The following is a 139,860-nucleotide window of genomic DNA, read 5'->3' on the forward strand; positions in this document are numbered from 1 at the left end:
AATAAGGCAGGAAACCAAAGTGCATCACGAATTCATGCTCAATCAGTGGGATGTATTAATATGTTGATCAAATAATCTTGGTCAATGGTCAATACGATCTCTTAAAATAGCACTACCCTATTCTAATTGCTACGGCCTATGGCCTACTCTTTGTTAAAGTTCTACCCCCAACATAGCCCAATAAAAGGAAGAATAAATGTTAATTAAGGACTTGTGTGCAGATTCAACAAGGGCTCTTTAATATATGGGAAATGTTATGTTTTTTTTTTTTTTTTTTTTTTTTTTGGTGTCCTCTCAATTGTGATATGGTTTTTAAAATCATCAATAGATTAAAAGTTAATAATGATAATCTCAAACTCAATGATAATTTTAAAAACCACATTACAGTTGAGAGAATACTATGAAAACACTAGAAGAATACCTAGCATTTCTCTCTTTATATATATATATATATATAAATTTCCATGCAAATCTGTTGGAGATGCTGCCTCACATCTTGAAAGAAGAACTCAACAGAACCAAAAAAGATTTTTTTTAAAAAAAAAGAAAAACAAAAAAGAAGCAAAATTGATTGCATCAATTTGTAATAAATTTGCAATAAACTCTCTAGGATTTAAAAAGTAACTTAAAACTTCTGATGATAAGTATAAATAACAAATAACTCTTCATTCTAAACTTCCGTTGGAAATTTTGACCGAAAGGTCCTAAACCGTCACCGAACAACTCTCAAATCCTTGGGGATAGTTTAGCTACACCCTCTTGCCAATTTGTGGTGGTCCAACCACCAATTAGAGTGTTTTTTTTTTTAGTATTTATATTTATATATTTTTTATTATAGACGTATCGTATTATTATGGGAATTATTTGTCATCTATGCTTACTACAAAGAGTTTAAAGTCACATTTTAAATCCTAAGGAACTTATTATAATGGTATTCCGTGCTGATTAATTTAACAATGAAAATAAAAGGAGGGTAATCTTGGAATTGGATTTAAAATTGCTGAACTCCAAAAGGGAAAATAACGAATTTCCTTTTTTTTTCCCCGATTGGGCTTTAGAGCAAGAGGAAACCATATCTTACGTGTCTGCCTTCAAACATCCCAAACGGCCCGAAAGCAAGGCAGGCCAGAACCCATGGCGGCTTGTCAGTTTGCAAGCCTCGAATATGGGCCTGGCCTGGGCAGTACCTCGGGCGGCCTTTTTTGTTCCATGAATCATAATGGATCCGGCTCATAATAGCTTTATGCAATGACTTCTTAGGTGGGCCTAGATAAAGCCTGTCAAGTGGTGACAAGGTGTGGCTGATCTGAGCCCATGCATGAGAAGCTCTAGGCCTGTAATAATTGGCATCTACGGATTTTTATAGCCGTAAAAGCTGGACCAAAACTTCAATCGCAACTTATATACATGTGATAGCCTTCTTTGTAGTATTTATTTCCCCAAATTATTTGATGATAAATTACCAAGTCTTGCTGGCTTCTGTTTGTAGCGTTTGGGAGATTTATGCCTGAGGAAAACAATCATATAGTATATGTTAGGATGTTATTCAATTTTTCAGCTTAAGTTTATAGGTTTAGATTCAATTACATTATTGAAGATTCAGTTGATCACACACTAAATCATGAATCAAGAGACCATGTATAGAAGAAGAAAGTCAATTATCTTGCCAGATTTTGACGGGTACGTACACCATTTATATTAACCATGCACTTGCACTAGTTTTTTTTATGCTTACAATCGCAAGTGTATACTCAACAAATAAAAATTCAAACTTTACTAAGACATTAATCACAATTGCTGGATAAGCACCATTGTGGTCTGGTAATTGCAAACATCTCTCTCAGTGTGAAAACAAGATTTTGTCGTCGAGTAATATCTGAACTGTAGGTTCTTGTCCTGGTCAACAATGATGCTAGAGAGAGTTTCACGTCAGATTTGAGATTGGAAATAGAGAAGTGTAATACTTTTGGTACACCATAAAACCCTTTTGCGGAGTAATTTGCTTTTTTTTTTTTTTTTTGTTTATTATTATTATTTTTACTGAAACTATATATATATATATATATAAAACTAAACAAATGGAGAGAATTTGAAGTGATCGAGAAATGCCCAAGAATTGACTGTTGAAAAGAGCTTTGCTAGTGGAGGCTTTCAAGTTGGACAACGAAGTTAAACCCCCCCAGAGAGAGAGAGGTCCATCCAAAAACTCAAAAAGTGTTTTTGTAGTCTCTTAGGCCCCAACCCACATGAGACCCACGTCGCAAGGATACAAGAGGTGGTCCTCAAACCCACCTTAATTTACCCTGTACATGCAGAATTTTGTTGTTCAGATAGTAAATATCAAGGAGTTTTTATGAATGGTTTCAAACCCTTAAATAAGTTTTTTGGACAAATACGATATCAAAGTCAGAGGTCTTAAGTTTGAACTCCGACTCCGACAAGTCACTCTCACGTGAAAGTGTTAAAGTATATGATTAAATTTAATCACAGTTAAACTTTAAAAAAAATTAATAATTTTACAAATACCAATTCGGCCATGAAAAATCAGTCTCTGAGGCTGATGCTGAGGTTCAGGGTGAGTGTCGCCCATGCTCTTGCTCAACAGCCTGGCATGCACCTCCCTTTTGTAGACAAGTGTTGGAGTTTCCAACACCGCTCGATCGATGGGATCCCTTTGGACCACTTTCTCCCCTCGTGGCCGTGGCCACCCCTTGCCGGAAGTGCCACGTGGACCCCCTTATACGAAGAGAGGTGAGAGGACCACCTTATAGATATACCCTTCATATGACAGTACCCCCATTTTTGTTACAGAGAAGTGGTATGCTTTCAATAATTTCAGGTCGTTTTCCGCATGGGGCCATGCCCAAAAGGCCGCCAAACCCGAGACTGTTGCACCCACAAGTTTTAATGCTTTAATTTCACCGGCTCTTTTCTTTTCCTATATTAATTATTTGCCTCCTCCTTTTTTCTTTTTTTTCTTTTTTCTTTTAATTTCCAACTTCGTTAACATAAAAGGTGAAAATGGGAAGGAAAAAAAAAAAAGAAAGTAAAAACACGAACAAGAAAGTAAATAATTATCTCGAAAAGGGTGGAGCCATACCATGAGAATGTTGGTCCCTTGGTTAATGTAATCATCTCAGAGGAAAGTGACCCACTTGAGAAGGACATGCCTGTTTCCTTCTCTAGTCCCAAGAATAACAACCCCTTGGATTAAGATTCGGCCATGGTGGCTCTAATTGACTAATTAATTTATATAATCTTACTCCGTATGATCTTATTTTCAACAGCCTAGAGGGGTGCTTTTGGCGTTTTACCACTAGCTAGGGTTCTATCAATATGGTCACAGACCTTTAAATCTTAGGTTTTTGTTTTCTTTAATTATGATGAAGTTGATTGAGATTCTAGATCCATTGGGAGCAGGACAAAGGATTGTATTCATTAATTTTATGGTCCAAATTGGATTTCACACACATTTAACAGTGTATATATATATAAAATATGTTGTTACGTCATTTAAAAATAAATAATGTTATTTAGTAAACTACTATATGAGTATTGATCTAAAGATTATATGGCAATCATATAACAGTTTACTAAATAACTATATCCTTTTAAAAATATGTGTATACTATATATATTAGACGTACAACAAAATAAAATTTGAACATGATCCTGTCCATTTCACTGCCTGATGAAGGGCATCATATTTATTGACATCCAAAGTTAAATCATCCTGCTGAACATCTTGGATTCAATTGGATTCTCGCACATTTGATTAGGAAAGAAATGAAGTAAGGGTGTGTAAATTCTCAAACGTTTCTTTCCCTTGTGACTAGGAAAGTGGAAAAAGAGGCTTCAAAAAACGTGTTCCCATCGCCATCCACAATATTATAATCCATTCTAAAACTAATTGTTTTACTTCGTCAACAGTCACAATGATAAACTAATTATTATTATTATTATAATACATAATACAATATAACATAACATATATAATAAATTAAATCTAATATGACAGATTTTCATATACATCAGAAAGCTTCTTGGACTTTAAAAGGGGTGACGAATATCTTTAACACTTAGCCCCACACAAGAGCATTTGTATATTGTTTTCTTCTTTTTCTCTAAATACTAGTATATAAAAAGCTTGTTTTTTTCTTTAAAACAAACACAATGGCTCTTGTGTGACATGAATGGCACATTTGAATAGGATTTTTCTCATTATATATTCGTCCCAACCTCAATAGATTTCAACTTTTTGGACCAATAGAAATAAGAAACCAATTAACGACGACTAAAATACTAGGGTTTGGTGGTGAGAGTCACAACTCACAAGGCTTGATTTTTAAGCAAAAAATATGCCAGGTTTCTTGCTTGCTTACCATCATTCTTGAGTATCTAGAGATACCTCATTGAAGGGAAGTTGTTGGTTAGAGCTTAACATCATTAGGTATATGGCTTACCTTTTTTTTTAAAAAAAAAGAAAAATTAAAAAATATATATATTTTTTGTTGATTTTATGTACGAACTAGCGATTAGGATATAATTGGATTATGATTATACATTTTGTGGAAAGATTAGCTTCACCTGAATATTTAAATCTCATTTGTTTATGATGGATTGTTTGGTAAGTTTATATCGTGACGAGTGGGGGCATGGAATCCCTAAGCCAATGGAGGGACGTAAGTGACACGTTGAAAATTAAACGAAAATGTTTATAATATATAAATGTCTATTATCGTCACATATACAAGACTTTAGTCAAACGGCCATCCTTTAATAATATTGTATGCAATTTGACCTTGGTTGCATGAAACTTTCTTACACTCTCTCCCTAATCCGGCTAATCGTGTCAGCATTAACCTCATTTTATAAGGTCAACATGCACAAAAATGGCCAGCCAATATATATGAGATTTGAAAACCACCGATTATCAGCTGATCAATTTTAGTTGAAAGACCAACACAATTTTTTTTTTTAATCCTTTCTCAAAAGGTTGATTTTGGCTACATTATAGCTTACAAATAAGATATATGCTTTATAGATTCATCAACCCCTCCCCCCTCCCAAAAAAAAAGATGCTCTATTTGAACAAAATCATTCTCATCATGACATGGCTATACGTGCCATATGAATCCCAATCACATTATAGCTCAAGAAAAAAAAAAAAAAGAAGAAAAATCACAATCACTTTGAACATGAGAGCCTATGAGATCCAAAACCTGGGCAGCTAGCTAGCTAGCTCTTGCTAAGCTGAAAAGGGCCTGCATGACCAGTATGTATATCGTTGACCCAGTTAAGACATGCACCAATTTGTCCTTTTTATCAGAAGAATTTCAGGGATTAGAGAAAGAGAAGCATTATAAACAAACTTGTTAAATTACACGTGTATTAATATGAGAGGTTAAGTTTCATATACACATTAATTGTAAAGCAGATAGCATCTACCTAGCTATCGGATCAACCCTGGACACCTTCCAAAGGGAATATATAAGATCCGATCTCAAGTAAAATGGAGGGAGGGAATCTATTTTACGGTCAAGATTTTGTTTTATTATATCTTACATTATCTATGTTACACGTCATTTATCTATTCATCATGTGATAACGTACATATAAACTATAGCTATTAGATTTGTATGTAAAATTTACTCCGGACCATGAAAGATCCAATTTTCAGCGTTCAAGAATTAGGCAGTACTTGTTCGTCGGGTACTCTGTTATAACGTTGCCACATCAAAATAATGATGTAATTAGGCACAAAGAAAAGCAAAGTGTTGTAAATGTAAGTGTGTGGAAAAGTGAGGAGAAAAAGTTGGAGGCATCCGGAAAAGGAAAAGAAGAATGTGAGTGATAAAAAAGGACAAAGCAGAGGGTGAGGGACCATTCATTTTTATTAGACTGTCGTTACATATTACCGCACAGTTTTGTCTGTCTTAACCTTTCGCTTTGCATCATTTCCTTTTCCAACTCTCCATTGGGCAAAAGAGACAGTTACAAAATTGGCGTTGACGCCTCCTCGTACATCAATTTACCTCTGTACGATCTTTTTTTTTTCTTTCTTTTTTTTCTATGCTTTTCTTTTCCCATATATGCTAATTCCCCTTTTTCTTACTTCCTTTCTCTTTTTCTTTTTCTAATTTTATTTTTTACTCATAAAACTACACTAGTTAAGGCAATTTTCCGGCCATTAATTACTGTAGAATTTGTCTAGAAATTTCAAGCTTCCATTTAAAAAGAAGAAGAAGAAGAAAAAAAAACAAGGAAGAGGGTCCCATACATGCTTGTCAAGTTATCTATCTTTAATTAATTACAACTATATATATCCTCATATTTGTAAGAAATGGCATTTAGTGTCATGTGCTGCTTCATATATAGTTTCTTTTTTGGTCTCTTCTGAGATTGTGAACTGATAAATTTTGAAGGACAATGACTCATCACCATTGAATCTGTCAAATGCGATAAAATATTATAGAATCTTTCAAATAAATGTTAAAAAAAGAAGATATGATTAAACCATATGAGAGATATCTCATAGTAGATAAAGTGCATTAGAATATTAATTAACTAAATGATTGAACATGGTATTAGAACAAATGTCATGAATTTGAACTTTAACTCTATTGTTTTTTCTCATTTTGGCTAAATATTATATGATTAAATTTACCTATTTTTATCATCAATTTGATCTTTTGAGATAAATGTTTATTTAACAAAGTGTATAAGCAACAAGTTTAAATAATTATTTTAGCACTCCCTCCCAAATGTGAACTCAAACAAATCATATACATATAAATATGCATTCTAATTTTATTGCTATATAATAATAATAATAATAATAATAAATATGAACAAATTGTAATACTCATCTTATCATATTCATGTGAATTATTTGAAAAGTATTTATAATTGCATGATATGCTTGAATCTTTTATTGATGTTGATATAGTAAGATTGTCTTATTTTTTAGCAGCACAAAGAGAGCATAGAAGAGTGGGGGAGGGAGTTACGACTCCCTCCTTCCCTCCCCCTTTCTCTTTCCTCCTTCCATCTCCCTTTTCCCGTCTCCACCGTAGATGGATTAGTGTGTGTGTGTCAATAGTCATCGGGGTGCATTTTAGCAACATGTGGCTGGCCGACGATGGTGTGTAGAATGCGTGAGGGTGTGTTGAATTTTTGTTATTATATTTTTGTTGTTTTTAAATAGAGAAATACTAGAATCTAATAAAAACTCTACATTTTGCTCATAAAAGTCCATATGGCAAGATGCAACATCATTTTTTTTTTTTGTGTGTGTGTGTGTGTGGAGGGAAAGACAAAACAAAAAGAAGATGATGTAGCATCTTGCCACATCGAATTTTATGGGCAAAATATCGAATTTTTATTAAATTCTAACATATTTCTTTTAAATAAGAATGTATTCTCTCAAGATCTGCTTTTAGTAGCGATATATGGGGTGAAGTTTTGTTTATTTTCTTAGGTTTTATTTTCACAAATCCTTAAGAATAATGGAATTAGTTTTCGGTCGGTCTTTTGTTTTCTTATGATTAATTTTTTATGAGCAAACTATAAACCAATGACGGAGTAGTTATGAAGCATAAAGAAGAATTGTCACTATGATAAAGGCAGTGAAGGGAATTGCGATTGATAAAGCACTAGTAGAGGATATAAAAAGCCAGGGAATCAAGGACCTGACAATGGATAGAAACGTGATTTTCCAGAATTTGCTGTAGATCTGAAACTGTAGCTATAAAAAGCCATTCGATCTCTCTGGCAGTTTCTTTTCTTTTCTTTCCTTATATATTTATATATATCTCATGCATAAAATTATGTATCACAATTAGTAAGTAAAATTTGAGAGTGTATATGAAAAGTAGGTGGAAATAATTTATAGCACATATTATGTAGCTATAAAGATTGTGCAAAGCACTACGTTCTTGGAAAATGACAGTTTATTTTTTTCTTCAAATTAATTATATTGATTTTTTTTAACTCAGTTTATTAAATTAACACATGTCGTTAGAGTGCGTAATTCTCACATACATTTTTAATAGAATAAACAAATATCTCAAAAAAGCACTAGCCATATATGTCCCAGTCAATTTGAGACATTTCCTACAATCACTTATAAACCTAATGCCTTTCTTTGAGTCGTTACAAATTTCCTAGAGAAAGCTCGTGCATGTGTCTTTGTTAGGGCCACGTTATGCAGTGCTCTGATACGTACAATTTGTAACGACGCAGAAAAAGCGCTAATCATATGTATCTGTGTTATTACTCTAAAGGGATCGGACTAGCTAGTTAATTTGAAAATTCTTTAGAATTACTTATAAAGATTTAGTCTTACAATAAAGAACCTTTGCGAGACTTATCATCCATAAATATCTTTATAATTCTCTAAGCTACTCAATTTCCCTACGTGAGAGATTGTGGGGTTACACCATTACACATAACCAACTCCAACTCCCAACGAATGTTTTTTTTTTAAGGAAAAGAAAAAGGAAAAAGCAAACAAAGCAAAGGAAACAAAAAATGGCATCTAGAATAAGGTGCGGGCATTAAAGTCTCCGCTTCCCTTGCTAGGCGACGAATATAGAATTTGAAGTGTTATTAGTTAGTTACACATGTAGACGTGAATCTCCTTTTTTGTCTGCTACTGTTGTTTAACTATTTTATGCACCATGTATCATATCTGGGCTGCTCAAAACAAAATGGTTGACATATTTTTAATTTATTATCTCAAATATCGATCGTCTTGATATTAAATGGAAGTACACTCACGCAGTTACAAAAAAAAAAAAAAAAAAACTAAATAGATTAATGGTTATATTAATAGAGACATGAGGTCTGTAGAAAATGAAGAAGCAAAATATTTGTAGTTGTAATTTCAGATCTGAGACGTACCGCTCGTGGGGCACAAAGTCACCATCTACATCTGCAAGTCGCAATGATATAAAAAATAGTGACAGACAATAGCTTTCTCAAAAATGGGACATATTTTAGTTGTTGCAAATAAGGGATGAGAGGGAATTTTAAAGAAAATAATTTAGTGCCAAAATTGTTGCTGTCTTTGATTGATCAGTTTTGCACTTATGCTATTAAATGTGTACAGATATATATTAGCATGCACAAAATTCCGAATTATGATTTTGGGGCATCTTTTTCTTTTTGAAATGACAATTGCTCTCTTTGGTTTGGGGGTTATATCGACAGCTGCAGGCACATGTCCTTTCCCCTCTAGGGTTGCCCTCTTTAAAGTGTACGTTGGTCTTTAATTTGAACCAAAATAAAAAATAAAAAAATGACCCTAGCTAGTAGGAAAATGAAATAAGATTTAAGAGTTACCTATCTATACATGCTACGTAGACATGTACCTGAATGTCAGCAAGCCTACCAAAACTGGGAGGGCAAAAAGTAGAAAATAAAGATAAACCTAATTTCCGATCCATCAACATCTGAACACACCATGCACCATGAGCTACCTGTATGTACTACCACCGATACCACCACTCTCCTATCTACTACGTACCACCAGTATCATTGAAGCACCAATGCCCGATAGAGGGTGTGAGCTTTTTCCTTCATCTTTCTTATTTCTATCTTCTCCTATATATATATATATATATATATATGCAGCTAGCCGGCCACCATTTTTGGGCGAGTGTGAAGCTTGGATATTCAAGATTAAATGGATTTATTTATGGCTGGTGAGTACAGGAAGTGAGTGATATTGCTTGAATTAAGAGTAGTTGTTCATGGCATCAAACGAAGAAAGATATATGAGCAATGGGGTCGATCTGCGATATAAAATTAAACTTGAAAAAAAACCGTTAAGCTTTATCCAAGTAAGCGATTGATTGATGACTGACTTCGACTCCCACATGTTAAGCGTTGTACTGGCGCGCAGTCTGCCACTAATTAACATGTATGTGCCACGTACATGCAACCGATCGTGATCATGCATGCTAGTACATGCTAGTACCGGAAGAGCTCAATTGGGGTTTAAGTAACTTTTTAGCCTTTTAAAAAAAAAAATGGTTTTAAGTCTCTAAAATTGAAAGTTACTTAAAACACGCTATATTAATTGATCTAAAATGAATGTGATAGATAGGTGTGAGGAATATCATTATTCTTTTCATAAACATTGCTGAACATGGAGCAACAATTCTAACTTCATGACACATATTATAGTTGGAGAGTGTTATATTATTAACTATGTTGATTTAATCTGATACCAGAACAAAGGCTTTGAGCTTGAACATTGTCTTCGTTATTCTCCTCATATTTTAATTAAATATTACACGTATTGGACTTCACTTATTAAGGAAAATTGCTAAAATATTAACTAAATGATTAAATAAACAATTTTCTATCAACTTAAACTTTTGGGTACGTACAAGTGGAGATTTAATATGGTTAATTTTCATTAATTAGCATATATAACAAGATCCACTGTTATAATGAAAATACTGAAATTAGACCAAGAAGAGCATTATCAAATTTAGAGGGACTTGTTAGAAATATTAGTGACTGATCATATTCATAAATCATAATGTGTGTTGTACTATTTAATTCGTTAGGTCCAAAGGAAGAGGGGCCCTAATTGAGTCTTAATGCCAAACCACCTAGCTAATTTGTGTGTATTATTGTCTCTTTCTAATTTCTCTTGATTTTCATCATGTTTTAATAGTTTCAACAAAATCCGAACACATTATAGAGAGAAGACAAGTTTTGTTTCAAATTCAAGCGATGCTCACATATAATTAAACTAAAATCCTTCAAGGGTGTTTGTGATTCTTCTCGTTAGGTACATATATAATTGGGTACTATTAGAGTTGGTTTTTTTTTTTTTTTCCTGACGTAATTAATCTTGCAACTTTATTTACCCTCTTTACCTTCCTTCCTTGTAAGCCCTTGTTTGGGTAAAGCCCCATTTAGCTTTTAGGCCATGGAACAAATGCGGCAAAATCTGTCGCCACGTAGAACAAAATTAGATCGATCAATGACGAAAACCACGCTTTCTTGCAAGACAAACTAGTTAATGTGATGCATATTGGCCATCGCAATAAAGAAAATGTGAGCACAAAAGATTGTTGGAGACAATTGAGAGATGATGCCATCACTATAGATATATATGTGTGTGTGTATTATTATCACATTATAATTAATAATATTGATGTGTGCATGATCAAGTTGCATGATATAATTAACAGACACACCCATCAGGCCATGATCACTCTGAGAACAATATATATATATAATCAAAAATAAATTCCTCCATGCATGCATGACGAACATGTGGGATAATTCAGAGACGAGGGAGGCCATCAGAATGTGCTCCAACATTTGAAGCACACATCATTTTTTGGTCCCATCTAAGTAGATAGAAATTTAAATAAGAGAACATGGTAGTGTCTGGTGGAGATTGTCTTCTTCATGCTGCTGTCTCTTTTACATCAAATGAACCAGAACTTAGGTTGTTGATGTTTGTGTCTGCGCCGAACGAGAAAAAAAAAAAAAAAAGGTGGGGAGGTGATGTTTAGAGGTTGTTGCTTGAAATAAACTCGATCGAATTAGCCATGCCCTTTTAAACACAACCACCAGTGTAAAGGGTTGGCTTTTCTTTCTTTCTCATACAAGCTTGAACGTGAACTTTGAAAATATATGTACGCAAAGGAGAGGACAAAAACTGTAGACGCATGGGAAAATAATTTAAGAGGATCGGAGGAGATGGGGGTAATAAATATGGAGGCAAACGTGCATACTGGCATAGCCGACTTTGGCACGTGAGGGGAGGATGAGATAATTAGGTTTTGTCAATCATGTAGTGGGGCTGTCAAGCGTGTGAGAAGAGGGTGAGAATCACGTGACATCACCCGAAAGACGACAGATGGGGAGAAAGAGAGGGTTGCGCTGTCAATTGTCGATCCGGTTTGCAGTTGAGACGAAAGTGTTTTAATCTCCCTCCCAATTGAGTGTTGAGCGGCTATAATTCTAGTACGTACGTAAGCAAGACAATTCCCACTTTTTTCCTTTTTTCCCTTCTTGCATTTTAAGTAAACAAAAAGCTTATAACTTATTGGTAAGAGTATTAATTCAATGGTGTTAATTCAACTCAAACATTAAATTCAAATCAAATACGAACCTAAAATTAATTTGATTTAATTGGTTTATCCTAATATATATCTGGAAAGGTCAACACATGAAGATAACACAAGTTTGGGTTTCCAATTTTGGCAACTAGCTAGCTAGGTAGTATCTCAGGTAGTGGTAGCTATTTTAGCTACTCAAAATATAATTTTTTTTTCCTTATAATTTAACTACTAATTTTTTAATACAAACTCTAACAAATTAAATTATTTATCTCTCTGCTTACTTTAAATATTATTTTTTAATGTGAAAAGTTTAGGAAGACGAAGAGAGAAGAGAGAGAGAGAGGGGGGAGAGAAAATAATAAGAAAAGACTTTAATGTGTTACAATTAACTTTTATATACGAAAGTTTACTGTAATAAAATAGATGGAAGTACTCCATTTTGAAGTATCTGTTAGATGAGTAAAATGGCTCATAATATCTAAATATAGCTATTATGAATCATATGAAGGGTATCCTAGAGATGCTCTAAATGTTTCCAAAAATTAGTGAGTTGCTACAATGCGCACCAACCGTTAAAAGGAAAAAAAAAAAAAAAAAAATTGATAAGACATGCACATAGCTTTGAAAACAAAGATTAAATAAAATAATTAAGGAAAGTGGATAGCTAAAATAAAATGTGAGATATAGGTGCTTTGAAAAAAGTGAGTAATTAAAATAGAAAAAGCTAACATAGAGAGAAAATGTATAACTTTTTTACCACTTTCTGACATGTGTCAGCATGTAATTAGACAATTAATGTTAATTTTTTTTAGTGGCTAACATGGTTCCGATCACATGTTGACACGTATTAGCAAATTGTAAAATAACTATAGAAATATATAAAAAGAGTATACGTACGTACACATATGTATTAAAAACTATAGGTATGCTGATTAAACATGGTTAGCTACATATAAAGCCAAAAAGAAGAAACAAAAACTTGGCTTGCCCTATTGACAAGGATATTATAGGCTTGCTAATGCTACATATTCAATCCCCGGGAAGTCAAACATACTTCATACTTGCGTGCATTTTACGTCGATTGACTTCAAGTTGCATTCATCAAGGGATTACTGCATATATATATACTATTGGTTCATTAAAAATGAATCAAATTTCATCTTTGCTAACTTTCTTTGGTTAATTTTTTCTGCCTTCAATCGGTTAAAGTCTTCATATATATATATATATATATATATATATATAAACTGAGTTAATAGGAATTTCTCTAAGTTTTTAAAAGTGTCATGCATTTCTTGAATATGTGAGAAGAAGCATTTTTTTTTTTTTATTAGCATGTGCTTCTTACATGAAAAGAAACATGTCATAAATTTTTAGAAATTGGGTTGGAAACTTTTTTTTTTTTTTTTTTTTTCATCTCATGACCTTATAAAAAATTTATGCCCTTTTATATATATGTCTACAATTGATATTAATTACTATATTAGATTGGAATCTAATTGTTAGATTCTGAAAGGGTTTAGTAGCCTTCAAATATTTAATACGGGCTAATTCAAGGGCTATTAAACTTTAGCATGCATGCTGGCTTTATGAAAATATTTATAAGATATGGTTTGCACAATATTAAATAATGCATCGGTCTCACCTGTTAATTAAGAATTTGAGAATTACATTGGGTTATGGTTTAAGGTTGTTTGGGAAAAAAAGAAAAGAAAAAAAGGAAAAAGAAAGTAGACATTTAACAAGAGGAGGGATTAAGAACTGAAGCTGCAATAAAAAATTAGAAAAAAACTGAAGCTCATTCAATATTTGGTTACAGAAAAATCGGCGCAATTACGAACGTCTTGGATGGCAACATCAATGAAGCATATCAGCTCTCACGTGGCAAGACAATGTGCATATATCAACATGCATTCATTTGCAATCAAGGCAAATTAATGGTTATGAAAACATTCACCCCAAAAATAATATGTTACGTTATTGCTCAGATAGAAATTTGTTACAGACGTTTGTAGATAATTTATATAAACTCATCTAATAAAGTGGCATGTGTTTCTTTGTAGTAAAATATTTTAAGAATATAAATTTCATGCAAATTAATCTATAAATCTGTCATTTATCATGTGAAAAATACATTGTTTTTTTAACATAATTATTAAATTCTCACATGCTCAAGAGAAACATGGCAATATTATAAACTAGGTATATATGTAAGAAATTATTCCAATGGAGTTTAGAGAAAATTTAAATTCATAGTTTAGCATATCTATTCATATACTTCCGCTTAATAAATGAGACCCAAATACATGAAATACTTGACCTGAAGTTAATATTATTGCTCTGATAACGCCCCACTAGACTGATTTGAGAAGTGCTTATATATACATAAACAGATGAGATGAGAGTATAGTAAATAGCATTATTACTGCATCACCACTAGTGACATGCAAGAACAATAAATCAAGAAAGCTAAAAAGGAAAAAGCACAAAAAGCACCTGTAAAAATGAGAGGCTAGGAGGCCGAAAAGGGTGATGGACATGCCTATCTCGACATTGGCAAACCGTAAAGCGGTTAAGTGTGGCTTTCAGGCCATGTCTCATCCACACAAACCTAATTACTGTGGTCTCAACCCAAACCCATGGCGCCACCAAGCCACCTCCTTTCGGTACGGCAGTTTTGCTTCATATTTAATAAATCTTCTCAAATGACTCTCCCTGTCCCTCTCTTTCGCCTATATCACTAAGTTAGGTTAGTGATGCACAACATGGCGGGGTATCTTAAAATGACCGAAATCTCATATCCAACAAACACTGTCGCCAATTTATGACAATCATTAGCCGGGGCATCCTCGTCATTCCTCACACATAGAAGGATGGTGGTAGTTTTGGATCATTGAGGTGACTTTGGACAGACCTTATCTTTATTTTATTCCGTAGTTTGCGTTGGTTTCCAAAGGACGTTTGGAAAATGACAATAATAGCCGACATTCCGAATGGCATGTTCGTCTTTTCATACATTTCTAATACCCAATTAAATGATTTAGAAAAAACCTTTATTGTGAATTGCTTAATTTGGCTAATTACCTTTCCTCCAATCAAATTTGTTTTCACCGTAAAAAATAAACAGTAAATGTTCATTTTTTGCTTATTGAATAAAAAAAATTACCCGATTACAAATTGCTTAATATATGGTTAAGAGATGATATACGTAATTTTGAGGATAATTTGGTGAAGTAAACAAGTAAAAAAATGTAGGAGTGACAGTACTGTGCTATAGATAAAGGCTATTTTGGTCATAGGAGCAAACAACTAATAAAATGGAAGTAGTTTCCTTTGTGTTTTGGTCTACATGTTATAAGATTCCATTTTCAATTTTCTTTGACAAAAGGAGAAATAAATAAAAATAAATAGAAGCTAATATTGTTGGTGAGTAAAAAGGAGGTAAGAAGGAAGAAAAGCGACTGCTTCTCTCTTTCTCTCTCTCTCTCTCTTTCTGGCCTGAGTTTGTTTGAGAGAGATATCAGTACTCCCAAAGCCTCCATTTTTATTTTATATAGTATGAAGTTCCATCTCTCTCTTTCCAGAGGGTGATTGCAAAAACACTTGCTGCAACGAGCAACCAAAGAGAGATAAAAGGAGAGAAAGAGAAAGAAAGAGACGAGAGAAGGAGCGACAACACAAAGAGAGAGAAAAGAGGAGGAATTCGAGAAGCTTTCAATACCACAGAAGGGAAAACGATGTCTGAGAGCTTTACTTCCTTTCACACTGTGCAACTCTAAGAGGTACATACACTCAGTACTCATATATATATATATGTGTGTGTGTGTGTGTATATATATATATATGCGTGTGTGTGATGAACAAAGCTGAAAATGATAAAAAGGGGAATAAAAAAATCAACAACAAAGACCCATCTTGTTCTCTCCCTCGTTTCTTCTTTTATTTATTTTTTTTGAAATTTTGTTTTGGTTATTGTAGATGAATGACTCGAAAACTGAGAGATGAATATTTGTATTCTTCCATTTGCTTGTCTGTGACTGATCCGTAATTCAGGAATTGAGAAGAGCCTGAAGAAAGCAAAGAAAGAGATGATGAAGCAGAAGATTGTGATATGGGACTAGCAACACCACCAATTTTCTCCCACCCAAAAACCCACCACTCAATTTCAATCCCAGAAAAGTCCAATTCTATGTCCCAAGACTACCACCACGGCATCTTCAGCTTCTCCAATGGGTTTGACAGATCGGCCGTGTCACACCAAGAGCAACAACAACAACAACAACATCATCAACACCACATAGCCCAGCAGATCCGCAGGGACAAGCTGAGAGTGCAGCAAGGCTTCGAACCGCCACCACCACAACTGGTGGGGATAGATGAAGAAGAATCCGGAGGCCTACCCGCGTATGAGACAGCCGGGATGTTATCAGAGATGTTCAATTTCCCTCACGGGGGTGCCACATCAGCAGACTTGTTGGACCAGCCGATGGCACCCAACTATCGTTCCCCGCGGCCGCACCCGGCGGTGGTGACGAATGAGTGGTACGGAAACAGGCAAGGGATGGTGGTGGGGTTGGGGCCGTTGGGAGATGCAAAGAATCAGAATAGTGTGAATAGCCGTGACAGTCTTCATCATCACCACCATCATCATCATCAGATTTCAAGCATTAATGCTGCGGACTCAGCGGCTGCCATGCAGCTTTTCTTAATGAATCCACAGCCAAGATCTCCCTCCCCTCCACCACCACCACCACCTCCTCCTCCTCCAACTTCTTCCACTCTACACATGCTGCTTCCAAACCCATCCACTTCTCTTCAAGGCTTCGCACCCTCGGGAGCCGCAGGAGGGGGGTTTGGTCAATTCACTTGGGTAAATTCCGACAGCGGCCACGATCAAGGAGGAACCGCCGCCGAAATTGGAGGGGTTGTGGAGGGCCAAGGCCTTTCACTGTCTTTGTCGTCTTCCTTGCAACATCTGGAAGCGGCTAAAGCGGAGGAATTGCGGATGGGGGATGGCGGGATATTGTATTACAACCAACCAGGTGGGGGGTCATCGTCCGGTCAATATTACAAGAATCCATTGCATTTTCAAGGAGTGGCGGCTCATCAGAACCACCAGGTTCCGGTGGGGTTTGGGTCGTCATTAGGCGTGGTGAACGTGCTGAGGAATTCAAAGTATGTTAAAGCCGCCCAAGAATTATTGGAAGAGTTTTGCAGCGTGGGTAGGGGTCAATTCAAGAAGAACAAATTTGGAAGGCACAACGCCAACAACCCTAGCTCCAATCCAGGTAATAGTGGCGCCGGTTCTTCATCGACATCCAAGGATCTCCCTCCATTGTCAGCAGCTGACAGGATTGAGCATCAGAGAAGGAAGGTCAAACTTCTTTCCATGCTTGATGAGGCATGTAATCTTACTCCTTCTCTCTCTCTCTCTCTCTCACACCTTCTCTCTCCCCTCAAGAGTCGCAGGAGTCAATCATTTGGCCTATTTATTTACTCCATTATTTTTTTCAGAAAAACCACCGGGACAAACACAAAAGTTCCGGCAAGTTTTCATTATATAATATATATTTGCTTATTATTTTATAAACCTACATTACATATCCGTAGAGAAAAGCCGGCTGGTGAAATAGGGTTCAACAGGATCAAGTCAGTAGTGTGTGATTATGTATTTTATATTATTGATTGGGATTGGTGGGGGGTGTGTTACAACTTATACAAGATATATATACTCTTGGGTTTTGGTTAGGTGAAAACGTAAGAGACTAATAAGGTGATTGTGAGAGATGCCCCATTTACGTAGGAAGTTGTCATGAGTGGCATTGCAGGGAAAGCCATTGATATATATATATATATATATATCACCATAGTTGGTTGACTGTGGGAATGGAAGGGGATGTTTTTCCTTTCTTCTTTATTACTGTGTTTCTTTAAGCACCCCAAGTCTGTCATGAATCGGCTGTATTTGGGGAAGAGAGAAGACAAGGATATTCTTTCTTCCCATAAACCCATCATTTCACTGTACCGAGCATTTATTTGTCAGCTTTGGGGTTTATTTCCTTTAGGAGCTAGCCACAAAGTCCTCCTATATACCAACTTTTTCAATTTCTCTATCTCTACTATGATATTCCAAGTTGGTTTAATTAATTATAAACTTTTGTATATATAATGAGTAAAGAGTATACAATTTATGAGAGAAAATTAAATGACAATATTGTTATTTGTAAATATTTACGAGCAGGTGGATCGAAGATACAACCACTACTGTGAACAGATGCAAATGGTAGTGAACTCGTTCGATCTGGTAATGGGATTTGGATCGGCAGTGCCTTATACTGCCCTTGCGCAGAAGGCAATGTCTAGGCATTTCCGGTGTTTAAAGGATGCGATATCAGCACAATTGAAGCACAGCTGCGAGCTTCTAGGAGAAAAAGATGGTGCAGGGAGCTCAGGAATAACCAAGGGAGAGACTCCGAGGCTTAAACTGCTAGAGCAAAGCCTAAGACAGCAAAGAGCCTTTCATCAAATGGGGATGATTGAGCAAGAAGCTTGGAGACCCCAACGAGGATTGCCTGAACGTTCGGTCAACATCCTCAGAGCCTGGCTTTTTGAGCATTTTCTTCATCCGTACGTACCCTTTTTTACCCCCCCCCCATTCCCCCCCCCCCCCCCCCCCATTTTCCACATTCCTAATAAATTAATGAATTATATCTATGATATCAATTTTAAGAAAATCATCTACTTTTTTATTTTATTTATGATGATGAGTTAACTAGAAATATGCATAAACTTTTTGATTAGTGTGTCGCAGTGTCCTTAGATATTGTCTCGTCAGCAAAAAGCTGTAAAAAGAGTCCCATTAATTAAACTCTATGCATAGATCTTTCTCTTTCTTGGTCTGATGGTCTCCCTCCTCATCTTACAAACTCATTGTGCTGCTGGTCTCCCTTTCTTTCTCTTAGATTCTCACGCCCATGCAGGCAAAGATGGAAAGGTTTCAATACCGTCTAGGGGAGCAGAAAGCTCGGTTTCTCTTTATACACAACTGATGTCATTTTCTGGTCTCTTTCTCAGGTACCCAAGCGATGCAGATAAACATCTGTTGGCACGACAGACTGGTTTATCGAGAAATCAGGTTTGGTTCTCTCCCTCTCCTTTCTCATCTTAAATTATACACTAGAATCAAAGTACAAACACACACAGAGATAGAGAATCTTTTTCTGGGTGTTTTCTTTCTTTTCTTTTTTTCTTTTTAAGTCTATTAACAAAGATGAAAGAATAGGAAACCCATGGAAAGGAAGGGACCAGCAGTAAGTTCAGTCGGACTTGCATGGATTTGGGTTTTTTTGTTAGAGAAAGACAACTATTTTCTTCGTTTATTTTTCTTTTACTTTGGATTCTTTCCATCATGACATAAATTCTGAAAATAAAAGACCAGACTAAAGTACATTAGAGATGAGACATGAGAGTTTGCAGCTTTGGTTCTCTCTCTCTCTCTCTCTCTCTCATATCCAATGACAGCATCCAACCACACGATAAAGCCATAAAGACAGACAATAAATACGGCTACTTGACAAAGAGTGAACTTTTAATTTGCCCTCCAATGTCATGTTATTTTATTTTTACCATTTTTAATTTACATTATTGTAGTTATGTCATTCATTTTAATTTAAAACGACAATAGTAGGCCTTAAGGGATAGTTCAATCAGATAGAGATCATACCTTATAAAGTGAAAATCATTAGTTTAAATCTCTTATTTTTCTCTTGTGTGAATATGTCAAAAAGAAAAAAAAAAAAAAAAAAACAACATTAGTGTAAATAAGAAGGTGTGTACAAAAATGAATAAATTGTCTTTATATCATGAATATATAATGGTTATTGTCATGTAGCAGCTAAATTCTCCTGGTCAATTGGATTCTTTTTTAGCATAATTCACTAGACAAATAAAGAGAATTATTATTATTATAGTTATTTATGATCATTATCATACATCTAAGTAGTTTGTCTTATTAAATGTTTTGGTTTCATATGAAAAGCCAAAACACGACATAAATATGCCCTATTATTGGCTAAGAAAGAAATACTTACCCATACGTCTTATGTAATACGACTCATTAATAGAAGTTAGTGATTTGGGTTCATAATTAAATGCAGTGACCTTTCTAATAAGCAATGTTGATTGTCGTGTTTTACCAACTTGTTAGGGTTGTCATTTCTAATAAGCCAAAACATCTTAGCTAGGGTACTAATTCACTGTTTACACAATTGAATAATATTGCTGCAAAGCTTTGGGAAACAAGTCAAAATATTTACGTAATTGATATGGCCATACTGATCGTTAGGTATACGGAACACGCTGGCAGAATTCTTCTTGATTAATTGCAATGATTAATCACTTAATCACACAAGAAAATGGTTAATTAAGCACTTTCTTTTGGGTGACATGCAGGTTACTTATTTTGCGTGGAAAGTTTTCCTTTTGTCAAAAAATGAGTGGAAAAATTCAGTTAATATGTATTAAATCGACATGCATGCGTGGTATTGATGAATTATTTCATCACTTCTTTAGTGTAATTGTCCAATGATGTAAATAATGGTTTTAAAAGGAGAGAAATAAGATTTAAATATATATATTGACGATGATGAGGAGGATTTGAAATGTGTGTTCTTTTCAGGTCTCAAACTGGTTCATTAATGCCAGGGTTCGATTGTGGAAACCCATGGTGGAAGAGATGTACCAACAAGAAACGAAAGAAGAGGATGGAACAGAGGAGAGAGAAGGAGAAAGGAACCCAAATAACAGTGGCCTCGCACAAACTCCAACGCCCACAGCGTCAGCTGCCACACCAGCATCAACGACAGGACCAGCAACAGCAACAACAACAACAGCAACTACTACGCCAACAGGCAAAAGATCCGATGTCAATGCGTCCGAAAGCGACCCTTCACTTATCGCAATCAATAGACAGTGCTTCTCGGAAAACCAAGCCAACTCCACCACCGCGACCTCTGAGGTGGCACCTCCTGCTTCCCATTGCTTCCCGCCGGCCCATGACAGCTCGGACATGCACCAACACAGATCAATGGCTGCCGATGACACGTGTCGCCGTGGCAGCGTTGTTGCAGCTGATCACTTTGGGACCATCTCTGGTAATGCTGACATCGGGTCCACGCTCATTAGGTTTGGGACCACGGCTGGCGATGTGTCACTCACTCTAGGGCTACGCCATGCCGGAAACATGCCCGAGAAAAGTTCTTCTTTCTCAGTTAGAGACTTCGGGGGATGTTAAAGTCATTCTATAGTAGCTTAAAGAGAGAGAGAGAGAGAGAGAGAGAGAGAGAAAAAACAAAACACCATTTTAGTTTCTTCATCCTTTTATTTCTTTTTTTTTTTTTTTTTTTTTGGTTCCCCACCATTAAGAAAACACATTATCAGAAACGTAGCATTAAGCTAGTTAGCTGTATGAGGGTCTATTATAATTGTATAGTAGATTGTTTTTACGTACTTCCTTTTATGTACTTAAGGTTTGTACCTTAATAGGAGTATTTACTAGAATAACATGGAACCATATTTTGAGAGACAGAAAGCTAGAGAGAGGGCTATATATATATATATATATATATATATATATATAAGCACTAGATTTCAATGGGTAATATATATATATATCTGATGATATTGTCTTATTTATATATCTGTCTATGATATTTTGAATAATGACACAATTAAAACCCTACACATGGGCTATTTATATATAATCTCCCACCTTTGTGAACATGATCATTCTGTATATATTGAAAGCTAATTAAAAATTCAATGCATGAGTGATAATTGTAGACAGATGGTGCAACATTGGAATTGAGGGCTTGTCTGTTTTGTCTCTTTCATTACGTATTGAAGTACATGATGTGTTTTCATGGTTTCAAATGTTATATTTAGTGATGACTACTTTTGTAGTCTAGCTTTCCCTTTCAAAAGGACTGTACAAAATTGTTACTCAGAAATGCCTGCTTTGTTGGTGGAGTCATTTTCTACTTTTATCAACTACGTACATGCAAAAATTAACCACGAAGAACAAGAAAAAAAACAAATTAAACTCATCATATTTTTTTTGTTAATTGCTACAATAAGCATTTTGCTTAAAACACTTAATTAATAAACATTATGTATGTAGAACCCAAAACATGCCGATAAATTATGTTCCGTCTTTTTAAAGATTATTTGTACACTATTATGGAATATTGCTGATCAGTAGGAAATCATGCAAGTATGGTTGTTGTTCGGGTTAAGTTGAGAATAAAAGGCTTAATTAGATGAGTTGATCAGCTGTTAATTGACACAATTAACTAATATTGATCCGTATGCCATTGCTAGCCTAGGTATATATAACTTAATTTCCACAATGTATAGATATATTTAACATAATTATTTAGTAGTTTTGAGTCAAGCTCAAGAGAAGAGAATGAAACTTGGTGCCTTAATTGTTCTTTATATAGCAACATTTTAGACACGAGAAATGCTCTATTTCCATTTTTTTTTTCAATAAAAAAAAATATGATGTATCATCGTCTCATGACATTATGCCTCTAATTACTAAAACAATAAGTACACATGAGAGGATAATGCATCATTTGGGAAGGAAATTATTTTTGGGCCATGACAAGCTAATTCAATTGTGCCATAACAAGCACATTTTTTTTTTTTTTTTTTGGGAACAAATACATCCTTTATTGATGAAAATCAATGATCAAACAGGGGCAATTTGCTCCCTGACTACAATACTATAGATACAGTTTGAAATTTTTTCAAGCCAAATATTATCTATGATACACTTAATAGCTTTCTAGCTAAAACATGAGCGGCTGAATTTGCATAACTTTTTACATGTTCAATTCTACATAATCGCAACATTCGCATTCTCTCTTTAATACCATCTACCATATGGCTAACTTTGCTCCAAATTTTGTCCTCCACTTTGACCGCATTTACTATTGCAAGGTCATAACAAGCCCTTAATGAAAATTGAAATGTGGTACTCTTCAAACGAAGGACACTTCCTTTTTTTTTCTTCTTTTTTTTTTTTAATAAAAAAAAATGTCAAAAGAATTTTCTTCAATCCAACTTATATATATTACGCTGGCACGTTATAAAAATGCATATATGTAAAAATTAATTACATGGAGTAATATTGATGCTTTGGTTGATTATTGAGAAGAAGAAAAATGCATGAATCTTGCTACCTAACATAAATGGTCTGTTGAGGCAGTACTGGATGGTATAAACACGAAATAGGTTGTCAATCTTGTGTCTTTATTATGTCACGAAATAGGTAGCTAGAGCAGTAGGTTTTGTTGTCTGTTACGTGCTAACCAATGCCACGAAGGTTCCTTAGAATCCCAAACAACAATCTGCAAAGCAACAAGTACTCTTTACCTAATACATTGCTTTTCCTTTGAGTAACTCCATAACTAATTAACCGAAAACAATGCGTCCTTTAGGATTTACCAAGTTGGTCCCCTGCAACCATCAACAAAACGTTCTATCGTGTGTGTAGGTATATATATATATATATATATATATATATATATCAAAAGATGTAGCTAGCTAGCAGCGATAAAATAAACAATGCCTATATAATTCCAGCCATCCAGGTATCATGCAATGTCACTTTCAGTCGTATTCTATTCTTTGAAGTGGGGATATGCTAATTAAAAGTTAATTAAAAACACTACAGACGCTAACTATTAGGATTAAGATCGATGTTCAAATGGACCGTTCTCGGTTCTTGTTCTTCAAGGTTTTTTTTTTTTTTTTTTTTTTCTTCTTTATTTGTATATCCTATTCATGTACGATGTTAGAGTACCCAGGATGTATGTAGACATCGACATTAAAGTTTAAACCCTTAATGGGGTGCTGAAAACCACATGCAATATTATATGTAATCACTGAGCTGTCTGGTTGTAAAGTTAAAAAGCAGCATGGCTAGGGTAACTATAGGGTAGCTAGGCATCATCATGCGGAAGAGGAAGGCAAGGCAAATTAATTACCCCATTTCGGATTTTCAGCAATTTACCCATTTGAATTGCCAAGCTAAAACTTAAGAATAAATTTAATATATGAAAAACTTTTTCATATTTATTATCTGATCTGGAAACCGAACAACAAAATTGATGGTTTGTATACGATGAATCAGAGATTTATGTTCTGTTTGTTTGTTTTAAATGTATTTTTAAGCTTTTCATTGAATGCGTGGGGGCCGCCATAGCCTGTGATACTGTTCAATGTCATCCGGGCCAAGTGATAGGCTCAAAGATGAAAGACCTACTTAATTTACTATACTCAATCAATAGTGGTTTCCCACTCAGAATGGTTTCTTTGTCTTGTTTGGTGCCATAAATTACACAAATTAAATGTGAACAAACAGACGAAAAAATCTTATAGGAGATTCTTAAATTTCTCATTTATAAAAAGGCCCCCACCTTCCTCTCTGCCCACAATACATAATTGATAATACAATTGCAGGAGGAGAAGATCAACTTGGCGTGGTGCCCACCTAAATTGCTATATAGAAAGCTACCTGTCGGATACAATCTTCTTTCTAGGGTCAAGGCGACCCAAGGGCTGTCCACCAACCAGATAACCTTTACGTGGGCCCTAAAAATTTGGAAATATAGGAGGTGGGACACGTTGTGAAATTGTTGGGCTTGGGCCCATCTCTGGCCTGTAAATTTGCTTAAGCAATGGAGCTGATTGGTTGCAGAGGCAGGACAGGGTCACCTGTCCATAGCCAGTGTTACGCCAGCCCACGTGGGTTGGCGTATGATATTAATGAAACCTAAAGCTTGAATACAGGTAGATATGCCACTGCTTCATAGCTGTGATTGATTATTTTGGTAAATAAAACCTAAGAAATATTGATTCATGATAAAGATAGACAAGGCCCATCACTGCCATATATAGATGCTGGCAAGGGATATTGATTAATGATGTACTGAGTGTACCAAATTGATTACCTAGAATATCCAGTTTCTTCATAAAAAGAGATCGAAGGCCCATCTCTGCCCCAGGTGATGGCATGATAGTTGTTAACTATTCATTTTTAACCATGTCACTAATTATAAATTGATGGGTTAGTTTGTAATAAAGTTGTACACAAAGAATACTAATTTCTAGTTAATTGGGATATAGAGGACTCGGTTAATGACAAGAAATATTCGTATAAAAACTTAACATAAATAGACTTGAAAGTGAATGTACTCAACGATAATCCTGTCAAAACAGCTTGTAAGGACACTCCAATGCTGATGATAGTAAGGTATTTGAAAGAGAAACTAGAGAATAAAAGAGTGAGAAGGAAAGAGTATGCAACGTCAAAATAGGGTTTGTCATATTTTCTTATAGCACTGTTGTTGTTTGTGTTAAATGGGTTTGATATGGCAAGGCACCGAGGTCAAAGATTTGATATGGAATGTAGCATATATATGATCATGAATGAGTCATGACTAGCTTTCTTATTAGGAAGTGTTCTCTCAAATCATTTGCTTATCGAGCCAAGTCTAAATAGATAAGCTCGTTAATAAGAGAATACCTTTTTTTCTATGGTTCTTTTGCCATAAATCGGCAATCAGGTTACCATCAGTCAATGATGCCGGGCACGGTTTGTCCCGAAGGCGGATCAACCATCTTCCTAGACCTGTGGAGAAACATGCGTTTTGGGTGGGCTTAGGGACATCCCACTAACCGTATCACCATAAAGCAAGCACCGAAAGCGGACACCCAAGGCAGAAATCTTGGTCAATAGTAAAAATTACTACTCTCAGCATCATGGTAATAAGTAAGCTTTAATGCCATATATAGCCTGAAGCCCCTGATTGCCACATTTATGTTCAAAGCCTTATTTATTTACCATTTTCGGATCTATTCAATACGACGAAGGGGAGAACAGTTGATCTATAATACCTAGTAGTAGTTGTACGAATTACAGGAAATGAATAAAGGTTTGTACATTCATACTATTTAGTCCATAAATGCTAAAAACATTGATGATTAGTGCCCCTGTTTTCGAAAGTTGCTGCATTTGAAGAGTCAATTTGAACATCTACCGACACAATAAATATGTACCTCAACACTCGCATACATTATATATATATAGTTTTTTGTCTAGCTGTTTTTGGTATGGTGTGAACTGCGTGTTCTTTGGGGTGTTCTTAATCTTCAATACGTCTTTTGTGTTCCCACAGTCGCTCTATGCAGGAGAAACTCCAATGCATAAGTCAGTTTCCGGGAGAATGATTGTGCTTCAACGCACAATAATTCAATCTACGCATTCTCACAATCGCTTTATGCATGTAGGGGAAACTCCGATACCTAAGTCAGTTTTCTGGAGAAAGATTATGCTTCAACACATAATAATTCAATCTACGTGTTCTTACAATCGCTGCTTAAGTCAGTTTTCGGGAGAAATATTATGGTTCAACACACAATAATTCAATCTACAAACTAATTGAGCTCTATTTTGTATTCTCGTTTGAGAGAGTATGAGAAGATCCTTTTGTACCTTGCATAGGAGCCTATTTTATAGGTTGAAGAGTTGAGGTAGACTTGGACTAGTTTTCTTATTTGAGTTGATTTGGGAGTCCTGAGACATGGAATTAGACTTGGGCTCATACTTCAATTTAGACTTTAAGTAGGACTTATTTCAATAGAACTCCATTTGGATTATATCTCCTACTATTTAATTAATAGCTATGTGGGCCTGTCATTGATTATAAGGCCCAAAATCTGATGAACTTGTACTGTAATTTTATTCTGAACACACACACTAGATATATCATCATCATCATCTTTAAGATTAGCACGTTGCGATCAGGCAGCTGGTACCTCTTAAAGATCGCATGTTTCTGAATGCATGCGCACATGATTTACAATGACAAGTTATATGCAACAGTTCAGAATCACGTGTTGATGTAGAAATTTTTGGGCTGATTTCTTGGACATGAATCATGATGGGAACTCATCAGTAGAGCGATGAACATCCATAAAATCAAACGTAGGATTCTTATATATATATATATATATATATATATATATATATATATATATATAGGATCGCATATGCATGCCTTGCGGACAAAATGAACATTAATTATTGTCCCGAGTCGACTTACTGTTAACGAAACTTATTGCATGTTTGAGGAGTCAATTGTGTATGTTTGAAATCGTGCAGACACAATAAATAATGCAAGTACGTAGAGGCTCTTACATTTTATAATTTTTCCTTCATATTTTTCATTTCATAATCTATTTACGGCTGTAAAACATAAATATACATAAATGTGAGCACTTTTATTTCTTTCCATGGATGCCCACTTAATCAGTCCGCCAGTAAGCCAGAGAAGTTGCATTGCATCTGTGTTGAATGAAGGACATGAATGAGCTAGAGGGACTGCAGGAGAGTGAGTGAGGCACAGCAAGAAAACATTAAGCACAGGTATCTCTTAAAGATTGGATGCGTGGGATGCGCAAATGAATTAAAGATGACACAGCAAAGCAGCACATGTTGGTGTCCAACTTACCCATCATCTTGGACTTACCATTATTTTAGTGTACTACCTTATCATAAACATATTCTTCTTCATCTCCGATGTGCAATATCCATACATTTTTTTTTTTTTAATGCATGACTGGATACATTTTTTGTTAATGGCGTACAATACTATACTACACATTCAACATGAGCCACCGTCAATAGACCCGATGGTAGCCATCTTTCTTTTGGCGGCTTTACTTATACATATATATTAATACAAAGACATTTTAATCTAGGCTATAAGTCGCCCCCTTTGTGACATCTCAACTACAAAGCTACAATCCGTTCGATCGGGATTTTCCTTTAAACAATCCACCAAATAAAATCCTCCTAGAAGGCTAGAACAGTCACTCCGCTATTTGGAAGAGTTTGAACTCACATGTAAAAGAGAGATTGTTAGAACATTAATTAAATTATTAAATTAATCTACTTAAACTTTTGAGATAATTGTGGTCGAGTACAAGGCTTAGAAATTCGAAATATAACCAAATCGGGCCAAATCCGTCAAAGGCTTCGCATGTCAACTTTCAAGCCTTTGCCCCATACAAGGCTTTCGAACTAACCAAAATTGTAAGCAAAGGGTCCTTTCCAAACGAAGATGTGAAGGTATATCGAAGCCTAAGACCATCAATTTTGACTTATTTAGACTATGAGAACTCCCTTATGTGAAGTTAAACAATATTTACAAGTGACAAGGAATTTCTAACATGAATAATTATTATAAGGGGGCACTGACAAAGAGAGTTAGAGCATTCAAACATGAACTGAACTTTGAACCAAAAATTGAACAAATCATATGTATGGCCCATAAGGATGATTTCATATGGCCTTGTCTGAGGAAGTGCCATGTGGACTAGCAACTAAAGTGATAAGTATAAAGTGAACTGCCACATAAATCTTTAACGAACTTGAAATTAAAACTGTAATACCTCTAATAACACTCTTTACAAAGGAGTTGAGCAGTCTCCTAGATCAAATGAGGATTTATTGGTTATAAGAGTGTTCCCACAAGAAAAATTAGGAGTAAATGAGCATTAAAACCAAACAACACAAAGACAGTATGGGAATCAGTTTCATGGCTGTAACTACAAACAACATATATGTAGTGGTCATGTCACCATTGATGATTTCAATCTTATCCATTCAGATAAAAAAAAAACTCACAAGAAGCAACGACTTATCAATCACATTCCTTTTCAGGATTTCCTACATCAAGCGATCAACCCACATCCACCAAACCAAAAGGAACTTCTTGCAATCCCTATAAGCATTAATCAAAAGATTATGCATGAAGCTCAGTACACAAGTCACCACGCCAGTGTCACTCCTAAGGGGATCTGCCACATCTGCCTTTGCTAAAGAGAGACAATCATCATCTTTTGTTCTTATAAACCTTAAGTTCAGCAGATTGTGAAAGATAATCCCTGTATAGTCAACTGTACAATCACTCATGTGGATATTTCTTCAGCTCTACTACTGGTGATGCCATTGAGCTATCTGACTGCAAAAGAGTACCTTGTGCTTCCATGTAAGGCCTAATGAATGTCCTCCGCCACCAGACCTCAAAGGCTCTCTGAAGATTTGGGCAGTTATCACCAGCCTTCAAAAAACTGCCCAACCAAGAAAGCAAAATACTCTGCTGCTCCTCTAGAGGCAGGGTGAGGATTGTCCTACCAATTCCTTCCTCTACAACCTTTCTATCAAAGGACCTGCACCCATGTTGTAACCAGCTGTAGTCATTAATCAATGGCTCTAACCAGGTTTGTAATAGCAATTGACGGGTGTCCTTTGAAGGCAGGAGCTCGCCTCTTCCAATGCCAACAAATAGCCTTGCTGTGATGCAGCTAACATGATAGCGAGACACAATAGGCAGCTTTGAATGCAGGGTAGCCAACTCTTGCTGGCCAGCCCACAATAGAGCAACTTCATCTGCTGCCTGCCTATCAGCTAAAATCTCAACCAACCAGGAAAGGTTATCAGCCTCTAGAGCTATTTGCTTCACTACAGGTTCTTTTCTGTCCATAGGTTTATCAGCAAACCCTGGTTCAGCAGCCTGTCTAAACCAAGACAAAAGCGAATTCAAGCAGCTTTTACATGAGCTGTAAAGTGTTTCATTGCAGATGTCAGCTGAACCTGCATAACTTGGGAGGCTGTTATTCTCCCTAAGGAGCTTCAGCACTATTGATTTCATTTCCCGTCGGCCTCGCTCCTCATTGCTTTTGAGAACAAGGTCAATTATTTGTGAAAGTGTGTCTTTAGGGGATCTGGAGATGTCAGAAGAAACTCGTTTCAATACAGGGGTGACTCCAACACCCTCACCCTGGAGTCGTAGAACTGACGAAACCACCTTTTCTTCTTCTTCCCCAACCCAAGGGACTGCTTCCAAGTATTCTAAACATGACTGCATGCAGGAGTTGAAACCAAGTAGTTCTGCGACCTTCATATAAAAGCTCCATCAGGTGAGGTTCTCATGTAACTATAGATATTTTATAGACTTTTGCACATATCTTAATCCCAAAATCTAATGTGAAATCCAATGACTGGACAAGTATACAAGAAAAGAAATAATTAACCAGTACAAGGAAGAAACACTTATTACACAAGAAGTTTCAATCAGCTTACAATAAATCCACTCGGGAAAAACAGTCCAAATTGGTAATTGATTAAAACAGAACAATGGCCAGAGATAACAATCAGGATTAGTTATGTTAGAGAGAGAGAGAGAGAAGAAGAAGTAAGAATTTATAACAAGTTTCCCTGCGTTCTTATTCTTCATAATGCTTTCTTAGCCCATAAAAAAAAAATCTTAATAGTACAAAGCAAACGGATTGCTACAAATTTGGATTTTTTTGCTTTTTTTTTTCTTTCTATGATGAGATATATATGGCCATACAAAATAAGTATATTCATAAAAAGAGCATACAATGACACGTCTAAATGATTGAAGGGCAACACATGGAAGTGCACCTTCATGCATTTAGAAGGTGGAAGCATTAATGAGGAGAGGTTAATTACTGCTATTTAGTAATGTGCCAAATAGTTGTTAGTACACATATCATGCAATGAGCCAATATCACATGGAAAAGGAGTATAATGGTGTACTGATTAGGTTACTTTATGTCAGAATGTAAGCACAGTGTGCTCCAGTAGACAATGAATGAAGCAATATCAATGCCAGAGCCACAAAAATGATGGGCTTGAACATAAGTCATCCGTAGCCCTACTAACTCCTTTTAGGGAGAAATAAATGAATATTTATGCTCTCCAAGACCTTGCTTTTAATGTCCTGGAACCTTTCGAGATTTCTATACAATAATTTTAAAAATATAGTGAAAAGAAAAGGTTTATGAGGATAATTTTAGCAAAGAATGTTTTGAACAAGAAGACTATCATGAAATTGGTTATGTTTATAGATCAATTTATGTATCATATTGCAATATATAGGGGTAGTTACATTATTACCTAAACCTTTCTATATGAATTGCAATACAAAATACTGCAAATAAATAATAATGAATGGAAAAACTATTCACAATTTGAGAACTGCTTGCAACAAAAACTAATAAATATACTTTTGCATGATATATTCATGTTGAACAACCTGAAATTAGAAAAAGATCCAAATAGAACAAAACTAAGGTCGCAAAATAGAAACATTTTGAACCAGTGGATATATGGCCCTAGACGAGCCCAACTGTGAAAGACATATAAACAAGCAGTAAGCCAAGTCTTGTGCAACATATGCTAAACATCTTGCAATTTGTCAGAGATCCCAAAGGTTTTCGCACACAGGCCAAAATGAAGACTGGCTACAGAAGAGGTTTTCGCACACTAAAACAAACAGTTTAAATCATTTTTTCTTCTAAAAATAGTTTATGGTCTGATTTCTCCAATAAGCACACATGCATCATGCATAAACTACAATTTCAACACAATAGACAATATTAATAGTACTTTTAATAACATAAAATTGGATAAATGCCATTTTCTATACATATTATGCCAGAATAATCAAAATTATGAGATTGCTAATTAACCCTGTCATCCATATCTAGTGCCTCATCCACCTGGACCACGAGTATCATGTTTCAGGTAAAGATACCACCAAAAATGCAGTTGCTCCCAACAACTCAATATTCATGATAGTATATAAGATCTCCCAGAAAAATTTGACTGAGCACTAAATGTTTTTTTATATACTCAAGTTTCCACCCTAGATAACCTTGGAAGTTTATAGTAGCTATCGTCATTTATTGCTCCTAAGACACCATAAACAGCGGTCAAACATTTAGTATGTGCTAGTAGGAAAATCATAGCTTGAGGTCCTACATAAACATCTGCATACATGAGGACCACATGGGGATAATTTTCTATATTATTGAGTTAAACATTTGTTTCAAACAGGAGGGATTTGCTTGTCCATTACAAGGCTAACCATCCTTATATCCAGAAAGGCGGGAATGACAAATTACATATACAAACAACAATAGAACAATCAAGACAGTAAACCCTTAATGGTTTATTTAGATGGAACTATTTGAACAGAAAGATTCGGATTTCAGTTTTTAGTTTGTATGGCTTGAATAAGGTATGAAAAGTACAAGTTTTTTCTATTTATGAACTTCCTGGATGGATTTAGCCTTTCTTTGATATTGATTTGAAATGATTAGTCATAAGATGTTATTTTAAATTCATAACACAACGTGTTTTCAATAGAGCAGAACCCTCAGAGCTCAAATTTATCATGTGTTGTTAAAACTCATATCAAGCAATTTATAGTAGCAATTGCTCTTCAACTCGATGACACAGACAGAGAGGGGACTCTATCATACCAGCTAACTCATACGATGAGAAGTAGGTCCCTTGTTTTTGGTAGGAATACAAATTCCTTGATTATAAATCCTAAAATCTAAATGCAACCTAAGATTATTGCTTTACACTGGAACAAACTTTTACCAACAAGATAACTTATAGATCAAATCAATCAATGCGGGTGAAAAGGAGAAATCCATTTCATGGGCATGCAAATTACTTACCTTGAGAATGCGGAGTACACGCGAAACACTTTGCTTGATCAGCCTTTGCTTAATTTCTTTGCAATACATTAGTCCCACAGTTTCAACATATATCTCAACATCCTCACAATCGTCGATTTCCAGAAAGGACAAACCAGACTGTTCAGAAAGCTTATCAGCAATATAGCGGCTATTCTCCACTAGAATATTCTTGTGAACGCTCAACTTCACACAAAATCCCTGCTTTCCGAGTAAAATCACCTTCATATCACTGGTTCCAGGCTCACCAAACTCAATTGCCACTTTCCTCGGCAAATTTTCAATTTTGGGTCTCGGTGCTCTCTCAGCAGCCACAGGCACACTAAAGCCGGGTGTATCAGAGCCAAAAGTTCGTTGATCATCAGAAATAATTCCAGGCCTTGATGGAGTTAGAGTTGGTTTTCTTTCAGTCACTGGGGTCTGTTTCTTCTGGACATTGATCTTGGGTGGCGATGAGGAGGGTTTTGGTTTGTTTAGAGGGTTTTGAGCTTTGAGGGTCTTTTGAAACACAACAGGAGAAGGACAACACCAAAAACCTTCTGGGGTCACGGCAATTGGAACATTTCTGATCTTGGTTTGGCCTTGTTCTACCCTTGTAAGTCTAATTTCAGCCATATTTAACAAGAATTTACAGGAATATTCACTCAAGATGTGGCATTTACAACGAAAACATCACTGTGGACCCCTAAAGGATTACTACAATTACTCAACCTTTCCAGAAGGAAATAAAAATTCCAAGAATGGGGGCCTGCTGCTTTGAAAACAAAACTCTTCTTCTCAAACACAGCTTTGGTACCCTATTACACAAAAATAGGAAAACCGGAAAGCTGGGCTTTTAAGGTGAGCCTAGGAACCTCAAACTCACATAGTACTTCCTCCACCGAAGGAGCTGCCTTTCCTACAAAACAATATGAAAGAATGAGTAAAGTTTTGTACGAAAACCACCGCTGATAAAATTCAAAATAAACTAAATCGTAGTTTCTCTAAAACAGAAAGAAAAAATTGCAATCTAAAGGTAGCAAAATAGCAGAACGGTAAGGACACACAGTACCAAAGAGAGCAAAAATTACTTTTAAAAAACTTGTCTTTGCAGAGAAGCAATTTACTATCAAAGCAAACCACATAAAGTATTCACAAAGCACTATCACGGGGCAACTACAGATCCACTCCCAGAACAGACACAGAAACAAGCACAAAATGAGTCTTTTCTATACTCAACAGAAGGAATCTTAAAACCCCAAAATAGCGAAAAAAAAAAAAAAAAAAATCAGAAACTCACCAAGGAAGTGATAATCTGTGAGCTCACTGAAAACCCACCTCTTTATCTCATATACTTTTTAAGCCCACAAGTGCGTAAAATGATTGAAAGGTAGCTCCTTGTGTCAAGCATCAAGGGAACCACTAAACAGAGATATTCAGGGTGGAATAATAATTAGTCCAGTAGTGGCTCTTTAATTTGTAAAGTTTAAAGAATTACCGAAATCATCCCAGAAAAACTAGAAAGTGAAAAACGAATTTAAAGAGGTGATGGCTCATGGGTTGTGTTTCCTACTTTTGCAGTTGCTGTCTACCTTTGCTTTTGATGATTGCAATGTGTGTGGGTCTCAGAATGTGCATGCCTCTGCCTCTGCAAATTACACTTTATCTTTTTTCCTTGGGGTATTTTTATAATACAATCTTCTGTGTTTTTTAGTGGGCTTTGCTGGATTCCCTATAGCTAAAAGAGACCATCGCTGTCATGTAGAATGATGTTCAAATATGAAGTCATTCAATCACTGAAATGCCCTTATGGTATTGCCAAATTGGCCTTAAGAAGTTAGACTATGGAGGGTGGGCAGTTGGGCATTATAGGAAAAATGATGAATGAGCGTTACTTGAGAGTCTAGATCAAGATACGGCAGATGAGACTACTAGATGGTACAAACCACCAGGATAGGATCTATTTATTTATGTATTTTTGGGGGTTTTATGTTTTTATGTTTTTATTTTTTTAAAAGTGTTCTAATGTGATGGAAATATGAAAATTATTTTTATGTTTAAATTATTTGTTGATTTTTTTGTTTAAAAAATATATAACAAACAGAATCTGTAGTCCTCCAACCCCTTTTTCTTTGGGCACTCCTTATTATACAACCTAATAAGAGGCTAAGGCTAAGGCTAAGAACATAGTCCAATCTGATTTGTTGGATAATTTATTTTGGAGCTCTATAATTTGACTACTAATTGTCAATTATTGCTGTTTAGAGTTTAGATCCAAACCTCTAGAGTCTAGACATAATTTGACTACTAATGAAGTGATATCTTCACTCCTCAGCTACCTCAAGATGTCGAGAGTGAGCTGGGAATCATGCTGGAAAGAAAAAAAAAAAAAAAAAAAAGAGAAAAGCAGAGTCTCACAGCATGGCCAAATTGATGAATTGTTCCTTAAATAAAGAGTATATTTCATATATTCTAACAATTTTATGTGAGACCATGTTTCTATTCGAGCAATCTTAACATATGTGTAAAACTCAAACAGCCCAAACTCTTATATGAACAAGTGAAATCTGAACAAATTCTTGCATGAATTGCCCCGTTACACGAGATCGAGATCTCATCTATACACAAGAGCCAAAGTGGGTTAACCAACTATGAACTACCCTTTACACCAATAGCACTAGAATATCCGATGCATCTTTTATAAAATTGTAGAGGGAGGACCATTCAAATTTTGCTCCACAGGAACGCCAGACATGTTTCTTCTTTGTTCCTCGAGAAGTTGCTGTTTGCTTTAGAAAAAGAATGGACAACATCACCATCCAATGGCACAATTTCACATGAGAGTGTGAGTGAGTATACCAAATAGTATCTAATCTTGAGATGTTTTAAAAACCTTTTGACTTGGTCCTTTTTATTTCTTTGAGGTTGTTTTGTGCATTATTAAAGGGCATGGACCATGTCAACCATGACCTCTAGACTTTAGTGCAATAATAGAGCTTGCAAATGATGAAAGAGTGGATAAAGCAAGACCATGTTTTCATCATGAATGATACCAAAAAGAAAACCGACATCGATGCTCCTCATGTGGTAGGTCATGGACACATGCTTGCTATTAGATATTAAGAGTTATTGGCAAGAAAAAATAGATAAAAATGTGGTTTTTTGGATTTTTTTTTTTTTATTTATTATTGCATAATGTTACAAATAAAGGCTATTTTCTATCTCTTCATATTTTTTCAAATTTAATGTTGGGTCTTACAGATCTAATGGTAAATTTTTTTTATTTTATTTTTTTTTAAAGATGTGATAGCATTTCTCAATATTATATATCACACATTTTTTCTACTTTACTGATGTGCCGCTGTAAATTATCCCATTTTTTCTAACGGTCAAGCATGTGCTAGTTTAACGTAATAATCAAGTCATGTTTGATATGACCGGATTAAGAATTTTTAGAATTTCTATGATATTTTACTAATCATGTTTCTTCAATCAACCGTTATTTTCAAATTAAATTATAGAGATTTTACCACATCAACATTGTCACTTCATTATTTATCATTTTCTATAATAAATAATAATGTGATGAACAGTGATAAAGATGGTAATAATAAAGTGATAAAAATTGTCATCTTTTTATTTGAAAATAATAGTTGAGATTTCAAAATATATATATACTTAATGGAATAATCTTTAAATTCTAAAAATGCTTACCCCATAAGCCATAGCCCTAACAAAATCAATGAAGAAGATCTTGCAGGCGCTTTATTTATTTTTTATTATTTGTTTTAACATGATTAATTGGCTCACTTTGGGTCTTAGAGAAACAGTTTCCTATTGCAGTCATCATTGTTGGGCTAGCATTTTGGACATCGCTACAAATTTTTTTCAAAAAAAAAAAACTAAAAAGAAAGAAGTTTCTGGTGATACGGCTTACGTGGGCCTACAAGTCATGGGCCAATCCACTTTTCTGAAGGGCCCAATTTGGGCCATGATTACCTTGAGCAGGCATGCAGGAGCCCAACCTGGCCCAACCCATGAACAACCTTAATCCTCATATCTCCTTCACCATGATAGAAATTACTGTGATGTGATAAATGGAAAAAAGAAAGTATGATTTATATATTTTCTGTGCAAATCATCAAAACAATATCATATTTCATATTTTATCCAAGAAGAATTTTAAATCCTGAAATTAAACTAAGCGATTAATTATTTTTCTTTAGGAAAGTGTTTAGAGACAATTCACATGACACTTTTTACATCGGTCACTAATTAGTGTAACACCCACTTACTACACCAAGTCACCAACCACTTGGCATTTACCACAAATTAACGTGACTTAACATCAATTTATAAAAAAAAATTTAATTAAAACTGTAATATCCTTATCCGCAATAGAGTGGACATCTATCTTCCCATATCTGCATTTCACATGCATTAGTGGTTGAGGAACTATACATGACAACAACATAAAACTAATTACCTGCTTTTTGGTAACCAACCAAATGCAATGTGGCATAATATATTGAGCAAAGCCGCCAAAGTTGTTTTCCATGCCTGTGATTGATGTGATTTCACCCAAACTCTACTGCCCATGTGAGAATGGTCCGTGCTCTGCTCCTTAATCAAAATTTATGTGGCTTCAGTTGATGTCGTTTTCTTTTACATAATTAAGGTAGTTTTGACATTATCAAACTGTTTATGTCGTGAGAAGCACTAATTATGAAAAATCAGAGAGTTTATTGGTGGATTTTTTTATTTTAAAAAAAAAAAAAAAAAAAACACAGAATAATAATATTGAAGTTGAAGGATTAAAAAGGGATAAAATGAACTTCTAGATAACGTTGCCTATAAGATGCCATCTTGGTCCTTGAATCATCACAAAATGGCAAAGCCCACAAAGCTATACAGCTTATGCTCTGTGCTAATGGCTTTCCTCTTCGCTTTTTCGGCGTCTGTTCAGTTGGATGATCCCGGTACTTCAATCTGTGTTCTATTTTCTTTTTTGTCAATGACGACTGGCTCTCAATGTCTTTTCTCTTATTCTCCTTGTCGGTTGGTGTAAATTGGTATTTTTGGTTTCCTCTCTATGCATGCGCGTGTGTGGTTAATATGGTGAACTGGGTCGTCTCCTGCAGAAGCAGAACCCAAATCAGGAATATCGCTAGGATGTTATTGCTGCTTGGAATACTTTTGTTCATCAAGGTCGTCATAGAAGATTTTGTGAATGGAACAGCTGGGTTCTGGTCGCTGGATTTGAGTAAGAGAGTGGTTAGAGAGAAAACTGGAAGTGGGTTGGTTGTCATTTCCTTGATTTTGCAGTTGGAAGCATCATTAGTCCCACAAGCCCCCATGCGAAAAAGGAAGGAATTTGCAAAACTTGTTGGATATGGTGAGACTAATTTCTTACTCTCTTTTTTTTTTTTTTTTTTTTTGGAAATTTACCTGAATTTCAAAATTTGAACAAGATTATTTCAGTTGTTTTGTTAACGTGTTATGATTGGTAAAATCTGATCACAGGGATGGCAATCTTGGTGGGCTTCAGCTACGGACTCCCCTTTGTCTTCTTTGTTGTCCAAAAAGGAGAACCGAAGTTCTGATCAATTTTGCTTCATAAATAAAAGTCAAAGTGTAACCTGACTAAGAAAAAAGAAGAAGTGTAACCTACAGTTGCCTTTCATGTAAACCATGGAGTGCGACAAAAATAATACTGTCCTCTTCTATATGAGTAAGTTGGCCATCCTAACTTTTACCGAAATAAGCAATAATATTGTCTTAATATTAAAGTTGAATAATAAAATTTACAATATTACTCTTCATTTTACGCTAAATAGATATTATTCATTACAAATGAAATGAAGAGAATTTTATTCCGTCGTAAATGCTCTAAACTACTTTGCTGTGTTCCGTTGGCTGTTGTTGCTGTTGCTTTTGTTTTGTTGATGTGGTTTGGTTTAGGTAGTTGCAGCGTTGTTTAGATGATTGCTGCTGTAGTCTCTTTTGCTGTTTTCAGCTTTTTTATGCTGATTGGGTTGTATTAGTTTTGATTGTTAATGAAGGAAGCTCGTTATATATATATAACTACATGGGTGCTGCATTTTGGGTTTTCTTTTGTTTTCCATTTTATTCCTTTTTAAGTATCCACAGTATCTCTCTGTCACTAGATGCTCTCAAATGTTGTTAAATATGCAATAAGAGTTGAAGCAAATGAACAAGGAGTAAGAATAATGGTGATTGGAGACTCCTTAAATCTTGAAACGGAAATAGTAATACCATGAATGATAGAAGAAAAAAAAAAAAAAAAAAATTTGTTACAAGTTAGATTTAAAACACTAGCCATTTACGCATTCCTATCAAAGTGAACTTTAAACATTGAGAACACCATTTACAATTTGCTAATAAGCAAGAACAGCAGCTCTGGAAAATAAAAACAATTTGCCAAATTTATAAATTAAAAAAAAAAAAAAAAAAAATGACGAAAAAGGGGGGTTTCGTCCTCGTTTCTTCAAAGAAACATGTAATCTACCTGAGGCAGAAGTATAAACAAAAAAAGTGTAAGCGTATGTTATAATTAATCTACAAAAGGGAAAAGTTGTACGCTATATATATATATAGCAAATGCAGGATGAGGAGTTAGATAAAACCTCAATAAACATTGTTGTCAACTGATTTGATGTTCCCCCATCTCAGCTTCTCCCATTCTCCACCAATAAAATTTTAAGCACCCGATTGTCCAGAAAGGAGAGGCAGAGAGTGCTGGGGTTGATCAAATATTTAATAAAGGCGGCCCTGGCAGTTGGAAGCTCCACAGTGGCACGGATGTCCTTCTCCAGGCAGTAGTTGATACCGATAGTTGAATGTCAGTTCTTCACCCGAAGCTATCTGCTCATAAAATATTAAATACATATATATATATATATATTAAAAAGGACAGTCTCCACTGCAAGCATACTATTTGGGTAAATACAAGTTGTATATAAATTCTCATTGAGCGCCATCATCCAAGGGAAAGCATATAGCAGACTTATTATGTCCATCCAAATCAGGAAGGATGAATTTGCACTGCATCTTGGCCAATGAGCAGGCCAAGAGTCAGGACAAGACCAACTAAAGGCCTCCAGAAAATAACTTCTTCCATAAGAACAGGAGCAATTAATCATCTTGAAAGCCATATTGGAGAACATATTTGCCCAGGTCATCCCAAGTTTCAGCATATGGACAAACATTATATGAAAAACAGGGAGAAAAGTGCTTACATCTCGACTGGCATAAAGACCAAAGTGTGCACACTGACTATCCATGCTTTCTACAAGAACTTGGTAATTCACAAGATTTGGCGAGCAGCTACGAGCAACAGCAACAGATATCATTAGTAAAGTGAAAGGTGAACATGCCTAGAGTAGCTGAATGCAAAATAGGAACAGGAGGAAAAAAAAAAGCCTTTCTTTTTGTAATTGATAATTATCCAGTCAATAAAGCATCAACTCGCTAGTCAGCGCACAAAAACCTTTCCACTGTTTACCTCTGCCTCAAGCCATAACTTCCTCAAGGGTCTGATTGGTGTGTGGAATTGGAAGTAAGGCTTCAAATTGCAATTTCAACTCTAATTCTTTTGTAATTGGAACCGAGTTGAAATTGCAATTCTACAATTTAAACATCACAGAATAATTGAGTACAAAAGTGGAAATAATTACTATATAGGGAAAAGTGGTTGACAGTTAAAGAGAAGGCTTAGGAAAGTACCTTGAACAGTGATGATAGCGTGTAGAATAGAAAAAGGCATTAATCAATAAAAATGGTAAATATTAAGATTGACAATCAAAAAATATTCTGCTTCATTAATTGGAAGCAAAACTCATTTGCTATTCAGAAAATTGCATGTTCTCTGGAAGTGCACATATTATAGCGAAATAGTAATTGGTAGGGTTTGATAACCCTTTTTAAGAGATGTTTTTTGTGTTTTGGTTGAAAAAGTATTTTGATGTGACATAAAGGTAAAAAGAGTTTGGAGTTTTTTGTGAGGAAAGTTGATTCTAATGTTTTGACTTTTTTGGGTAGAAAGGAAAAAGGAAAAATGAAAGAGTTAGCAAACAGGCCCAATATTTACTAACCATAGCAAACAATAACAAGTTGAAACTTGTGGATCAGCAATTAAAGCTTAAGGAGCTTTAGACTTGGGACATATCAATTCAAAACAGTGAATCTGCATCATTATTTTCAACAAGATGCCAAGAACTCAAAAAACAGTACTTCAAAACAATATGCTGAGCTCTACAAGCGGCTTGTAAGTGCATGAGAGAGAGAGCGTCAAAGGGGATGGTGCTGCATAGTGATTGTGGCAGTGCAGGTATGCGACAGTGTCAAAGATGCAATGCTGACAATGGTGATGGTGCAGTGGCGATGGTAAATGGTCTCTATACGTCCAAACCCATCTTCGGAAACTATTTTTCCAGTCCTCTTCATGTTTATTTAAGAAACTATTGTACAACATGATTGTAGAAACACCAATATTTAACAGAAACTTTTTATGCAATTACCAAAATACAATGATTATACCTTAAGGTATAATCATTGGTGATGAATAGTTTTTTTTGATAGGTAATACATTGATATTACCTATAAAAAAAAACAATTGCATCACCAATGATTATACCTTAAACTGTTGCATCACTACCATTATAACAGCTATTGGTGGTGGTGCACGTATTAGACACAAGTGCATAACTTAATATAAATTGTGTTAGTTTCAAGTATGACCATCATATTGCTCAGGTGGGTGCATAATACTAGAGAAACAACTACGAGACTGTTCAAAATTTATCATTCTACATATAAGTATCAATGGAAAAATAGCTCAAGATTATAGCCTTTTGATTCAAGACCTTTGCCTGGAAACTTCAAGGAAAACAAGTTTGAGTTTAAAGCAACATTGTAGCCCACAAATTGCTCGTTTAGAGGGAAGCATATGTGGCCAAGTTAAATCCAAAGCCTTATGAAATAGGTATAAAATTGCAAACCAAAAAACAAAAAAAAAAAACTCAAGAACTCTTCTCACCTGTGATTGATGAACCGTGAAACATTTCCATAATGTGTCGCGTCAATCACATATGGGACCTGTCCTTCCATCAGTCTGCTCATATCATTCATATGAGCATCAATGGCATACAGATAACTGCAACCTTCTTTCCTATACCTGACAATACAAGGGTCCGTTTAATATATATAACATAAAGTAAACAAAAACAGCACCTATCAGAAGAAATGTGAAACCTGTGGCGCCTCTTGTTTGCTTCCTGCTCATCTAAGACCTCCCCAACGTACTCACATACAAACATGCCACGCAGGATTGTTTCAGCTGCCCTGAGTGCCCATCCCTGCGAATCAACATGGAGAGTGTTAATATAGACTCTTGAAAACAGTACAACAATGAAAATACTACCTTTTTCTCTGTTTTGAAGACTTCCAACTTCACTCTTACTCCATTCTGCAATATCCTATTTGGACAGGTTCTACTGCAACTGCACATATGATTGCACTCATAAACAAGGTAACCTTCCTGCAGGGTTTCATGAGAAAAGTGAAATTTAGCAGACTTACCAAAAAGGGGGGAAAGGGTGGGGATGGGTGGGGGGGGGGGGGGGCGTTCGGGTGTACAGCAAGTAAGCCAGAGTAACAGCCCTGGGATGCTTGTCACAAATGAGAACTCATAATGCAAGCTACCAATGTTGGTAACCTAGTGATCACCTTTGGCAAATGATCTAGGCTATATACCATTCTAGCAAAAGTTGTGGATAGTAAAACTTTCTAAGCCAACCCAAGATTTACTGATTACAAGCATCAAATCAAGTTAATGCTTTCTATGTCGTTCTCACTTACACAATCAAAAGAATGGAAAAGATTTATTGCATGCCAAGCAATAGCGAAGGCAGAAATAACAGCAGTCAACATCTAAAACAACAACAAGCAATAACCAGCAACAATGATGAAAGAAAATACTAGGGCTATGTTTGACAAGGTATTCTCCAAGTATTTTCTGTTTTCAGTTTGAAAAACACACTTTTCTCAAATACATTAACGAACAAATTAAAACACAAAACACTTTGTGCTTAACTTTTGCAAGGGTAGCAGCTAACTATAGTGGCCTTGTGGCCACCCTCAGTGGAGAGGGGTGGCCATGCGGCCACCTTTGTCATTGTTAGAGGTGGCTGCGTAGCCATCTCTCTCCTCCACTGTTTGTGTTTTTCCAAAATAAACAGGTGTACTCCATAAAAAACATTTTCTCAAATGTGGACCCCACCATAAAACACTTCTCACCTTTATGTCACAGCAAAATACTTTTTCAGACCAAAAACAAAATACACTTTCCCAAATACACTAACCAACATAGCCTAGGCTTCTTGCAGCTAGGGAACATGCTAACACCATGTGTGATCATTGAAAAAAGTATGATCTAAAAGAAGGGAGGGGGGGTTGTTTAGATGATAAAGGAGGTTGAAGGTCGATAAAATTACATTACCTCCAAAACAATCCGGCCTTTGTCATCATATGGAAACCTACCACGCATGGGTTTCCCGTAAATATCTTTTGCCTCATCATAGTCATTATCGAAAAGATACACATGATCACACATTTCAGGATAGCATGTTGAATATGGGCAGGCACACCCCAATTGTAAGCTCTGCGCAGAGAAGGAAACAAGGAAAAAAACTCACATACCAAACAAGGTTATAGAAATATGCACACCCTGCATTTTGAGCACTAATTAGTGTGTGCTTTCGTGTGTCAGACAGAAAGAAGGATAGAAGGAAGGGCAAGAGGAAAACGAGTATAGGGAACTTTCATGTGAATGCATAAGACGCGATGACAATCAGGTCATTCAACATGTATCTCCAAGGTAGGAGAATCGACTACGCATCTTCAGTCTAATTCACAAGTCATTTGACAATAACATGCATATAAAACGAGGAAACCACAATATATATTAACATAATCTAGCACCCAAATTACATAGCATTAAACAAAGGATATCATGTTCCAGATAAAGCTACCTCTGTATCACGACCAACAGATTGATCAAGCAACGGCTTCGTAACATAGGTAAAGCTCTCCCAAACATTTTGGCCATCAGAGTTATCTGCAAGGATGTGAATAGAATCCAAGAAACCCTCATCTGCAACGCAGGCCACGGGAACTAGTTCCTGCCCAAAGCTAATATCATCACACAAGACAACTGCCTTTTGCATGGAATTCTGTCCCAAATGACGAGAATCAATGATACAGTGGCATTCATCCACTTCCCACTCATTGTTTTCAGGATCCGATGGATGTGCCGATCTGTACCCCACAGACCCATGTGGAAAAGGCAACAGTGGAGATAGCAAGTATGGGTCCTTGAATGCCTTGCAACCTTTAGGACATATAAACCCCTCTTGGTGCCAGTCAACTTGAATGCTATGCTCACTGCAGAGCTTGGCTGCCTTCAGATACAAATGTTCTGGCAAGACGCCATACTTCCCCTCCAGGGACGCCACGAGACTGACCTTGCAGCAGGCAGAATGAGCAGTAGATAAAATGTCAAGGTTGTTGGGCTGAGGTTTTGTCTTCTGAATCTCAGAAAACAAAATCTTTGCAACTGCAGAGCAGTGAGATTCTGTCAATCTACCCAGACTAGCTGCCTCAGTTACATGAGGCTGTATACTTACTGCGACAGTGCTAAGTGACTTTGACGCCTGGATGCGTCTCTTCATACTAGCAGTGGCCCTGTTCCTGATCCTATATGATGCTGCTGCCAGACCTTTTTTATTTCTAGGACGGCTGAGTCTTCCAGATTTTAATCTATAAGCATAATAACGTATTCCTCTCTTTGAAGGGCGAGAGCTTACTAAACTTGGCCCCATATGAGCAGCTTGATGGTGGCGGCCAAGATCAGGTAGTAAATCAAACTTCAACCCACAAAACCTGCAAATAAACTTTCTGAAACCACCTAAATTCTCAGAGTTGTTCTCCACAGGAGCTGTATTGCAGAGCTCAAGTTTCTGAGGAGAACCCTCACCAGCAGACAGATTGTGCTGTTGACCAGCTTTTGACAGCCTGAAATCAACAGGATGAACTGAATGCACATGTAACCATAACTCATCAGTGTTCCCAAAATGGCTGCCACAAGGAATACACTGAAGAAGCATGCATTGTTCAACAAATTGCACATGGTGTCTCTCTTGCACATGGGTTTCCAGGACTTTCTTATTAGTAAAAGAATCAAGGCAGATGGCACAGGCATATCCTCTGAACAGCCATTGTGCTTCCTTTTTATGAATGTCCATCCAGTGGCCACCAAGTGCCTCATCATCAATAAACTCCTCTGAACAAATTTTGCACCTAATAGTATTTTCGTCATCATGACTACCATCAACTGCCATTGGTAACAACGCTGGTTCTTCCATGACAGAGGAGGAAACTTGTGCAACTTCATCAGCACTGAAGCCCCAAATCCTTCTGAGTCTCTCTTTCTCAGTGCAAACCAACTTTGTAAAGAATTCACCAACACTAAAATCTTTAGAGGCTTCAGATATGGCCCACTGAAATTGAACCTCCTTAGGCACTGGGTTCCTCAGGGATAAAATACTTTTAAAGAGCTTGTAGAAAAGCTCACATGCTTGATGTAATCGCAACCTTTGCTCCTGTGAGCCACAAGTCCTCAAAAGATCTATGAATACTTCTTTTGAAATAATTCTATTCTTACCATTCCTTGCACGTTTAAGCCAACTTGGAAGGTGTTTTTCACAGTACAACGAATGGCGCTTTGGACTTTCCAGACACGGATTGAGATTATCATGCAGGTAGTAGCATACACAGTGCAGCTCCTCCATGTCATTACAATCCTTGCCAGGATGCTCAGGCTTTTCAGTTAAGATGTTCCCTCCATGAAAGGCATCAACGGAAACTGAGACTGGATCCACGTGGAGGGGACTTTCAACTTCTCCCATATATACTATTTCTTTGCATTCTGTGGTTTCTGAACTGGGAAGGTTCTCCTCATGCTTTCTCTTAAGTGTCTCAGGAAAATTTGATGTCCCTTTTGTTTCATTTTGAGGTCTGTGTTTCTTACAGAATAAGGAGCCATATAAAGACCGATGCTTACATCTAGTACCAAGAACAGTGGTACCTTCACACATCGGTGTACCAACAGAGAGAGTTCGTTCTGGTCTAGCAGAGCTGCCTATAAAACGAGAAGACAAATGCACACAACAGTAAACATCACCATCGTTTGCCCACCTCACACATTGCCTTCCCTTAGCTTCAATAAACGCAATGCATTGTCGATTCTTACTCCCAGGCTCTAAGGAATTTGTCGCACCCACTTCATTCACAGGTGTCAATTCCAGATCTTTGGTTTGAAGTGACTCTGAATTTCCTGGTTCAACTACAATGTCGTCCCATTTATCAGCCACGCAAGTAGGTGTATCTGTACGAGCAGCTACCTCCTTTATATCATCCTCTTTACAGGGTTCCAATGCTGATGTAGCAGCATTAACAGTGTCATGACCATTAAAATATGCAGAGTCAATCTCGAGAGTTATTGCCTGACCAGATCCAATTGTTTCCACCTGGGAAGCATGTGCCTCTGCACGACGAACTTCAAGCTTTGGCCTCTTCCTACTAACTTGAAGACTTGTGGTCAAGAGATCATCACTGGTCTGCTGTTGCACGTCTCCACCACTGGATATTGGATGAGACGTCGAAAACCATTTCATGACTTCATGCTTCCAGGTTTTCCACTCAGAACCCAATGTGGGCTGTACTGGAGAATCCCAGAGAGAGTTGACTGCATTCCACAAAATAGAATCAAACAATTCCTGAAGAACAGAAAGGACAAAAGCATCAGCCAAAATTCTGAGGAAATGATCCAATTTTAAATTATCTCAAGACCATATGGGTCCATTTATGTGTGAGAAGTAAACTGGTTATGGTATCTTCATTCAATATCTACTAGGCAGGGGGAGGAAAGAAGCAATAATTGGTCCCATATAAATAGTGAACTTCATCAACTAGCCACAATCTTCAAAGAACAAAATTCTTTGATAGGGTCACACCCTGAAGAATGGTGAACCAGCTCTCTCAATTCAAAAGGAAAACAATAACCAAGCAAAGATTTCAATTTTTTGTCTTCCTCTGAAACACGTGATAGGGTACAAGACTGAAACATAAAGATGAAGTTGGAAAGGTAAGGATGATGAGGAGGACCTTGAACAATCTAAGATGTTATAATATGATCATATAAGCAAAGTATATTACACACCTCCTTCAGCATTTCAATGGATTCAGCACTCTGCACATTCTGACATCTTTGTGCCCAAGAGTGAAAAGAATGATGTAGCCAGTCTGAGTTTATGTAACGCTGAAGTATCATCTGTTCAGGAAATAAGCAGCATTCTTCATTGTCAACCTCTATATATCAAGAACAGGATAAAAAAGGTTGCATTTAATCATAAGCAAATAACATGACTTGAGCACATGATAGCCCCTACCCATGTAAATCCTTCACTCCATGCAAAAAACATAATAGAGTATCACTCAAAGTCCAATTGTGTATCAGAGATGCTAACATCAATAATCAACCTAATCAGATCATGATGCACGACTTCTCCTAGGACAAAAGGCATAGTTGAAGAAAATGCTCAGGGAAGTGGCTGTTGCAAAATAGGGCAGGAAAAAAAAAGGGAGAAGAAGAAGAAAAAGAAAAACAGATACCGTAGCGCTAAAGATGAATAAGGTAATATTCAAATAACTACATTAAGGTGAAAAGTGCACATTTCACTCCAAATACTGGCTTACAACATATTATCTGCTGTGTAAATCAAGGAAAAAAAAAAAAGCATAATAAGCTGTAAGAGGCAAAGATGCGTGACTTTGAAATAAACACTGAGAGGCATAGCCACCAAAGGCAATGTCATGCTTCGCTCTAAAATTTCTAACAGCAGCACACAGGTCATAACTGGAACACCAGCCATAACATCAACAAAAACCATGACAGATTCATTTCAGTGGCAGTTCCAGGGACATGGCCAGAACTCAGCAACAACATCAAGGCAAGTACGACAACATCGCACAATGAGTAGATCTCACTGCATCCTTAAAATTTGTCTCCACCACTCACCCCAACCAGCATTTGAACTTGCACGAGTACTCAAGAGCCAGATAGATAATTTTTCTAGATGCATATGAGAATCTAGAGCAGTGAAAGATAGAGGCACAGGAATTTTTTTTTTTGATAAATAGAGGCACATGAAAATTTTAACAAGCATTAATTTCTAAGAAGTGCAATATGAAATGTGAGTTGCAAATAAGAGAACTATAAATCATAATTTGAAACATAACAACTGAAGAATCACAAAACTCTCTGAGATTTCATATACTCACACTAAATGAAATAAATAGTCATACTTAGTATATTTCAGATACACACACATTATGCCTTATCGTTCTACTTACCAATGAGATAGAATTTAAGACCAAAAAAAAAAAGTGGAGCACGGAAATTCCAGACATTTTAAATTAATAGGAAGAAGATTATACAAGCTCTTTACATATATTTGAGGTTTTAAAAAGAGCTCATGTAGATTTCAACTTGATATTAGCATTTTTTTTGTTTGGTGAGGAAATTTTTTGGCATGTCATGTCACACTTATCTATTCGCATATTTGGTTTCATAATGGAGGGGTCCCTTTATTTTATTAATACTCATATTATCCCAAAATACATGTCTTCATTGTAAATTGTATGATTATTAGAGGTGGGCACAACTTTAAATGAGAATCTTGTTTACTTTTTCAAATTGATAAGGGTAATTTATAGGGAAAAAAAAAGTAAACACTTCCACTTCAGGAATGTGGACACTTATTTTGGAAGACTCCTAAAAAATAACTTAAGACACTTACTTTTGGGAAGAAGAGAGTGTTGGATTTTGATTTCAAGAAAAAATTCTACTCACTATTTATCTATTTTACATGTATTTATATGGGCAGAATTAATCTGGATGACATGGCATTGATTGGTGGATCCCATTTGTTATCACCAAAGTGATCTCTTCTCAGCATTACTTTACAAGTTATATCTCACTCACTAAAGCAAAGGTAATGCCATAACTCATATTAGGGTTAAAGAAATGGACAGACTTTAATCCTACTTCCTAGACTATCAACAGGCACAGAATTTACCTTCTGCAGCTTCAGAAGCATTCTTCCAAGTTCAGAATAACCATTACACCGTGAAGCCTCCATAGCAAACTCCTTCCAAATCATCACATCACGAGCAGTCTCTATCAAAGCCTACACAAGTTTGAGTAAATCTCCTATAAGAATGACCATGCAAGAAACTGAAGTCTAAGAGCAGAAGAAAAGCAAAAGTTTCTATCAAAGAAATGAAGAAAATAAAATATGAGCACCAAATTACATACCTCAGCATGAAATTGGTCAACAATATTCAGCATGCCAACTGCTAGCTTTTGCATTATAAACCGGCGTGCAATGGTTAAATCTTTAACCATTTTTAATCCTACTTTATGTGTCTTATATGCAATAGGCTGTGGAAACTCATTGATTGAACGAACAAGTAGCATATCTGCCCAAGAATAATTCCTTGTATGTGGAAAAAAAACCACTATATATTTCTTCCTATCATGTGTCGGTTTTGCTTTCAAAGTAGACAACGGCCAGTCAGCCCTCGAACATCTGATTCCTGCCTGCCACTTCCCTCTCCACTATACTTGGAAAAATATTTAAGTGTTGAAATGAGACAATATTAGAAAGTGTTATCAAGTTATTATGGCACATAAGAAAACTAGAAAACAGAGAACATAGAACAAAATTTTAGAAAATAACGAGGACCTGGAACCTCAATGTGCCAAAATTTCAGGCATATCCCCAATAGATGATTGGTGGGGGGGAAGAAAAGATAGTGCATTATGAGCACAGAGCTGCTCACATAGGAGTGGACTGGCAGTGTCTAGCCATGAGACTACATGTTCAAATTGTTTTAGAAAAATCGAATGAAACTACCAAGAGAGCAGAACAGTGAACACTAAAAATTGCAACAGCCTGAGTTGGCTTAGTCCTTGTTATTTTTATGTTGAGAAAGGGAAACATGGGAGTGGGCGCCACATAGAAGGCGTTAATTTATCATAACTATTCCAATTCCCCATAATTTTTCAACACACTCAGTTGTATAAAGTGAGCCTCAAGAAAGAAAAAGACAAGCATACAGTAGGCAAACCTTCTAGAACCAGTAGGTTCATGTCTGCAAAATATGATTTGGAACAAATACCAGTATTCACAAAACAGATTTTTTATGGAAAATTTTGAAAGCAAAAGAAATTAGCAGTTACCTTGACCCACAGGGCCACTGATTCATCCCCTTCGAGCCATGTGGGCTCTGAAAGAGAAGACTCCTCCTCCCTGTTGTTTGGCAATTCACCTTCAATGGTATCCACGAATATATGAGAGTTCTCTGAGACCATGCAAGGCTCTGTGCAATAATTCTGTGTATTTACATCATCATCTTCAAAATCATGGGAACCACAATAAGAAGCTCCACTGCCGTGGCCTTCTGAAGTAGGCAATTCATCAACTGTCCCTTGAACTTCACCTTGTTTTTCTATTTGAGGCCCTTCCACTTTTAGTAATAAGTCATCCAGTCTACCATCTGCCAATTGATCTTGTTTTCCACGTTCAAGGACATTGGATTCACCATCATAAGTAAAAGCCGTTCCTGAACTCGGTTGAGAGCAATCAGCTTCTCCAACATATTGAACACCAGAACAAGGAAGAACTTCCATGATTTTAGACTGAAATTTATAATGCCATATGATGCTTATGATGTCACTGGCTATTCCCCAACTCTCACCTCTCTGGTCAAACAAAGCTCAACCCCATGAAAGAGTCAGACAAATGTGATCTAAAGTATACCAACGAATATATAAGTGAAGGACAAAGCTAAACCAAAATTCAGAGCATACCTCCTAACTGAAAGGGGGGTGGGGGGGGGGGGGGGGGGGGGGTGTTAAAAAGATAAGAAGAATAAGAATCACTGTGAGAGGTATGTATATGTGTAATGTGACATCTACAAATCTATCACAAAGATAAAACTTCTTAGAAATCAGTACTGAAAAACCAAAGTGGCCTAACTTGGACTCACAATATATGCAATAATCCACGGTGCAGTTGGAGATCACTTATGTCAAAGTAGCCGAGACATAATATGTATATGATCAACCAAACATGCTAAAACATATGCTTCCACAGATTAAGAGGTGAGACTTTTTTTTTTTGGGGGGGGGGGGGAGGGGGTGGGGTGGGGTGTAAAGAGGAAAGCAAATGGAGGATACAAACTAGATGTGCGCCATGTTTCAAGCCCAAAGCACATCTTAGAGATCTCCTCCCCATTCCCCCTAATTTGTTTAAGCAACCTTCCATCTAATTCTTCACTCGTGACATATATTCAAAGTCTACTGGAAAATCACAGCACAAAGTCAAAGTGTCATTTATTCAACAAAGGACACTACGTGATTCTCTTTAATTATCAAAAAACAATTAATGATTATTTATAAGACAAATAATTGAATTAGACAAAAACTATTGGAAATGGCTGTTGTATAAAAATGCTTGAATTAACTTTGAGACTTTGGGGAGATTTTGGTTAGGGAGAGGGTGGGGGTTGGGGAGGTGCCATGCCCCACTAGGGATGCCTAGGAATTAAAAGGCTTGTTGCATATGCTAAATGCAATCGTCTCTCCCACGAACATTCTCTCTGCCCTCCAACATTGCTGAAGACCTGATAAAGTTGAATTGAAAAAACAAGATAGTGCATTTTTGAAATTCCAACCTAAAGTTGAGCTCAAATGCCATTCCCGTGACAGAAAGTGACAGAAAATTTGCAGCACAGAAGAAAAGAAACCATGTGACTAACTAACAATTTCAAGAAATAAACCAGTTGCTTCCCAGTATTTTGGTACTTGTACCAAGATTTTCATAACCTTTGACACGATGAAGCATCATGCCTAAAGTGACAGCGTTCTTGATTATGCTCTATGCATTAAGTTTAAATGTACATTTCAATAAAGTACTTTCAATTAAGACATCATGATCAATTTCTTTTGCCGAAATGATACATAACTTATACAACGGTTGCCAAGCACTACTCACAAGGTCAATTCATAAACTGTTATACACTCTTCTGCCTAAAGAAAATTTATGAGACTGGATTAAATCAAGAAGTCAAGTGGTTTATGAATATGTGCTTTGGGCTGGAAACATGGCGCACCATATTACCGCATACAAAGCCAAAATTAGTTAAACTGCCACATGCACCATAAAAATAAAACAATTTTCACAGCAATAAAATTAAGAATATTTATCAATACCATTATTGTAAAGAACAATCTTGCCAAGTCCATTCTTAATTTTATTCTTCCCCCGTCATTCTCAAGTTTCTTAGCAAACCTCGTTACTTCAAAACTACAGCCACAATATTTATAAATTAATTACCAAATTCCAAATTATTTCTAGTTTAGAATGATTCTAATTCCCAAGTCAGTAAACAAGTTTGGGCATTCCAGAGTCTAAGTAAAAGTAAGTCGACATGTGAACCCAAAAACTTAAGAGCATGTTTGGGATTGTGTCTGAGAAATATAGCTTTTAAGTCAAAAAGAGCTTTTAGACAAAAGTTTCATTTTTAAGTTTTTGCCAAAAATGTGTTTTTGCCATTTTTAGAGTTAAAAAGTCAAATAAGTACTTTTGAAAAATTTTACTAAACAGGCCAGCTTTTTGTTCGGCATAGCTTTTTAGGTACTAAAAATATTTTTTTAAGCTTTTTAACGCAATCCCAAACAGGCTTTAAGATTGCAAGCTAAAGATTATTTTTCTTCACATATAACCTCCACCGCCATTGAAACAAACCAAACCAACCAAACCAAAGAGAAGAATGAATTACATGTATATAATTATTCATTAAATCAAAATCCATAAAAATTAAATGCTTAGTAATTGTGCCAAAATTATTATGGTTGTTAATCTAGCAACCAAAGAAATATTATCTATCAATCACATTTTCATTGGCTTCTCTGCAAATCCAATGGTCCTAATTTGAAGGGAGGAGGGGGGGAAGTGACAGAAAAAGAACAAATTAGGAAACTATTACAGTCATTTTACTCAAGGAACATAAAGGCACTCCACAATCTCACTGAATCACCCAAACAAAGAAGAAAAATATCCATTAGCTCTAAATATGAAATTTATTAATTTTTTAAATATACATATTCTAACACATGCAATTAGAATTATACATCCTGAAAAATACTTGCCCATATATTTTTATACCAGGAAGCTCGATGCTAATTTTTAACATTCATGACTAATTTCTGGAAAACCTTACCCTCTACACTAGAATTCATTTTCTCTGTGTGTGTGTGTGTGTTTTTTTTTTTTTTGAAACTAAAAACAGAGGATTGGTTTAGCCAAAAGCAATCAATTTAATTACTGATAAATGACAACCTAATTGATTAAACATTATGGAGGTCCTCCTCGTGGCAGAAACCCAAATAGCCAACATGCGCATCAAAATCCATCTGACAATGAAATCAACAGGCAAAAAAACGACGTGTATATGCGACTAACAGTGCGAATTCTTCAAAAAGATCACAACCCCACATAACAGATTCTTTTACACTAGCCCGCGTCGCTCCATAAAAATCATAAACCCACCAGGAACAACATCAGCCGGTGAATTGTTTCAGCTAAAATCCCTAATTAACTATTACCCATCAACAAAAAAACGCTTTAAAACCCTACAATTACCATCCTTTATCTAGATCGTCAACATGCACAACATGAAAAGGTCCGTCCAAATCAACAAGATCAACCCACAATCACAATAAGTCATGTAGCAAATATAACACAATCAATGTCCCAAAAATCCCAAATTGGAATGTGGGATCGCAGAGGGGTTGGTGCCCCTTTCCCCTATAGTTTGTCTTTTGTTTGCTATTGATGAATAATTTTCGGGGTCTGAGCTAGCTAGGTCACAAAAAAACATTGACTGTGAGATGTAACATATGCAATACTCACACACACATACATACAAACATGACATGCCCTAAGCGAAACTATAACACAGATGCTGAGAAAAATTGGAGAGGTGGGAAGTGGGTAATGTTACCTTTAATAGTGTAAGGTTGGGTTGTGGGTTGGTTTTGCACGGAGGCCACAGGCAATGTGGGGGTTGGGGGGGGGGGGGGTTGAAATTTTTGTGTGCCCTTTTTATTTTCTGCTATATGCCCTTGTCTGTCAATCCTCTCACACATACACACAATATCCCATAGTCATAGGTGTGCTTTTCCTGTCCCGTGTCACCAAAATGAAAAATACCCAAATAAAAGTTGGTGCGGGATATTTAGAGAACAAAGACGTGTGGGGTGGGTACAAAGAAGTGGTCTGGGTCTAATCCGGCACACAGAGAAGACCTAATTATAGATAGGAGAGATGGGTTGGGTTAATGAGGAAGAGGGAACCCACGCTCGGGGATTGCGAAGCGCGCTTCTATAGGCTGTTTCCGTAACGTGGCGTGATGGGTCTAAAAATGTGGGAGTTTTTTGAGCTTCTTTTCTTTCTTTTTTTGTGCTACGAGTATGGTTTTTAGGGCCACTGGTTTAGATTACGCATCGAGATGCGAATTGGGATTTCGGACTCACTGTAGATGTCCACCGAAAGGAGGGATCAGAGCCTTTGATAAATAAAAATTAAAAATTAAAAAAAAAAAAAAAAGTTCCCCAGCACAAGGTACGGCACCGCTGTTTGTTGACAGTTGAGGACCCATTCTAATTATAATTCTCCATGTTTATTTATTGCATATATTTTATAATAATATAAATATAATTAATTTTTAAAACACGTCATATCAAGCAATATAAATGTTTTTAATTTAAAAATAAAAATAAAAATAAGAAAAAATTACAATTTACCTCTCTAAAGTTGACAACATTTTTCAATTCGAACATCAAAATTTCAAATTTTGTAATCCACTCCTCACAAAGTTTCAATTTTTTTCAATTCGACCAATATCATCCAAAAATTCTCATATTGCCCATAATATATTTTTTTTTATGAAAACGAAAACAAATTTGGGGGTGCAAAAATGACCAGATGACCCCAAATTTTTTTTTAATTTTTTTTAATAAAAATTAGGGGCAATATAGGAAGTTTTGAATAAAATTAGTCAAATTGCAAAAATTTGAAACTTTAGGGGGTGGATTGCAAAAATTGAAACTTTGGTGTTCGAATTAAAAAACGCTGTCAACTTTAAAGGAGAAAACTGTAATTTTCCCTAAAAATAAATATTTTGAGAATTTTAACATGATTTAATGAAAAATTATAATATGGGTGGGTTGACATTATAAAGTTTTCAATGACAACGACCCGACATTACAACTTTTTAAAGGTTGAAAGTACGATTGCAAAAATGATAAAATTTTAAAAGGCGAGTAAAGCTTTTTCTAAATTATATGGTCTCTATATACTCGTTATGATTCCTAATTATCGATGTGATTAGAAATTGAAAAACCCATCTCACCTAGAAAATGTACAAAAATATTAGTTTTCTTATAATTTATAAATCTACTAAACGCATGAATGTTAGATTGAATAGTAAATAGTATTCAATTGACGAAAAATTTGAACATGTAAATTTAAAGATTGATTTCTTCAACTCAATCTATTAAACAAGCGTATGATTCTCATATGTTAATCCTATTGAAAAAGCATATGATAATCACATACTCTTAAAACATATATCAACTTTTAATCTATACTCCATTTGTGTATAATTGATACATGATTACATGGTCATGGGCCAAAATTACTTAAATTCGGTATTGCTTCTATGCTGCCCTAATAAAATTTGTATTCCGTCCCCAAGGTGGCCAAGTGGCTATTATGTCTTTTAATTTGCTTTCAGTGAAGTTAGGTATGGTGGCAATTCGTGTTCATGTGTTGCATTTGGGTCATGTTGAAATATGAGTAAAATATTATATAGATTAATCATAATCTGACAAACTTAATTATACGGATTAAACTTGTCAATCATAACCCGTTAATTTTATATTTGGTTCATATCGGATTTATGAGTCATATCAAAAGTTGTCAAAATACAACTCGGAGAAAAGAACAAACACAATACCGACTATTACTCATCAATAAGTGATATAATCAAGATTCTAACTTGAGACTTCTAACATGGTAGTATATTAAATTATTAATTATTTAAAAAATTTAAACACACAAAATAATAAATGTAATCATTTAATTACTATGTTAACATATGTATTTAATAATAACCACATACTCCACATCTCACATAAAATTTAATAATAACTTGTCTAACATTGAGAGCATTAATACAAATAAATTAAACTTTATTTTTGGAACCCTTTATTCTATTTGACCTCCTTTAAAGTTAATCTATCTAAAAAGAGTTGAAAGTTAAAAATAATTTTATGCGGCTTGGCTCTTCCCTTAATAACCCTTGCTTTACAAGTTCTGAAGGTTGAAAAATTACTCAGATCGAATGAGGTGTAATTGTGTAAAGGTTTATTCAAAATATGATTTTAGTAATTAACTTATCTCTTAATTTTTTGTTTTTTTATTCATAAATCATTGATTACTTCAATTTAGTTCTTGAAGTTTTCAAAAACATGACATCAATGTGGTTTCTACTCTGTTTAACCATCAGTTTATGAACGACAATTGCTAATGTGGTTTAGAGTTTTGTACATTGTACATATGTTATGTACATGTTGTGTCAATATTACGAGGATATATATTGGGAAAATTATACTTTATCCCCTAAAATTTTGGTGCGATTTGCAATTCGACCTCGAAAGTTTTAATTTTGGCAATTCACCCTCCTCCCCCAAAGTTCTAAATTTTTGCAATTTGACCAATATTATCTCAAAATTTTCATATTGCCCATAATTTTTAATTTTAATTTTAATTTTTTATTTAAAAAAAAAATAACAAATTTCGGGGTGCAAAAATGGCCAAAGAGCCACCCCGATTTTTTTTTTAAAATTTTTTTTTATAAAAAATAAAAAATAAAAAATTATGGGCAATATAGAAAGTTTTGGATACAATTTGTCAAATTGTAAAAATTTGAAACTTTTGGGGGGTGGATTGTTAAAATTGAAACTTTAGATGTCAAATTGTAAATCACCTAAAACTTTAGAGGGTAAAATGTAATTTTCCTATATATATATTTGTAGAAAGAAAAACCCTTTTCCATATAAGCATTTGTTATTCACACAATAACGGCAATATAAAATAAAGACAATAAAGAATTTTTATTTTTACCTAATTACTTTTATGGGTAATTTTACTTTAAACCCTTGAATTATCACCCAATTTGAGAAACCCAAAAACTTCAAAACCTCTAAATTTAAACCCTTGAACTTTCAATTACAGTCAATTTGAACCTCTCTGTCAAATTGTAAACATTAAAAGTGAGACAATGACGTTTATACTCATAACTTTTTTTATAAAATTCTCAATTTCAAATTAAAAATTAATATATATAAAATCACAAGGTGACCCACGGTTGGGCCATTGTGATTTTTTTTTCGTCAAATTTTTCTTTTTTAATAAAAAAAAAATTTGAAAGGTAATTTTGTCTTTTTAAGGGTTTTAACTGCAAAAATTGATGGATGGGTTCAAATTGATTGCAATTAAAAGTTCAAGGGTCCAAATTGAGAGATTTTGAAGTTTGGAGGGTTTTTTCAAATTAGGTGATAATTTATGGGCCTAGAGTGAAGTTACCCTTCTTTTTATTGTGTCTTATGAGTATTCTCGCAACCTAAACCGCTCAAGGGATTCTTATAAAAAAAGGTTTTTGACTTGTGGTCAAATAAACAGCTCCAATAAAAAAATTAATTGGATTTCTCCAACAATCTTACAACCTTTACCATTTTTTTTAACCATAGAAATTTTTTATTTTTTATTTTTTAAAACAGAGCCAAACCAAATTCTACTGAAAAACAGAGCAAGGTGCATTAGGTGCATTAGCTAAAATAAAGCTTTCTTTAGAAGATATCAACCTGGAAAATTGGATAAAACGGTTGCTTTATTCCTGAGTGAGGGTTGGTACTGTGGTTGCAGCTACTAAAGGGAAAGAGAAAGCAAGTTTACCAGTTTGTCAGCCTTCTTTTCCTTTATACAGAAAAAGCCAGTAGCATTTCTTTAAAGATTCAATTTACAAAAGGACATACTCTACTGATTCCTTCCCTACAATGTGCTTTTGTAGCCAAACCCAACTGCCTCACAGCAGAATATTTACCCCAAGGCCCTGTTATTTTAATTTGTCAATTTAATTAGTTAGTAATTATTATGGTAAGTGTCACATGAGTTGTAAAGGACTTGTAGTAAAAGTCGTAGTATTTCTAAGAACACTCTTATTAGGCACAATGAATGTTTAGTTTGTGATGTTGTAGTAGTTAGAGAGGCAATGAAGGCAATGGTACTAGTAGGCTTATGGGAAAGGAAAATTGGTCCCTTCTGATAAATTAATCTTGATTCCGTCCCCGGTTGGCGTGGACTTACAGAACAATGCTGTGAATCAGCAATGTGGTGCTGGCAGCATAGGGGGGTGACCTTGAGTTCCCATAAAATGGGGAGAGTTTTTGATTGAGCTTTACTTGAATCCTTACATGTAAAAATTGCAAGTCTAATACTAGCAAATCAATATTATATTGTTGTTGGTCTTGGAGTCATGAGCTTTAAGTATATGCTAGTGACTCTCCCAAGGGCAAAGAGGGATTTGATGCACCCATTTCCCTTAGGGCTTCGGGAGAGATGTGGGGACAAAAGTGAAGGGAGAGATGCCTTTTGCTTGTTATGATTGGCATTGACTCCCTTGTCCAAATGTCTTTGGAAAGTTCGCCTTTTTCTGCCCCAATTCTGGGATTCCACACCTTTCCAACGCAATCTAATACAAGCCCCATAGGCCATAGCCCATAAGCCTCTTTCCCAATTTCCCACCCAATTTCCCACCACCACACATGCACACAGTCTCCCTCAACTAAACGGCCACATCTTGTGGATTTAGGCTTTTTCGCCCTCTCGAGGCACCCCCTTTTAGTCCTAGTCCCCCACTCCTGAGAAATGACACATCAGCAGTCTCAGATTGATCAAATAGATTCCGATTCATGTTTTGGAAACAAGTTAACGTTTGTGATCTGGGCACTCAAATCTTTTACATGACTAATGAAAGAGATAGCTTTTACTAATTATTTTTTTTAATAGCTATTAAAATGTAAATTGCAATGTTGGAGTTTTGACATAGCTTATGCAGTTACAGTTTACTTTGCTAATAATGTACTTCTGCTATCAAAATTACATTCAAATTTGGTGTTGTTTTCCAAATAAATTAACGAAAAGAACAACAACCTAGTAAAAGCAACAAACTGAAGCAGCTTCTTTTGAAAAATCATTTTATTTATTTGATTATAGTTTGTCCTTTTTGTATCATTCATTGGAATGCAGCGTGCGATTTCTTGGAAAATGCATAATCTAACCGTCTTTCGAGCTGCAAGAACCTTCATACAAGTTGTCAGCTAGCCTGAGTGTCAACTCTCTCCCCTTGGCAATCCTGCAAACCTAAGCCAAAACTTCAATGGAGATTATAAACATGTCAGAGCCTTATCGTATCTTGGCATTTTTTAAACCATATTTTCAGCAATTTAAAATCATAGACACATGGGTTTTCAACCCAATCTTGTGTTTATCAAACTGATCAATATTTTGAGAAAAATCTGAGTGGCATGGAACTGTGTGTGTATTGTATTGGATGTTATTTTTTGTAATCCACAAATAAAGAATATCATTAATGCAACTCCATAATTTCATAGATCTATGAAGCATGTCTGTCAAGTTCATTTGAAAAATATTGATCACTTTCCTCACTCTTAAATTATATATTTTTTTAATGATGTCATCTTCTCGTTATTCTTGCAATTTTGGCATGGAATGCTAACCCACCTGACTCCTATAAAATTTTGATAATAAGATGAAATAGAAGTTTCATTTGTTTATTTATTGGGACTAGAAATTTAAAGACTAAGATGGGTCCAAAACAAAGAACCCCCCATGGCTGTCTTTTCTGAACCCCATTGATAATATATATATATATATATATATATATATATATATATATATATATATAACATGAGTGGCTTTGTTTAACAAAATGCCCATCAATTTTCAGGCTTTATTTTTACATATTGGACAAAGTCCATATTTTTTACTTTAAAATAAATAATTCCTTCCAAAAGTCCAACCGATATCAATATTTTTTTTTTGTTTTTTATTTGGAAAGTTTTAAAATTGAAACCCATTTTTGTTTTGACGAGTATTTTGTGTTTTTGAGACATAATTTGTTAACGGTTTTTTTTGTTTTTTACATGTCTACACAAAGAAATAAAGATTCAAACTAATAGCCTTCTCTTCATTAAACGTGATGTACAATTGATTAAGCTACTCTTAAGAATATTTGTTACCGTATTTTGCTTGCCAAGACAAAACAGAAATATAAAGAACATAGTTCACTCTCGCAGGGTTTAGCCTATGGATTTTCCAGTGATCCCGCTATGAAAGATATCCATTAAATAATTGCTAAAGAAAAAGTAGTCAATAATCGCTCTCCGTCTCTGACTCTCTTTCTCTCTCTCTCTGCAGTGAAAAAGAAGCTTTTTTTTTCGAAAGAGTAGGTGAGTATGACGACAAAAAGAGACTGGCCACCTTACCAGGCCATCATCTTTTTCTTTTGTATTGGTCTTGGAAAAGGTCAAGCCTGAGAAGGATTTTTTATATGGTGGATTCTTTGACAAACGTTAGTCTCTCGGATACTGAAGGACAATTTGGGCATCTCCTCATCTCTCGAAAGGGATTTTGACAAACAGAAAAAAGAAAAGAAAAGAAAAGAAAGGAGATTTAGACAAAGAGAAACCCCACGAGCCCTCGTTTCTTTTCAAGCATCCAATGTCTCCTTTATCCCTCATTTTAGTCACCTTTCATCCCTTTTGAGGTGACCCTGCTTTTCTTCTAAACCTAAATTTTGGTGTGTTTTCCAGAATCTGTTTGATTTGGGTGGACTCACTCGACTGCTCTTCGAGTCATGCTCCATGATCGATTACTCTATAATGAGTGGACTCTCTAATCAACCCAAAATGATTATATACACTTACATTCTTCATGATATGAAAAAGCTGATGGAAAAAAAAAAAAAAAAACAAATATTGACAAGCAATGCAATATGCCCAGATTTATGATATGGGTCAAAAGAAGTTGACATGGATTAGTTTTGAAGGTACAATTAAGGTGGCTTTGGCATTTTGTGAGACATAGCTAATACTAAAATCCAAGTTTGGTTTCATGGTTTTATCACTGCCAACTACTAATTGGTGATACAAATTTCAGTCTATTAAATATGTATTTTTAGAAAAATGCATGTGAAAATTATATATATATATATATATATATATATATATATGTCAGTTTGACAAATTAAATTGAGAAAAAAATAATAAAAATCGAGACCATATAACTATTAGTTACAAGTTTAATGTCCCAAAGGAAAAGTGATACTAAAAGAGAAAAATAATGTGTTAATTTAATGTGTCTTGTAGGGGTATCATAGGGATGGAGAGCCTCGTATGTACGATGCTATAGCAGTAAAGTCATATAGCATGCTATGTATAGCATAATAGCAGCAGTATGGGACAAAGGTGGACGGGAGGTCACCAACTCCCACTTGCTTCCCAACAAGATTAGAGAATGTGGAAATTGGGTCGTTATTATATTATGTCTAATAGGAAGATGTATATATATGCATTCACTCCAACAGTCATTACCCACAAATTTTCTTCCTCCTATTTGTCCCTTGTGATCTCTGGTGGAGTGATCAAAATTGTCCACTTTTTGACGTTTTGACATTCAGGGGTATACCATTTGTAGCACAGGTCTATGCAAACTTTCTTCTTCAATTAAAAAACAAACGAATTGGTTTACTACTTTCAATGCAAAAAGCCCCTCCTCCATTACAAAAGCTTAAAGATTTATACTTTATAGCGTGAGACCCTTCAGAGAGAAGGCTCACTGGTCAAAAGCTTGTATCTTTTTTGTTTTCTTAGCCGTATTTTTATGAGTTTATGCCAGCACTTGAGCCCTGCTATGTTCAGACTCTGTTAGCAGCAAAAAACGGTAACTTTGTGGGTACTTCCTAGCAGCTCTGCCTTGCTGAAATGCAAGAAGACAAGTGGAAGTTTTGGAGTCTAATTGGTGGTCTCTGAGAACCCCATTTGGTCTGTTGGATTGGTGGGTCTGGTTCGTCTGGGCATTTACTTGTTTTGTCGTAGTGTGTAATGGTAACTGTTCTTTGTTCCTGTTTTGCTGTTTTTGCTTTTTTCTTGCTTCCATGAAATGCTTATGACTTACTGAAATTACTATTTTGGATGGTTTTCAGAGATGGGGTTTGAGGGGAGTGGAGTTAAGGAACTGCTGAGACTGAGAGTAACACCAAAGCACATGCGTTCAAAGAGGTAGCTATCTAATTCAGGGTTCCTTTGTTAGTTAGCAATCATTCTGCTTATACGCTTTTCAGATTTTGGTATGGCACTTCCTGGGGGGCATTAACTCGAATGACATCTGAGATTCGTTGTAGGGAAAAAAGGGAACTTGAGCTTTCATAGCTATAGAAATTAGTATATCACCCTGTATGTTCTACAGTAATAAGCCTGACAACACATACGTGATCAGTGATCACCCTTTTATTTTGGTTACTATCCATTGTTTCTTTGAGTCATTCCTTCCAAATGGGTAGATCCCTGAAGGGTATCTGGTTGATATGGAAACCCAAGGTCCAGAGCTTCAAGAAATGGTGAAAATGGATTATTTTATGAATAATTAAATTCTTGAATCTGGGCTTTTAGGCATGAAAAGATACGTCCCCTGCTTGGGATTATACATGGGTGGTAAAGTGTATACGAAGTTGTCCAAAATTGCAATAGCAGACTTCAAATCCTGCATTCTCCAATGTCTTTCTATTGATTCTTTTCATATCTCGTGCTCTGGCAGCTTTCCTGGTAAGAAAAAAGTCGAGGAAGATAACCTGGATAGGTCCTTTGAAGCCTCTGATCATATAAAGCAGGTAAGATTGGTTACTCCTTATCCTTCAAGGATTTATCCACTTCATCTTATGTTTGATTGTATATCTTTCTGCATTTTAAGAACCTAGTGCAATGCCATCCAGAACGTGTGATTCCCCAGTAGTTGCAAGTATAAGGCCTTGCCTTGTTGAGCTGAGTGGATACCTTTTACTAAACAAATGACCATTTCATACTGCTCTCATGCAGTGCTTTTTCAAGAATTTTAATTCTAGGAATAATTACACAAGCCACTCAGATTTCTAATTAATGCTTTGATCTGGTTTCAGGATATGGAGCACTTAAAGGATATTAAAACCAAGAAGAAACAGTCCCCTAAGGCTGAAGTCCAAGATTCTTTAAAGCAAGAGGTACGGAACTAAACTTTTACTTCTTAATAACCATGTTTAGAAGATGCCAAAAGCTTAATCTAATCGCTTAGTCTAATCGTTTTTCTGGGTCATTGGCTTCATTCTGCAGTATATTGCGACTAGGCTCCAGCTTTATGGCTATTATTTCTACTAATTACTTATTTATATGTTACATATCTTGCTAGCAGATTCTACAACTTGAGAAGAGATTACAAGACCAATTTGAGGTCCGCCACGCCTTAGAAAATGCATTGGGTTATAGGTCTTCCTCTCATGATAATACAACTGAAACGTTAGTGCCTAAGGTAATCAATCAACATCTTGCAAACACAGATGTAGGGTTTGTGTTTATGTGTAGAGAGAGAGAGAGAGAGAGAAACACTATGTACGCGAACTATTGACATAGTTACTGCTACGTATCATTTTAGAAATTTTATCCATAGTGTTTTTTTTTTTTTTTGGTAAATTTCATTCTAATATCTTGAGGTGTTGCATGATCTCATTATATTGCTCCATCATTTTAACCAAAATTTCTTTTACCAAGAAAGAAAACCAATATTTTGAACTGTTTTCAACTATCAATATCTTTGGAGAATTCTCACTACATTTTTTTATTTTTTTATCATAGATACCATGTGTTATCTGACTGCATAAATGTACATGTAATTTATGTTTTGGTTTGTCTTTTGCTTAATAGTAGCTGCATTTTAACAATAGTTTTTGGATGACTCCAGCCAGCCACAGAGTTAATCAAGGAAATTGCAGTACTAGAGTTGGAAGTTGTGTATTTGGAGCAATATCTTCTCTCCTTGTACCGGAAAGCATTTGATCAACAAATATCCTCTGTATCTCCACCTGCCAAGGATGAAAGATCTAAATCACCTATAAATACTCCAAAATTGAGGATCCTCCAAGCTTCCAGGCCTGATATTACATCAATGAGGGAAAGTTCAGCAGTACAATCTGGTTGTGAGGCACTTGACAATCCGTGCAAGGAACCCAATGCAATTGGTGGAGAAGAGAAGCTATTAGATTCTGGTGTTCATCGCTGTCACTCCTCATTATCCCAACGTTCAGCATTTTTGACTAGAACTTCACCTCCAGCGGATTCTTTGGCTAAGGCTTTACGAGCATGCCATTCCCAACCTTTGTCAATGATGGAGGTAATTAAGTCCAATCACACAATTCACCTGTTCCTAGTTGGAGCTTGGCTTCTTTAGTATTGCTAATTGCATGGAGCCACATCATAATAAGATGTCTTACCATTAGTTTCTAGAAGGAAAAGGAAACACTGATAGTTTCAGTTTTCTTTTGCCTTTCTTCTAGGCAATAGAATGATGATAAAAAAATGGCATTATACCTTTGATGTGGAGATGTTATTGGCAGCTGCTATAATATTATGATACAAAATATAGACGAAACTATATATGAGTTGGCTTCAAGTTACATCTGGTGTAATTCTTTGTGATGTTATATCACTCTATAACTTCTCATTGGAATTAATATGTTATCAAGCCTAGTGATGGATTAAATATCTTCAACACACTTATCATGCATGTTGAATTTGACGTCAATTTGATGTTATTTACATTTTAATCGAAACTCATGTTTTGGAGATTTTTAAGATATATATATAAATAAAAATAAATAAAAAAAACAACAAAAAAAAACTAAGCTTTTGAATATTTTCTAGATTAGATGGTTTTAATTTCTGGTCATGTTGATATTTGGTGAGCATAATGAAAAAGTAGAGGTCATCTAATCCAATACTGAGTTTGCCAAAATGTTGATCCAATAACAAATATTGAGTGGTGTAACATAGTCAAGGAGTTACACCAAGTATAACTTGAATTTTACCCTATATGTGTGTGTGTGTATTGCAAATGGATTATGATTTTCATTTGCTTCTCTACAGTATGCTCAGCATGCTTCATCAAATATAATCAGTCTGGCGGAGCATCTTGGTACCCGCATCTCTGATCATGTTCCAGAGACACCTAACAAGCTTTCCGAGGACATGATCAAGTGCATGTCAGCGTTATATTGCAAGCTAGCTGACCCCCCTTTGACACATCATGGCCTGTCATCTCCCAATTCAACCATGTCATCCATGAGTGCATTTTCTCCACGAGATCAGTGTGATATGTGGAGTCCAGGGTTCAGGAATAATTCATCTTTTGATGTACGCTTAGATAATCCTTTCCATGTGGAAGGACTCAAAGAGTTCAGTGGACCATACAGCACAATGGTTGAAGTACCTTGGATTTACAGAGATGGTCAGAAACTGGGTGATACTGAACCTCTGCTACAAAATTTCAGGTGACCCTATATGATATGTTTACCCAAGAAAATATATTTTGCCAATGATGTTGAATTTAATTTGGAGGGGTCAAAAACATATATTCCGTTCGAATTCTATGCTCTCTACAATTTTCATTATCATTATTGGTTGTTCTGTTACAGGTCACTTATCTGTCAATTAGAAGAAGTTGATCCTAGGAAGTTGAAACATGAAGAGAAGCTAGCCTTCTGGATTAACATACACAATGCATTGGTGATGCATGTAATGATTCTCATTAGTAGATATGTTAAGTTTACGGTGTTAACTCCTTTGCATAGTTTTATTTCTGATGCCAGTGAAATTTAATCAGTTTGTTGTTTTGGAATAGGCATTTTTGGCTTATGGGATTCCACAAAACAATGTAAAGAGAGTTTTTCTACTCTTAAAGGTAGGACGAGCATTATTGGTCCTGTAGGTGAATAGTCAGTATGATTATTTGTCTTCTTAAACTTTTCCACTATCCAGGCTGCATACAACATTGGGGGTCACATCATCAGTGCGGACACTATACAGAGTTCTATCCTGGGTTGCCGGATGTCTCGTCCTGGACAGGTGGGTCCTGAGCCTTGGGGTTTCATTTTTTTAACTAATTGTTATTTGACATTTGTTTTGATATCTTCTGTGAATGTGCATTTGAATTCTGTGAAATGGTTCTGAATGCAAATTTGATTGGTGGCCTTGAAAGTTTTTCTCTTTAATAGACACAAGGCTGCAGAAGTTCATAAGCCTCTCCTCTTATTTCTTTTTGCTCTTCTCAGTAGGACGTCAAACTATATATTATCTAAAATAATGCTCTCAAGACACAATGAAGCTGTTGTTTTCCTTTCAGTTTGTAATTTACTTAGGGAGCTTCTTCCAAATTCATCGTTGTAGTGAGGCTGATAAAAATTGCTTCTGCTTGTAGTGGCTTCGCTTGTTACTTTCTCCAAGAACGAAATTTAAATCTGGAGATGAACGGCAAGCATATGCAATTGAGCATCCAGAACCCCTTTTACACTTTGCACTCTGTTCGGGAAGCCATTCTGATCCTGCGGTAATTCTTATTTCTTTATCTTTTTCCAGCTTTATGAATCATTTCACTCGCATGTCTGGTTACATGTGCAGTGTAGAGATGCTTCATCTATGTATATTTTTTACTCAAGAATCATTTTTTTTTTTTCTCTTTTTCTGAATCGGTGTGACAATCTTACCCAAAAAAAAAAAAGGAAAAAGAATCAATGAAACTAATGAAAGGACAATACTCATTTCCCTTTGACCAGGAAAATTTATTGGGACTTACTTTCATATTTACATTGTCAATATCATTTCTAGGCATTCTGGTTGACTGTATTATAGGAGAAACAAAGGCTAAATTTAGGGTTTACTTCTTCACAATCCCATGAACTATTCTTGTAACATTCTGGTTTCATATTGGGAAAATAAGGAGTAGCCTACATAGAGTAGGTAATTTATAAAGATAGTTATGAGTGATAAGTTTAACTTTGCGTAGTTATTAGGTAAAACTGAACTTTATAAGAAATTTTAGGAAAGCTCCAAATTGACTAATCCTTTTGAAAAATTTGTAAGGACTCAGGAAAAATGGTTATTCACATCTGCGTTATGATCCCAAAATAACTAATCAATTTGGAGTTTTCCTAGAATTCCTTATGAGAAGTTACTTTGTGGTAGCTAGGTTCTAACTGCAAAACAGGATGAAGCATATAAGTACTAGCATCCCATGGGAATGATTTAATCTTTTAATCTTTGGTCTTGTTCAGGTTCGTGTGTACACACCCAAGAGAGTATTCCAAGAGATGGAAGCTGCAAAAGAAGAGTACATTCGGGCTACCTTCGGTGTAAGCAAGAATCATAAAATCCTCTTACCAAAGATCGTTGAGTCATTTGTGAAGCACTCTGGTTTGTGTCCAGCTGGAGTGATAGAGATGATCCAACTGTCTTTGCCTGAATCTTTGAAGAAGAGTGTTAAGAAATGTCAACTAGGGAAATCCCGCAAGAGCATCGAGTGGATTCCTCACAATTTCACCTTTCGGTATTTGATATCTAAAGAGCTTGTTAAGTGACTCTGCTTGCATAGGCTGCTGCTCAATACTTGAGGTAGATTGCATTGTTCGTAAGAAATTTATACTAGGAGAATTTATATTTTTCTTTTGTACAAAGTAGAATGTGTAGCCAGAAAAGGGAGGATAGAAGTGTGATCTATGGCTTTTTGTACTCGTATTATGTGATCTCCATCTATATGTCAACCATAGAAACATATCTAATATTGTTGTAGTGTTGTGCGAGAGTGGAGATCTGCATTGAACAATGTAAATACATATGCTCCCCGGTTCATTCATGATCTAAACTGTACTCTGATTACTCTGTAACCATGAACTATTTGCTCTCCGCGTTTTATTTGATTTCATGCATTTAAAATATAGTTGCCTGCTACCATCAACGGTCTCCACAAATTGGTGGATACAATAGGTGAAATTCATCATCAATGGTAATTAGTAAAACTTACATGCATGTTACACTAAAAGGTGAGGGTATTCGTCCTCCTATATGAGGGCTAAACACATGTTTGTGAAGAGTGTTAAATTATTAATTAAATAATTAAATTTATAATTTTTATTGATTAAAAATCACAATAACACCGTCGAAAAAAAAAAAAAAAAAAAAAAAGTCTCGGGTCAATTCATTCCTTAGTTTTATTTCACATTAAGATGTTATTAAAGCTTCCATAATAGTGTAATAAGCTTTAAAATCAGATCGAAGAAAGATTTAACACTCTAGTATGGCCTCTCCCCTGGAATATTTCCAATAGGATTATATAAACATATGGTTATACTACTGCCATACTTCAAACATCTAGCTTGAGCACACCCCAACTCCAAAGACTTCCTCCACACGACAAGAGTATAGGCGTTGCACGTGCGGTGGTTTGACAGGCATGTGTTGGTGGCGTAGTTATAGTGTTGCTTCTCTTGCACCCATCTATCAACGACCATGCGTGGTGTCATGGTCTTGTTGAATATTGTCCACACCTGGTTTCCCTGATACTTGTGGTGCAATTTCGTAAGACCGCATCCCATGTTATTTTTTTGGTATCGGACTACTCGGCCTGCGGCATTAGCTAGCTCCTCGCTCCACTGGAGCGGGCTAACCCCAACTGCTGCCCTTGCTTGGTTGTGTGCTTCAAGGTACTCCTTGGCTGCGGTTGGCAGTGGCGCAGCCCCTTGCGCAGGGATGTGAGGTATGGCTAGAGCCATGATGAGTATAAGCAATGCGTAGGCCATTTTCTATATGTAGTGTACTATGACCAATATTTGTGCAAGTGGGAGTTGTAATTATATCATTCACACACACACACACACACATATATATATAAAATGTAGGGGTTTTATTTGTAATTCATTTAATTGGCTTAAAGAAGAAAACAAAAAGGTCCTAAATTCTCTCTCTTTATTTAATTTTCTTTTTATTTTCTCTTGGATTCAGTTTATATATTAATGTAAGACAATTAAAACGTAAGGGGTTTTAGTTTTTGGATTTGATATATATAAAATGTAGGGGTTTTATTTGTAATTCATTTAATTGGCTTAAAGAAGAAAACAAAAAGTTCTTAAATTCTCTCTTTTTATTTAATTTTCTTTTTATTTTCTCTTGGTTTCAGTTTATATATTAATGTGAGACAATTAAAATGTAGGGGGTTTTAGTTTTTGGATTTGGCTCGCATGCTGTAATTTTAATGACAGCATATATGCTGTAGTGTAAGCAACGGTTAAAATTGACTCTCAAAGTTTACTTACTTTGAGAAGCTTTTAATATGAGAGATAAAATGAAGAAATTTTTTTAGATATTTAATCTTGACCGTTGCTTAAACTACATCATACATGCTGTTATTTTAATAATAGCATGTAAGCTAGGTCATTTTTTTTCTTTCTTATCTCGCTTTCTTTTCTCTATCCTTAATGTGAGACAATTAAAACGTTGGAGTTTTATTTGGAATGCATTTAATTGATGTCTTAGTGAAGAAAACAAAAGGTTTCCAAATTCTCTCTCTCTTTATTTTTCTTTTTTCTTCCCTTGCTTTCTCTTTATATATCAATGTTATGTTGTAAGTTTTACACTCAATATATATATATATACAAAGTAGGAGGTGTAGCCATAAAAGGGATGATAGAAGTGTGATCTATGGCTTTTTGAACTCATATTATGTGATCTCCATCTCTATGTTAACCATAAAACATATCTAATATCGAAGTAGTGTTGTGAGAGAGTGGAGATTCTGCATTGAACAATGTATGCTGCCATGTTTATTCATGATCTGAACTATACTGTGATTACTTTGTAACCATGAACTATTTGCTCTCTGCGTTTTATTTGATTTCTTGCATTTAAAATATAGTTGCATTTGACCATTAACGGCCTCGATAGATTGGTGTATATAGGTGTTAGAATGTACCTGCATGCTACCATCAACAACAGTCTCCACAGATTGGTTGATACAATAGGTGAAATTCATATCATCAAAGGTAATTGGTAAAACTTGCATGCACGTTACACTAAAAGGTGCCACAAGTAAAATTTTCAGCTCTCGAGGTTTGTCGTCCTCCTATATGAGGGCTTAACACATGTTTGTGAAGAGTGTTAAATTATTAATTAAACGATTAAATTTATAATTTTTATCGACTAAAAATAACAAACATTGTTGGGAAAAAAAAAAAGTCTCAGGTCAATCCGTTCTTCACTTTTATTTCATATTAAGATGTCATCAAAGCTTCCATAACAGTGTAATAAGGTTTAAAATGAGATGAAAGAAATATGTGATTTCTCTAGTACGGCTTCTTCCCCACAATATTTCCAGGAGGATTATAGAAACATATAGTTATGCTAGTGCCCTCCTTCACACATCTAGCTTGAGCACACCCCAACTCCAGAGACTTCTTCCACACGACCTGAGTATAGACGCGGCACGTGTGGTTTGGCAGACACATGTTGTTGGCGTAGTTATAGTATTGCTTCTCTTTCACCCATGTATCAACGACCATGCGTGGTGTCAAGGTCTTGCCGCTTGTCCACAACTGGTTCCAACCATACTTGCGGTTGGTCAAGCTTGCCAAGCCGCATCTCATTTTGTTTCTTTGGTATCGGACTACTCGGCTTGCGGCATTAGCTAGCCCCTCGCTCCACTTGAGCGGGCTAACCCTAACTGCTGCCCTTGCTTGGTTGTGTCCTTGAAGGTACTCCTTGGCTGCGGTTGGCAGTGGTGCAGCCCCTTGTGCAGGGATGTGGGGTATGGCTAGAGCCATGATGAGTATAAGCAATGCGTAGGCCATTTTCTATGTAATGTGTGTTAGCTATGACCAATATTGGTGCAAGTGGGAGTTGCAATTATTTATAGCCACTAGGTTGGTAGGTCATCAAGTTCTTCCTAGTTTGTCCATATGTTTAAGGGAATCATTATGGGATGGAAGAAATATTATCAAGTGAAGGTAAGATAGAAAGACACCCAAAAAAAAGGAAAAAAAAAAGAGGGTAAGATAGAAAGAAGAAATAGTTTTAAATCTAAGTCAACTATTGAATTAACTTGATTTATTTTATCTATTATAACAACTCGATGATAGTCAAAGTCAAAGCCCTCTTGTTTTGTTGAGGACTAGGGAGTGAAGGTTAACATTTATACAAGTAGTAGAAATGTAGAATGGTGCATATTTGGGCCTAAAATGAGGCTAAGAAAGCCCAGCTAGCAGCAAATCATGGTTGCACGTATATATAAGGATTATATGCTGGTTTCTATGTGGTTTGCACGTATCTATAAGGGTCATATGCTGGTTTCTATGTGGTTTGCACGTATATATAAGGATCAATGATTAACAATATATTGCAAAGTTTGACCATTTAGAATTTTTTTTCTTCTTTTTTTGGATAAATTATGAATATTCAACTCTAATTGGTCAATCGTCCAAAAAAAAAAAGAAGAAGAAGAAGAAGAAGAAGAAGAAGAAAATAATTCTAAATGGTCGAAGTTTCTAGACTTTGACTTTGCAATATATTGTTAATCATTGATCCTTATATATACGTGCAAACCACATAGAAACCAGCATATGATATAAAAAAAAGAAGAGAATTAGTAATTTTAATTAAGGTCAACTGTAGTTGCACAAGTTTGTACCAAACTGTCCCCAACTGGAATTCATGGATTAAGTTGTTTGCAACCGCCAGCAGAGATGATGAAGAAAGTTTTTGTACCGTTGTTCATTTGTTCTCCATCACCCTTCTAATGTTAAAGGCCCATATGCTCAAATGGGCTATAACCAACACATAAACAAACGGATTTTCGTGGTAGTACACCATGGGCCATCTCAGTCTTGATTTCGGCCCATCTCAGTATTTACTAAAAAATATTCATAATTTGGACTAGCTACCTCTTTGATTTCGACAGTTTATTTTCATTTTAGTTAAATATCCAACATCTTTCCAATCTCATTTAATTTGCTGAAGAAATGACACCGTAAAAAAGATCTCTGCTCTATTTGTACCTCAAAAATTTTTATTTTACATTAAGCTGTCATCAAGCTTCCATAACCATAAAAAGAAGAGAGAACTCTATAACTTCTCTGGTACGGACTCTCCCAACAGCATTTCTTGGTGGATTATAGAAACATATGGTTAGACTCCCACTTTCCTTCACAGAGGTGAATACAATAGGTGAAATTCATCATTAATGGTAATTGGTAAAATTTGCATGCACGTTACACTAAAAGGTGCCAAAAGTAAAATTTTCACTCTCGAGGTTAGTCGTCCTCCATATGAGGGCTAAACATATGTTTGTAAAGAGTATTAAATTATTAATTAAATGATTAAATTTATAATTTTTATTAATTAAAAATTACAATAACACTATTGAAAAAAGAATAAAAAAAAGTTTCGAGTCAATTCATTCCTCAGATTTATTTCACATTAAGTTGTCATCAAAGCTTTCATGACAATGTGATAAATTTTAAAATCAGATCAAAAAAGGATTTGACACTCTAGTACGGCCTCTCCCCCTTAATATTTCCAGGAGGATTATAGAAACATATAGTTATACTAGTGCCATACTCCGAACATCTAGCTTGAGCACACCCCAACTCCAAAGACTTCCTCCATACGACCTGAGTATAAGCCACGCACGTGCGGAAGTATGACATGCACTCGTTGAAACTGTAGATATAGTGTTCCTTCTCTTGCACCCATCTATCAACGGCCATGCGTGGTGTCATGGTCTCGTTGTTTACTGTAAATAATTGGTTCCCACGATACTTGTGGTTGGTCAAACTGGTCATACCGCATTCCATGTTGTTTTTTTGGTATCGGACTAGTCGGCGTGCAGCATTAGCTAGCTCCTCGCTCCACTTGAGCGGGCCAACCCCAACTTCTGCCCTAGCTTTGTTGTGTCCTTCAAGGTACTCCTTAGCTACGCTAGGCAGTGGCGCAGCCCCTTGCGCTGGGATGTGAGGTATGGCTAGAGCCACGATGAGTATAAGCAATGCGTAGGCCATTTTCTATGTAATGTGTGCTATGACCAATATTGGTGCAAGTGCGAGTTGTAATCATATATATATATATATATATATATATATATAATGTACAAGTTTTATTTGTAATGTATTTAATTGTCTTAATGAATAAAATAAAAGGTTTATAAATTCTCTTTCTTTATTTAATTTTCTTTTTATCTTCTTTTGGTTTCAGTTTATATATCAATCTAAGACAATTAAAACATATGGGGGTTTTATTTATAATATATTTAATTGTCTTAATGAAGAAAACAAAAGGTTCCTAATTTTTTTTTTTTAATATATTTTTCTTTGTATCTTCTCTTGCTTTCTGTTTATATCCTCAATATGAGACAATTAAAACGTATGAGTTTTATTTGGAATGCATTTAATTGATGTCTTAATGAAGAAAACAAAAAGTTTTCAAATTCTTTTTTTTTTTTCTCTGTTTATTTTTCTTTTTTCTTCTCCTGTTTCTATTTATATCTCAATGTTATATTGTAAATTTTATACTCAATTTCGGAAAAAGAAGAGAGAGATTCCAATCGTTGTTTTTCAATGAAAAAACATAGGGGAAAGTCCTCCCAAACTATCAAATATCCTCAAAAACTATCAAAACATTGTCAATATCCCCACAAGAATAGCAAAAAGATAAAAATGTCCATATATATTTCTTAATAAAACAAAAATACACCTATAAATTCGAAAGAAAAAAATTAAAACGAATTTTTTAGTTTAAAAAAATTGAAAACAATTTTTTTTTTTTTTTTTTTTAAAAAAACGAAAATATTCAATTTTTCTTAAAAAAAAAAAAAAAAATCAAAAATTTTTTTAAAAAAAATTCTTATAAAAATGATTTTTTTAAAAATAAATAAATAAATTTGACCACCCGTTGGAATTTTGTTTTTTTTTTTTTTTTTTAGGTTTTTTTCTAGAATTTTTAGTATTTTTAGTTTTTATTTTACTAAAGTAGTTTCGTCATTGGGGAGACATTGACAATGTTTTTGTAGTTTGGGGGGACAATGTCAATTGAGTGGTAATTTTGATGAGGTATATAGACTTTACCAAAAAATATACTACAATTCTTTTTTCTTTTCTTTTTTTCCTTTTTTTTATCTTTATCTTGTGGTTATGTTCTTCCACTTTCGTTTGTTTCCCTTCTATTTTTTCTAATTTATATATTATTTTTATTCAAATTGATTACTTCTCTTTTGCAAATTGTACGTTGAATTTGGTAAATTTTATAATTAAAACGTAAGGGTTTTATTTGTAATATATTTAATTGTATTAATGAATAAAACAAAAGGTTCTCAAATTTTCTTTTTCTTTCTCTATTTTTCTGTTTATATTATCTTTCTTTCTGTTTATATCCTACAATTAAAACGTATATGTTTTATTTGGAATTAATGCATTTAATTGATATCTTAGTGAAAAAAACAAAAGGTTCTCAATTTCTCAATTTCTCTCTTTGTTTATTTTTCTTTTTTCTTCTTTTGCTTTCTATATATATCTCAATGTTATTTTGTAAATTTTACACTCAATTTAGGAAAAAAGACGAGAGTTTCCAATCGTTGTTTCTCAATAAAAAAAATATACTACAGTTCCTTTTTTTTTTTTTTTAATTTTTTGCTAGAAAAATTCTTTTCAATTATATTAGCATTTTCATTTTTTTTGTTTTTGTTTTTTGTTTTTTTTTTTTTTATCTTTATCCTGTGGTTATGTTCTTCCATTTTTTGTTTTTATCCCTTGTATTTTTGTTCTAATTTATATATTATTTTTATTCAAATTGATTAGTTTTCTTTTGTAAATTTTATATTGATTTCGGGAATTGATAGTGAGAGATAGTTTCTTGTTGTTATTTTTAGTTTGCGTTGTTGTTCATTGAGTAATTTGTTTTTCTATTTACATGCTTAATTAATGGACAACATTGGTTTTCAAGGTTTCATTTGAATTGAGAAACGAATACAGCCGAAAAAGACAATTTCTACTAATTTATATATTATTACTTATTCAAATTGATTATTTTTCTATGGTAAATTTTACATTGAATTCAGGGAAATGATAGTGAGAGAGACTTTCCTATCATTATTTTTGGTATGAGGTATGACCTTTTTTTTATTACATTGGTGTTTATTGAGTAATATTTTTTTTCCTGTGTCCGAAAAGTAGTTCACGTTACGTTATATATGTTGTTATGTTATTTCATTATTCATTTTTTTCCTTATATTTTGTTCTAATTTATATATATCTATATATTTTTTCAAATTGATTATTTTTCTTTTGTAAATTCTACCTTGAATTCAAGGAAATGATAGGAAAAAAGAGTTTCCTATCGTTATTTTTGGTATGAGGTATGACATTTTTTAGATTATGTTGATGGTCATTGAGTTTTTATTTTTTATTTTTTATTTTTTTACTTTATATACGTGAATGATAGTTGAAAGGAAAACTTTATTTGATAAGACTTTTTTTTATACCTCTCGAATTTCATTGGAACTAGGAAAAATATAGCGAAATATAGATTTATTTAATGTGGTTTTGTTTTGTTTTGTTTTGTTTTGTTTTTTATTTTAATTTATATATTATTTTTCATTCAAATTTCTTATTTTTCTTTTGTAAATTTAATTGACTTTGTTGTTATTATTATTTTTTTTTGGTGATCCAATATTCATTCCATGATTTTTTTTATCTCTTTCTTTTATAAAAGAGATAAAACTACTCCTACGAGAATAAATATTTTAACATATTTTAATTAAGGGTGTTAGATTCTAACTCATTTCAATGTTTTATTTTATTTTTATTTTTTGTTGGTTTGTGTCCCCAACTGGAATTCATGGATCAAGTTGTTTACAAATTGCAACAGCCAGCAGAGAAAGTGAAGGAAAGTTTTTGTACCAATTTTCATTTGTTCTCCATCACCCTTCTCACATTCAAGCCCCATATGCACAAATGGGCTATAACCAACAAATAAACAAACGGATTTCCGATGTGGTACACCATGGCCCATCTCATTCTTGATTTCAGCCCATCTCAGTATTTACTAAAAAATGTTCATAATTTGGACTAGCTACTAGAGTCTATATAAGAGTTATTACGCCCTGGGCCCATCTCAGTCTTCAATTAAGCAATTTTCTGTCTTCCAGCAAGTTTCAGGGGTCAAAATGGTGAATCCGGTGTCACGTGAACACAAATGTTCTTGAGGTATATTTTTTGGGTTCAATTATTATCATCTGCCCGTGTACGGTGGCCCACCTACAAGTCTAATCAGAGACGCGAGCTATTCATATTTGTCGGTGAGTCTTCGAATTTTTTACAGTTTATTTTATTTAAGTTAAATATCCAACATCTTCGAATCCCATTTGCTGAAGAAATAATACTGTGAAAAAGATCTCTACTCGATTTGTACCTCAAGAAATTTTATTTTACAATAGCTGTCACCAAAGCTTCCATAACCATACAAAGAAGAGAAAGCTCTATAACTTCTCTAGTACGGACTCTCCCCAACAGTATTCCCCGGTGGATCATAGAAACATATGGTTAGACTGGCGCTCTCCTTCACACATGTTGCTTGAGCACACCCCAACTCCACAGACTTCCTCCACACAACCTGAGTATACACCCCGCACGTGTGGTTCGGCAGGCACGTGTTGTCGGTGTGGTTGTAGTACTCCTTCTCTTTCACCCATGCATCGACGGCCGTGCGTGGCGTCACGGCCTGGCCGCCACTTGCCCACAGCTGGTTTCCACCGTACTTGCTATTGCTCACGTTGGCAAACTTGCAGCCCATTTTGTCTCTTTGGTACCGGACTAGTCGGCTCGTGCCATTGGCTAGCCCCTCGCTCCACTTGAGCGGGCCAACCCCAACGGCTGCCCTTGCTTGGTTGTGTCCGTCGAGGAACTCCCGGGCTGCGGCTGACAGTGGCGCCGGAAGGTTGGGGGTGGTGGGGCTAGTTGAAGGCGCAGTCCCTTGCGCTAAGATGTGAGGTATGGCTAGAGCCACAATGAGTATAAGGAAGGCGTAGGCCATTTTTCTATCTAATGTGGTGCAAGTGGGGAGCTTTCTGTAATTATATAGATAGGCTAATTTAATTGGGTAGGTGGATATATAGGTCGTGAAAAATGAGATGCTTCCTAGTTTGTCCATATGTTTAAGGGAATTCATTATTGGGATGGAAGGGTTATGTTGTCATTTCAAGTTTTGGTGTATTTTAATGCTGTGTGTGTGTAATTGAAATCGGCATCTCTATTTATTTTTATTTTTGAGTTTTTATTGACCCTGTTGACCTGGATCTGAAAGTACTGAGCCCCATGTCACGTGTGCATTTATAATCTTCAAAATTTCAAATCAAGTAGCAGGCCATGATGTAAACTAGGCCTAGTCGCTCTTGGTTTCTTGAGGATTGGGGGCTGAGGGTTTACCTTATTAAAGATCCATTGGGCCTAGTTGACCCAATTTACCTTTTGGGTTGGTTGTGCTCGTCGGTCGGTCGACAATTACTAGTGCCGACGGATTGTACCCGACCCGACCCACATCATGTTGCCTTGTTGGGACTACTGGCAACTATTCATAACTATAACGACAAACGATATAATTATTTTGATGGTTGTATTAGTGGAGCGCTTATCGGCTACTACTCATGGCAAGACAACCCTATTTGCCACACTTTTAGGTCAGGTAGTTTGCACCGACAAGATTAATTAGGTGCCATGGGGTAAACAGTCCATACCAAAAATGTCAAGCTCCCACTTGGGGCAGTCCATACTGACAATGTGTCAGATTCCAAGGGTAAGCAATCCATATCAACAATATGCTCTCAAACGGAATGGTGCCACATGGCCTAAGTTATTACCCCAATCAAATGGTGTCACATGACCCCGATTATTACATCTTTTGTTCTATAGGGCATTCTCAGCAGACTTCTTATAAGGGAGTCTGTTCTCTAAGTTAAAAAAATATGTCTAAAAAATCACAAAAAAAATTCGACAGCAAACTTCCTAAATAAACCATAAACATTATGATTGTTACAGTAGAACCTAATGTTTTGGGTTTAACTATTGCAATTTTTATGATTATTAAAATTAAAAAAATGATTCGCTCTTCTAGATCTCCTTTTTCATCTCTCTTCTCATGTCTCACAATTCTCTCTCATGTCTCATCTCATATATATATATATATATAAGGAAAACTATTGTAGTGTATTTTGATATATGGAAGCAAAAAGTAATTTAGATCCTTAAATGTAAGAAAAATAACAAAGAAACTGCTAAAAATACTCTAATAAGAGTCCATTATAGCAAATAAAAAACTTAAGCATTTATAATCTTTGTAGCTTTTTGTTCTTCTAGGGAATCACCCACTAATTTAAGCACTAAAGTATTTCTTACAGCACCTCTTAGTCACCCTTACCAGTTTTCTACCTCGGCAAGTCTTATTGGCTGAGCTATTGGGGTGCAGTCAACTATACTAGTAGTATATGTTTGGGCCTAAAAATGAGCCCACATCGTTAAGGTCTCAATTGGCTCTGTTAACATAAGAAAGTCCAAACAACCTTAAAACATTTAATAAAAGCACGGCCATGGTCCTCGAGGCTCGAGGGGTAAAGGACCCCCCCTTTTCTTTGCTTTTGTATTTTTAGATTTGATTTTTTTTAATAAATTAAAAGAATTTTTTTTTTTTAACTGACGTGACATTAACATCAACAGTTTTAAAAGGAAGGATCTAAATGAAAATTCAAAAAATTTAAAAAGTTAGAAGTCAAATTTACGAACCTATGGAGTAAATTGAAATCGCTTACCCCATCAAGGATTACGTTTCTCTTATATTTACTCTCAATTTTAATTACTTAATAATTGTTTTGATAATTTTGACGTGTCTTATTGCGGAGCTTAAAGATTAGAGTAGTAATGATATAATTAAATCACTCTTATGTCACTTTAAAAATGACTATTGAACTTGTGATTGATTATTATTGATTTATGATTATTTTAAAAGCCACCCCATTAATGAAGTGATACAAGAAAGACACGAAAATTACTTCAAAGGCTATAGTTAATAACTTTAAATGAATTTATTTAAATAAATATTTGGTTTATATAAATCATTTTTGTTAAATTATAAATTATCCCAAATGTTTAACCTCATAAAAAAAAAAAAAAGTCATGTATGAGTTCAAACTCTCACTTAAAATTGAGTATTTAACTAAATTATAGATAAAATGTGTAGTCAATTCAAAACTTCTTACTCGGTACGCATGTTAATTCACAAATTAATCTAAAAGTTTAAGATTATAATAAGGAATAAATATAATTATTTAATTAATATTTTAATAATTTCGAGTGACAGGTACGAATCTTTGAAATCGTAGCAGCTCAATCCGAGGAAGAAATAATAGATAATATTCATTAAGGAAGTTTTTGTTTTGAATGATACACGTTGCACACTAAGCGGCAAAACTCTTTAGACTTCGTCATGTATATATAAATAAATATTGCATTCGTGCAACGACTTCCGTTGTCTCAATCGGGCATCAAAAGGGCGTCCCACGAACTCCGCCATGAGGCTGGTTGAACATTGTTTTCAGAATTGAAAACCCCCTTGCTTTTACGCTTCAATTTGCAGCCACAAATACATTATAACAAAACCCAAATTCCTTAGAGGAAAGCAGCAGTAATTAATTAATGCACCGAAATATGGATGTCTTCTTTTATTATTATTATTATTATTATTATTATTATTAATCTTTTCTAAAGCACCAGATAGGCCTCCCTCAAGAAAGTTCGGCAATGGCACGTTCCCAAATCAATAAAATAAAGAATTGAGTGAGAGTGAGTTAACGTAAGTACCTGGTTATCGCCGGGAAATGAGCTTCTAATAGGTGTGGGAGAAGTCAACGCCGTTGTGACCGAGCGCAGTGGTGGCCGTAATGGCCAGGGAACACAAGTCAGGGAGTGAGAGGGGGTGGCGGGCCCGGGACAATGGCATGAGGAAGTAGATATGGCCTGGTTGTAGCTCCTCCTCGCCGGGCAAGTGGGGCGCGCACGTACCGATGGACAAGGACTCGTAGCTGCAGAGGAAGCAGCTGGGGTTCTGGGAGGTGACAGCCTTGGCTTGGACCGGCTGCTTCAACTCCTGGACCCAACGACCGTCCACGTGAATTACCTTTGTTGTCTTTGGTAGCTTTTGGTTGCAATCTCGTCTTTGTCCTTTTTTTCCTCCGACTACTACCACTCCAGTACCTCTGGCTCTACTTGTTTTTTCTGATGAGGCACAGCCACCCATGTCTATGTCTGTCTCCGCGTGTGTGGGTGCCAGCTGAGAGATTCCAGACAGGGCGGTGTCTTTATGTTAAATTCGTGTGTTTGGAATGGTATGTAATATGTATGGTGTATGGAAGATGATCTTTTCTGAGGGAGTTTGTATTTGGTTGACGGTTGACCGCTACAAGGACATTGTTAACAAAACCAAAGAACAGTCGCCTGAAGGATTAATTATACTAGTTGACTCAGTTGAGCAGTTTGTATTTTCTATCCAAATGATGTGTGTTCTTAGATATGGGAAATATATGATATTGGTGTTAGGGCCCTGGAATTTGCTGACTTCAAGTTTGGAATCTGGAAGACTGGAGAATAGTAATCAATGGGTCCGTTACGTGGCCATTTTTTTTCACAATGCAAAATTTCGTAATAATACAACCCAATCCAAGCAATAGAGTTGAGCAAAAAACCCAATAATTTGCTGGATCAAAACTTCGATGAGATTCACTTGTCCGAACATGTAATCTATGGCGGATTGCAGGGGATCGATCCGGATTCGTTATTGGGTTGGGTTCAGCTTTAGAAAAGGTTTGTGAATTAGGCTACCCCAAACGTAGCCCTTCTCCATCAAACCATTGGGCCACCAAGAAATCAACACATCTAAATGTGCTCTATTCAAACTTCAAAGCAGCCCCTTGGTGTTCCTCTTCCTTTTACGGTACAGTCCCTGCAAGACTTTGCACTTTCATTGTAAAAAAAATTGGTAACCAATTCATCTCGTTTAAATGCCTAAAACAATGTTAAATCACCACTTATTTCAAACTGTTTTTGAAGTAACACAATATCAGAGTTAAAATCTTAAGTTTTAATATTATTTTCAACGTTATCATTCACCTCACATTTCAATTGCATTTAACGAATAAAACACAAGCCTCTCAATGCAAATGATTTATTATCTTACCCTAGATGTCAACATAATGACTAGGAAAATGTTTATCCATATCCATCTTCAATATGAATGATTCTTACACGGGCCTGCATCATGCTCACAACATGGTATGTCATCACTCAACTTTTGACTAAATGTTGCTGCCAAGTATTGTAATCTATTTAATGTTCATTTTCACTCTTTGTCACCATCTAACTCATCTTTCCTCCAAAACGAGAAGAAACCTAAATATCATACGGAGTCCTTCGCACTATCTCAGATAAGCCCGAAGACCGGAATCTCGATTAATAATGTAAATAGCATACCCACTTACCAATTGTGGCCGCCCAACATTGCTAAAATGTTTTATACTATATACAACCAATAATTTAATATAACTCTATATATCCTAATATTGCATTAAGGGATTAATTGGACCCTGAGCTCCATTTTTGTCAAGGACAGGGGAATGTAATTCTTGGTCTCTTCTTCCTGTCATCTTGTGGCATGTTATTCCAAATATGCCAAGCTCATGTCATTTACCACCTAAAATTTGCTTGATATTTACAGCATAATGATGTTAGTTCCGGCAAAAAGGACACCCATTTGCAACATTATTTCTTGTGTCCTTGCTCTGCCAATATATTCTACCTTTTTTGTTTGTCCCTCGTCCTCTCTAGAATATGAATTAAATGCATTGAACAAGAACTCCTTCGGTCTTGGATTTTAGCCGAAGTCTCTCCACTACTTGGCCATATAATTGGAATCCTGCAATTCTCACAGGAGATTCTTGCAATTGTTAGAAGCCTACACTTATTTGTTCGAATTGCACGATCATCTGCTCGAATAAGTGAGCCTTAAGTGAGCCTCCTCATATGTCTAACAATTACCAAAAAAAATTAAAAAAAAAATAAAAAAAATAAAAAAATCCCAATTGCAAGAAATCCCGATCACTAATTGCCCACTTGTCCAAAGTACTTTTTTCAGTGCTTAAAAAACTTGACCTATCTTTAGGATTCATAGCTAGAAGAACATGTCTTTGGTGCTTTTCTCTTTTTCTCATTTGGTGGACAGAACAGATGGCCTCACTTTTTCCATTTGCTACCAAAACCACCATTCATTCACGTTTGGGAATAAATGTAGATGATTAAAATTATCCAAACAAATCCCTAATAATGTGTAGGTTAGTAAAGAAAGGAATATTGAAACTTAAAAGGCAAACATAGCTTAATGCCGAAGGCTGACCGAAACTAGAGATCTGAAAGTGATTTACTATTGCCAAAATATCATCCAAATTAAATCTCTTTGGTTATACATCCACTCAAAATTAGGTGCGCATGTAATTATCCTGTTTAAGCTTGGAACACCTCATAACAGCTGGAGTCAAAGGGGCTCTACTACCAAGGTATTGTAAGCCAATCTTTAGGCACGCTGGAAAATTGGGTGGGACATATGATTGAATGGCTACTGAGGTATGGCCAAAATTATGAGCCCTTCTAGGTGAAAATGATATTGCAATAATTCACACAAATGTAGAAGGACCCTACTGCAAAAAAGTTGAAGACACTTAAAATATTAAGAGAGAAGAATAAAAGCGAGGATTGAGATCCAATACAATGAGACGTTGTTTGAACTTTACCTATTCGAGTAAGTATTCGGACAATGTGAACTCTACATTTTCAAACTGTTTGAGCAAATGAGATTGAACAATTTGACCCAATAACGACTTGAATGGTCATAGTCAATACCTCAGAAGTTAAAAAAAAAAAAAAAAAAAAAAAAAAAAAAAAATTGGTCATGGGTCGGTGACTCAGTATGCATAGTATAGAATAATGGAAATTGGAAACCCTTTTCACACTTTTTTCGAATTTCACTACCTACTCACCATCCAAAGATTCTCTCATTTGTGGGCAACTTGACATTGTGAGGCCACAAGAATAGTTGAATGGACCAACTCACGAGAAGCTGTGAAGATCACCAACTTGCACATATAATGATGGTTGGGAATGCTCATGCTCATGCTCATGCATGATGAGCATTGCATATCCAAATTATGAGACTGTTCCTTGGATGGATCTTGTCATTCCGACTTGTTTATCACATGTATATATACTATACTATTACTCGGAAACCAGCAATCACACGTGCTGTTCTGTTTCTTTTTTCCTGCAGGTAACTCTTTATTCTTGCCTTCCAATCAACATGATTGGATTCCACCAGCTGGGGGTTTCATCACCAACCGGGCCTTCCAAATTTAAAATCACCTTTTATCTCCTCAAACCAACCAAGGGACAGAAATTAATATACTGAATTAAAAAAAATTTCGCACCAAAATTTTGTCGACATTGATTAATTAAGGATATTCTTCCTTTAACATTATTATCGTATCAAAATATTTTATAATTCTCTCTTTAAATTTTAAAGAATTCGAATAAAAAATGAGAAAAAAGATGTACGGTTTTTAAGGTGTCCGAACAGGTGGACTCTGCATCTTAGGCAATCCAAAGATATGCTTGGACATCCGGGGAGACCGACATTTCCCACTCTCAGGCTCAGCATAAGCTACAGCTGCAAACCATTACATGCAAAAATATCCAATGTCCATTCTAGTAGCCTAACTACTGTCCTCTGCCGAAAGTTCCAAATCAACCACTCTCAAAACCAACCAAAAAACAGCCCAAAAGGAAATAGCATGTCCCATTGCAACCACCTATATCTAGTCACATATCATTTAAAACCATCATTTTCTCATGATAAACATCCCCCATATAGGCAATAGTATACGTGGTATATACAATACACCATGGGCAATGATAATTGAGAAGGGGTAGCACTTAGGAGGGGGCACAAATCGGTTTACCCAATTGCTCGCCTTCAAAACATAGACCTAAAAATATAGACTTTTTATGAATCCACATCTCATTAGCGCCATTATTAGTATAATCATTGTTACAGCTGTAAACACTCTAATCCTAATTAACCAAACCACACAACCACGTTTGTTTAGCCAAACTCCACCACATTGAACTATTCCGCGTTTTTGGTATGGATTTCACTTTGGCTGATCTAATTTTTCTTAACTGTTTTCATTCAATTTAATTTTTTTTTATAATTAAAATAAGATAAAGTAAAATTAAATCTGAACCGTTGAAATAAAGAACTACACCTAAGCCATATCCATATGGTATCCATTGCTAAAGACAAAAATAAACTAAGATCTGGATTGGTTGCAGATCTCTTGCTCGAATCATAGTCTATCTATTGCGATTGAGAGAGGTTTTTAATGACGTTCGAACTAATGAACCTTATCTCTCGAAAGGACATGCAATTGTAAGGACTCTCTTGTAATTGAGGATCTCGGTTCAACTGGATTAGAATTTAGCAATTGTTTGACTACGACCTAGTTAAAGTAACTCCTTAAAAGCGCTCTTACATGAATATGAATTCGTAGTAATTGATATGACTCTTAAAATTAAGGGGAAACTTCACTAAGGACCATCAAACTTTCATCCGTTTTGAAATACCCCCTCAGAACTTCAAAATATCTTAATTTAGTCCCCTAAACTTTCAATTGCTCTCAATTTGGACCATTCCGTTAATTTTAGCAGTTAAAAATTCAAAAAAGACCAAAATATTTCTGATTTTTGTTTTTTTTTTTTTAAATAAAAAAACATTTTAGAAGTTGGTATTTTATACAAAAGTCAGGGGTATAAACGTCATGTGACGTTTAAAATCTGATGGAGGGGTCCAAATTGAAAGCAATTGAAAGTTCAGGGGACTAAATTGAGAGATTTTGAAGTTCATGGGGTATTTCAAAACGGGCGGAAGTTTGAGAGTCCTTAGTGAAGTTTTCCCTAAAATTAAATAGTAATATTTTATAAATAGAATAGTAATTTTAATATCTACAATGACACAAAAAAGGACAAAATTCTCATCAAAACAACAGGATTGTTGGAATCTTAATGCGGTCCAACAAACTTACCCCAACATGGGTGGAGCGTGGAGGGGGAAATTTGGACATCTCGTTGATGACACACATATCATACGTATTTGCTGGAGTGATCCATATCCTGGGAAGTTTATCTAAGCCCCAAAATTGTCAGAGGTTGAAAATGATGTTTTATCCTCTTCTTTATGTACTCACACTTCTAGTCTTATCTCTTAATTAACCCATTAATTATTTCAGAGACAGCGTACGCAGGCATTCTACGTTTATTGTTTGCATCTTTCTCCACTGGAGAACGAGATTTTAGGGTTTCAAAATCTTAAATTGAAAGGAAACGATCATTGATCATTTATCATTCATCAATGATATCAATCATTGTGTTTATGTAAATTTGCTCAAGAACCTAAATAGGGGCAAAATTGGAACACGACCCCTAAATGGGCGACAGACCAAAAGTAAACGCTCAAAGCATTCACAGAAATAGCTCTACGACTTTAACAATTGAACCCCAAATCATTACAGTATTTACACCACTAACCCCAAAGCACCTCTACAGGCTACAGCTCTACTCGGGTATTGCACTCAACATTGCCGAAAACTTTATAGCACCACCACCATTTCTTCCCCTTCTCAACCCACCGCCGCCACTTCCGGTGGTGACTCCTCTGGGAGATCTCCCCTCCCCGCCGGAAAAATCCGCCGGAGACACCGCTCTCCGGCGACACCCACATTTCTCACCCCCACTTCTCATCAAAGCCGAGCTGGCTTTCACGGCCAATGCAGCCATTTCCTCTGGCTGTAGTGGGTGCCGGAGTTTACTCAATGGCAAAGCAAAATACAGCTGACCCGGTTGAAGCACCTCGTTGTCGTTCACGGCAGAGACGACGTCGTCGAAATCCATCTCGTCGGAGTTACAGATAAAACACGTGGGATTCTTCTGCAACAGATAGGAAACCTTAACCGGGTACGAGAATTCCTGGAGCCGACCGTCTTGTAGGATCAGCTTGGCCGTGGCCACGTCCGTCGAACTGGACGAATTGCAATTACCCATTTCGCCTCCGATTCCGATTTTTATCTGAAAGTATCGGACGATACCGATGATGGAGATTGGAGATCGGAGGATTTCGTAATCGGAGAGGAGCTGAAGCGTAAAGAGTCTGCGAGGTGGTGCATATATAGAACTGGAGGACTGCCTCGTTAATTGTACCCTGGTGCCATGTCAGACTTGTCGTTTTGTACAAGCAAAAGCCTTATATGTATATGTAGTCCCTGAAATTGGATTGAGTTCGTTTTCTATCCTTGAATTTCAAATCGTTTCAATTTGATCCTTCCAAAATTTGAACAGTAGATATTAGCAAATAGAGAGAGAAGGTGACATGTTAATAGTATATATAACATTTGAATAAATTATTATTTTTATTTTTTTGTTTGTTGTAATAATATAATATTACAAAGTATATACAGCATTGGTTCATAATTTTTTTAAGTGATCGATAAAAATATAATAATATCTTATAGATGAATATGCTTTATAGAAAAAAATATATATTATATGTAACAATTGAAGAGAGAGGGGTGACAAGAATTTTTGTTTTCTTTTAACAGAAAAAGTAACTATATATTTTTTACTAATAACAGACATGTCATGCCATGTCAATGAAAAATATAAAACATCGTAGAATTCGGTCTTGAATACCTACATCCAAAATTGAACATCAAAATGCTATTTTATGTCAATAAAAATAATATATTATGCTAAATTGACCTTCTTATATGCTATATCAATAATTTTAGTTCAAGAGATGCCTTATGAAAGAAATAATGTAACATGTTATTTGGTCTCGATTTCTCATATTAGCCATTTTAGTATCGTTTACAATCTTTAATCCTCGACATAAAAAGGATTAGATTAAAATTGTATGAGTTTCAGGGCACAAAATCGAATTAGATTTAATATCAGGGTAAGAAAAAAAACGGATGCAAAGTTTTCGATCAGTGGGCAGGGCTCGCCAGGCTGTAAGTTGGTGGTGACAGGTTGTATGTGTTTTGCTCATTAGTCATTAGCGTTGTCTTACAACAATTACCCTCGTAACCTCGTTTCAAGATGATATTACGGAGACAGGGGCTGGGGCCTTTGTGCTCCGACTTTTCACTGTGGAATTACTGTGTGTATTGCACGGATGTGTTTTTAGGTCTACCTAGATCTTTGACCGTCGATGAAAGGCGGGACCAGGTGACGAAAAGTGGGCCAAAGGAGTAGAGATTATCTGAGGACTATATTCATAGGGCCTGTACCTAACACCGCACTATCTCGAACGGTGGATCTCCTATTTATGACATGTGATGTAATGGAGGCTATGGAAAAGCCGAAAAACAGTGATGGAAATTAAGGAAAGCTTACCATGGTACTGTGGTAGGCCATTGATGCATGACAAGAGCTTGGACACTTCTATGAGATAAGAAAGAGGATCAATTTGTTTGGCATTTTAGCCTTTTGAATTCTAACAAATTTTACTTACTCATATGACTGAAAATATATTTTTCTCTATTTTAATTACTTATTTTTTTTAAATACACTTAGCAGCTTTATCATTTTAACTATTAAGGATTTTTTTTAACAAACTCTAATGAAAATGTTGTACAATTAGGTCAGGGGCAGTAAATTTGTCAAATTCAGATTTGGCCTGCTGTCTAATACCTTTAATTTACATATATAGTTCATCTATTCGGTAAAAAAAAAAAATAAATAAAAAAAATTACATGGTTCATTTATAGTGAATGACATAGAACGTGACAACACATAAAGAAAGAAGCGTGACCCTAACCTATTCTTTAATGTGGCCGAACAAACAAACAAGCCATTATTTCTCTCTTCAATGTAGTGTCACGTTCTGAATCGTCATTAAAATTAAAATTTAGCCAAAATTCAATGAGGATTTTTCACGGGTTGAAAGGTATCTCCAGCATTTCGAATAAACAAAACTCTTCTCCAATACTGAATCTGAATGTCAAAACAAAAAAAGAACATGTCGGCGACAAGAGCTAGCCATCCACAGACAAGCAAATATGGCAGAGGAAGAGGGCTTTGATAGAAGAGTGAGTAAAAAAAGGAAAAGAAGACGTGGTTTTGAAGAAAATGGAGGGTATTTAATTTAGCAGAGCAGGGGGTGAATGGGGGGAGAGACGTGGCATGGTGCATGTACGAGTCCTGGGTGCTTCGTTGCAAGGCAAGAAAAAGGCCACGTGGAAGCAGAGAAGGTCTAAGGAAGATGTAGATGATCCTGCTCCCCCCAACAATCCGACAAGGGCTGGCGTAAGGTGATCTTACTCTGCTGGGTTGGGTGTATGCTTTTCCATCACTCTTTAATTTCTATATATTCTTTATACAAAATTCTTATGTCTACATTCCAAAATGTGTCCATTATGCAATTTATGAGTAACTTTATGAGGTCTCGAAGACTCCTAAGACTCTCTCTTGCCTACCTATAATGTCAAATAATTGATCATCATATATAAGATATTAAACTCATATTTATCTATTGGAAGATTTTTTTTTTTATTATTTTTTATTAAATAAACATGTACATAAGCCATGCTTTGTTTGGAAAGATTTGATGTTGTTGATTGGTTGTATATTAAATAAATATAGGTAATTGATAAATTAGAAAGGAGCACCACAGGCCTTTCCTTGAAGCTTCTTCACCCCTTCCCTTTCCCACTCAATTCTAAAAGCCTCGTGCATGCAGATGCAATCATGCAAGTTTTGACAAAAGAGCTCTTAGCTCCATCGCTTTTTGGGTTTTTAATATTATTAATTCTCTCTCTCTCTACTCTACATATATAAAAAAAGACTTCTTTAATAAATCATTTTCCTGTCCTTTGCTTTTCAGCTTTCCTTTACCCTTTCCTTAACCAAAAAGATAATTAAATTTATTTATGGAGCTTTTTCAGTCAACCTACCTCCTTTGGGTTGTCTTTTGTACTATCTTCTTTTGCTCAGAATAAAATATCTACTCTGCTAGCGGTTGTTAATGATTTACAGCACATGTTGATTAATCACATTGCTTTTTTACTGGCAAGAAAATTCTACAAATTATTACTATATTGGTGTGTTTTACTGTTTTAGTTAGTTCTTAGCACGCCATTATGGTAATTGTATATATAATTAATTTTATATAAATGAAAATCGGGAAGCCAGGCCCTTGGTTCCGCCCGTGGGTACATTACATATATGATAAATCTGATAATACAAGTGGTTTATAATAATAATAATGAAGGATTTGATATTTGTTGGGCAAATCAATTGGATTGAGAAGGACATACAGTTGGCAACTAAACATTAATAAACCCCAACAACCGGCATAAACACATTTTTTTTTTTTTTTTTTAAGAGAACCGGCATAAACACATTAGAAGCACAATTATGTCGATTTAAGGGGGAATTAGACACACCCATGAAGAGAATCCGATCTAAAATTAATGTAATAGATTTCCAAGGTTAATTTAGACAACAAATTCTGTTGGCATCTTTGATAGGAACAACGGTTGCAACCATGAAAGTTCCTCGCTGATGGGCATTGGGCACTTTGCATGCAAGAAGACACTCCCATAGTCAAAATTCATCGAATGCAATCATATCTATGCTTAACAAACGCATTAATTCCATGTTATAAAAGCGTTCATTGCATCCTGCCCATGCTTAGGAACATTCAACTTTTTTGAGAGATCTTTGGTTTCTTCAATGGTGGATTTTTTTAAAATAAAAAAATATGGATAATAATAGATGTGTAGGAGAATGATATCAAACACATCTCAACTTTTATATATATATATATATATAGTGTGTGTGTGCACGCGCACGTGCTAGACTTAAAAATTGGCCTACAACTATTTTACAACTTGTTAATATATGTCAACATGTGATTAAAGCACATCTCAACTTTTTTTCTAATATATATATGTATGTGTGTGTGCGCGCGTGCGTGCGCGTGCGCGTGCTAGACTTAAAAATTGGCCTACAACTATTTTACAACTTATTAATATATGTCAACATGTGATTAAAGCACATCTCAACTTTTTTTTTAATATATATATGTGTGTGCGCGCGCGCGCGTGCTAGACTTAAAAATTGGCCTACAACTATTTTACAACTTGTTAAAATATGTCAACATGTGATTAAAGTCACATACATTATTTATTATTATTATTATTGTTGGGAAAACTATTCAATCTAACTCTCAATTTTGTAATGTTCCTCAAATATTTGAAATTGGTTAATGAACCATTAGAATTGGAATATCTACCTCTTGGGACCCCAAAATAACAAAAATACCCTACATAAAATTAAAAAAAATAAAGAAAAAAGGTATTACTTCAGTATATTCTCAATTTTGTCCCTCTCTTTTTCTTTTTTAAATTTTATTTATTTATTTCTTTATTGTTATGAATGATATTTTTGTCATTTTGAGGCAGAAGGGGGGCATTGGAAGCTCAATGGTAGATTGATAAGATATATTGCATGTAGGGATGAAAAGGAACAGTTAACTGCCTTCATTTATATTATATAATATATATTATATTTATATATATATAAGAATATGAAAATAAATGAAACGACGTCGTTTTTGTGTTTAAATATATATAAAAATATATTAAAATTTAGAAATGATGTCGTATGTAGTAGGGTATTATCATATTACCATAAAAACTTCCGCCTTTTCACCCTACTATATTGACCAAATTGAAACATTAGAGTAACATTACAAATTAAATGGTAAATTGAGGTATAAGTATAGTAATCCTCCAAAAAAAAAAAAAAAAAAAAAAAAAAACCTTAACATCCTCCTATCACAATTATAGTTCTAACATTTTTCTTTCTTGAAAGTAATGCTTATAATGCCTTTCTAACTTCAAACGTAAAATAAAATCAATATCATAGAACATTAAAAATAATAAAAATCCTCTAGGTTTGCTTCCATCCGTCTCAAGAAAATCTAAAAGAAAGGAGACCTTGTAGGAGTCCCTTTTCGACTTCTTTTGCGAAAAGACGCAGTGGATGTCCCTCGTCTACTTCTTTTCCCCCAAGATTGAACAGCTCGATCAACCCTTCTTGTTCTTGCACATCCATCTACCGCTGAATAATTCTTCCTGATTTTGGCCTGCATGCAAACAAAAATTATTTCTGCGAATCAGAAAACTAAAAACTAAAAATTAATAAAAAAGAAGAAAAATCGAACAATTGAAAAAAGATATATAATAAGATCGATCATATCATATCCTACGTACTTCTACTTTGCATGCGATTGAACAAAATCTTTTCTCCACCATACTAGCCTTGGACGAATCCAGTTCATATCCACATATTTCACAGTGCTTGTGATTAGCGTTAGCACGAGGTATATGCGGTTTTTCTGCTTGCTTCTTATGAAGAAACACAATATCCTTTCTATTAATTACATAAGGGAGTATATCGGAAACATCAAATACCGCTGCAATGTCTGTAAGCCGAATCGCAGTCTTATACGAAGCTTTGAAAACCTGCAAAAAAGAAAAGCCAAGAATTATGAGTTGAAGAAATATAATATATATATAATTAAACCCCCGTTAAAGAAAAGAAAAGAAAAGAAAAGAAAAGCCTTACTTTGAGAATTTTGTGACCTTGATGCTCGTCACCCATGGTTTTTTTACAAGTTTCACAAAATAATTTTCCATGACAATCACTGCAGAAAAAGATATAGTTTTTAATTGGGTGTTCCTCGCATGGATTATAGAATTGGGCGTCTAAAATGGAGATCACCCAGGTTGGAAGCGCTGGCATAATTGACGTAACAATCAATACTACCAAGATTTTAATTTTAATTTTTTTTTCTTCATTAATGTATGATCAAACACATTTATATAGATTATGGTTTACTAATCCAATCCAGTTTAGTATTTGGAGGTTCAAACTTATTGGACAAGCTACAAATCCTACCTGTAGAAGTAGAAGTAGAAGTAGAAGGACTCCTACACAGAATAGGGTAAGGACACTCCTCCTTACTAATTAGTAGGCTGTAATTAATTATATCATATTTGATGTTTCCGTAAATCCTTCTTCTTCTTTTTTTTTTTTGTAAAATTAATATTAATTACATGCACTTTTTACGCATATGTAAAAGCAGTATTCTGATTGAATGTTATCTTCTAGGAATATACTTCATATTCTAACCAATTAAGTTTAATTAATTTCCATGAGTTTGCGGCACATGCACAAAAATAATAACCTCTCGTCTTCTTTAAAAATAAAAAATAAAATGGATCAACTTGACCCACTGCTAGCCGTGGAGCCATGGAGCAATTTTTTTTTTTTTTTTTTTTTTTTTTAAAAGGGGTATGATTTTAATTGAAAATTTTAACAGAAGTGTGGCATATATTGTAAAAATTTTAAATATGACTTTAAACTTTAGGGGTATAATTAGTAAAATTTTTCCTATTTTTTATTTCTAGAAATTAAAAAGTTCAATACTAGTCTCTTACTTTAAGGAACCCGGCCTTTACACGTTTACTCCAATACAAACCACTTCGCTACCTGTGAACATGTTTACTTTCTCCAACCAAGAGAAACGAAAATTCATTGGCTGAAAAATTTCCCATCACTTTTCTCATGTTTTTCACCAATTACCAAGCTCTATAAAAAAAACATAGTTCATTCACCATAATGATCAATTGATCATCACAACTTTTCCCATGTTCCCAGAGAAAGAAAAAAAAATAAAGAAGTTATCTGGATAGTAATCCATAGCACCCACAGAGTAACACACAAGAATTGGGATCAAATTTGAATACAAAGAGATGGGTACTAAAGAATTATAAGCCAAACCCACAAAAGGGTTCAATCAAAACACAATCTTGAAGCTCAAGGTAAAAGGAAATTGGGGATTACCAGAGGGCAGTGCAGCTCTAGAACTCAACGCCCAAGCACCTGAAGAGAAGGGAGGAAGCGGAGAAAGTCTGACCCAACTGCAGAGCCGAGCTGGCGCTGCTGGGCACCAATGCCCCTGGCAGCTCGTCCATGCTATTATTGCTTTCGTGCAAGGCCTAGCCAAACATAATCAGAAGGACAATTACCGTAAGATTTAACAATTGATGGAAGGGGAAAGAAAAGGTTAAGGAATCCTTAAGAGTTTGGATTTACTTTCTCATAACTTGATTCAACAAAAAAATCGGCACAGCGCTAGATTTCCTCTATGTCCAAATATGCACTTGAAAGGCTACATGAATATCCTAAAGACTTCAAATGATCTGTTAATTGATCAAGTATGCAGTATATACTGCTTGAGGTTTCATGTCTCTTGTCATCAACAAGAAATTCATAAACACATCCATCCATTTCGATGAAGCTAATTGCTCTGCACTTTTTGATGCCATGGTCATTCATTAGTTTCCTTATCTTCTTCACATCTTCCCATCTTTCAGCTTCACAGTATATATTTGAGAGAAGCACATAAAGCCCCGGACTCTGTGGCTCCATCACCAACAGCTGCTTTAGGATTTGCTTTGCAACGTCGATATTGCCATAGGTCCTACAAGCACCGAGCAAGGCACCCCAAACCACAACATCAGGCTTCATAGGCATTCCTCCTATCAACCTAATTGCTTCTTCTAGTAGCCCTGATCGCCCCAGAAGATCAACCATGCAAGCATAGTGCTCAATTTCATACGGTAGCCTGTAAATGGAAACCATTTTGTCAAAGTAATATCTACCCAAGTCCACAAGACCACTGTGACTACAAGCAGAAAGCAATCCTGTGAAAGTGATCTCATCCGGCCAAACTCCGCAGGCTTGCATCTTTTCAAAGAGGTCAATAGCCTCCAAGCCACATCCATGCAGTGCCATGGCCCCAATAACAACATTCCAGGACACTAAATTCTGTTCTGGCATCTCGTAAAAGATATCCATGGCAATTCTAAAGGCCCCACACTTTGCATACATGTCTATGAGGGAGTTATATAGAGTAACACTGGGTATTAAATTGTTACTGCACATGTAATTATGGATCTTCTTTCCCATGATCAGATCTCCAATTTGGCTACAGGCTGAAAAAACGCTAACAAAGGTAGCCTCATCCGGCACCACCCTCAAATCACACATCTTGTGGAAGAGATTCAAAGCTTCCCTACAACGACCTTCTTGGACATAAGACGACATCATTGAATTCCAAGAAACCACATTTTTCACAGGCATGCTATCAAAAATTTGCTGAGCGGATTGAGTGAGCCCATGCCTACCATATGCAGTAACCATGGAAGTCCATGAGACCACATTTTTATCAGGCATGTGATCAAAAACCATTTTAGCTGAATGCAAATGCCCACACTTAGCATACATATCCACGAGAGCATTTCTCACGATTAGATCAACCTTAACTCCCATAATCACAATATAGAGATGCAGACATCTTCCCAGATACAAATCACAACCTTGTGAACAAACAGAAAGTAAACTAACTAAAGTGAACTTGTCAGGCTCCATCCCCAATTTTCTCATCCCCTGAAACAACAAAAATGCTTCCTTGCGACAACCCATTCTAGAATACCCACCAATCATCGAATTCCACGAGACTAAAGTCCTTTCCAAAATCTCATCAAACACCTTCCAGGCACATTGAATCAACCTACAAATAGAATACACACTAATAAGTGCGTTTTGCACGCAAACTTGAGACCCAATTCCTAGTTTAATGGCTTGACCATGAACAAGCACAGCTTCCCAATACGCCAATTTTCGAGTGCAAGCCTTAAGAACAAAAGGAAGAGTAAACTCGTTTGGCGAAAGCCCTGAATCAATCATTCGGCGGTAGAGCAAAATTGCCATTATTGGATCATCACCATTTGAGTAACCCCTTATCAAACTATTGTACATAAATTTATTGGGTTCTGGCATTTGCTCGAACACGAGGCGTGCGTATTCAAGATTGCCTGTGTCGGCAACAGCACAGAAAGAAATTAATTTTCCGAGAGTGAGGGTCTCGTGGGTTAGGCCACGGAGGATGATCTGGGCATGGAGTAGCTTGAGTTCTCTCATGGATGAGCATCTCTCTAGGAGGTGGTGGAGGTTTTGGTGAGTGGGAGACTTGAATCTGTGGGTCAAAGTGGTGGATAGAAAGTGGAAATGGAAGAGGGAGTGCTTAAGGCGGGAACCAACGGTCGAGTATTTGAGAGTGAAGGACATGATCGTTGCCGTTGGGCATTTGCCGCATTTGGTTTGAGCTTTGGAAGGGAATGGTTTGCCACGGTTTTTTGAAATTTTACGTGCAATGCGGAAAACTATGCCGTTTTCTTAAAATACTTGTTCTTAAAATTTTAATTATTATTTTTTAATTTACATAATTCGAATTTTAACATTTTGTTAATTCATGGTATTTAATTTAATTGTATTGAATTTAATGACAAATATTAATACCATAAAATCTCGAGCATTTAATTAAAAAATAATAATAATTAAAAATTTTAAGAATTTCACAATATAATTACTTAAAAAATGTAAAAATATTAATTCTATTATGTATTTCAATTTGTTGAAAGTAGCTAATTTCTACGTCCAATGCACAGACCAAGCAGACCAAAAGTGTGATTTTAAACAAAATTGTAGAAAAATGTATTTTTAAAAATTATGATTAAATTTGTTTTTTTTTTTTAAAAAAAAAAAAAAAAAAAAATTGCAAGCAAGAGACAAAATATATAATTTTAAAGGTTAAACAGCAATTTAAATGCCTAATCATAATTTTACTAAACTCTTAACTGTGTTTTTAAATTACACTTTTTAAAGTTTGCTACCGTGAAAGGTAGGGGTGTCAACTTGGTCCCAGTTTTCGATTATTGGCCAAAATCGAGGTATTTTTTAAATTGTAGGTTTAGAAACCACACAAATCCAAATGTACCTTAGGATTTACTTGTTAGGATCCAGCGGATTGGCTTATCATGTCCCGCTAAATAAAGCAGAAGAGATCTCTTCCAAAAATATATTCTTCAACTTTTCAAGTTATGCCTAATTGTATGGTTAGTGTTACTTCACTACTATTTTGTTTTTCAGTTAAAATATCTTATCTTTAACGAGACACTACAAACTGCGCCACAATCAAAAGTTTCATATACAGCATAATCTACTACATATTTAATTCAATCAAAGTTTTACATATCAAACAAATCCTTCAGGACATCCACGTGTCCTTTGTAGTGACTAGTGAATGGATATTTATTACATATAGTCATCAGACCATAGGGAAGAAGGTAAGCATTTCGCTAAACGACTTAACTTGTTGGATGAATAATGTTACATGCTACGCAAACATTGATACGACAAAGTCTAATAGCCGTTGGATCAAACCTTTATTAAGAAAATAAAATAAAACCCCATTGCTACTATACCTTGCCACATCATATGTTTGTATGGTATGTAGCATAAAGCAATTATTCCAATCTTGTCTGGTCACAATTCACTCCCGGAAGCTTTCTGGACATATAAATTTTCTAGCCAATGTTGTCATGGTGTTAAAGTTTCAAATCTTACTATAAAAGAAGAGCTTTACATCTCTTTCCCACAATTCCAAATGGAAACACAAATGGGAAAAGAGGCTTTGCAACACCTTACTTATTAGGCTGTAGAATTTATCAAATTTACAATGATCCAACCAATTGTATCATATTTGATATTTCTGTTGATGTGAAACACTATCAATGAACAAAATTTGAAGTTGGTAAACATGACTTTCTCAATATTTACCCATTTGGGAACCTCCACCCAGAATTTTACAAAGAAGGAAGAAGCCAAAGATTGAAGAGAGATGAAGCCAATGAAAGGAACCAAGACAGGAAAGCCATTGTGGCAGACAACTGATATCTACTACATAACCTTTCAGGGCAGTAGAATCCACCGGCTTCAAGCAGGAGATCTGTTACACTAGCTGTTGAGGATGCCGCAGCTAGCAAGAGAAATGACAAAATCTGTGATAGAACAAAACATTATATTCCTTTTAAGGATTTGAAAAGGATGATATCATAAAGTTCAAGTTAATTGAAAATCACATGTACCAAGTCTCCTACAACGATGACCAACATTATTCTTGGTTGACGGGGTAAACATCTAATGAAGACAGAGTATGCATCCACCACTAATAATGTCATGCTCCATGGAATGACCAAGCCCATGACTGTCACCAAATAGCTGTTAAATCAACAAGAGCAATAACAAAAGTTAAAGATATGAACTTAAAAAAAAAAAAAAAAATTCCTGTGACTTGAAACCCTTCAATTTTTTTATAGCACACTGCTGCATAATTAAAGCAACATAGACATAATATATGTTCTAACATCTCATAAATAATTGAAAATGGCGTCATGTGATTTTGATATTAATGAATAAGACAACGTAACCAATTTGGTAATTCAATTTCCAGGGCCATGCTCATCGCTTCTGTATATATGTTGCAGTCTTCCAAGTAAAAGCACCTTAACATGTTCGTAAAAAAAAATCAAGCCTTTGATTCTAACTTGAGGACGTTGCGGACACATCTACTCTATAATTGATCATTAGCTGATAAGGACCTTCCATTATCACAAAGAGTGACATACAAGACGTAGTAACTGTACACGAAGTCTACAGACACAGATTTGGTTCTCAACTGTATCAAATGTGAATTTCACTCCAAGGGAAGCTTTTGGTAAACCAGATTCTAGCATCTCAAACATCACAATTTAAGATTGTTATAACTTGAGCAGCAGCCAGTGATTTACAATGTTCTACTCAAAGTTCTTATGAACTGGAAAGCTGAAAAATGGAGATAACTTCAACATTAATTTAAAGGCAAATAGAAACCAAAGCCTAAGCCTCCTAAGGCATGCCTTGTTAAACAGTCATCAGAGATGATATGTGCCAAATTACCTACTTCTTAATTCCAAAATCCTAAGACATTCACGGAATTTACAGTTATGCCATATCCAGAGGACATTGAAGATATATTAAAATGTAAGGAAGATCAAATGGAAACTTACCCCCTCCCCCGAGGCCAAAAGAAAAAGTAAAAAAGAAGATCTTTAGAACCACCTTTCTATATTTCTTCTAGTGTCTTATGCTCTCCTTATGTCATTCTCCCTCTTTAACTCAAGTAAAGCTTAGAGGCTAATTCTACCAAAAGATAACAAAAGAGTAGGACAATATTAGTCATCACAATTAGAACAAAGTCTTACTGATCAAAAAAATAAAACAAACTGAACAAACTCCTAAAAAATATTCCATGCTTCTTTAATAATCCATCCTTAGTCAAAATCACTTGCATCTGCAACAAAGAATGACCTCGAATGTAGCCTGGTATTGATGTTGAAACTTAATTTGCTTTATTATAGAATGGGTTATTTTCCATGTGACATTTTACCTCATAAAAGACATCTTATCGTCCAGGAGCTCTTCTATTATTCCTTGTCCGGAGTAAATTGATAAAGAAGATACTTCTTTATTGACGAGTTTTTACACGCCCAATATATTTAAAAAGTAAAATTAATATAAATTACATGTACTGGTTATACATAAAAACCTCATATCCCCCCACCAATTTATGGAAAAGCAGTGTACTACTAGTATTTTGATTACCCTCTAGGAATACTTCATATTCTAACCAAGCTTTTCATGAGATTGAAGCACACACACAAAAATAATAACTTCTCACCTTCTTTTCTCTTCATACCAACACTTCCAAGTCTGTAAACAACGTTATTAAAAAATTAAATGCTCCAAACCTTAAGTCCCATCGATTTAAGAGTCTTTGTAGTAGAGACTTTAGAAACTTTCAAACCTTGACCATAATCCCATGGTTTTCTTGTTACCAAACATAGTGACTGATCCTATATGACTAGGCAAATGTGAGTATTAAGAAGAGCTTTTAAGCCAAACTCTCAAAAATATTGAGCGAACTACTTCAACAAACACGCAAAACGCTTTATTTCAAATAGTCCTCACCAAGACCTGCTGCATAATTTTATTTCTAGAAATCAAAGTTTAATGCTAGTCCCTTACTCTTAGAATCAGAGAGTATACGAAATAGATTAGAGATTACTCAAATACAAACCAGAATGCAAATGATTCACAAGCTCTCTATAAACTGAAGTATGTCAAACCTTGAAGTGTGAGGTGTCAAAGTTAAGTCATTTTGAGCCCTTTATTCAGTCGTGTTCAGACCATCGTTCCTAAAAATACCTACCACCAACTCACATCTTCAATTTACAATTTTCATTAACTTAACTGAACTAAGCCTTAGTCACAGTTGGTAATTTTCATAGGCATTCGAAGATACAAAAAGTGAGAATTGATAAACATTGGCACACAAACCAGCACATAAACATGAATATATAGTATATAGTATACACAGGCCGACCCTAAAAACTCTTCTAACTCACTGCTCCTTCTCCTGATTTATATCCTAGTCAGTTAAATTCAGGCAAAATGAGCCTACATCCATGAGATATTCAACAAAACAGAAGTAAATCTAAAACTCATTATCCTTTAAAAAAAGAAGAAGAAGTCCCATTATCCTAAACCTCCTCTCTTGACCCAAACAGATTCCAAAAAGTCTTTAAATTCATGTACTTCCGATCAATTCCTTCGCTACCTGCATACATGTCAGCTTTCTCCAACCAAGAAAAACCAAAATTCATTGGCTGAAAAATTTCTCATCACTAAACCCAACAAATATGGTAGAATTCTCATGTTTTCCACCAACCAAACTCTTTAACAAGCATAGTTCATTCACCTTATGACCATCACAGCTTTTCCCACGTTCCCAGAGAGGAAAAAAAAAAGTGATCTGGGTAGTAATCCATAGCACCCACAGGGTAACACACAAGAATTGGGATCAAATTTGAAGAGAAAGAGATGGGTACTGGAGACTTATACCCACAAAAAGGGTTCAATCAAAACACAATCTTGAAGCTCAAGGTAAAAGGAAATTGGAGATTACCAGAAGGCAGTATAGCTGTAGAACTCAACGTCCAAGCACATGAAGAGAAGGGATGCAGAGGAGAAGACAGTCTGACCCAACCGCAGAGCCAAGCTGGCGCTGGTGCCCAATGCCCCTGGCAGCTCGTCCATGCTATTATTGCTTGCATGCAAGGCCTCGTCATAGTCATCTCCAATTCTCAGAGGCTCTAGCCATGCCTTTCAGGAATTCTCATGTACCAGAGAGAATGTACCGGTTGGGAATTGAATATAAAAGCTGAAAAGTAAATGTGGGAATGGGGATGAAATTACAAAGTATTTACGGTTGTTGGTGAAGAGAAATGGGAATTTGGATGAATGGTAAGCTTGTACGTGTGAGATGGAAAAGGAATTCCGAGAAAGGAAAATAAGGGAAATAGAGTCAAAGTGAGTAATTACAATGGTGCGCGGCTTGGCATCTTCTCCTTCCTGAGTGGATTTGCTTTTCTCCGGCAGGGCTTTGATTTGTATATTTTCTCTACTTTTTACTATTTTTTATTTTTATTTATCTACTTTTTATTTTTTCGGATAAATATTTTTCATCCAAAAATAATAATTTAAATTTAAATAAAATTATTTCGAAAATATTCCTCATTTATTCAATGTGAAGGGAGAAAATTGTTGCAGGCGTCCATGGGGTCTGAATGGACTGGCAAGCACCTTCCATTTGGATGGTCCAAATTCAACTACTCACAAATCACAATCAAAAACCGAAAGAAAAAAATCCTAATTTGGTCTCCCAAAAATAATGAACTTGCCTCCAAGGATAAATCATTTTGGAAAAATACAATAATATCTCTTATGAAATAGTCTTTTTATTTATTTATTTATTTATTTTTTGTGAGTTTTATTGTGAAATAGTTAATTACTCAAATGTAGAGTTATTAAAGGCTCATCAAGTTCTCGAAAATGTTAGATGTTTTCTTAGTGTTCTTCTTGTTTTCTCCTAGCTATGAGTGAAAAGGTAGGCGGTTAATAATCGTCCGCTAATCGTACTAACTGCTTTGAGTAATGTTATGAACCATCTTTTTATCCTCCTAAAGTTGATGTGGCTTTTAAAGTCACCATTGAATCAAAATTCAAGTATGATTCATCTAAAATTTAATGATAATTTTAAAAGCCACATTAGCTCTAGGAGGATAAAAAGAAGATAAAAAAAATAGTCCTTATGATTATTCAACTGATTTTTAAGGTGATTAGAAAAAACAGCTAACCGCATATATATATATATATATATATATATACATTTGTGTTTAAAATTTTAAATATATATAAAAATATATAAACGATGTTATAATTTTATCTTATTACTATAGAAACGACATCGTTTTGTTTTTTTTTTTTAAAAAAAAAAAAAAAAAAAAACGGTTAGAGGTTATTAGAGTTACTAACCATAACGGGCGGTTAACCATATGTTGACACCTACTCCTTGTCCTGGTCTTAGGTAGATATTATTTTATAAAAACTAAGTGAGAGAAGTAAGAGCAACTTTTATTTTTTATTTTTTATTTTTAAATAATATCCACCTAAGACCTAGAAAACATAACACATAAGAATAGCACATAGCATTCATAGTAAGTTCGTTACAGTACAACCCATGTCTCGGTGACATATTAAATGATGATAGTGTCACATTAAATGAGTATTATGGAGAGAAAAACACATGTATACTTTGATTTCCTATGGTGCCTTTCAATTGATCATATATATATATATATATTTGGTTCTCAATACTTAGTTGGATGAATATTGAAGCTGTCTAGAATTTGGAAGGAGTAATGTTAATAAATTATATTTTTATTTTATTATTATTCAACATTACTAATGATGATTAAATTAAGAACTAATATTTTAATGATGATTGCGTCAGCTTTTGTTAAAAAAATAAAAAATAAAAGTTCATTAACACAACTACATCAATAGAATGAAATAATAATAAAATAAAAACTTAATTTTTAGAGGTTACTCATTTGAAAGCAATTTGAATGGTAAGTTGCCTCTTCCACCAAAGTTAAATTCATAGCATTTTTTTAACATTTTTTTTTCTTCCCTTTTATTGCTGAGTTCATTATTATTATTATATATTGCATGTATTGCTGAGTTATTCACACGGCACGGATCATAATAAACAAGATATACATCATATTCAAAGATCTTTTTTTATGTCTTTTTCAATGCGGAATACATAATTTCATTATTATAATTAATTTTCAACTCTCTCGTACATTCCCTACAAAAAAAAAAAAAAAAAAAAACTCTCTCATACCTATTTCTATCAACTCTTCTGTTATTATTTTTTGCTGTTGGTGTATAAAATCAACTCTCTTTGTATATTATAATTTATACATTTCTTTTTTATGTTTTCAATAAATAACAAATAAAGAGTTCTTGGATCCATCGGCTAAACTAATGAAATAAAATCGCCTAAATGTATTAACGTAAGAGCACACCACATAATTAAATGGGTCGTTTCCAATAAGCTCGTTGAAAGCTTTCTCATTGACATATTATCTTTTATTAGGATTAAAGTGGCTAGACCTTCTCTTAGCTGGGTTTTTTTTTTTTTTTTTAATTAAAAAATAAAAAGAAAAAGAAAAAGAAATGGGCCGTTTATTTCATAGTTCATTTTCCAGTTAGGCTTAATTATTGTTTAGCTGGAACCTCGTGGTTTGCTAATACGGTGGTAATTAATACCAATCATTAAACGAGCCACCCAAAAACAAATATATATGTATATAAATGATCAAAGAAATATTATTTGATCATGGGTGGATCTCACGTGGATTATATCATATTAAAAAAAATAAAAAGTGATACTAAAAACAATAGGAGTATTGAAATAATACTATTCAATGATCGAGGGTCAGCTTGATTGGCAAGTTAAAATATTATTATAGGAGATTCTAAAGTAGTTGTTTCTGTTACTCGCTTGCTTTGATTGGCATATGAAATGTCTTCGAGGTTTACCAGCTTGTGTTTGTTTTCAAATTGGATTTTTTGTAAAATTCATCGCAACGCCAATTTTCTACTTATAATCTTACTAGATAAGCCGCTTTTATTGACAATAGAGAAAGCAATTCCAGCTTGTATGTCTTCATTAGTGATCTCAATCCCTCGAGCATCTTCAGTAGCTTAATTAAAAGGCTAATATTAATTATATTTAGCTATTATTATTATTATTTTTAGCTCAAATAAAATAACTTGTTATTAACTAGAATAGTTACAGTAACGCACTAAATAAATAATATATATATATATATATATATATATATATATATATTTATTTTTTTTAATTTTTTTTTATTTCACCTATTTTCACCCAATATCTTTTATTTCTTATAAACACCTCTTTACATCTGCTATGTCTGTCTCTCAAACACAAAATTTCTTCACACAGTTGGATGAAAAAATTGAATGCAGAAAAAATTTATTTCATGGAAACACACGGATGGAAACAAATCAATTGCAATTGGATGAAAAAAATTTAATGCAAAAAAAATTTATTGCATAGAAACGCATAGATGGAAACAAATCAATTGCAGTTGGATGAAAAAATTTATTTATGTTATTAATTTTAAGAATTAGTACCTGCATGTGAGATAAATGTTTGTCATATGTGTTTATTTTTGTTTTTATGAATAATCTCTATATATGTATTTGTTTTTCCCTTTAATTCAGTGTTGGCAATAATATAATTAAAAAAGAACGAGAAATAATATTTTAAAACACGTAGAGAAAAAATAGAAAATATGTTGGAGTGTATAGTGAAAAAACAATAGTTAAAGTAAAGAATTATACTTTTTCACTAGGTAAAATATCTAATGCTGCTGGAGATGTTCGGTGTCTACCGTTTTATTCTTAGCTCATTTGCCCACCTCCCCTTCCCCCACCAAAAAAAAAAAAAAGATATGAAATGATTTTTTTTTTTTTTTCAAATTTTGTAAAAATTAAAAATTACATGCATTTTTAATAAAAGCATGTGATGCATCTCAATTTAAAAAACTGAATTAAAGAAAATTCCTACAACTCATCATAATGTGTACAAACATACTATTTTGAGGAAAAGACTTAAAGTGTGTGATCAATTTAAGCCATCAAAGTAGGGAAGGCATTTAGCCTAAAGGGATATGAAATCTCTACCACACAAATTCCCACTTAAGAGAAATTTATTTATAAAAATCTAGTTCACCCTGTGAAGCATCAGATCCTAAGGCCATAACTAAACCTTACTATATATGTTTCTTTATAATTAATAATTCAAGATTAGATGAAATTATTGAAGTAGGATAATTAATATACAAACAGGATAATAATCTGCAATTGGTCACAGGGAATTGTTTAGCAACACCTTACACTTAGAGCCAAAATCTGAATACAGAAAATGTTGGGGGAAAAAAACCAGAGGGGCCTATGAGTCGAGCTGACCATACCAGACCCCCTGGATCTTCACCTCCTTTGGGGTCTTGGCACCCAAATCTGTGTCAGATGGCTGGATGCTCTCGAACACTCCAATCACCTCCCCTGTCTCGGGCTTGGTCTTGGTGACACTGAGGGTGATTTTCCCTGTTGAAGATGAAACATTTTTTACATTCTCCTTAGCCAGCTCCTCCTCGTCTCCTCTGCCTCCAGCTGGCAATGCTACTGCATTGTCATAACCGGTCGAGCCACCCCTGCCCTTTGGGTCCAAGAAAGACGAGCCACGGTAGGATGGCACCAGAAACTCTCCTCCAAAACTGTCGGGCTTGCCTGATGCCACCAGCTGTTTGATTGTGAAAAGGAATGGCACACGCTCGCCGCCGGGCAGCTGGACTGTCACGGCAGCGTAGTCAATGCCATCTTTTTCAACGAACTTGATGGCGCCATCGGGTGACACTTCAAAGGGTCCCTCAATTTCGTCCAGGGTGTAGGTTAAGCGGGTCATGAGCTTGGTGTTTTGGAACTCCGGTGGGGAATTCTTGTTCACACTCTCGGCTTTGACGGTGAAAGAAGTGGGCTCTAGGCAGAGCTTCTTGGCATTGTACTTGCCGGGCTTGAAGGCGAATTTTTCCACCCCGCCGTCAATGGTTGGGCACTGGTTGGCTGTTCCGGATCCCTTGACCTCCATGTATGTCTTGCTCTGAATTTCATCATAGGTTAGCCTCTTTGGAACTCCTTCAGCACTTGCTCCCTGAAACAACAAAATCAGTGACGATCGTCCACACACTTGCAGATGTTGATCTCTATTCATCACAAGTGAAAGGAAATATAACAAGTCGGAATATGTTACGATTCTAAGTGTCTCATATGGCTTAAACACAATCTTAATCATGTGTATGTAAGTTTTTTTTACACTTTTCCTTGTAAACTTGTTTTTAAGGTTGAGTTCTCCTCAAGATTTGTATTATTTGATATTAAAGCCGTTATCACATCGAACATAAAATCGAACGCAATTCGTTAAGTATGTGATCAAATGTATTGCAGCTTTGTACTCATGCTTAAGATTATACTTATTACCAAATGCCACTAATATATTACCATTTTCCTTTTAATTAAGCATTAATAGTGTAAGTGGATATATATCATCTAGCAAGCCAACTTTCATAAGCCAGGATATTGCCCACATTTACACTTGGGGATGCAATTTCATTTTCGGTTAAATTATAAGTTATTCCAAATGCTTAAGTTGTATAGTAGGATTCGATATCATGTTAAATTATCACATATCTCAAAAGTTTAAGATAAACGGTGAATTTAATCATTTAATTAATTTTATAACAACTTGATTTCAATTACCAAAGCACAATCTTAATCATCCTTAAACAATTAAACGGAAACACAAAACAACAGATGATCTGAATAAAACGAAAATCCGCAATGTTAATTATTCTTAAACAATCATATAAATATATAGGAACGCATAGCTACAAAACCCTTTATCTTATTCTTGTCCGATTCTTCTCTCTCACGCGTGTAAACTTTCATGCAGCATCTTTTTGTTTGTTGATAATATTTTGTAAAATTTGGTGTCACAATAGTATAATAATGCATACCGAGACGACGAGGGCGGAAGTAGCAAGAGCAAAGCCGGCGATCTTGGTAGCGTCGACACATTTCTGAGCCAAGTCCTTAACATCAGCTTGCAGGGAGCAAGTGAGCCTGGCTGCCGCTGGCTCCACGCCGAAGGACTTGGAAACACTCTGAGCCGACCTCAGCTGTAGGCTGCTCCTCCATGAGGTTGAAGGCAAACCCACCTTGGCGGGTTGCATCAGTGTGGCTGCTGCTTGTAGCGAGGCTGCCATTCTCTTCTCCTTTTGCTCTCTCTCTCCCTCTCACAACACACTCTCTATATTCTGAGAAAACAAACTAAAAGAGATGGTTTTGTGTGGTGGGAGTGCGGACAATGGAGTGTATCTGGCAGTTATCTGGTGGCCTTGCTGCGAGTAAGATAAGAGATAGGATAAGGCTTTCACTTATTGGTTGATTCAAGCTAATGCCCTTGTCTTTCTAGTTTGACACCTGGCAAGTTCTCATTTGGGATAAAGATACTCTCAATCAGGCCCGGATGTGTACTCAGTACTGGATGATAGCGAAAATGACACTTCTCTTATTATCTCAGCTAATTCACATTGGGCTAACAAACAACTGTTGAGTAGAGTAGCAAATTTGGGTGTAAAATTAGCCTTTTCTGGTTAGCATATTTGGCCTTAAGACAAAATTAGGCTCAAGTTTTACTTACAATCATTAACGGAGATTAGTCAAATTTATGGCTTATGACTATATCTGGCATAATTTATTTGTTTATTTATTTTTACATGTATACATAAGGGAAAAAGGCAGAAAAATTTAAATTCACTTTATAAGACGTAGTTCCTAATCGATTGAACTATTCGTTAGTCTGCCTTAATAATTAAGCCTAATTTTGTGTCAACGGTCAACTTATTTTTAAATGAACCAAGTTCAAGTATACTTGAATCCAAAAGCTTCATTATTAGGCTTTTTTAAATAATCAGTAAAGTCTACATACCTTCCTTAAATTACCACCAAATTAACAATGTCTCATCAAACTTTCAATTGTGACAATGTTTCCTCCAAACTACCAAAACATTGTCAAAGTTCCTCCTAGACTAGCAATAAAACAAAAATGCCCCTATAAATTTCTTAATAAGACAAAAATACTCCTATAAATTAAAAAAAAAAAAGGATTTAAAAAAAAAACAAAAAATTTTAATTTAAAAATAATTTTTTTTTAAAAAAAACAATTTAAAAAAAAAACGAAAATTTTTAATTTTTTAATTTTTTTAACGGAAATTTTTATTTAAGAAAACTATTTTTTTTTAAAAAAAAAAATTTTATTTTATTAAACAAAAATTTTTCTTTTTTTAAACGTAAATTTTTATTTAAAAATAAATTATAAAACAAAAATTAAAATTAAAAAAAAAAAAAAAAACGAAAAATTTTCAATTTTTATTAAAAAAAAAAAAAAATTAATTTTTTTTCTCATAAAATGGATTTTTTTAAAAACAAACAAATAAAAAAATTTGGCTGCTGTTTGGATTTTTTTTTGTTAGTTTTAGGTTTTTTTTAGAAGTTTTAATATTTTTATTTTTATTTTACTATGATGATTTTATCATTGAAGGGAACATTAACAATTTTTGGTAATCTAAAAGGATATTATCACAATTGAAAGTTTAAGGAAAACATTATCAATTGGATAGTAATTTGAAGGGTACGTGTCCTTTCCCCTTAAATAACTTTTAGGGATAAATTATTGGAAAAAATTGCAAATATAATTTTATTGAGTTGAAAATAATTACTTGGAATTTAAAAAGTTAGTAAAAGCTTATTGAGATAATAAGTAAAAAGAAAAATAAATAATGTGGTGGCCGAACCACTGGATTCTTGACCCAAAAACAATTCCAATCACACATATTCATTGATAGGATAGAACCGGCCGGGAATTCCAAACCATTTTTCAAAGTAAATTGCGTACGTTTTAAGATCCAAATCTGCCAACTCTAAAGAGAAGGGACAGTGAGGCTGGGCCTCGAGAATTACTTCATGGGCTGACTTAAGAGAAAGCTATCATGAACGAGAGCGGCCCAAATCCACAGGGAATCCAAATCTGCCAACTCTCAAGGACAAAACGACATCTTCAAATTACAGGTCTACAACCGCGACGGCGGGTAGAACGACGATGACAGAGGGAGAGAGGGAGGGAGAAGGCAGCTCAAAAGTGCTTGAAACATAAATCATCGGAGCTCCTCAATCCAACAAGAGTGATACTGCTTTCTCATCATCGCTGCCTCTTCCTTCTCTCTACCCCCAACACTCTTCCATCAACCAACAAATAATAATAATAATAATAATAATAAAAGATTTATCGTCAGGCATTCAGTATGAGTAGGAGGTAATTAGTTCATCACATAAACTATCAGATCGAAATCTTTCATCATTATGCCTGACAATCTCACGAATTAATCATACCCAAAAGCAAATTTGCCGAGATACTAAAACCTAAACATTAATTAAAAAAACACATACACATAAAAAGAGTACGAGAATGAAAGGGGTAACGGAGTTCTCTCTCAGACAAATGCCTCGATTTGTCGTCACAAAAGAATGGAATAACAGAGATCGGACTCGTCATCATTTTTTGTTCATCACCGAGAAAAACACCCTCAACCCACCAATCATTATTTCTAGAAAATACAAAAAAAAAAATCATATCACAATCACAGGATCTAAGAAAAAAAAAAGTAAAAGTAGGTAAAGAAACCAAAGCCTTCGTTAGAATAAGGAAGCAATCATCAATGGAGGATAGAAAAGCGAGAGAGTGGAAACTGAGAGATCCAATTGGAGCTCAGAACTTCAGGAGATATAGATCGTGTTTTCTTTTTATAGGAGAAACTCCTTTTAGGGTTTGGCCGTTTGGGTTTAAGAGCCCTTTTTAAGTATAGGGTTGTCTGTAGGGTTTTCAGACTTTCCTCAAAATTACGAGTGTACCATCTGTGTAGCAGAGCGTTGGGCCAAAACATGCGGCCCAATTTTCTATACAAGACACCGGTTCATTTTCTTCTGTAAGAATCCGCATTAAGAATTACTCATCTTGAAAAATATCCCTACTAAATGATGAGAATCCGAAAACAAATAAATTCATGCCTTTTAATTTACATAACTTTATTTTAATTATTAAATTTTTTAAAATAAATAGTGATTTAACATGATATTAGAGCATAAATTATAAATTCGGGCCCTAACTCTATCATTTCTCTCTCATTTCCACGTATTAGAGTTACTCGTCGAGAATGAGAGTTTAAACCCACATTTAATTTTTGAGTTAAATTAAAAAAGAGGAATGATAGGGACCCAACTTTTTTGCCCAACAAAAGTCCAACTTTTGACTTATTTATTTTTTAAAAATAAAATAAAATAAAAAATGGAAAAAATGTTTGAAGCAACCCTATCTATTTTTTGTCTTTCTTATATTTGGTATTTTAAAAAAAATGAAAAATGGTATTTTTTTCATAATAATGTCATTTTTTTCAAGAAAATGTCATTATTATGAAAAAAAAATACTATTTTTCATTTTTTTAAAAATACTAAATAAAAGAAAGGCAAAAAATAGATAGGGTTGCTTCAGACATTTTTTCCATTTTTCATTTTGTTTTTTTTAGAAAAAAAATAAAGGGTAAAAGTTGGACTTTTGTTGGGCAAAAAAGTTGGGCCTTTAGCATTTCTCATTAAAAAAATCTGGCACCTACTCAATCCCACACTCCAACTACATTCCTTTACCCAACTGCGTACGGTGGCAACTATAAGAAAGCTTCATCTACTCAGATAAGCAGACAAATTTTGGGGAAAGAAGAAGAAAATTGTCAATGCAGAAACTTGGACATAATGGTTGCCACTCATCATATTATATATGGGGTCTTTTACATATAAATGCTGAGAAACAAATGCTGGCAAATATAATAAATCATGACACTGACAAATTCAATGCCTAGATGAAGTGGACCACCAGCGCCCATACGGGGTACACTAACAGAACGATAATGCCAACAGTGTTGGAGATTCCATGGGTTTGTGTAAAGGAATTTCTGAATCCACCGGATGCTCGGATGTGTTCTTGCAATAGGTAACAGCCGATGATGAGGCAGATCAAGATACCAACCCAATTGTCCCTCAAGGTGTCTGCAAAGAAGCTTGGAGCCACAACCAGAAGAAGAATCAGAGATCCTGGCATCTCCAGCCAATCTGCAGAATCATCAGGAAACCAGATTATAGCAAGGCATTAAAAAATCACTATGTAAAGAGGACAGAGCAAAGTGAGACATGCATGCTTAGAAGTATACCAGGGAAGTGTCGTGGGAAGAAAAGCCTTAGTACAACTGCGATGAAAGCAATCCATTTCCCTACCTCTCCTCTGAATGGTTTTGTAGCAAATTTATCAATTTAGCAGAAGATAATTAGAAAAAGAAAACACAAAAAAGAGAAAGTGCATCACCAGCAGGATTAATCACCTAAAAAAATCGAACAGTACTGAAGGAAAGCTAAAGAAAATGTAAGGGACTAAAAGTCCGGTAAGCATGTTCGTCCTCCAGTTGGTTCGATCCAATATCAACAAATAACTGCAACGAAAAAGGAAACCAAATGTTGTTAATTTAATTCATTCAAAATTAGCCTATTAGTAGAACAGAACACGACACTCTTCAGATTTATACTGTTAAGACCACTACAAAGTGGGGAAGCAAATGAGGTACATACGCAAAACATAGTTAATGCAAGATAAAATAGCTTTAATCCCTTTGAGCTGAAGAAATTCAAGAAAAAAAGAGACCAATATAGTTTTGAAATTTGTTCTTTCTTGTATCCAATCTTCTTGGAATCCTAGCAAGAATTATAAATTAAACAGAACAGGAATGAGCTATTCTTGGTTGCAACCATTGGCAGGAGATGCAAGTATATTTTGTTCATATCATATATGGCTGTAGATAATTAGCATTACCATAGAACTCCTAAACTGAAGCTTATATGTCTCACTGCAAAAATAGTTATAGTTGTACTCATCATCAACTTGATTTCTCCATGTATACAATATACATGTATCTGTTCTTTTCTTTTTTGGGGGGTTGAGTTGGGGTGGGGGGAAGTATTCATCTAAACAACTTAAAATAGTTGGTCTTTTAGGCAATCAATCTACAACTATCCCCCAATGTTTGAGTCCCTTCCTAATTTTGCTTGAGCTCTAACTCAGCCCAATCCTACCTATCCATAATCCATATTATTTAACTGGATATATAGAAATACAATCAGGACATCGTGGACACAACTTCGCACACCAGGCAGGCAAATTTATATGTCATCAACATTTTAAACCATCTGGGCTACTATGAACCATTTAACAATGTCAGAATAATCCACTGGTAGAGGAAACTAACAAAGGAAAACACTTTCCTCATTGGATTAGCCCAAACATGGAAAAAAGATAGTGAGACCTTGATGTCACTCATCCATGAACTAGCCATAACAGTACTGCAACTCTCACACTCACATTCAGAGACAGAGTACTCACATTGCAGCGAAGGAAGCGACCCATTTGAGGAAAGAAGTCCCAAAGCCGAGGCCACCAAGTTTGGTGGCATGATTAATAAGCCTCTTAGCGGCAATCTTGAGCTCATTCATATCAGAGCCGATCAAATCCGCGGTGGCCGGATCAGTTTTCAGAGCCAAATAATCCATCCTTCCCATTATGCTTCAGATCTTAACACACACACACACACAAAAAAGGAGACAAATTTGCGACACAAAATGGGGTTTGCTATAATGATCAGATGCAGATAAGCAGCAAGAATACAAGGTAAGCTAACCAAAAAGTGGCTTTGGGATGGCATAACTTTCAGCCTGCTCATCTATATCTCTTCCGGTTACTGTGGGGGGACCCCTCGTTTTTAGCGCAGTCATTTCGGATCCCCCAACGGTTTCTTCATCTTTGACTGTTCGGAACCTCACGGCTCACCATTGTGGTCGCGCCAGTTCCGGACCAGGGTGCACGCGGCACTCCTCCTCAGTCATATCGTTGCTTACGTTGCCTTCATGCTAGAGCCCACCGCGCCACGTGTTAAACTTGTCTGTCTGCTTTGTCGGTCCGTTTGATTTAAAAAAGATTCGGCCCAATTAAAGCACGGTATGCTTACACGCCCAAAAAAAGGATTTTCCAAGTACACCTTCTTCTGTTTAAGGTTGAAAGGGTAGTTTTTGAATCACGTTGGGCTTCAATTGTTCAGCCCAATAACCCGTTTGTTACATGTAAGCTTCAGCCCAATAACCCACTTAGATACCTAAACCTTTATTCTAGTTGGACTACATATTCAGTATTGTCAAATCCATTACGTATATTCAATTGGCTACAATTTATTAATCAACATGTAAAAGGTTGTCTAAATAAGTGCACGAACCATCAAAACCTCTTGGAACAAATTGACCTTTATTAAAGTCCTCTCCCATTTGATTGCGCGAATTGAAGAAGTCTTCTCTCAATTGATTGTCGGAATTGAAACCGGGTTGGTAATCGTGGGTCAAGTCGAAAAAAAACATAAAAGAAAACGTAGTAATACTCCAAAACATAATAATAGATTGTGTTATATCACACCGACCCACAATAATTGCAGAAACTCCCATCAAGAATAATTGGGTAGGGGCCTTTATCACTTTCCAACCCCCCCAAAAAGATGATGAGGAAACCTTGTTGGACGAAAAGCCTAAAACAGTGGATTATTTCTCATATAATCATTACGGGGCAAGAAATAAGAATTATGAACGCAATAGTACTATTGTGCCCCTGTCTGACTTCGACGACTTCACCAAATCATACCAGAAAAAGAATTCGACAAAAGAACTAAAGGCAGGTAATTATCATCTTCCATGTTCTAAAGTCTAACTGGTTCTTCTTTTACATTCAATAAAATTATTCAGCATTTAGCCACGTGTCATACGAAGCTGAGAATATTGAATGAAGTCCAAAAACCTGAGAGAAAGAAAGTGCAAATTTCCAGTAACGCTTTTTTCCTGCACTAATCATATCATACGTATATTTCTTTCCTTCCGCCATGTGCGTTGTGGAATACTCATCGCCTCAAAAGACGTGTCGGACGGACAGAATTTGCGAGCCCACAAAACTATTGGTACGCAATTTTTATTTCCAGCTTTTCTCAGAGTTTTTACGTGGCCAAAATAAATAACTTTTTACAATCGCGATTCCCAGCTAATTGCGATTCCACGTCAGAACACGTGGGACCCCACTCTAATGCTGATGATGGTGCCGTCGTCCTTTCCTCGGAGCATCCCCGACCGTCGGTTCATGAGAATCACACACCTGCGTCTTGAACTTACACCCAAACCTCCTGCTCAGCTTGGACCCGCCTTTCCTCCGCCCTTCGTTTTCGGGTGTTTCCGCCTTGTCGATTTTCTCGATGACCTTCTTCATTGTGGAACACTCCCGCTCCAGCTGATGCACCCGCGTCCTCATGCTATCCATGTCCAGCCGCAGCACCTGATTCTCCCTCACTGCCGCCCGCCACGTGCTCTGCCCCTCCGCGCGTTGCGCCGAAACCCCCGCGCCCTCTTCCACCTCCACCTCCCCCTCTTCCTCCTCTTCTCCTTCCCCACCCCGCCGTGTGGCCATCAACGACGGCCTTCCGGGTTCGTGCGGCGCCGTTTCAGCCGCGAGTAGAGTCCCTGCGATCGCGTGGCGCAGTTGGAGCTGCTCGAAGAACAGGACTTGCACCACCGCCCGCAACGGTAGCCGCTCGTTCTGCGCCGCGTGCGTGCAAGCTTCTAGAGTCAGCTTCTGGCAATCCATCACTCCGCATATCTTCTCTCTCTCCTCCTCCGATATCCACGGATGCGCCTGACGAGTTTTTCACACATACTTAATACGAATACGAATACGAATAGTAATATACGGAGGAGTTATTGTATGAATGTACCTTGAGATAGACATCGACGGAACGGTACAGACCGTCGTCGAAGAGACGAGCTTGCTCGGGGAGCGAAATCGCAAGTTTGTAGAATCTGTCGGGCTTGAGATTGGCATCGGAGGCGATCTCCGAGAGGTAACCGTCGATGAGTTTTCCGACGAGCATTAACGCTGGGGATCTGAGTTCTCCATCTGTGTTATCTCCGTCTTGGGCTCGGTTTCGCTCCTCAAATCCACGGAGGAAGTAGCTCAAGATCCTCTCCACGCAGTCGACGTCGTAGAGGGTCTCGTTCAGATACGAATAGCTGGGGATGAGGAGGTCGTCCAGCGTGGCCTGCTCTAGCTGTAACCCGATTTTCTTCTCCATAGCTGCTCTGCAAGCCTCGGAGGCGTTCAGTATGTTCGCCGTTCTCAACAATCCGAAGAGGAATCTGGTCGCCGGAGAAGACGACCTGGTGGTGTTCGTCTCCGATGGAAGGTTTCCGATTATTGTCTCCAAGAGCTCCCTCTGTTCACTCTCCGAATTCACTATGGATGAAGACGACGTCGATGGCTTCCGATTGTTCGACCGAGAGATGCCTGGGATGTGCTTCTTGGCATAGTAAATCAAGCAGCTCTCGATGATCTCGGGGCTCAGGTCTCTGGCGCTCATGGTGGAAATCACACGGTTGAAGAATGGAAGGCTCAGAAGCACCAAATCCTCAAACCAAGGCTCCGCATTGGTGCCCCTAGTCAAATTCCTTCTTCTCCCACCGGCATCGATTCCATTCCACAAGATCTGCTGCTTCGAACTCTGACTCTCTTTCGCTCCGTCGTTCACCGGCCATCCGAAGAGAGCAGGATCGGCCGACGACGCTCGCGCAGCTATCGAATCGACGCACCGCTCAGTAATCCCTAGGGTTTCCGCCAGAGGCATCAACCTCTCGCAGGACTTCAACGCTCTGATCGAGTCCTTGAGGCTCCTGAGCACTGACTGCGAGAAAAACCTCTCAGTCTTAGAGATGAGGTTGTCCTCCGAGTACTCCTCCGTCATCTCCAAAACCTCACCGGCGCACCGGAGCGGCGCCACGTTCCACGCGTTCACCTCAATCTTCACGCCGTAGCAGAACTTCGCCGCCGTCTCGAACGTCTCGCTCCCGCCGGGAAAGCCCGCCGGCAGCGTTATGTGACACTCTATTTCCTCAATCTCGTCGCCGTCTCCGTCTCCGTCACCATCACCCTCACGCTCTTCTCGCCGTCCGGTGGGGTTGGCCTCTTCCTCCGTTATCAGCTGGTGAAGCTTTCGGCTCTTGGACATCAAAGGAAACTGTAAACCAAAATACGGCACAGCTCAGTAAGAGACAGAGAGTAGTAAAACATAAAACGGTCCGTATCAACGAATCCCAACGGTTACCTTGTGCAGATGGAAGGCCATGTCGTCGACTTCGACCACAATGTCGCTTGGCAAGCCGGTGGTGCAAAACCAGGCTTGCCCTTTGGAGCTGGGCTTCTCGGCTGCCGCCATTTTCAGGGAGAGTGTTCTTGCCCTTACCTGTGTGTTTGGTATAGCAGTATAGCAGGCTAAAAACCCAGAGCCATGTGGAGTTTGTGTACAACCAAACAAGGCTTAGACTCCTGTCTATGCTTTATAGACGGGTAGAAGAAACAAATGGGAAATCTGGGATGTCTTTGGGAGCCCTGAATACAAAAAGTCTATAGGGGTGGGTGAGAAATAGACTTGACCTCCGGAGTGAAAGTATAAAAACTGGTTGGAATCCAAAAAACTCAGATCGGACAAATAGCGTTTGAGCAAACTTCGAAAAAGGGGATCATGGGATCGATTTTCTTTTCCCAAAATTTCTTTCCTTTCCCTTTCCTTTTTCTTTGAATCACACCAGGATCCCTCTCTAAAACACTCTCTCTTTCTTAACAATAATAGAAAAAAGGGCCGTCCTTTTCATCCATTTGCCAGGGGATGCAATTGCTTGCCAACTGGGGCTCATTCTCTCATTGCTTTTTGCGCAAATGATGGATTATTTTAGTTTATAATCCAATTTCATGTTCTGGGCTCAGCTTAACCACTCCATACTTGGGGGTTGGGATCTCAATTTGTGTCCACGGGTCGGAATTTGAGTTAACGTCTAATTTGTAGGTCGTGTAAAAAATTGACATTCTTAAATGTCACGTGTCGAGTGAGCAGGGCAAAGAAAATGACGTGAGTTTGTGATTCTGACCTTTTTCTTAATTCTTTTTTGAGGTCTAAACTCTTTCTTACTGTATGGGTTAGATTAGTATGGTCCAGATGAGGTGAGAGTCATTTTGGGTGCAAACTGCAAAGTGTCAACTATTGAAAGGAACGTAAACATTCATGCTTAAAGTGCTAGTAAGTGTGAACGAAGGATCACATGGACCACATGATTCAAATAAAGAGAGCTCTGAATTCTCAAATTTCTTCCTGTATGTGAGTTTCGTTTGCTTTCATTTATATCAACACACCCACCCATGTACCGCCCTTCCAATGTATTTATGGCCATATTAATGAGGTGACATGAGTGGTAACGTAAAGGGGGAATATGATCTTTCATGGTATATTTAACGATGCAAATAACCATCTCATTAACAGTTGATGAAGGAGACCCAACAGGATTTACGTGGTGTTAAGGTAATTTAAAGTGCAAATAGACCCGTCGAAACCTCTATTGTTAATTGCCAAAATTAGCTCTATCAAATTACAGCCAATTTTCATCCAAAAATGGTAGAGATTTTTAGGGAAGAGGGTTAACTCAGAGAGTCGTATGGATAATTTCCAAGCTAATGTTATAAGTCAAAAGAATGAGTAGAAAGGGGACGATGATGTCAATAAGAGTGGCTGGCTATGGAAGACATACGAACCCCCGCGTTGTTCAGACCAAATCTTCAGAATTCATAATTGCTTTGGAATGGAATTAAAGATTAGAGAATTAATTAAAGAAATAAACTTGCAAGTCCACTTTATTGCTGCATTTCACGTGGTTTGGTGAGTAATCATTCAACAAAATGCACAAAAATGGAGGACAGGTTGTAGTTATTTGGGCACATCCGTTTGGACAGCCCCTCTCTCTCTCAACGGGGAAGACATATAAAGCCAAACCATTAGACTCCAAATTTTCCAAAATTCATAATAGAGTTTGCAAAAAGAATGCCACCATACATATTGGTAACTTCGGACTGGTCCATTAAAAAATTACTGGAAATTTTTTTGAATAAATTCACAGTAAAGATTGTAAAATTGTAGAAGTACTCTGTTTTTTTTTTATCTCATGTCCTAGAACTTCTTGTCTGAATTTCAAATCTCTCTCTCTGTGCTTGTGTGTGTGACATTAATTTGGCCTCTGCCACCAAACAATAATTAACAAGTGGGGTTAGGAAAGGAAGCACAAATACCACGACAAAGAATCGAAAAGGACACAAAACCCATGGGTAGTTGAGACATATGAAATGAACACCCTGCACAAGATTAGAGGAAATACTTGATTATTTATTATTTAATCCATAAATTCGAAATTGCAGGTTAGAGATGGTCAACATATCTTGACCATACCCACAATACATTATTCTAAGACGATAGTTAGGATATGATTATATCCAACTAACACACACACTCTCTCTCTCTTTCCATTATTTATGCGTAGCCCCACCCACCACTCTCTTAACTTTAGATAATAAAACTGCCCCCAGAATCCAATGCATCTTCAAGATTTTACTTTTCCTGCACAAACCAACATCAACAAGCCAATTACTGGGCCATCAAATTCAAATTAGACAAAGTAAAATGCAGTCAATCCAATCCTTAGGGTTGGGTTACTATAGCTTGTGATGATGATGATGATGATGATGATGAAGAGATAATTTAATCTTTCATGTTAAGAAGATGTTTTATATACCTTGGTAGTGGAAGCAGAGCATCCCCCGGATGGTTGCTTGCTGGTTGTTGTCTCTTTGGAGGGCATGACAACTCCAGGCCAAGAGCGGCACAAGCAGTGCTTTCCCTGATCAATGCTGGCGTAGAGAGTGGGAAGGTGCTTGCCGCACCCACCCCAGGAGTACTTCCCACATCGCTGGCAATCGACTCTGAAACACATACTTTCCGGGAGCTCTTTGAGTTGAGCTTTTTTGTGGGTTTGTTTGAATGGGGTGGTGCTTCACATCGCCGATTCAATCTGAGTGAGTTATATATAACATCTCTAGCGGCTCGAAATCGCCGCCCTTCGTCTCAAGCCCGACAGCCTACTTTTGAAGCCATCGCTAGCTTTGCATAGTAATTCACTCAGTAATAGTATCTCCTTCAAAGCGCTTGATAATGATACCCATTTGTCATTTACTATGGTTCCGCCGATCAAAGATGCTTTAGTGGTTTTTCTCTTTTCTTGACTCTTACCTAAGTAAAGTAAATAAAGGGAGATACAAATGTTTCCATATCAATGACATGAGAAGCGACTATTTGACGAAGTACCCAACGAATCCATTTGACAAAGTATCATTCAATGTTTTAAACTATGTTAGGCTTGCGATTCTTTAGGCAAAAAGTATCAGTCTAAACAAAATCGTGAAGAATATATGTAGTTTGAGAGTGTGTTTTTAAAAATTTATAGTTTGAAAACCTAAAAAAAATGCATTTTTAAATTACATGCAATGAGTATGTTTTTAAAAAATCATGATTTTGAAGACTAAATCACAGTTTTAATAAATGCTTAATTGCATTTTTAAAAGTTATGTCTTTTTTTAAATGATACCTAGCTTGACTCCAATCACTTAATATTCTTTAAGTCATAACTTATTTTCTGTTTACTAACTACTTGTGTAACTTTTTTACAACTTATTGACACATATTAATATACGATTGAAGTCACATCAATTATTAGAAAAAAAAATCTAATACCCCCCAATAATATGCTGACACGTGTTAGAAAGTCATAAAAAAATTGTGGACCAGATATTGGTCTAGCATTTTTCTTTTTCATTTGTTTGTTTGGGAAGGAAAATAACCAAAATATTGAGCAAAATTCATTATTCAGACACCCCTAAAAAAAACTCAAGCATTATACTTTATCAAAACAGAATAGAAATTTGCAAACACGAACAAAGATAAAAGACGATTGTCTTACGGGCCTGGACCACGCAATCCACTCCCTTTACCAACTAGAAGAGACATGCCAAATATATAATTACAATTATATATATATATACACACATACACACATACATACACACTAAAAAAGCCCTCATCATCACATTGTTGCCATGATTATCTTCACACAATGCTCAAGCTTATGATTTGATTTCACATGACCAGCTATTCTCATTCAAGCTTCATAAAGTGACTTCTTAACGTGCTAAAACACCATCTACTATCTAGTTGCAAGGGGGCATATTTTGAGGTATAGGTGCTGACCATTTACACAAAACGAGATAATTGGTACCTATCGCTTTGATGGCTTGAATCTCAACAATTTGGGCAATAACGCCTAAATATATCCCACATGTCAAAGTAAATAATCAGACAACTCAAAATTTATTTGAACAAATAAATCCTATTTAGTCTCTCTCAACATCCGCCCAAATTGCTATCATTTTGAGTAACTAATTGCAATAAATCCCAATCCTTCTTAGAAGTGGATTGGGATCATCCCCTATTATTAGGAGGCTACATGAATTTCATAAAAATCCAAACAGCTTAAGAGAGTTGTAGAACCCGCTTACCCCAATCGAGTGGATCCCACATATTCTAAGTTAATCGGGACAGATGAGCCCTATGACTTCCTTCTCTTTTAGCTGCCTGAATTTATGAAAAATTCAAGAAAAATAAAAACAGGGATATAGTCCGGTTCCTATAGAAGATCCCCATGCGAACAATAACAGGTGCAGAGCATCATCTGATCAAAGATATCACTACTATGCAACAATAACTAGCATAAATAACAGACAATTTAAGACCGCCAAACTTCTACAAGAAGATATAATAAAGAGTACTGTTCTTAACACGATAGAATAATGTATACAGCAAGGCTACGCATGAATCCTACCTTACAAAACAAGCATGGAACTCTTATGATGCACGGCCGACTATGGCCAATCAAGCAGTTTGCAGAAACCCATAATCTGCGGTCACCTACACAGAGACTAGAACAATGTAAAACTTCATGAGGTTTTGCCATCAGCTTCATTTTCCGACGAATCTAATGTTGGTTTCTTCATATGACTTGATTCTGCCGTGCCTGAGTTCATCAACACTCGCTTGACTCCTCTTCCTACCACGCCTAGATGTGTGACTCCAGAAGATCCATTCGTGTGAGCAGTAGAAACGGTTGGGGAGTCAAAATCACCATTGCTGTCAACAGTAGCCATCCGTGAGGAGCTCATCACTGTTGGAGATGCACTCTTTTCACTGCCTACTAACTTAACAGATGCCATCCCAAGAAGTTCAGAGAGAATTGACTTGGGATTCAGGGCCAGTTGTTGAAGATCTTCAAGCTGCAAATCCAAGGATGAATGATTTACTAAGGATACAGTTGCACGTGAATGTTTTCAATTCTTGCACAAAGATAAACTTACCTTCTTCTCCAGCTCACCACAGAGGTCAGTGAGTGTTTCAATCTCTGCTCCTTTTTCTGTTACAGAGTTATCAGAGTGCAACGTACTGGAGATGACACCCTGATCTACCTCAGATGCAGATGATGAAGTTGTTGATTCTGAGACACTCTTTACTTCATTCATGAGCCGCTGCACCCGAGACTTGCAAACTGCTATAGCTTTCTGGCAATATGGAATGGCTTCTTGAGGCTTGGAGCCAATCTCCAGACACAAACATATCCGGAAATTTCTGAATTCTATAGTTAAGGTTGTGACTAGGGGGAGTAAAAAGAATAAGTCATGCTATTAATAACAATTGATGAACTCATATAGCCTAATGCTTATTAAATCTTAAGGCCACCAAATATATCCATTCATTGGCAACTTACCCGTCCACACATAAGATCCGAGCAACTTCTGAAGTTGAAATTTCAAAAAATAGTATTTTAATCTTGGAAAGGATACAGTTCAGCTATCAGTCGACTGTCTGGTTCAACCAGCTGTTCTAAGAGAGACAGTGCTTTCTCGTAGTCACTGAGAGAACTTTCAATGTCCTCTGCATGGAGCATAACAAAGACATTATCCATGTTTAAGACAGATAAGAGGCTTTCAGCGAAATCCACCAAAACAATTATAATGGAATCAAAAGAATCAAGAAATGCTGATGTTAATTAACACAAACTCAAAAAATTCAAAAAACAAAGGAAAAATAAAATTACACGAGACAGACCTCTTTCCAGAGCAACTTCTGCCAATGCTGATAATATGTCCACTTTTTCCATTGTGTCAACGGAGTGTTTTTCTACAATTGCTCTTGCAACATCTAGCATTTTCCATGCCAAATCAAGGTCAGACTCATCCTCATCTGCTTCAGCCAGATCCTCAACATCACTATCCTCATCTTCTTCTTCTTGGTCTTTTCCACTGGAAACCATACCTGAAGAAATCAAGTATGAGACACAATAAGAAACTCTAATCTTTAGACACTATCTCAAATGATTATGACAACAATGCGAGGAAGTCTTAAACTTGTAGACACTAACTGAAAAGGATGAAGCATATCTGTCTTGAAGCCATATCAGACAGATATGGTCAAAATATCTTGTGCTTGACACTGACTGTCGAGGAAATATTTTCCAACACATCATACATTAGATATCACTTCGCACAAAAGAATTTTTTACCATAAAAAGTGCACCATTAATGCATGCATGTGAATTGCTTCATTTATGAGCAAAGACAGTAAATTCATCAACAGTACTTCAAACAAATTATCAATGAATACATGCCATGAGCAAGATACTGACCATCATCTGCTGCTCCTTCCTGATGATTTGTACTTGCTTCCTCTTCAACATTACCCGAGCCAGAAGCTGATGACGATTCCCCATTTATCACATTCTTAACAGATCCATCTTTAGCTGATTCTTGTTGAGAATCACCCTCCTTCTTGGGTACAGTACCCAACGGATCAGCCTCATCTTGTGCTTTGTACAGCAGTGCACACCCATATTTATAGTATGCATGCACACATTCCGGAGACAGTTCACCATAATGCGCAACCCTAATTCGTTAATCATTCAATATAGAGGACGAATTATAAAGAAGCAACAACAACAAAAAAGTTCCCTCAACTACAAATGAATCGAATCACTTACAAGTTACACCGAATGAAAATCCAGGAATATTTCAACACTCAGTGGAATGCTCAGACTAATTTTAAGTCTCTAATGCTTTCAAAAAGTGTTATTATCCATTTACGATGATTGAAGCTTAAACCAATATTCGAAAAATTCACCCACCGTTCTACCCTATAACACAAAAGGAGAAATTACCAAACAAACAGAAAAGTCCCATACACAACAAAAACCCTAGACATTAAGGCAAAGAAGCAGATACACTGATAAGAAACGCTTCGAGAAACTACAAATTCAGCAAATGGAATTAACATTCTGCTAAACCCCACAACTTCTGAGTAAGCAAACGGCGTATGAAGAAAAAGCAAAAGAAGAAAAGAACGAAACCTGATCTCTAGGGCACGGCTGAAGCACTCGGCGGCCTCGCTGAAATCGTTGTCCTTGATGGCCTTGGATCCCTTCTCCATTAATTCATCTGCGAACTCCAACGACTTCTCTCGATCTCCTGCAGAGGAACCCTCGGCCGCGCTGTTGCTATTGTTGTTGTGGTTGATGTTGTTGCAGGTGGACTCGGTGCCTCCCTGAGCGTTAGACTGTATGGTGGCCTCGTTGGAGGCCTGGGTTTCCAGGGGATTCGGGGCTGCCATTGTCACCGAGGTTTCCGACGCTGTTGCCTCTTCCACCATCGCTATCTTCGAGTTGGGGAAATTAGGGAAATGGGAGCACTTCGTTTCTGTGCTTCAAAAAACCCTTTCTGGCGGAAAAGAAGAAAAGGGAAAATAAAATAATTCGGAAAACGAAACGTTTCACCAAGTTCTACGGAATAGGTTTCCACGGCTCCGCCTTTCTTTTCTTTTCCTATGAATTGTTAAGAAAAAATAAAATAAAATTAGAGAAATGCTATTTCATATTTTCCTTAACATCTCTTATTCATTTCAATATATATGATTTTTTAGGGATTTTTTAAACAAAAAAAAGGTTCCTTTTTTTTTTAAGGGATAAATGTTGCGAAAACAATAATTGGGATTTAAAAAATTGTATATGTTTCAATACCAAAAAAATTGTAGGGGCTCCTTAATTCTTTAAAATCATAATTAATATTCTTAAATTAATTAATTTGTATTTTATAAGATAAATATGGTTTAATTATAGGATATAATGAATTAGTAAAAAAAAATTAATAATTAACAAAAAAAAAAATCTAAGTTTTCTTTTAAGTTAGGACAAAATCATAATTATTCAACGTGTGAGATCATATCACTAATTCAATAACATGTAATTCATGTCTAGCATGTCACATGTATATTCCAGAGAAATTATTGATGTTAATATTTCTTTCATATTTTTTCTACAAATTAACCATTAGATTTAAGAACTTATGTAGACCCCAAATAAGTCAATGATTGGCTTTAGAAATGTAATAATTGATCTATTAAATTTTTAGAAGAATATATATATATATATATATATATATATATATGAACAAATTGTTAACACCAATCATTTTTCTATATTCCAGATGATAAATTTATCTTAGATTAAAAACATACACTAAACAAAAAATTAAAATTAAAAAAAAAAAAAAAAAAAACAATTAGAAGAAGAGGTTGGTGGCTATAAAGGGTGGCCGCCCTCGCTCTCACCTAGTAAGGGGTGACCCGCCATCCCTTTATGAAGGCAAGCTTCCCCTCACAGTCGACATATTTTTTTTTAAAAAAATAATAATTCACAATCTTTTCTATTTAAGTAAGGTAAATTAGTCACTTGGAATGTGCAATCGACACATAACAAGTTGTCATGTCACATGCAAGCAACATGTCATAAAATTAGTAGGGGTGTCAACGTGGTTCTCAGTTATTGGCCAAAATTGGAAACCAGGGTATCCGGCTTTTTAATTTTGAAAAATTAAAACCCGGTACCTGATTATTTGGTTATACAATAACTAGCCGGTTCTTGTTGGTACCTGGTTATCCAAACCGGGTAGCCGGTTAAAAAAAGAAAGAAAAAAAAATCATTTTGGAGCTTATTTTAGGTATTGTGCCTAATTTTTAAACTTATTTGAAGTATTGGGTCTAATTTAACAATTTTTTGCCCATTTAAAATATATATATATATATATATATATATATACCCGGTTATCCGGGTGCCAAAAATCGGAATTGGGTACCCAGTTACCCGTTTTTTTTAACCCAGTTACCCGTTTTTTTTAACCGGTTTCTCAATCGGTTGGAGACCACGCCTCATGAAGCGGATGTTACTAGTTTGAATCTCCTCTCTCTTGTGTAAACATGTAAAAAAAAAAAAGGGCTAAAACTAACCTCATTATTGAAATTAAAATGACAATAAAACTTAATAAAGTACTTATTCCTTTATTTGATTATTATTCATGAGGCTTTTTTTTTCCTGAACAGTGAATTAGCTTTTCAGCCAATTAATTGTTCACACTATAAACCATTTTTTATTATTTGTTTCTCTCCCCTCTCTTTCCCATTCTCCCCTCCATCGATCTCTTCTTTCTTCTACCCACACGAGGATCTTCCGCAAACCCATATATCCTGCCTCTCAATCCTTCATTCTCTCATTCCATGGTGCCCGCCTGCCATTCTCTTATTTCTCAGAATTAAGACCAAAAAATTGAGATACCAAGCTTATGCTTCTTTGGCTCATTTGAGAATTTATTTGTTTTATCCGTTTGAGATTTGGTTTTATCCAGACTTGTTGGTCGTGCTTAGTGCTTTGCTTTCATTCGGTTTGTAATATGTTTCCAAATTTAGGATTTATCTTTTTAATTTTTTAATTTGTATTTGGATTAATAGATTTGGGCTATTTATAACTATGTATGTGAAATATATAATGTGGTATGTGATGTTTTGGGCCAAGCTTTATTCAAAGACATTGGCTAGCCCAAAAACATTTTTTTTTCCATCTTTTTTGAAATATTTTGGTCTTAAACCCTTAAAATAAGACAAACAAAAAGAAAAAAAAAAAAGAAGGCAAATTAAAAGCTCAAAAGCCCATTTAAAAAAAAAAAAACGGTTATAACTAGTTGTTATTAGATTGAATAACCGCTAACCGCCTAGGTAGTTGCGGTTGCGGTTATTAAAGACTAATTACCACCAAAATCGATTGTGATTAGTGCTTATAGCCAATAACTGGTTTGAACACCTCTAATAATCACCCTCAATGTGCCATTATAGATGGCTCGGATTTAGTAGTTGCGATCATCAGATTGAGTGGTCCAATCACTCGTGTGCAATGACTGTGGGGTGGGACTGGCCAAAAAGAAAATGTGTTATTTCTTTATTATTTTTATAAGTATTTAAAGAAATTTAGTTCAAATATGATTTCATTACAAATAAATTTATTTTGTCATTTATGCATTTCTCACATGGATTATTACCCAAAAAAAAAAAAAAAATCAAACTCAAACTCAACTTGCAAAAAAATCCACCTTTGTATTTTCAAAATTGAAATGTCTATATTAGCCCCATGTCATGTCGTGCGATTCGTGCGAATAGTGTAAGTAGTTGAGGGCAAAACGAGAGTATGTTAAAAAATGCCAGACCACAGAAAGCTTATACACTCTTGAAGATCAGCGTTGTCTGAACTCGTTCTGTCAAGTGAGCCATGGCTTCCACCATATCACCACCGCTGCTCCAGACCCTCTCACTACGCCGTGTGCGCAATGCGCCCCTTACGTTATGCCAGGCGCGCGTTTCTAAACCTGCGCCGTCGGCTAGCGCAACCTCCGTTCCCACCGGCAGGAGACAGCTGGTGTTCCTGCTGACGGCGTCGACGGCTCTGGCGGCGAAAGAATCTCCGTCGATTGCGGAGGATATTCCGTTGTTCGGCTTGAGGAAGAAGCTGAGGAAGGTGGAGGAGGAAGCGGAGGAGATAGTGAAGGAAGGGTTCAACGCGGCGGAGAAGGGGATCGAGTCCGTGGAGAAAGGAATTGTAACGGCGGAGAAGGGAATCGAAACGGTGGAGAAGGGGATCGAGACGGCGGAGAGGGAGATTGAAACGGCGGTGAGCTTCGGGGGGCTGGCGCAGGCGGGAGTGGTAGTGGGAGCGGAGGTTGTGGGGATTTTGGTTGCTACTTCGGTTGTGAATGGAATATTGGGGCCGGAGAGTCAAAACTCGTACTAGTGGTAGTAGCCAAGTGTTGGTAATTGGTTTTATCTTGTCGTAAAAATTCATGCTTTTTGTAATCGAATCTGGCATTTTAGTTGCATAGATTGTTGGTTTTCACTTATTAATAAGATTGGGTCTATATCCTTTATTTTTTTGGATTAAGAAATCTCTCTTTTCCGCCATGTAAATGAATATTTATATATGTTGAGAAGATAACATTAAGACTGTTAACTTAAACACAATCAACCATTTCTACATAATATTTTCTTTGTGGTTGCCCCACTTGCTCATATTATGGGCAGTGTGGCTTCCTCTAATCCGACCATTGAGGCTAGTCAAAAACATATGGATGGACATTAGATAATTGAAAGAAAATGTAATAAAAGGGTTTAAGACACTTAAAAAAGCATGTTTGAGGGGTCAAAAAGTGCGTTTAATACTCAAAAAATTCATTTGAAGAAAGAAGTACTCGTTTGGTAAAAAATTAAAATCGTTTTTAATGGTCTAAAAATGGTTTAAAAGCACTTTTAACAAAAGTTAAAAAAATATATATATTTTTTGATTTAAAAACTCTATTTTTCTCAAATACAATCATAAACAGGCTTTTATAACAAATAAAAGAAAAAAAAAAATCACTTTGGTTAAAAGTACGAGGTACCAAACTACTTACGGTTGGAAGGTTGGAATTTTAAGGGCTTATTTGAAATTGTGTTTGAGAAGTTTAAAAGAGTTTTTAACAATTAAAAAGTTCATTTGAAAAAAAAAAAAAAAAAAAAAAAGATATTCATTTGGGAAAAAAATTAAAAACGCTTTTAAAGTTTCAAAAAACTTAAAATAGCCAAAAAAATAAAAAAAATAAAAAAAAATAACATTTTGACTAAAGCACCCAAAAAAAAAAAAAACCCATTCTAACTTAAAAACTTTATTTTTCAAAAACAATTCCAAACTTCCTCTTAAATTTTCAGCCACCGAGATATGTCGTAGTTTGTTCTACGGCAGGTAAACCGAATCCTTTGTTAATCGTATATCTTATCCCCATACAAACAAAGCCACCGTAGGACCGGCGGCTGGCCCAGTTGATTAGCAGTAGCTAATTCAACATCTGCACGGGAATATCTCCATGGCTCGCGTAACCTCAAATCCCGTCGGCCTCCACAGATTCCGACCCAGCTTCAGAACCCCTCAAGCCCCCCACCAGCTCTTCAAAACCGCTCTCCACTCCCAAACCACCGCTCGCAAATTTCGGAGCTTAGCTCGTTGCCAAACAAACCCCGACCCAACCGAGACCTCTTCAACGGTATGTCCTCTAGTACCCCATCATCAAAATTCAAACATCGGATTCTATGTTCCTCGTTTGGAAGGTATTTATTCGTGTGTTTTTTTTTTTTTTTTTTTGGTTTATTTATGTAGGAAAAGGTGGTCAATGGTAGTTCCAATCCCCAAGACACAAGTGCCTCCGCGGATAATGGGCCTCCAGAATTTCCAAACAAGAACATCAACAAGCAGATAGCAGTGGTTTCTACTCTCGCAGCAGTGGGGCTTTTCTTATCGGCACGATTGGATCTCGGTGTTTCCTTGAAGGACCTATCTGCTGCCGCATTACCTTACGAAGAGGTTTTGTGCGTGAAGTTTGTTTGGTCCTTTATATATTGCCTTTTCTATTTGTATATGTTTGTGTTGCGTTTTACATTGATTTTTGGGTGGTGTTCTAGGCTCTTTCCAATGGAAAGCCTACTGTTGTGGAGTTCTACGCAGATTGGTGCGAAGTGTGCCGGGAATTGGCTCCGGAGGTCTACAAAGTTGAGCAACAATTCAAGTAATAACCTTCAATCTCTGGAAAGTTATTGTTTTTGGGTAACAATTCTAGCATGTTATACGTTGTCTGTGTGTCTTTGTGCAAGCTTAATGATTATTGTTGGGACTGGGTTGATATAACATGTAGCGATATCATCTTTAACTCAAAAGGTCTCTGGTTTTAAGCCTAATTATGTCACTGAAGTGTATTGATTTTCCATTGTACGTGAATTCTACCAATAATAAAGGTTCAAATGTTTGGATAATAAGTACATAAACTACATATGATCGGTGAATGCACACTTGAATTGTATATATTGCACACATGGATGGCTAAGGCTTCCCTATGTACTATAAATTACTTTTTGGTTCTCAATTTTTTCTTAACACCAACTTCCATTTCTATTTGGTTACTCAGGGATCGCGTGAATTTTGTTATGTTGAATGTTGACAACACGAAATGGGAACAAGAGCTTGATGAGTTTGGCGTTGAGGGCATTCCTCACTTTGCGTTTCTAGACAGAGCTGGGAATGAGGAGGGTAATGTAGTTGGGAAGCTTCCAAGGCAGTACCTGCTTGAGAACGTGGATGCCTTAGCCCGAGGGGAAGCATCTATACCTCATGCCCGTGTCGTGGGACAGTATTCGAGTGCTGAAGCAAGGAAGGTGCACCAAGTTGTCGATCCAAGAAGTCATGGTTAGATGTTACTTTCCCCTGCAGCAGCAACCCATCAATTTGTCACTTGTAATACATGTACGAGGTACTTCCACACTTACTGATGTGCTTGTACTTATGTTGTACTCACTGTGAACAAGTTTATAATATTATGGAAAAATTGCATCGGCAATCCTAGAAGTGAATTCATCATTCATTATTTTGCTGCCTTTGGTAGCTAACTAGTGCGCCCATGTAACTCAATTGGACAATGCTTATATAGAAACACCAGAGTGCTTCCTTCAGGAAAAAAAAAAAAAAAAAATCCTGATATCCTAGAACCATTTTTCTGTAAAAGCTCTCTAAATTTTTGTTTGTTTGGAATCTTTGTTGATTGCGTGGTATTGAACTATCCTGCAGCTCCTGCTAAATGCAAGGCAGGCTCTGTAATGGGTACAGTTTGTTTTGTAGAAACAAAAAAGAAGTTGGACTCAGGCCTAGTTGTATCTACCCTCTAATCCGGGATTGAATCTTGACAATCCTTTAACCCGCAGGTTGAATGTTGCATTGGAAATGTGATTTCCCATTGTTTATGTCCTAAAGGAAGTTTGCACCCTGCTTTAATTAGCAGTCATAGTTTTCTCTAAAGGTTGGATTTTTTTTCCTCAATTGTAAAATTATGCATGGGGTCCTCGTATGTGCCTTTTGATAATTTGTTTACTAGATCTTGAATATCCCAGTATGAATTATAAATGACATTCAAAAAACTATCAAGAAAAATAAATTTCATTGTCAGATAATGTTTCTCATTCAGCTTGCAGGAAGTGTCCATGTAAAACCGTGTAATTAAAGAATGATGAAACCTGGATGATTTTCTTCTGTTGTGATAGTTGAAAATGGAATTCTGCTTGGTACCCCAATCTTCATTTCTGTAGTTTAGATACCTTCCTAGATTCTAACAAAACACTCTTATCTCCTTTCAAACTAGTGTCTTATAACTTATTAGGAAAAATTTTGGCAGGAAAAGATAGAACAGAAAACTGAAGGAAGAATTCCAGGAAAATCTGCCTCTTTCGAATCGCCTGTTTTATATAGATGCTCGACATGCACCTTGGTGGTGCCTTTTTTATTTTTTTATTTTTTATTTTTTTAATATTTAAATTAAATTGTTTGGATAGCTAACACGTGAGTTTTTGGTAAATCAGCCCAATTAAATCTTTGGGTCTAGTTTCTATCTCTAATCAACTTATACAATTAATGTTTATAGCTGAATTACATTCAAACTAAATTCAAATTCAAAATACAAATAAACTCTATCTACACCATGAGACTAGTTTAACTCAGCTACAACTTTAATTTATCCATTGTTTGAACTAGTTTTTTTTTTTAAAAGTTGCTGATGTTCCTGTTCTGGCCATAGTAGTTGATGCTAGCCAAAGTCGCCGAAGGCCAAGTTTGAGTCATAAGAATCAATGTTCCAATTCAGGCCATAGTAACATTTCTTTAGCCATTCGATCTTTAAGATCAATGATTACTAACAGACCATTCATCTTGCGGGCATGTTAAGGATAACAATTATTTTGATTAATGAGGATTTGATTTGTGATTAATGTGAATTTGATTTGTAATTAATTCTCTTAATTCAAAGGATTTATTTTGTATTTGAAATATGATAAAGCTCTATAAATAGTCATGTATTCAAATCACACATCAAGGAAAATGTAACCTTATCATGTGGAAGTAGGCATAAGCCGAACTACCTTATTCTTTGTGTCTTTTTTTCTCTTTTTATTTTATTTTATTTTTTAAAATTATTATGAGTTTTTTATAAGTACAAATCACCTTGGTTCTTATTGATGCCGTAGTAGAACTAAGTTAGGCTATAACTCAGTCGAAAGTGAAGAAAAGCCCGCGGTTCCCACCATATAAGCACCTCATGTGTGGCTTCGAGTATGTAGGTGCTATATGGTCACACTCAGGTAGAATAGTCACAATTGATTTCCCTCGCCTAACTTTTTGCTCAGGCAGAAAGAAAAAAAAAATAAAAAAATTAATGGAGAGTCAGAGAGAATTTGATTTCACTAAGAAACTTTGACAGAACAAATGCAATGTATAGAGGGCCAAGAATCTAGTTCATTATGAAAACCCATGCTTATCAAAGGATAAAACTTTATAGTTTATGAACTTGAAGGAATGACTGCGATTCCCACCGTTTAGACAGAACAAACTCTATCTATATCTTGAAACTAGTTCAACTCAGTTGTAACTTAATCCATTTTTGTCCTAATTTATATCGTGCCTAAATCTATTCTAAGATAGATATTAAGATAGCTGAAAATAGATTTGATCATCCCAAGACTGCTTATCCTTAAAAGTTGTATATATATATATATATATATATATATATATATATATATAAAACATACACCCTACTTCTTGTATCATAACAAATTTTCGCACAGAACTATGGCCACTGCTCGCTTGGCTCTTTTCTGTATTGTTTTGGTCACTCTCTTAGCACTTCATCAATGTAATTAGTATCTCTAATTTTTTTCTCGGATGTTCGTTCGTCTCTAACTGTAACACTGTTTTATTTGCTCAACGTGACATTCACAGGCAACCAAAATGATAGCACTAGAAACAATGGCAACGATGTTTCCGATTTAGGTGAGAAGAAACTACATATTACACTTTGCAAAATACAAAAATGTCAGGGCGGAATTCAATGTTGGTGTTGCATTCTTCGAAAACGAGTCAAAGGCCCACCCCCATCCACACCCCCCACCCCCCCACCCCCCCCAGATTGCTATGACAATGAAAAAGATTGTGTGGACACTTGTCATGCTCCTCCTGCTGCTGAAACACCATGAATATGTTATATATGGATCACCCTCAACCCGAACATGGGAGACTATTCCACTTCGACAGTTATCTATTTCAGTTTAAGAGCCTGAGACTGTAGCACTGAGGTGCAATATTTTTAGGATAATAAGTTTGTATTAATTACTTAAGTTAATTGTCGTCTATCTTCAAGTTTGGGTGTCAATAAAGGAATTTATCTCCAATTTTATGTTCTCGTAATTTCTCTATTTAACGGGGCAAGTGATCATCAATAAGTTTCTTCTTAAACATTGTGTTTGTTAAAAAGTTCTAAGTTTCCTTCTTAGAACTTAAGAATCTATCACCTTACTTGTTTAAGAAATTATTCAAGTAACAATGAGCATGAGAGTTATATAAATAATATCTATATCAAAGGTAATATAACTTTTAAAATTTTTGTTAAATTCAAAATAAATTACGATTAAGTTTTAATTTAATAGTAATTTAAAAGTTACTAGAGACAAAAGTCTTCCTTTTAGCATCCTATTAAGGATAGAGTCTTCATATAATGCACGTCTTAGTTGATTTAATATATATTCATTCTTATTTCCTATCATGGAGGAATTTTTAATTTTTCTTTTCTTTTTTTGAGATTTTCAAAATTTTTTCTATGGGCCTTGACCACCGTTAAGGGTTTGTTTTAGATGTCTCCTTTCGTTATTACACTTTTTTTTTTTCCAACGTCTGATGCTGAACTTACGTCAACTCACACAGAAAGACATGATTAAAAAAAAAAAAAAAAAAAAACACGTTAAACAAGGTTAAACTAAAGGGTTAAATACCTAATAGCCCCATGTGGTTTACAAACTTTATTTTTACTTTCTTGTGGTTTCATTTTTATTATAGGAGGTCTATGTGGTTTTGATAAATGACCAAGTTAGTCCATTTGTTAGTTGACCATTAGAAATTCTACGTGGACCAATCAGATGCTGACACGTGGCACTTACTTAATTTTTTTAAATTACAAAAAAAATGTATATATATATATATATATATATATATATATATATATATATAAAAGGAAAAAAACACTGGGGGACACCAGGGGGTGGCTCGGCCACCCCCTTGGAGCCCAAGGGGGTGGCCGAAACCACCCCCAGTGGGTGTTGGGGGTGGCTCGGCCACCCCATGGAGCCTTGGGGGTGGCCGAAACCACCCCCAATATAATGGTGGTTGGGGGTGGTTTCGGCCACCCCCATGGCCAAAGGGGGTGGCCGAGCCACCCCCTTGGCCATTTGGGAGCCACCCCCAATGTTTTTTTCCTTTTTCCTTTTTTTTTTTTTTTTTTTTTTTTTTTTTTTTTTATATTTTTTAAATTACATTTTTTTTTTAAAAAAAATAAGTATGTGTCACGTATCAGCATCTGATTGGTTCACGTGGAATTCCTAACGGTCAACTAACTTGGTCATTTATCAAAACCACAGGGACCTTCTGTAATAAAAATGAAACCATAAGGGGGTAAAAATAAAGTTTGTAAACCACATAGAGCTATTAGGTATTTAACCCTAAACCAAATGATCTGCTCTTTCTCTCTCTCTCTCTTCCTCACTAGCTATCCGTCTGTGCAAGCTTCCATTAACATATATATTATTTCTTATTTCTTCTGAAGAAAGCTTCAGCTGCTTGAATTTTCGTGCTTTGGGTTTGTGGAACATTGGTTTCGGGTAGTTTAATTAGTTTCTAAGAAAAAAATACAAGTGAAAAGAATGAATACAAGATTGGTATCTACAAAAGACATTGTCAGCTAGATAATGTTTCTCATTCAACTAATCGTGCAGGAAGAGTCAATGTAAAACTGTCAACTGTGTAAAGAAAGATGAAACTTGGATGCAATTTAAACCATGCCTAATTGCCTAAAAAATAAGATAGCTAAAAATAGATTTGATCATCCTAGGACTGCTTAATTTAACCTTAAAAGTTGTATATAAAAACATACATCATATTCTACTTGTTGTATCATCACAAAAATTTTCACACAGACAAATTAAGACAACCATCGATATCATGATGACCACTGCTCCCTTGGCTCTTTTCTGTATTGTTTTGGTCGCTTTCTTTGCACTCCATGAATGTAAGTATCTCTAATTAATTAATTATATTGCTTCAATTTATGGTTTTTCTCATATATATATTCGTCTCTGACTGTAACACTTTTGTATTTGCTCAACAAATTACGCTGGTTCTTGCGTAAAAGAAACATGTGACGGACTTGAATGTTGGTGCTGCCCACGTCTAAAACGAATCCGCCACCCACACGATCCGAGTTGCTATGCTATTGCGGGAGAATCCGAATGTGAACAAGCTTGTCATCAATTTGGCCGCCGGCCTCCTGCTACTGCAACACCATGAATATGCATGCTGCGGATCACCCGCAACCGGAACATGCATGGGAGTGGATGAGCCTAAGATCTTCAAGTTTGGGTGTCAAAGTTTATCTCCAATTTTATGTTGTTCTATTTTTTTTTTTTTTCTATTTAAAGGGGTTGGTGATCAATAAAAAAGTATGCAGAACACTTACATTGTGTTTGTTAAAAAGGCATAAGTTCTTATTTTGAATTTAAAGGTCTAATTAATTAAGTTTGTTCTCATAACTTAATAATCTATTGTACCTGTTTGGAATTGCATTAAAGAGCTTAAAAAATACTTTTAGCACTTAAAAAGTCTGCCAAACAAAACTTGGCATATTTGGTAAAACATTTCAAAAGTTTTTTTTTTTTTTTTTTTTTTTTTTTTTTTTTGAGGGGGGGAGGGCTTATTTACTCTAAAAATGACTAAAACACACTTTTGGCAAAAACTTCATTTTTAAGCTCTTTTTGTTTTAAAAACTCTATTTCTCAAACGCAATCTCAAACAAGTTCTAAGGATTGCGTTAAGACTTAAGGGCTCAAATTTTACAGTGAGTCCTAACATGTAAAATATTTAGAGTCAAGATTTGAATGCATAACCTTGACCATATTAAATCACAACTCATTTAAAAAATTTAATTAGGTATATAAGAAATATGAAATTTAATTATTTAATTAATACTTTATCAATAACCTAATCATTGGAACACGTGAAATTTGTGACAGTTAATATGCTCAAAGTGGAGGAGCAGTGGCCCAAGGGATTTGGTCTCGTCGGAATTCTGTGGTCCATGGTGAAAACTTTACTCATCCGAAAGTCCTTGTAAGAGAAGCGGAGGAGCTAGTAGCCCAGTATTGGAACCAAAATGAAAACAGGTCGACAGAAATTAATTCTACACCATCTGTCCCAAGCCGGTTGCAATGGAACGGTCCGGATATAGGTTGGCTTAAAGCCAACTGGGACGTGGCTCTTAATATGGAGAGAAAACGAGTGGGAATTGGGGTGGTTATAAGAGATACTACAGGAAGGGTATATGTGGCCCTTAGTCGTTCAGTGGAGGCATGTCCGGCGCCGGTCATAGCTGAAGCAATGGGGGCACTGCAAGCGTTAGAATTCTACCGGGATCTGGGCATTACAGAATTATTTTTAGAGGGAGATTCTTTACAGGTGACCCAAGCAATTAATTCTATGGATGATCAATGGCTCCGGTTTGGACAGATTATTGGAGATATTCAGGTAGTGCTTTTGCAATTCCATAACTGGAAGGTTGCTCATGTGAAAAGGGAAGCAAATTTTGTAGCCCACAGTTTAGGGAAGGTAGCGGCGCAAGAACCTACGGAGAAAGTATGGAAGGACGAGATCCCTTTGTGTATTTTTGATGTAGTTCTTTTAGAGCAAATTGCTCTTGTTGTTTAGAGTGTTATACTCTAGATTTTTCTGATATGAATGAAAGAAGTCTCTATTCCAAAAAAAAGAAAAGAAAATGCTCAACATGAACCCTGATGGTGCTGATTTTTTTTTTTTTTTTTTAATTAAAATTCGTCTCAATGCCTTAAGTTGATAAATAGTAATGAATTTAACCATTTAATTAATACTTTAACACTTTCTTTCACGTATGGAGCTTTTAAGCTTAAATTAATAGAAAATGAAGAATTTAAAGGCTTAAATTATGTATTGAGGCCCAAAATGTCTCAAATTCAAAATATAAACAAACTGATCTATCTTCACGATGAGTATAGTTCAACTCGGCTGCAACGTACTTTATCCATTGTTTGAAGGCTGATCTATTAATTTATCCGCTGTTTGACGTGAATTCTCAACTGTCATGAGTAATTCAAAGGTTGTTCCTATTTTATATCACGCCTAAATCTCTTCTAAGATAGATATTCACATGGATAAACATATATTTGATCATCGTGGGACTTCAGTGTTAATTGTATATAAAAACCTACATCATCCTACTGTTTGTTGCATCTCCATAAAATCTCGCACAGACAATCATGCATATATGGCTACTGCTCGATCGCTTGGCTCTTTTCTGTATTGTTTTGGTCACTCACTTAGCACTTCATGAATGTAAGTATCTCTAAATATTATTGCTTCAATTTATTGTTTTTCTATTTCTTTTGGGTTTCTCTCAGATATTGTTCGTCTCTAACTCTAACGATGTTGTATTTGTTCAATGTGACATTAACAGGCAACCAAAATGATGGCACTAGAAATTAGACAGCACTAGTGGGCGGGCGGCAACGATCGATGTTGCCGATTTAGGTGAGAAAAAAATACATATATATTTCATTTTGCAGAAGAGGAAAATGTAAGAGCGGACGTGAATGTTGGTGCTGCGTGTTTAAAAAAAAAGGCCATGGCCCAGAATGCTACAAAATTAACGAAGAACAAGAATGTATACGAAATTGTCATGCTCCTGCTTAAACACCAAGAATATCTTATGGATCACCCTCAACCTCAACATGAGTGTTATAGAATATTGCACGTCGACATGAGAGCCTGATCAGATTGTAGCAGTACTAAAGTGCAATATTTTTATGGCAATAAGATATATATATATATATATATATATATATATATATATATATATATATATATATATATCCTTGGATTCATTCAATTTTAGAAGGAGATATTCAAAAATAGATTGTCCCATCAAATTTCAAATGGTTTAAATTTTGTTCTTGTATCAGCATTTATTATTACCATATTTACTTCTTGCAACTCAGCATTTGCCCCCTCAATTATTTGTTTTCCTTGCAATAAATCAAATTCTAAAATAAGAGAGATGAATTTTTTCCCTACTAATACTCTACGATCACATACTCCATAGTCTCCATTCTTGCACTGAACTAATCTCCTCCAGTCAAGGAGAGATCGAATAAGGATTCTGCACGGCTGTGGGAAAGCAAATAAGAGCATTTCCTTGTAATGAAACTATCTCCACAAGGGACGATGTTTATGTTTTGAATTTTTTTTTTTTAATCAATTTTAATTGAAACCAAAAATTCAATTACTATATATAGTTGTCGTTCTAGCATCCGGACTTAGGGGTGAAAATGCGGATGCGGATGTATAACAAATCAAAATTTCCTAAAGTGAAATCCAACAACAAAATCCAGCAAATCTAAAAAACATAAATTAAAAAATGCTAAATAATATGGGTTAAATACTAAATTAGTCCCTGGGGTTTCACAACTTTATTTTTTCTCCCCTGTGATTTCATTTTTATCACAGGAGGTCCCTGTGATTTTGATAAGTGACCAAATTAGTCCATCCGTTAGTTGACCGTTAGTTGACTGTACGGACTGACACGTGGACCAATCAGACGTCGACACGTGGCACATATATTAAAATTTTTTTAAAAAAAATATATTAAAAAAAAAAAAAAAATCGGAAGAAACTGGGGGTGGCTCGGCCACCCCCTTGGCAATTTGGGGGTGAAACCACCCCCTTGGGGCCCAAGGGGGTGGCCGAGCCACCCCCTGGTGCCCAGGGGGTGGCTCGGCCACCCCCATCCGGCCAGATGGGGGTGGCCTGGCCACCCCCATGGCCAAAGGGGGTGGCTCGGCCACCCCCCGTTTCTTCCGATTTTTTTTTTTTTTTTAATATTTTTTTTTAATTAAAAAAAAAACCATTTTTTTTTAAAAAAAATAATATATGTGCCACGTGTCGACGTCTGATTGGTCCACGTGTCAGTTTAACGGTCAACTAACGGATGGACTAATTTGGTCACTTATCAAAACCACAGGGACCTCCTGTGATAAAAATGAAACCCCAGGGGGAAAAAAATAAAGTTGTGAAACCACAGGGGGTTTTGGAGTATTTAACCCTAATATATATATATATATATATATATATATATATATATATATATATATATATAAAGAAATGCGGATAATATCCGCATACCCTAAAACCGCTATCGATTCGCATTAATGCGGATATTAGTTTTTGCTACTCGTATCCGCATATGCGGATAGCGGTTATTATCCACCCGCATTTTTACCCGGACTCTAACTTATCATATTATAGAAGAATATTTACATATTACAGAAGAATAACGTTAAGAATCCCATATATAGAAAAAATCGCAATTTTTTATTATTATTTTAAATTAAGTGTTTTTTAAATCGTCATGCCAAACACTGTACGTTTTGCAATATCTTTTAAAAACGTAGATTATTCTTGCGAAATCGCAACTCAAACGCACCCTTAACAATCTCTTACATATAGGTTTATATATATCCCTTAACAATCTCTTACATATAGGTTTATATATATATATATATATATATATATATATATATATATAAAGAATATATTAAATTATCACTAATCCTGAAATTTTAAATTAATAAAAAAATAAAAATAAAAATAATTATTTAATTAATATTCTAACATGAAAAAATATCACTATTTACATACAAACGATACTCATATAACTATATATGGGTCTACATACGCCCTTTAAAGTTGTATATAAACCCCTACATCATACTTGCTATATCAACTACAATTAATTAATTAATTTCTACTTGCTATACCAATACATTTTCACCTACAGATCGACAGCCATGGCCACTGCTCGCTTGGCTCTTTTCTATATTGTTTTGGTCACTCTCTTAGCACTTTATGAATGTAAGTATTTCTAAATAATTTTTCTTCTGAATTTTTCTCAGATGTTTTTGTGGGCCGGCTGACATTGTTGTATTTGCTCAACTTGACATCAACAGGCAACCAAAATGATGTCTCTATGAACATTAATGGCAACGATGTGGTCGATTCAGGTGAGAGACCAGGTGATGTATTCAGGAGTAGGAAAATAAATATTCAACTTTGCAACCCAGGCAAATGTAAGGACGACGGAAGTAGTTGTTGGTGTTGCGCGTTGCAAAAAATAGGATTCCCGCTCTTCCGAGATACATGCTACCATAGCACCAAACAAAACTGTACAGATAATTGCCACGAATAGCACCGCCATTAGTGTTGGTGTATTATTATTTTTAGTTTTCATTTCCAATAAGGATTGGGTTAAACCCTTTCCCTTAAGGAGTAATGTATCTTAATAATTAAACACTATGATCAATGGATTGAATAATCATACTTGAATGTTATTTCAATTATTTTCCTGATCTTGTTTCTTTGGGCTTTGGACGGTGAGATCGATCTAAGCATGTATATCAGATCAATGGTCATCAATTCAAATCTTAATTTGGACACATACCCTCAAACATACAGTTAAAGTGTTTTGCAATCGTTATCTTGAATTATCTAAACTCTCAATATATATTGGGGTTCCAATTGCCGCCACCCCCACCCCCCTCCCCCCCTCCCCCCCTTTTTTTTTGATATATCAACTAATTTTTGGGAAATAAAGAAGAAATAAATACTTATTTAGTTATTTTTCATTTTTGGGTTCAACAATTTCTAAATCCAACGTCTCCTTTCCATGATTACCCTCTTTTTTTTTTTTTCTTTTTTTTTTAATTGTTAAATTAATCAGTTAGATAATTAATAACCATTAATGGAAGGATAATATACA

General features: G+C 35.7%; 16 protein-coding genes, 2 non-coding genes and 3 pseudogenes across 28 annotated transcripts; 6 read left to right on the forward strand and 15 right to left on the reverse strand.

The window, feature by feature from the left end:
• The first annotated feature begins 15,541 nt into the window (after nucleotides 1–15,541).
• On the forward strand, nucleotides 15,542–21,674 carry BLH4 (BEL1-like homeodomain 4). Of its 2 annotated transcripts, none has more exons than XM_059600758.2 (5): nucleotides 15,542–15,877; nucleotides 16,074–17,496; nucleotides 18,337–18,722; nucleotides 19,170–19,230; nucleotides 20,773–21,674. In XM_059600758.2, the coding sequence occupies exons 2-5, from the start codon at nucleotides 16,207–16,209 to the stop codon at nucleotides 21,385–21,387; spliced, it is 2,352 nt and encodes a 783-aa protein (XP_059456741.2). In that variant the 5' UTR covers nucleotides 15,542–15,877; nucleotides 16,074–16,206; the 3' UTR covers nucleotides 21,388–21,674. The 2 variants fall into 2 exon arrangements, with proteins under 2 accessions (XP_059456741.2, XP_059456740.2); XM_059600757.2 differs by having other exon boundaries at nucleotides 16,149–17,496.
• A 7,020-nt stretch (nucleotides 21,675–28,694) lies between these two features.
• LOC132186390 (BTB/POZ domain protein) lies at nucleotides 28,695–34,329 on the reverse strand. Of its 4 annotated transcripts, none has more exons than XM_059600346.2 (3): nucleotides 34,313–34,329; nucleotides 32,724–33,639; nucleotides 28,695–30,124 (listed from the first exon to the last, which is right to left on the reverse strand). In XM_059600346.2, the coding sequence occupies exons 2-3, from the start codon at nucleotides 33,354–33,356 to the stop codon at nucleotides 29,132–29,134; spliced, it is 1,626 nt and encodes a 541-aa protein (XP_059456329.1). In that variant the 5' UTR covers nucleotides 33,357–33,639; nucleotides 34,313–34,329; the 3' UTR covers nucleotides 28,695–29,131. The 4 variants fall into 4 exon arrangements, with proteins under 4 accessions (XP_059456329.1, XP_088373959.1, XP_059456327.1 ...); XM_088517833.1 differs by lacking the exon at nucleotides 34,313–34,329 and adding an exon at nucleotides 34,059–34,256; XM_059600344.2 differs by lacking the exon at nucleotides 34,313–34,329 and adding an exon at nucleotides 34,021–34,256.
• A 3,279-nt stretch (nucleotides 34,330–37,608) lies between these two features.
• Nucleotides 37,609–38,442, forward strand: LOC132186478 (transmembrane family 220 helix protein). The gene is made up of 3 exons (XM_059600456.2): nucleotides 37,609–37,699; nucleotides 37,789–38,115; nucleotides 38,244–38,442. The coding sequence occupies exons 1-3, from the start codon at nucleotides 37,609–37,611 to the stop codon at nucleotides 38,321–38,323; spliced, it is 498 nt and encodes a 165-aa protein (XP_059456439.2). The 3' UTR covers nucleotides 38,324–38,442.
• A 500-nt stretch (nucleotides 38,443–38,942) lies between these two features.
• On the reverse strand, nucleotides 38,943–54,349 carry SUVR5 (histone-lysine N-methyltransferase SUVR5). Of its 3 annotated transcripts, none has more exons than XM_088517313.1 (13): nucleotides 53,931–54,340; nucleotides 50,104–50,486; nucleotides 49,177–49,479; nucleotides 48,938–49,048; nucleotides 47,020–47,130; nucleotides 43,772–46,576; nucleotides 43,240–43,401; nucleotides 42,163–42,279; nucleotides 41,994–42,097; nucleotides 41,779–41,916; nucleotides 39,980–40,067; nucleotides 39,368–39,605; nucleotides 38,943–39,249 (listed from the first exon to the last, which is right to left on the reverse strand). In XM_088517313.1, the coding sequence occupies exons 1-12, from the start codon at nucleotides 54,073–54,075 to the stop codon at nucleotides 39,498–39,500; spliced, it is 4,575 nt and encodes a 1,524-aa protein (XP_088373439.1). In that variant the 5' UTR covers nucleotides 54,076–54,340; the 3' UTR covers nucleotides 38,943–39,249; nucleotides 39,368–39,497. The 3 variants fall into 3 exon arrangements, with proteins under 3 accessions (XP_088373439.1, XP_059455848.2, XP_088373440.1); XM_059599865.2 differs by having other exon boundaries at nucleotides 50,104–50,625; nucleotides 53,931–53,995; XM_088517314.1 differs by lacking the exons at nucleotides 38,943–39,249; nucleotides 39,368–39,605; nucleotides 39,980–40,067; nucleotides 41,779–41,916; nucleotides 41,994–42,097 and having other exon boundaries at nucleotides 42,162–42,241; nucleotides 53,931–54,349.
• A 7,233-nt stretch (nucleotides 54,350–61,582) lies between these two features.
• On the forward strand, nucleotides 61,583–68,086 carry LOC132188727 (Itga6 (Protein of unknown function, DUF547)). Of its 2 annotated transcripts, XM_059603258.2 has the most exons (12): nucleotides 61,583–62,178; nucleotides 62,277–62,352; nucleotides 62,888–62,960; nucleotides 63,246–63,326; nucleotides 63,515–63,631; nucleotides 64,061–64,489; nucleotides 65,242–65,645; nucleotides 65,790–65,889; nucleotides 65,996–66,055; nucleotides 66,133–66,219; nucleotides 66,572–66,700; nucleotides 67,425–68,086. In XM_059603258.2, exons 2-12 carry the CDS (start codon nucleotides 62,279–62,281, stop codon nucleotides 67,725–67,727), a joined length of 1,857 nt encoding a protein of 618 aa, XP_059459241.2. In that variant the 5' UTR covers nucleotides 61,583–62,178; nucleotides 62,277–62,278; the 3' UTR covers nucleotides 67,728–68,086. The 2 variants fall into 2 exon arrangements, with proteins under 2 accessions (XP_059459241.2, XP_059459242.2); XM_059603259.2 differs by lacking the exon at nucleotides 63,515–63,631.
• Nucleotides 68,087–68,438: 352 nt separating this feature from the next.
• LOC132186179 (STS14 protein pseudogene) lies at nucleotides 68,439–68,945 on the reverse strand (annotated as a pseudogene).
• Nucleotides 68,946–70,484: 1,539 nt separating this feature from the next.
• Nucleotides 70,485–70,988, reverse strand: LOC132186125 (STS14 protein pseudogene; annotated as a pseudogene).
• Nucleotides 70,989–72,683: 1,695 nt separating this feature from the next.
• Nucleotides 72,684–73,193, reverse strand: LOC132186218 (STS14 protein pseudogene; annotated as a pseudogene).
• A 3,376-nt stretch (nucleotides 73,194–76,569) lies between these two features.
• LOC132187799 (STS14 protein) lies at nucleotides 76,570–77,401 on the reverse strand. The gene has a single exon (XM_059602238.2). The coding sequence runs from the start codon at nucleotides 77,350–77,352 to the stop codon at nucleotides 76,675–76,677; it is 678 nt and encodes a 225-aa protein (XP_059458221.2). The 5' UTR covers nucleotides 77,353–77,401; the 3' UTR covers nucleotides 76,570–76,674.
• An 8,249-nt stretch (nucleotides 77,402–85,650) lies between these two features.
• Nucleotides 85,651–86,480, reverse strand: LOC132188174 (uncharacterized). 2 transcript variants are annotated; one of them, XM_059602578.2, is made up of 2 exons: nucleotides 86,026–86,480; nucleotides 85,651–85,992 (listed from the first exon to the last, which is right to left on the reverse strand). In XM_059602578.2, exons 1-2 carry the CDS (start codon nucleotides 86,367–86,369, stop codon nucleotides 85,884–85,886), a joined length of 453 nt encoding a protein of 150 aa, XP_059458561.1. In that variant the 5' UTR covers nucleotides 86,370–86,480; the 3' UTR covers nucleotides 85,651–85,883. The 2 variants fall into 2 exon arrangements, with proteins under 2 accessions (XP_059458561.1, XP_059458560.1); XM_059602577.2 differs by having other exon boundaries at nucleotides 85,651–86,480.
• A 4,685-nt stretch (nucleotides 86,481–91,165) lies between these two features.
• Nucleotides 91,166–95,596, reverse strand: LOC132187535 (pentatricopeptide repeat-containing protein At2g29760, chloroplastic). Of its 3 annotated transcripts, XM_059601878.2 has the most exons (5): nucleotides 93,492–95,596; nucleotides 93,240–93,394; nucleotides 91,959–92,037; nucleotides 91,604–91,855; nucleotides 91,166–91,476 (listed from the first exon to the last, which is right to left on the reverse strand). In XM_059601878.2, the coding sequence occupies exon 1, from the start codon at nucleotides 95,526–95,528 to the stop codon at nucleotides 93,531–93,533; it is 1,998 nt and encodes a 665-aa protein (XP_059457861.2). In that variant the 5' UTR covers nucleotides 95,529–95,596; the 3' UTR covers nucleotides 91,166–91,476; nucleotides 91,604–91,855; nucleotides 91,959–92,037; nucleotides 93,240–93,394; nucleotides 93,492–93,530. The 3 variants fall into 3 exon arrangements, with proteins under 3 accessions (XP_059457861.2, XP_059457860.2, XP_059457862.2); XM_059601877.2 differs by having other exon boundaries at nucleotides 93,240–95,596; XM_059601879.2 differs by lacking the exon at nucleotides 91,959–92,037 and having other exon boundaries at nucleotides 93,240–95,596.
• A 1,130-nt stretch (nucleotides 95,597–96,726) lies between these two features.
• Nucleotides 96,727–100,500, reverse strand: LOC132187219 (CASP-like protein 5C1). The gene is made up of 3 exons (XM_059601457.2): nucleotides 100,306–100,500; nucleotides 97,388–97,520; nucleotides 96,727–97,300 (listed from the first exon to the last, which is right to left on the reverse strand). The coding sequence occupies exons 1-3, from the start codon at nucleotides 100,434–100,436 to the stop codon at nucleotides 97,106–97,108; spliced, it is 459 nt and encodes a 152-aa protein (XP_059457440.1). The 5' UTR covers nucleotides 100,437–100,500; the 3' UTR covers nucleotides 96,727–97,105.
• A 4,095-nt stretch (nucleotides 100,501–104,595) lies between these two features.
• Nucleotides 104,596–106,687, reverse strand: LOC132188197 (Photosystem II manganese-stabilising protein (PsbO) family). Its single transcript, XM_059602603.2, has 2 exons — nucleotides 106,352–106,687; nucleotides 104,596–105,489 (listed from the first exon to the last, which is right to left on the reverse strand). Exons 1-2 carry the CDS (start codon nucleotides 106,598–106,600, stop codon nucleotides 104,731–104,733), a joined length of 1,008 nt encoding a protein of 335 aa, XP_059458586.2. The 5' UTR covers nucleotides 106,601–106,687; the 3' UTR covers nucleotides 104,596–104,730.
• Nucleotides 106,688–108,692: 2,005 nt separating this feature from the next.
• Nucleotides 108,693–108,762, reverse strand: LOC132188889 (small nucleolar RNA Z105). Its single transcript, XR_009440948.1, has one exon. It is a non-coding gene; the product is annotated as a small nucleolar RNA Z105 (small nucleolar RNA).
• Nucleotides 108,763–108,881: 119 nt separating this feature from the next.
• On the reverse strand, nucleotides 108,882–108,970 carry LOC132188914 (small nucleolar RNA SNOR75). The gene has a single exon (XR_009440973.1). It is a non-coding gene; the product is annotated as a small nucleolar RNA SNOR75 (small nucleolar RNA).
• Nucleotides 108,971–110,189: 1,219 nt separating this feature from the next.
• On the reverse strand, nucleotides 110,190–112,336 carry LOC132188188 (cold-regulated 413 plasma membrane protein 2). The gene is made up of 4 exons (XM_059602594.2): nucleotides 111,874–112,336; nucleotides 110,822–110,929; nucleotides 110,654–110,724; nucleotides 110,190–110,555 (listed from the first exon to the last, which is right to left on the reverse strand). Exons 1-4 carry the CDS (start codon nucleotides 112,047–112,049, stop codon nucleotides 110,302–110,304), a joined length of 609 nt encoding a protein of 202 aa, XP_059458577.1. The 5' UTR covers nucleotides 112,050–112,336; the 3' UTR covers nucleotides 110,190–110,301.
• Nucleotides 112,337–113,452: 1,116 nt separating this feature from the next.
• On the reverse strand, nucleotides 113,453–116,341 carry LOC132188339 (Phototropic-responsive NPH3 family protein). Its single transcript, XM_059602761.2, has 3 exons — nucleotides 115,670–116,341; nucleotides 114,287–115,582; nucleotides 113,453–114,207 (listed from the first exon to the last, which is right to left on the reverse strand). Exons 1-3 carry the CDS (start codon nucleotides 115,778–115,780, stop codon nucleotides 113,602–113,604), a joined length of 2,013 nt encoding a protein of 670 aa, XP_059458744.1. The 5' UTR covers nucleotides 115,781–116,341; the 3' UTR covers nucleotides 113,453–113,601.
• Nucleotides 116,342–120,184: 3,843 nt separating this feature from the next.
• Nucleotides 120,185–123,285, reverse strand: LOC132188281 (Tetratricopeptide repeat (TPR)-like superfamily protein). The gene is made up of 6 exons (XM_059602702.2): nucleotides 122,889–123,285; nucleotides 122,172–122,428; nucleotides 121,595–121,801; nucleotides 121,330–121,420; nucleotides 120,847–121,114; nucleotides 120,185–120,765 (listed from the first exon to the last, which is right to left on the reverse strand). The coding sequence occupies exons 1-6, from the start codon at nucleotides 123,185–123,187 to the stop codon at nucleotides 120,433–120,435; spliced, it is 1,455 nt and encodes a 484-aa protein (XP_059458685.2). The 5' UTR covers nucleotides 123,188–123,285; the 3' UTR covers nucleotides 120,185–120,432.
• A 2,743-nt stretch (nucleotides 123,286–126,028) lies between these two features.
• On the forward strand, nucleotides 126,029–126,786 carry YCF37 (homolog of Synechocystis YCF37). Its single transcript, XM_059602699.2, has one exon. It carries the CDS (start codon nucleotides 126,129–126,131, stop codon nucleotides 126,645–126,647), a length of 519 nt encoding a protein of 172 aa, XP_059458682.1. The 5' UTR covers nucleotides 126,029–126,128; the 3' UTR covers nucleotides 126,648–126,786.
• Nucleotides 126,787–127,629: 843 nt separating this feature from the next.
• Nucleotides 127,630–129,273, forward strand: HCF164 (Thioredoxin superfamily protein). The gene is made up of 4 exons (XM_059601467.2): nucleotides 127,630–127,929; nucleotides 128,043–128,246; nucleotides 128,345–128,448; nucleotides 128,845–129,273. The coding sequence occupies exons 1-4, from the start codon at nucleotides 127,753–127,755 to the stop codon at nucleotides 129,125–129,127; spliced, it is 768 nt and encodes a 255-aa protein (XP_059457450.1). The 5' UTR covers nucleotides 127,630–127,752; the 3' UTR covers nucleotides 129,128–129,273.
• Nucleotides 129,274–134,229: 4,956 nt separating this feature from the next.
• Nucleotides 134,230–135,722, forward strand: LOC148584765 (uncharacterized). Its single transcript, XM_088517251.1, has 2 exons — nucleotides 134,230–134,375; nucleotides 135,047–135,722. The coding sequence occupies exons 1-2, from the start codon at nucleotides 134,230–134,232 to the stop codon at nucleotides 135,720–135,722; spliced, it is 822 nt and encodes a 273-aa protein (XP_088373377.1).
• Nucleotides 135,723–139,860: the final 4,138 nt, after the last annotated feature.

This window comes from Corylus avellana, chromosome 6, assembly GCF_965113065.1.
Source record: "Corylus avellana chromosome 6, dhCorAvel1.hap1.2, whole genome shotgun sequence".
Taxonomy (NCBI): domain Eukaryota; kingdom Viridiplantae; phylum Streptophyta; class Magnoliopsida; order Fagales; family Betulaceae; genus Corylus; species Corylus avellana.

What these genes read in the sequence shown, in the direction of transcription:
- LOC132187535 (XM_059601878.2), bottom strand. Translation starts at nt 95,528, where the DNA reads ATGTCCTTCACTCTCAAATACTCGACCGTTGGTTCCCGCCTTAAGCAC.
- LOC132188188 (XM_059602594.2), bottom strand. Translation starts at nt 112,049, where the DNA reads ATGGGAAGGATGGATTATTTGGCTCTGAAAACTGATCCGGCCACCGCG. An exon ending in GTCGCTTCCTTCGCTGCAAT is followed by an intron (nt 110,930 to 111,873) that starts GTGAGTACTCTG and finishes TTTTCGTTGCAG; the next exon opens with TTATTTGTTGATATTGGATC. An exon ending in CTTCCCACGACACTTCCCTG is followed by an intron (nt 110,556 to 110,653) that starts GTATACTTCTAA and finishes ATGATTCTGCAG; the next exon opens with ATTGGCTGGAGATGCCAGGA.
- BLH4 (XM_059600758.2), top strand. Translation starts at nt 16,207, where the DNA reads ATGGGACTAGCAACACCACCAATTTTCTCCCACCCAAAAACCCACCAC. An exon ending in TTTGAGCATTTTCTTCATCC is followed by an intron (nt 18,723 to 19,169) that starts GTACGTACCCTT and finishes TCTCTTTCTCAG; the next exon opens with GTACCCAAGCGATGCAGATA. An exon ending in CTGGTTTATCGAGAAATCAG is followed by an intron (nt 19,231 to 20,772) that starts GTTTGGTTCTCT and finishes TGTTCTTTTCAG; the next exon opens with GTCTCAAACTGGTTCATTAA.
- LOC132186478 (XM_059600456.2), top strand. Translation starts at nt 37,609, where the DNA reads ATGGCAAAGCCCACAAAGCTATACAGCTTATGCTCTGTGCTAATGGCT. An exon ending in TGTTCAGTTGGATGATCCCG is followed by an intron (nt 37,700 to 37,788) that starts GTACTTCAATCT and finishes CGGTTGGTGTAA; the next exon opens with ATTGGTATTTTTGGTTTCCT. An exon ending in TGCAAAACTTGTTGGATATG is followed by an intron (nt 38,116 to 38,243) that starts GTGAGACTAATT and finishes ATCTGATCACAG; the next exon opens with GGATGGCAATCTTGGTGGGC.
- HCF164 (XM_059601467.2), top strand. Translation starts at nt 127,753, where the DNA reads ATGGCTCGCGTAACCTCAAATCCCGTCGGCCTCCACAGATTCCGACCC. An exon ending in CAACCGAGACCTCTTCAACG is followed by an intron (nt 127,930 to 128,042) that starts GTATGTCCTCTA and finishes TTATTTATGTAG; the next exon opens with GAAAAGGTGGTCAATGGTAG. An exon ending in CCGCATTACCTTACGAAGAG is followed by an intron (nt 128,247 to 128,344) that starts GTTTTGTGCGTG and finishes GTGGTGTTCTAG; the next exon opens with GCTCTTTCCAATGGAAAGCC.
- LOC132188281 (XM_059602702.2), bottom strand. Translation starts at nt 123,187, where the DNA reads ATGGTGGAAGAGGCAACAGCGTCGGAAACCTCGGTGACAATGGCAGCC. An exon ending in GGAAGGAGCAGCAGATGATG is followed by an intron (nt 121,802 to 122,171) that starts GTCAGTATCTTG and finishes TGATTTCTTCAG; the next exon opens with GTATGGTTTCCAGTGGAAAA. An exon ending in GTGGTGAGCTGGAGAAGAAG is followed by an intron (nt 120,766 to 120,846) that starts GTAAGTTTATCT and finishes TTGGATTTGCAG; the next exon opens with CTTGAAGATCTTCAACAACT.
- LOC132188727 (XM_059603258.2), top strand. Translation starts at nt 62,279, where the DNA reads ATGGGGTTTGAGGGGAGTGGAGTTAAGGAACTGCTGAGACTGAGAGTA. An exon ending in CTGAAACGTTAGTGCCTAAG is followed by an intron (nt 63,632 to 64,060) that starts GTAATCAATCAA and finishes GGATGACTCCAG; the next exon opens with CCAGCCACAGAGTTAATCAA. An exon ending in GGATGTCTCGTCCTGGACAG is followed by an intron (nt 66,220 to 66,571) that starts GTGGGTCCTGAG and finishes TTCTGCTTGTAG; the next exon opens with TGGCTTCGCTTGTTACTTTC.
- LOC132187219 (XM_059601457.2), bottom strand. Translation starts at nt 100,436, where the DNA reads ATGGACGAGCTGCCAGGGGCATTGGGCACCAGCGCCAGCTTGGCTCTG. An exon ending in TACAGCTATACTGCCTTCTG is followed by an intron (nt 97,521 to 100,305) that starts GTAATCTCCAAT and finishes TTGATTTAACAG; the next exon opens with CTATTTGGTGACAGTCATGG. An exon ending in TCATCGTTGTAGGAGACTTG is followed by an intron (nt 97,301 to 97,387) that starts GTACATGTGATT and finishes GTTCTATCACAG; the next exon opens with ATTTTGTCATTTCTCTTGCT.
- LOC132188339 (XM_059602761.2), bottom strand. Translation starts at nt 115,780, where the DNA reads ATGGCGGCAGCCGAGAAGCCCAGCTCCAAAGGGCAAGCCTGGTTTTGC. An exon ending in TGGCCTTCCATCTGCACAAG is followed by an intron (nt 115,583 to 115,669) that starts GTAACCGTTGGG and finishes TTTGGTTTACAG; the next exon opens with TTTCCTTTGATGTCCAAGAG. An exon ending in CCGTCGATGTCTATCTCAAG is followed by an intron (nt 114,208 to 114,286) that starts GTACATTCATAC and finishes AAAACTCGTCAG; the next exon opens with GCGCATCCGTGGATATCGGA.
- LOC132188197 (XM_059602603.2), bottom strand. Translation starts at nt 106,600, where the DNA reads ATGGCAGCCTCGCTACAAGCAGCAGCCACACTGATGCAACCCGCCAAG. An exon ending in CTTCCGCCCTCGTCGTCTCG is followed by an intron (nt 105,490 to 106,351) that starts GTATGCATTATT and finishes TTGTTGTTTCAG; the next exon opens with GGAGCAAGTGCTGAAGGAGT.
- LOC132187799 (XM_059602238.2), bottom strand. Translation starts at nt 77,352, where the DNA reads ATGAATTCCCTTAAACATATGGACAAACTAGGAAGCATCTCATTTTTC.
- LOC132186390 (XM_059600346.2), bottom strand. Translation starts at nt 33,356, where the DNA reads ATGGCTGAAATTAGACTTACAAGGGTAGAACAAGGCCAAACCAAGATC. An exon ending in GTGTACTCCGCATTCTCAAG is followed by an intron (nt 30,125 to 32,723) that starts GTAAGTAATTTG and finishes TTTTATATGAAG; the next exon opens with GTCGCAGAACTACTTGGTTT.
- YCF37 (XM_059602699.2), top strand. Translation starts at nt 126,129, where the DNA reads ATGGCTTCCACCATATCACCACCGCTGCTCCAGACCCTCTCACTACGC.
- LOC148584765 (XM_088517251.1), top strand. Translation starts at nt 134,230, where the DNA reads ATGCTATTGCGGGAGAATCCGAATGTGAACAAGCTTGTCATCAATTTG. An exon ending in GATGAGCCTAAGATCTTCAA is followed by an intron (nt 134,376 to 135,046) that starts GTTTGGGTGTCA and finishes ATATGCTCAAAG; the next exon opens with TGGAGGAGCAGTGGCCCAAG.
- SUVR5 (XM_088517313.1), bottom strand. Translation starts at nt 54,075, where the DNA reads ATGTGTGAGAGGATTGACAGACAAGGGCATATAGCAGAAAATAAAAAG. An exon ending in CAGTGGCCCTGTGGGTCAAG is followed by an intron (nt 49,480 to 50,103) that starts GTAACTGCTAAT and finishes TTCCAAGTATAG; the next exon opens with TGGAGAGGGAAGTGGCAGGC. An exon ending in TCACGGTTCATCAATCACAG is followed by an intron (nt 40,068 to 41,778) that starts GTGAGAAGAGTT and finishes TGTTGCTCGTAG; the next exon opens with CTGCTCGCCAAATCTTGTGA.
- LOC132188174 (XM_059602577.2), bottom strand. Translation starts at nt 86,369, where the DNA reads ATGGGTAATTGCAATTCGTCCAGTTCGACGGACGTGGCCACGGCCAAG.